The sequence below is a fragment of the Populus alba genome, chromosome 1 (genome assembly GCF_005239225.2).
Source record: "Populus alba chromosome 1, ASM523922v2, whole genome shotgun sequence".
NCBI lineage: Eukaryota > Viridiplantae > Streptophyta > Magnoliopsida > Malpighiales > Salicaceae > Populus > Populus alba.
The window spans coordinates 5586205-5730383 of record NC_133284.1 but is presented as its reverse complement, the minus strand read 5'-3'; the positions used below and the strand labels follow the sequence as shown (position 1 = coordinate 5730383).

The 144179-nt window shown below is 34.2% G+C and overlaps 7 protein-coding genes, 2 long non-coding RNA genes and 1 pseudogene across 16 annotated transcripts; 6 read left to right on the top strand and 4 right to left on the bottom strand.

The window, feature by feature from the left end:
* Window positions 1-5143: 5143 nt before the first annotated feature.
* Window positions 5144-9031, top strand: LOC118043402 (squamosa promoter-binding-like protein 16). 2 transcript variants are annotated; one of them, XM_035051381.2, is made up of 4 exons: window positions 5144-5655; window positions 6497-6948; window positions 7817-7950; window positions 8097-9031. In XM_035051381.2, exons 2-4 carry the CDS (start codon window positions 6551-6553, stop codon window positions 8693-8695), a joined length of 1131 nt encoding a protein of 376 aa, XP_034907272.1. In that variant the 5' UTR covers window positions 5144-5655; window positions 6497-6550; the 3' UTR covers window positions 8696-9031. The 2 variants fall into 2 exon arrangements, with proteins under 2 accessions (XP_034907272.1, XP_034907265.1); XM_035051374.2 differs by having other exon boundaries at window positions 6459-6948.
* A 32978-nt stretch (window positions 9032-42009) lies between these two features.
* LOC118043394 (agamous-like MADS-box protein MADS4) lies at window positions 42010-48338 on the top strand. Its single transcript, XM_035051363.2, has 8 exons — window positions 42010-42443; window positions 45257-45335; window positions 46362-46429; window positions 46573-46672; window positions 46904-46945; window positions 47030-47071; window positions 47576-47712; window positions 47957-48338. The coding sequence occupies exons 1-8, from the start codon at window positions 42259-42261 to the stop codon at window positions 48030-48032; spliced, it is 729 nt and encodes a 242-aa protein (XP_034907254.1). The 5' UTR covers window positions 42010-42258; the 3' UTR covers window positions 48033-48338.
* Window positions 48339-61265: 12927 nt separating this feature from the next.
* LOC118043372 (MADS-box protein J2) lies at window positions 61266-72231 on the top strand. 3 transcript variants are annotated; one of them, XM_073403781.1, is made up of 8 exons: window positions 61266-61586; window positions 61841-62082; window positions 67851-67929; window positions 68113-68174; window positions 68251-68350; window positions 70228-70269; window positions 71562-71603; window positions 71711-72231. In XM_073403781.1, the coding sequence occupies exons 2-8, from the start codon at window positions 61898-61900 to the stop codon at window positions 71807-71809; spliced, it is 609 nt and encodes a 202-aa protein (XP_073259882.1). In that variant the 5' UTR covers window positions 61266-61586; window positions 61841-61897; the 3' UTR covers window positions 71810-72231. The 3 variants fall into 3 exon arrangements, with proteins under 3 accessions (XP_073259882.1, XP_034907230.1, XP_034907234.1); XM_035051339.2 differs by having other exon boundaries at window positions 61268-61586; window positions 61823-62082; XM_035051343.2 differs by lacking the exon at window positions 61266-61586 and having other exon boundaries at window positions 61596-62082.
* Window positions 69257-73325, bottom strand: LOC118043387 (uncharacterized). The gene is made up of 2 exons (XR_004686634.2): window positions 72813-73325; window positions 69257-72148 (listed from the first exon to the last, which is right to left on the bottom strand). It is a non-coding gene; the product is annotated as an uncharacterized lncRNA (long non-coding RNA).
* A 1772-nt stretch (window positions 73326-75097) lies between these two features.
* Window positions 75098-76811, top strand: LOC118043320 (uncharacterized). The gene is made up of 3 exons (XR_004686625.1): window positions 75098-75130; window positions 75731-75828; window positions 76660-76811. It is a non-coding gene; the product is annotated as an uncharacterized lncRNA (long non-coding RNA).
* Window positions 76812-86530: 9719 nt separating this feature from the next.
* Window positions 86531-91317, bottom strand: LOC118043362 (uncharacterized). The gene is made up of 3 exons (XM_035051332.2): window positions 91024-91317; window positions 87903-87908; window positions 86531-86978 (listed from the first exon to the last, which is right to left on the bottom strand). Exons 1-3 carry the CDS (start codon window positions 91226-91228, stop codon window positions 86761-86763), a joined length of 429 nt encoding a protein of 142 aa, XP_034907223.1. The 5' UTR covers window positions 91229-91317; the 3' UTR covers window positions 86531-86760.
* A 4045-nt stretch (window positions 91318-95362) lies between these two features.
* Window positions 95363-103902, top strand: LOC118043486 (calmodulin-binding transcription activator 4). Of its 4 annotated transcripts, none has more exons than XR_012171098.1 (14): window positions 95364-96092; window positions 96192-96317; window positions 96400-96515; window positions 96812-96900; window positions 97151-97196; window positions 97426-97906; window positions 99081-99199; window positions 99306-99396; window positions 99492-99715; window positions 100694-101376; window positions 101773-102346; window positions 102559-102852; window positions 103335-103613; window positions 103763-103902. XR_012171098.1 is itself a non-coding variant. In XM_073412207.1 (13 exons), exons 1-13 carry the CDS (start codon window positions 96080-96082, stop codon window positions 103473-103475), a joined length of 2952 nt encoding a protein of 983 aa, XP_073268308.1. In that variant the 5' UTR covers window positions 95363-96079; the 3' UTR covers window positions 103476-103724. The 4 variants fall into 4 exon arrangements, 2 of the variants coding, with proteins under 2 accessions (XP_073268308.1, XP_034907372.1); XR_012171097.1 differs by having other exon boundaries at window positions 103758-103902; XM_073412207.1 differs by lacking the exon at window positions 103763-103902 and having other exon boundaries at window positions 95363-96092; window positions 99126-99199; window positions 103335-103724.
* A 2552-nt stretch (window positions 103903-106454) lies between these two features.
* LOC118041958 (uncharacterized) lies at window positions 106455-107842 on the top strand. Of its 2 annotated transcripts, none has more exons than XM_073404694.1 (2): window positions 106455-106946; window positions 107197-107842. In XM_073404694.1, exons 1-2 carry the CDS (start codon window positions 106815-106817, stop codon window positions 107608-107610), a joined length of 546 nt encoding a protein of 181 aa, XP_073260795.1. In that variant the 5' UTR covers window positions 106455-106814; the 3' UTR covers window positions 107611-107842. The 2 variants fall into 2 exon arrangements, with proteins under 2 accessions (XP_073260795.1, XP_034905356.1); XM_035049465.2 differs by having other exon boundaries at window positions 106481-106958.
* A 931-nt stretch (window positions 107843-108773) lies between these two features.
* On the bottom strand, window positions 108774-110926 carry LOC118041978 (nuclear transport factor 2B). Its single transcript, XM_035049483.2, has 2 exons — window positions 110478-110926; window positions 108774-109128 (listed from the first exon to the last, which is right to left on the bottom strand). Exons 1-2 carry the CDS (start codon window positions 110772-110774, stop codon window positions 109054-109056), a joined length of 372 nt encoding a protein of 123 aa, XP_034905374.1. The 5' UTR covers window positions 110775-110926; the 3' UTR covers window positions 108774-109053.
* A 9051-nt stretch (window positions 110927-119977) lies between these two features.
* LOC118042927 (uncharacterized) lies at window positions 119978-127049 on the bottom strand (annotated as a pseudogene).
* Window positions 127050-144179: the final 17130 nt, after the last annotated feature.

Below are 144179 nucleotides of genomic sequence, written 5' to 3'. Positions count from 1 at the left end.
AAAATTATTTTTGAGATTAGCACATCAAAACAATCCAAAACATATAAAAAATTAATTTTTTATAAAAAAAATATATTTAAATTTAAACGTTCTCTTTCCTATGGAAAGAGTCACTAATCATGGAACTTCAGGCACAGCCGCGTCCCTTACAATGAAACCAAACCTATGGCAGGATGACAGATGCTTCTTCTAAGAGGTTAGTTTTGATTAAGATAGGAATTTCCATTCATTAGTAAAATAATGACTTTGCTTATATGAGTTTTTTAGTATAGAGAAAATACTATTACAAATTTTTTTTATTGAGGGAATGAAAAAGGTATTATATATTAATATTAACATATACTAGTTAGATTAACAAAATAATAAGAATATAAGCATCTATGCTTTAACTATCTATATTTTTAGTGAAAAAAATTTCATTTCCAACTTTAGCATTTAGATGTATCAAAGTAGACACAATTACATTCATATGTTGCTTTCTCGGATTATGTATAAACTAATTAAAAATAATTAATACATGATCCAAATCTAGTCTCGTGTGTGATAAGAACATCAATTTCCTTATAAGCATATGGTATCTTTCTTTATCAATTGGTATCTTATTGAACTCAACATGTAACTTTATACTTTCTTTTATTGGTATATCAATTGTTTGATATGCTGATATATTTAATCTCTTGTAAGAGATCTAAGATTTTTTTTTTTAAATAAAATGATTATTTTTTTTAAATAAAATGATTATTTTTTTAGATCCATATACTTTAACTTAAAAAAATTGTTTAAAGAACCTTGGTTTTTCATTTTAAATTCTCTAGCCATGGAATTTTGTGAGGCATTCCTTTCTTTAAAATCATTTATTGTAACCATCATATCATTTATATATACAATAAGTGTTGTAATCTTACCTAATTATTTTCTCAAGAACAATGTGTGATCAAAATTACTATGATGATAACCAAAGGCTATTATAGATTTTATGAACCTTCCAAACCATGTTTTTGAAGATTTTTTTAATTTATATAATGATTTCTTCAACCTATACCTTCTAATTATGGTTTTAAAGTATCATGCCTTTTGATGGAAGATCTATTTAGACTACTCAGATAATTTTCTATGAAGAACGATGTTCTTCATATCTAATTATTGTAATGTTCAACTCATGTTAATAGCTAAAGATAATAAGACTCTGACTATGTTAATTTTAGCTAAAAGTTGTTTAAAATATTCGATTATACTATTAGTCTTATACTTAACCATGTTGATCCATCAATATCTAATTGTTTTCTTTCTTAGTAAAGAGTCCAAGAGTTAATACGTTTTACTTTTTTACAAGGATTTCATCTATTTGTTAATAATTACTTTCCATGACATATACCTTGTATTAAGATTCAATCATTTTATATTTTTCTTGAAATAATAAATTTATCTCAACTTTAGACTTCATCAAGCACACTTGGATCATACTAATATAGTTATTAATAAAAGTAACAAACCAACATGATCCATCCAAAATATTTACTTTAGATAAACCCCATACATCTAAAAGTATATTCATAAATGAATATTATCTTTTAGTTATATTTACTATAAATGAAGTATGATGGCCTTTTGTTACATCACAAATATCATATTGAAAACTGAAAAAAAAAAAGAATTTCAAACAAACTCAATAAAGCATGCCCTATATGTCAATGTCATAACCAAATCTCAACCATTGTATTCTTCCTATCAAAACAATCCATCATTAAATCTTGACATAAAGTATTAGAACTTTTTGACCTTAAGTCCAAGCAATACAACTTTTCTCGCATGATATCATAATCAATCATTTTTCTGATTCAAATATCTTTAAACATAAAATAATTAAACAAGAAAATTACCACATAAAATAAATTTAAGATTATTTTAGAAACTGACAATACGTTATAATCTAATAATAAAACAATTAGAATCTGATATAAACTCAGAGTTTCCATAAAGGTAAAAGAACTTTATTCAATAACTAGAATCAAAGTACCATTTTCAATGAAAATAAATCTTTGTGGGGATGAATTAAGAGATGAGACATGTTTAGAGTCAAACAGCATCCAATTTATAACACTATAATCAATGATTCATACACTATTAGAAACAAACGCGAAAGTATTTGAGACCTCACCACCACTATCTGCCATTGCTAACGATGTTAGAGGTTTTTAGCAACATCATCTTCCATTTCAAACTTTTATGACGCACCACCTCTCATCGAACAAAAAAGAAGAAGCATCTTTGCAAGTCTAGAACTTGCTCTTTCCTTAAAATCTCTTCAAGAACTTCTCAAAGTCCCCATCTAATCCAATAAGAAATATGTGTACCCTTAGACGTTTGATTGAATTTTGATATGCTACATTGTCATTATGATCTTTCGATGACCCCTTTGTCCCAATGATCTAACTTTCAAAAAACCTCGGCTGGCTCTCCATAGTACTTAGAGAGGGGTACTTTCCATGTTGTGTGGTAACGAAAGCCTCTTGGTTTCGGACAAAAACTTGGAACTCATCATTTCCATCATAGAATGTTGTTGATAAAGCATTTCGGATTTTACGGGCAATTGGTAAGAACATGCAACGGTTCATAATTTTTGGGGTCATAGATATCAATAGCCACCTCTTTACTTTTGGATTCTTGCATGCTACTTTTGATTCTCATCATATGATTACGCAAGTGATTTGATTTTTTGCCTCAAATATAGAAGAATTTCTCCTTTTGGCAATATGCATTTTCATCAATTAGGACCGAACATCATAATTTGATTTATTAAGAATGATTCTGGCACTAAAAACACCGTTAGTTTAAACAATAATAGGAACCAAGATTTGTTAAATCAATTTAACATCTTTTTCACTCTTTTTTTTTTCCTGTCAATTTTGTTCAATTCAACTCTACTGGTTTGATTCTTCTTTTTCTCCCTTTTTTTTACAATACTGTTTCTCCCGCTACTGCACACCCGCTACTCCTTCTGAATTTATCAAAGGATCCATTCAATTCAATTTCTTATTTGCACAAGAGTGCTTGGAAGTCTGATTTGGGAAGGCAAACAAGAAGTCAATTTGTTATCAATTATTTTTTGACAACACTTGTCACTTGCTTCTGAGCATGGAAGATCTTATTACTGCTACATTACTGATCTTATTAATGCTTGAGGAGATACAAATTGTTGCTGCTACGTTACACCAATAAGGATTAAAAAAGAAAGAAAAAACTTGAGGGTTCAAAGATTTCAGAAATCAATGTTTTGATACCATGCTTTGAATAAAATCAAAATAATCTTCTGATTTTATTTTTGAGAAATAAAAAATTTTCAATACACACAATATTAATTAAACAAATTTAAAACTAATCATATAAAAATTAAAAAATCTAGTAATCAATAAATTAACAAAAACCTAAAAGGATAAATTAAAGGTTAAACTCTATTATTTTTTTTATATAACCCGAGTGGATTCTGGTCAGGTTTTTTCTACCTTTTTTTTTTATTATTATTTCTATAGAGTTTTTATGTTTTTTTTTTTATTAATTTTTGTTTTGTTATCATCTAAGATTCTTTAACATTTATTTTTTTAATTAATTTTTTATTTCAATTTCTTTAATTGAACTACATATTTTTTTTAATTATATTTCTAAATTAATCAAATTTATTAAACTTACTTGCATCAATTATCGTTTTAAATTTTAAAAACTTTTTTAAAATAACTTGCATCTGGCCACCAATCCAGCTAACGCTAAATCAAATCAGAAAATCTGGGCAACACGACTTCCCTTGTCTCTGTGGTTTCACCCCCCCTGTCTGTGGGCTGATAGGCTCAAGCATGGTGGAAAAGGACCTGATGTTCTTTTTATGGTAATTTTCAATATTCCCATGGACTAGTTTGTCCAACACTTGCGCGCAGAGTCCAAGTAGACAGAACGACTCTCAGAACGGACAAGTCTCTAACAACGATATGGCAGGGAAGAAGTTAACACCAAACGTGCTATCAAAAAATTAAGACGAGAAAATAGAAAATTGCAAAGTCTTGCATCTTCTCCACGGGACAACACGCGTGTCCAGATTTGTGTTGACTTCCAAACTTGTACATTTACTAAATCGAAATCCAACGGATGAGAAACGATCGCAACAAACTATTGAAGTTTTTTTTATTAATTTACCACAATTACAAAAAAAAAAAAACATATTCAAAAAATATTTAGAAAATTAGTATACTTGAGAGAGATTCTTTCTAAATTATAAAATGATTTGCAAAATTAATTAAATTAAAAAGAGAATAAAAAAATCTTAGAAATACTCCAAAAAATCTAATCACAATACCGCTAATATAATTAAGAATATCTAATCTTTAACACCAAGGCTTGTAGCCCAGCGGTAACGAGGGTTTCCTTACCTCTGTATCCTGGGTTCAAGCCTCAGTGTGTAAGCCTGTCACCCTCGCGGTGCCTTACATGCTCACTGAGTTTGCAGGATGTTCAGTGAGCCATGTGATTAGTCGTGGTGCGCGCAAGCTGACCCGGATATCCACGTAAATAATAATAATAAAAAATATCTAATCTTTAGGGGTGTAACTCAATTAATTATGTTTTAAATTTGTTATTTAAAAGTTATTAATTCGAGTTTTATAAATTTCATAATTATTAAAGATTTATATGATTGTTAATTTTATAACTTGTAAAATTAATTAGTCAAAATACATGTAAACTGATCAAACATCAACTTTAATTATAAAAAATCTTTTTTAGATAAATTTAAAGACTTCAAAAAATATTATAATTTACTCAGCTTTTCGTTAAAGTGGTGTTATTGTCATCAAGTCAAGCTTCGTTGTGTACTCAAAATTTTTTTTCTCTCAATTTAATTGTTTATACAGTATTTAATAATTTAAATGGAGTTACACGTCATATATACGACTTGTTTCATCATGGAATGTGAAACACAAGAAACTACTCCCACCTTTCCTTCCCACTGCCTTGCACTTTTTCTCTCTCAAAATTGAAAGCAACAACACCCTGTCCCTTTCCTTACCACTCTTTTTTTTTTTTTTTTTGGATTTTGTTTTTTCTAAAATCTCTTTTACAGTATTTTATTTATCTTTCTTTACTCTTATCACAAAGCCACAAGCCTAAAAAGGAAGGGAGAGAGGCTTGGAAAAAGCAAGTCTTTACTCTTCATACGCAGTCTCCTTTCCAGTTCTTGGCCTCTCCTTTTCTTTAAACATAACCCTTCCAAAAGTTGAATACATTATCCGCTTTCCATGTTACTTTCAATTATTCTTACAATAACGCCCCTCTCCCCCCAAGTCTCCCTCTCTCCCTCTCGCTCTTGTCTTTCTTCTATGCATTAGCAGATAGCAAAAGCTAAGCTCTTTAATTTTTCCTCTTTCAACACTATTTGATGCGACTGTTGCCAGAGATTTATTAGCTGTGAAGTCAACAGGAGTCGTTTTTCTTCTCTTTCTTTACCCTTTGCCAATTTCTTCTTTTCACGTCTTCCACACTGCTTTAGATTCTGAATTCTGGCTTCTTTATACTTCAACCAGCAGTTTCTTTCCTTTGCGGACTCATTTTAAGGATTTCTAATAGCCTGGAGGTCACCGAGACTGGATTCTACCTCTTTGTTTGTTTCAGGTACCCATCTTTAAATTTTAACTCTTCCTTTAAGCCGGTCATTTTAGCTCTTTGTGATTTTATTTTAATTATATAATTCAGAATGGGTTTTTTGCTGGTTTGGTTTGGCCTCTATCTGTTGCTTGCAATGAAGAAAAATTTTACCGGAAGAAGACACAAACACTGCAATAGTAACTTCTGAACAGTAAAGTCTTAGGGACACATGTGGAATAAAGTGGTTTTGACAGCTTTTGCCAGAAAAAAAAAAAAAAAAACTTGTGAGAAAGTTTTAGGCATGCCCCTCTCCTACAATAATTGTCGCAATTAGATGCAGTCACACTGGCCTGTAACCAGCTTGTTTAAATTTATGTTCATTAATGAGCTTGAAGTTTACTTTTTCGTTGTTTAAAACAAAGAAAATAATATGCGAAATTGTTTTTCAATGAAAAGAAATTTCTTGAATGCTTTCTGTGGCTGGGATGAGAGTGCTGACTCCCATGATGTGACAGGCATCCAGTCTTTTAATAGCATTGAAGGGTGCTCTTTATCATTAAAGTGCAATGACTATCGTGGCCCTTTTTCCTTTCCTGCAAATTCCAAATTTTGAACTACAACTACCATTGCTTTATCCAGTTAACTGCATTTGGTCCCTTTAGATGTGGATACTATGTCTTGTAACTTTGATAAACAGATGTAAGCTATTGCTTTATCTACAAGTAAACCACCAACTAATTCTTTGTCCGGGAATGTAATGTTCAAACACAAAATGTTTGACAGTCCCTGTTTTCTATGATCTTTATTCTTGTTATCTGTTAATATTACAGACCGTGTAATGATTGGCTTGGTGGATCGCTTGGAGAAGAATTTGATTGTAGGTAGAAAAGAGTGAAATACGTTTGCAAAGCGAGGATGCTCTATGGGCTATAATTTTAAGACTCCTTGGGAATTAGCTGAATTGGAAAAACAAAGCAGTCCTTACTTTACTCAAATCACTGTGTCTAGCAGCTTAAGGGTACCTCAGGCTACCGGGTATTGTTCAGTAGACTTGAAGCTCGGCAATTCTGGTAATTTCAAGGACAAGTATAAGGATCCCGGGGGCTCTTTAATGGAATCATCATCATCTGGATCATCAAAGAGAGCTAGGACACCTAACAATGCAACCCTAGTCCCCTCATGCTTGGTTGATGGATGCACTTCTGACCTTAGCAAATGCAGGGATTACCATCGGCGACATAAAGTATGTGAGTTCCACTCCAAGTCGTCTCAGGTTTTTATTAAAGGTCAGGAACAACGGTTTTGCCAGCAGTGCAGCAGGTAAGAGCTATAGCATTCTTGTGAATGTAGAGAGCTCTTTCAGTTCTAGCAATTCCAACTTTTAACTTTTTGTTAATTAGAATTGATTTTAATAGAACGAAATCAGAAGTGCAGCATCCTTTTTGTTGAAGTTGCCATATGCTGCGATTGTTGAGATTCTGTCTGCATGTTCTCATGACACTATGTTTTTGGTTTCTTTCCAGATGTTAGCTGTTGAGTCTGAATCTCTTTTGTTAGATTCATAAATTTGCATGAATACATTTTAGCTTTGGAATAACACTATTATGGAGGTTAACTCACATCCTTTGCTTCAACAAGTGAGACTCTATTGGTTGACCATCATTCTATGCAATGCATAAGATTCATTCACAATTAATTCAGAGGATATGCTTCCTATTTGCCATCCAATAAATACAATAAGGTCAAACAACTAATTAGCTTTGGTATGATTGCCTAAAGCAATCCCACTAATGCCACTCTGCTGTTAGGAAGAGGTTTAAAAGGAAAATAAGTAGAGGAAGAAAACTGATTGGTCTATAAAAGCGCAGTTTATGCAAGCTAATTGACTATGAAAATATTTTGCGCTGCCATGGAGTAAAAGTAGATGAGGGGAAGGATCTTTATTTTCTCTATGTAGGTTGACTTTTCCAGATGCTGCCGATAGTGTTTGGCAGCTTAATAACCTATGTAGCTGTAGGCTTCTAGCTGTATCTTTCTTATCCACTTCCATACCCTCGAGGTCGGGGATGGTGTCTATGGTCTTTTAGGCATGATAGATTGGTCACCCATTCTAGAAAGAAATTGTTTTGGTCACAATTTTCTTTTGTTGTTGTGAAATATTAATGCTATTGAATGCTCCTTTTAACAGGTTCCATTCGTTGGGGGAGTTTGATGAGGGGAAGCGAAGCTGCAGAAAACGTCTTGATGGACATAATCGGCGTCGAAGGAAGCCCCAGCCAGATTCACTTTCAGTAAATTCTGCAAGGATATTTTCCAACCAAGGTTTGAATTTTAACTTTGAGAAATTGTTTGTGTTCGGAGAGTTGTCTCGTTCCCAACCGTTCAGTTTGTCTTCCAGTATAAAAATATTCAAAAGGACTCCAAAACTGTTGAACATTGTTGAAACATACTAATTTATTATACTGTAGGTACTAGATATCTACAATTCGGGAGCTCCCAAATATTTTCAACTAGTGCTATGAGCTCTGCTTGGACTGGAGCTGCAAAAGCCGAGAGTGATCCAATGCTTTATACTAGTCAATCCTCAATAAACTTCGATGGCAGAAAAAATCTTTTTCCTGGTTCCTTGTCTCCCCACTATAAAGGAGGAAAGCAGTTCCCCTTTTTACAAGGCACTAGTTCCACACTTCCTGGAGATTCTATCCGTCTCAATGCCAATTCCACATTAGGAAATATTGGCAACAGCCAGAAAATGTTCTCTGATGGGTTAAACCGAGTCATAGACTCCAACCGTGCTCTCTCTCTTCTGTCATCCCCACCATCTGAGACTCGGGATATTGGTTTGAGCCACGTAGTGCAGCCTGACCTGAACCCTCCTGCTCAGTCCTTGATCCCAAGCTTGAACTATAATGATGCTCTCGGAATGGAAAGTGAGCCAGTAGGACCTGTCTTAGCATCTGATGGGAGCAGCAATTCCAACCCCCATGGTCAGCATATGTTTCAGACCGGACCTGATTGGTTATCTGCAAATGGATCTCACCAGACACTTTCCTTCTCGTGGGAGTAGTACATGCCATTTCTGGTTCTAATCTCCCCTACGGCTCTAAATCTGATCGATAAAAGAATTTATTGCTCTAAGTTCTGAGATTGTTAAGATGTTCCATTTTGCTTGTATCACCACTCCAAACAACTGGTAATTTTTAAGACGCGACAATGTTATAATGTGTACGCATGTATTGTTTTGTTCTTGGACTTTTAAATGTATGTACCTACGAAAAAGGAGAGGAGAAAAAAAAAAAGGCCACACCAATGGTGCTATCCTTGTGTCATTCTTGCAGAAGTCATCGCAGGATGCAATTCTGTAAGATGTTTCCTGATGTTATTGGATTTGAGGTTTTGCTTTTTAAGAGGTACTAGCTGTGTATCACATATTAACTATCTGATACCCAAGGACAGATTTCTAACGAAAATGGATCTCAACTTGGTTAGAAAAAAGAAAGACGAAAAGATTTGAGAAACAGATGCTGTGATTCTTTATTTTGAACAAAAGAATGCTGTGTGATTCAACTTTGCCTCAAGTATCATGAATCCTTCCAATTTCATGTTGCAGCCCGAGGAAACTTTCATTCACATCAATAGTTAAGAGTGCCGGGACAAAAGAGGGCCACCACCATGGTTGCCTGGTACCTCACCAGTTCTTCAAGCGCTGCATGCTTTTAGTCTCTAATTAGTAGCATTAATGCAATAATTAAATGCAACTCTGTTTCTGACCTCCTGGTGGGGGTGCATCCTCCTCTCCCAGTAATTTCTCAAAATCTTTTTTGATTTACTTTGGAAACAAGCAAAAGAAAGACGGTGACACTTTTTTTTTAACACAGATCAGGATGTGACATTTGTTATATTGCCAATTTATAAATAAAGAATTTATAATCCAAGCTTACCAGGGAAAAAGAATGGAGGGAATTTGCTAATAGGGCAGCTAACTCTGTGTTTTTGCATCGTAAGAAAATTTTCCTGCATTCTCTTCCATAGGTAATGCCTGCACTGACATTGTCATTAAACAGAACTTGTTCTTGGGCCCCCAGCCATGTGTGTCCTCAGTTTCAGCCTACCAGGTCACCTCATGTTAAAACTCTAGTGCAATTTTGACTCTAGAGGTCATAAAATCTCTCCCAGATCTACCTCCACCCCGCGAGAGCCAGAGTCCTGTCACTTTTCAAGAACTTCCAAATCTCTCCCAAATATACAGGTTGTGTTGTTCAGCACAGAGTAAGAACATTTTTTGCCATTTGATGTAGCTTCCCCGTAGGAGCGACTCGGGTGCGTTTGTTAGTTTTTATGTTTATGGTATAAAAAATATAGTTAGGTATTTGATAATATACCAAACTATGTTTAATATTATGGAGATCATCAAAAAATTGAGTTTGAAGTATAGTATTTGTAAAGTAGTTTTTATATGTTTTTTTTTAATTAAGTTTTGTAAAACTCTGTTTGTTTTTGCGTTTCAAAAGTACTTTCTTTTCAAATTCGAATTTTTTTTTATTTTTTTTACTTTAAATAATTTTTTTTTTTGTATTTTCAAATCATTTTGATGTGGTGATATCAAAAATCATTTTAAAAAAATAAAAAAATTATTTTGATGTATTTTCAAGTAAAAAATATTTTTGAAAAGCAATCACAAACAAACATTTTATACATGATTTTTGCTGCACATAAACCTCAACCATAATTTTTACTAAACACATATCTAAATCCAACTAACCACACCTAACCATATTTTTTAAAAACTTACTTTTTTGAATCAATAACTACAAAAACTATCTTAAAACCAAACACGCTCAATTCGGCATTAGCGTCGGAGATGCTCTAACCACTTATAATTTTTAAGGTTTTACTATTTCCAATAACAAAACTATAAAAATCATGTTTTCTATTCTACAAAATATTTTTTATTAACTATGCTAATTGTTGTAACCCATTTTTGGGTCCCCATGAAAAATAAAATAAATAGCCAAAAAAGGTTAGAAAAAGATAACAGGAGGCAGAAGCGCTCGGAAAATAGTCAGAAAATTGGTCAAGGAATTTAAAAATACAAGGATTGATTTTTTGACAGTATATTCTTGAAGGATGAAAGCCCTATTGAGAAGAAAAATTTGAGTTTTGAGGAGAAAAGCCCGAATTTGGATTTTTATGGACTTAATTGGATTTTTATGGACTTAATTAGATTTTTATGGATTTAATTGGATTTTTTATTTGAATTTATAGAAGATTTGATTCCAAGAAAAAATTGATTTTTAAGTCAATTTGGGCTTTAATTTGAAGAAATTTAAGTTCTGGGGCCAAAATATATTTTTTTAGGAATTTATTGGGTCAAATCAGGGGTTTAATTGCATAAATATTGAAGTTTAAGGGCCAATTAGGGATTTAATTAAGAAAATCCGAAACCAGGGACCAAATTGGAAGAGGCGCGTAAATGGAGGGGCTGTTTTGCTTTGGATCAGGGGCCTAATTGAAGAAATTGGAAGTTTATTAATCATTTGAGGGCTTAATTGCATAAATCAGAGGCCAAGGACCAAAGTGAAAAAGGCGGCCAACAAGAGGGGCGGGGACCGAATTTGGGGGACTGATTTGAAGTTTGGCTATTTAAATGAAACGGCGCGTTTTATCCAAAACGACGCCGTTTCATATATTAAAAAAAAAAAAAAAAAAGAAGGACCGGAACGGTGTCGTTTTGAACGACACTGTTCCTCTTCTTCTTTTCCCCCCCGAACCTGCAACAGAAGAAGAAAACCGTTTTCAAAAACCATCCCGCGCCTCTCTCTCTCCTCGCCCCCACCACCTTTAGATATTGGCCGACCAGCCGTTACACCTGATGGTCCCCACGGTTCTGCCCCTATAAATAGAGAAGAAAACCGAAAGAAAAGGAGGAGACCCCGAGAGGAATAGAGAGAGAGAGACCCGAGGATAGAGGGAGAAGAGAAATAACGCACGAAGGAGAGGGGAGAAGAGAAACAGACTGAAAGCAAGAAAGAACGAAACCAAAAACAGAAAAAAAACCGAAGGGAGGAGAGAGAGAGGAGACCGAAGAGAGAGAGAACCAACGAGAGAGAGGCAACACCACAGCGCCGCCGTCCTCGAGGCCACGACACCGCAGCGACACCGCAGCTCCACCAACGATCGCCTCCACGCCAGGTGCACACTTCTTCCCCCCCCCCTGCATTTTTTTTATCATAGCCATTTTTGCCTCCTGCATGTAGCATGCAGGAGGCGGGGGGGAGAAAAAATAATTCTCCCCCCCCCCCGGGCCATAAGATGCTGGGCCAGCCCGATGCTGGCCCAGCCTTGCAAGTCTGGGCCGGTCTTGGCCCAGACTGTAATTTTTTTTGGGGCCAAGACCTGCCCACCTTAGTCTTGGGCCGAGACCGGCCCACCTTAGTCTTGGGCCGAGACCGGCCCAATATCATTACGGGCCGAGACCGGCCCGCCCCCTTTTTTTTTGGGCTGAGCCTGGCCCATTTATTTGGGCCGGCCCAGCCTTATAATATATTATATATTATTATAATATATATATATATATGTGTATATATGTTATATATATATAAAATATATTTATATAAAAAAAAAATATTTTGAAAAAAATCTTTAAAAATATTGTGATTTTTCGGCATATTTTTGTCAAAGTGGTTTAATGTTGGTTTGTATTTTTATACTGTAAAGATACAAAACCAGTGTTAAAAATACCCGATTTTCGTCAAAACATCAAAGATTTTTTCAAAATAAAAAATGTTTTTTGCTTTCAAAAAATTCTAAAAAAGTCCTAAAAAATGTTGTTGATTTTTCTGCATATTTTTATCAAAGTGGATTAATATTGGGTTGTATTTTTATACCGTAAGGATACAAGCTCAGTATTAAAATACCTGATTTTCGTCAAAAGCATAAAAAATAATATTTTCCAAAAAAAATTGTTTTTGTTTTAAAATACGGCCTAGTCTCTCCAATATATATATATAAATATTATAACATCATATTTTCACACAACAAAGAAAATTTTCAAAACAATATATGTATTAACATGCATTTTGGCTTTAATAACCAGTTTATTCAAGCCATGAGAACTAGGCCAATATTTCAAAAATTCTAAAAAAATCTATTTTTTTTTCTTTTTAGTTTGTGGGATTACGAATTTATACGTAAAACGTATTCCTACATATTATTAATAAAGTTTTTGGTAAAGACGTTAGAAACGGTTAGGATTTTTACCCGATAAGATAAAAAGACCTTCTTACTGAGGAGGATGTTTCTTGAACCATAGACAGATCAACGACTAGGAAAACACAATAACACTTTAGTTTTTTATCAGACAATAAAACAATGCAGCTTACCTTAGGTAGGGCGTATTTGGGGTGCTAATACCTTCCCTTTACGCAACCAGTCTCCGTACCCGATCTCTGAGACCAGTTAGGTTTCCTAGTGACCAAAATACTAGGTGGCGACTCCAAAGAATCAAACCAAAACAAAAAAAAAAAACTTCGCCAGTCGAACCCGCAAGATGTATATTTTTTTTTGGGGTGCGACAGAATGGCGACTCCACTGGGGACCTTGTAGACTAAGCTTTGTTTTTGTCTGATTTGTTTGTGTTTTTTTTTTGTGTGTTTATTGTTAATATGCCTTTCTGTTTATTTGCATATTTGTTTTTTTATTTTACGCGTATTATTTATACATTGTATACAATTGTCTCATGCATCACTTGCCTTAATTTTGAAAAGCACACACAAGCCTTAAGTTAAGTGGGGAAATTAGCGATTTACCCTAAGACTATTGGTCAGGGTTTAAATGCGTGAAACACCCAACTCATATCTGAGTGCCTGTTTGGTAACGGTGGGCATACGTGTCTTAACTGTTCCTTGCAACGCCCCCATACTTCTTTACGAAGAACGTCACTGGGCAGATATGAGACCCTTCAAGACCAGATAGAAAAACTACCCACTCTAACTTAATAAATAGAGCTTGTCCTTAGGTTATGTATCTTTTTGCAATATTATACTCATCGCGCATCACATTTTCATCACGCATTTTATCATATGCATTCCAGATCGTGAAACATAGGTCCCACATCCAGAGTCCACCAAACCCGGTCCAGATCAAGAATGGAAAACGAAGAAAGAGCTCAATTAGAGTCACACTACCAGACCGAGTTGGAATCTGTGAAAAATGAAGTTTCTCGACTGACCAATCTGCTTGAGCAACTTTTAAACGGGGAGGGAACGTCTACCCAACCACCTATAGGAGCACCATCAGTTCATGTTCCGGGGGCATCTCAGAACTTGGGGGCAGATTCAGTGACGGGGCAGCACTTTGCGCCTACCATTCCCATTCAGCCCCCTCAAGCTCACATCATTGTGGAAGGGCCTCCCGATAATAGGTCCACCGGATTTATGAACGATGACAAGATATCAGCCTTGGAAGAAAGGTTAAGAGCAGTCGAGGGAAATGACTGGTTTGACCCCATGCGAGCGTCTGAAATATGCTTGGTACCAAACATCACGGTACCAAAAAAATTTAGGATACCGGAGTTTATAAAGTACACTGGGTTGGAATGCCCAAACACTCACCTTCGATCTTATTGCAATAAGATGGCTGAGGTGATTCATGACGATAAGCTACTGATATACTTTTTCCAAGACAGTCTATCGGGGTCAGCGCTAAGTTGGTACATGAGGTTGGATAATGCCAAGATCAAGAAATGGAAGGATTTAGTTGAGGCTTTCCTTAAGCAATACAAGTTCAATTTGGAAATTGCTCCAGATCGAACGAGCCTTATGTCAATGGAAAAGAGAAGCCAAGAATCAGTAAGGGCTTATGCGCAAAGATGGAGGGACGAGGCCATGCTTGTGCAACCCCCTTTGATAGAAACGGAGATGGTGACTTTGTTCGCCAATACATTCAAAGCACCCTACTATGAGCATTTAATGGGTAGCTCATCTCAACATTTCTATGATGCTGTACGCATAGCGGAAAGAATAGAGCAGGGGATTAAAGCTGGACGCATAATTGAGCCATTGGAGACAAAGGGTTTTTTCGGAAGAAAATTGAAAGGTCCCGTTAACAACTTCGAAGGTGGGTCCAATGACAAGATAACGGATTCATATAACCCACAAATACCTACCTCCCATGTGGCCCACATAAACTTTAACAAACCTTTTTCCCCTAATCGAGCAAATGGCCAGTCAAACACCCAAAACAACCACCAAAGACCAAACCCAAGATACATTTCAGAACAACTACCGCCATTACCCATGCCTCTAAAGGACATATATGCCAAACTACTGAGCATTGGACAAATAGCTCCTATCCCTACATTACCACTACAGCCACCATTCCCCATCTGGTATAAGCCTGATTTGACTTGCGAGTACCATGCTGGTATTCCCGGGCATTGTCTTGAAACGTGCTATGGTTTCAAGAACAAGTTGTTGAAGCTCATCAAGATAGGATGGGTGTCATTTGAAGACGCACCCAATATCAGTTCAAATCCATCGCCACATGACAAAAGTGATAAGGGATAAAGGGTTGGAAAACCTTGGTCAAGAATCGTCAATAATGAAGAAGGCGAGATCAAAGGAGAAGACAAGGAAACGCAAGTGGGGAAGGAAGATGAAGCATTATCTCGGTTGACTTTCCACACACCAGAAGAAGTTTCAGAACGGGTTGACCCAAGAACTTCTCGTAGTTTTCAAAATGTAAAACAACTTTATTTGCCTTAGCATGTTTTTGTCATTTGCTTTTGTCTTTGCTTTTATTTTCTCTAGTGAGCATTCAGAGCTCATATTGTCAGCCAGATTTTGTGTTTGTCTTTAAGCCTACCTTTTCTTTAAATAAATGATGAGATTATGCACTTTTTAAACAAGGTTTAGTGGTTACAAATAAAGTATCATAAAATGGTTTAATATGAAACTTAAGAAAAGCTACCCTTGAAATACAGCCTCACCTCTGGATAACATAATGAATTGATACATCACCTGTAATTTTTCTTTCCAGATAAAAATAGAGTTTATCAATCCTAAACAATGTGCATTTTTGAAAAAAACACAATTTATTGTCCTTTCACTCTCTAATGAGTTTTTTGTTGGTGGTTTTGTTTTGAGTCGAAATGAATTTCTTCTCTATATAAAAACCTAGACTAGGATCGCACCCCTACACTGGGGGCAAGACGAGATGTTTTATGAAAAGTTTTACAAAAACCAAGCTAAAGCATTTGACAAAAGCATGACAGAGAGGCAAATACAAGTCATACATTTTGAGAAAAGGACTACTTGAAGAAAGTCAAAGACTTCTTCTCCAAGAATATGATAGGCAACACGAGAGATAAATCCAGCATACGACTTCAAAAGCAAGTTCATGTTAAGAGGGAGTCTCATGAACTAGAAGAAGAGGCTGGGACCTATGTTTCAAAACCAGGTATAAATGCATGCATTGCATCTAATCATAAATCATTGCATATATATTTTTTGGATCGTTACAGGAGGAGATCTTAGCGCATTCCAACAAGATTATGGACGAAGAAAGAATCATTGAGATGATTCTAGAACAACAAGAAGAGAAGATAGTGGTTTTCAAACCCTGCCAGCAGGAAGAACGACATCGATAGCATTCGGTAAAAAGGAATCACCAAATGGGATTCCAAGTTGTTGAGATCGACAGAAGGGATCTCGTATTTCGATGGAGGTCGCCAGAAGGGACCTCATATTTCAGCTTTGAATAAAAGGAATCGTCAGATGGGATTCCAAGTTGTTTGAAATCGCCAGAAGGGGTCTCGTTTTCGATATTCATCAATGGAGGTCGCCAGAAGGGACCTCAAATTTCAGCTTTGGTATAAAAGGAATTGCTAGATAGGATTCCAAGTTGTTTGGCTAAAGGAGATCGCCAGAAAGGATCTCATATTTCGATGGAGGTCGTCAGAAGAGACCTAATATTTCAGCTTTGAATAAAAGGAATCGCCAGATGGGATTCCAAGTTATTTGAGATCGCCAGAAGGGATCTCATACTTCGACATTCATCAAGGAAGGTCGCTAGAAGGGACCTCATATTGAAACCATTTCTTAGAAAAGCATGGAGTTTACAGAATTCTTCCCCTTGGGTTCGTCACCCATACAATGAGACCATCATTTTTCTCGGGTTCGTCACCCATACAATGAGACCATCACTTTTCTTGGGTTCGTCACCCATACAATGAGACCATCATTTTTCTGGGGTTCGTCACCCATACAATGAGACCATCATTTTTCTCGGGTTCGTCACCCATACAATGAGACCATCACTTTTCTTGGGTTCGTCACCCATACAATGAGACCATCATTTTTCCTGGGTTCGTCACCCATACAATGAGACCATCATTTTTCATGGGTTCGTCACCCATACAATGAGACCATACTTTTCTGGGTAGGTCACCCATAAGAATGAGACCATTCTCCATTTTTTTTGTTTATCTGGGTAGGTCACCCATACAATGAGACCATACTTTTCTGGGTAGGTCACCCATAAGAATGAGACCATTCTCCATTTTTTTGTTTATCTGGGTAGGTCACCCATAAGAATGAGGCCATTCCTTCCCCTGGGTAGGTCACCCAAAGAATGAGACCACTCTTCCTTTTTCTGGGTAGGTCACCCATCACAATGAGACCATATTTTCTGGGTAGGTCACCCATCACAATGAGACCATACTTTTCTGGGTAGGTCACCCATAAGAATGAGACCATTCTCCATTTTTTTGTTTATCTGGGTAGGTCACCCATAAGAATGAGGCCATTCCTTCCCCTGGGTAGGTCACCCAAAGAATGAGACCACTCTTCCTTTTTCTGGGTAGGTCACCCATCACAATGAGACCATATTTTCTGGGTAGGTCACCCATCACAATGAGACCATATTTTCTGGGTAGGTCACCCATCACAATGAGACCATATTTTCTGGGTAGGTCACCCATAAGAATGAGACCATTCTCCATTTTTTTACCTGGGTAGGTCACCCATAATAACGAGGCCATCCTTTCCCTTGGGTAGGTCACCCAAAGAATGAGACCACTCTTTCTCTTTTCCACTCGGGCAGGTCACCCATCATAAAGAGACCACACACACATTTTTGTATTGGTTATGAGTAAAGGAATCGCCAAATGGGATTCCAGGTTAAAGGAGATCACCAAATGGGATCTCAGATGGATTGCCATGTTGATCAAACTAAAGTAAGAATTCAGAGGATTGCTGGATAAGGACCTCGAAATGACTAAGTTTTGATCATAGTTTTTGGGCTAAGGAGGATTGTTATAAAGGACAAAGTTTCAGATCAATCAAGCTTCGACCAGATCAGTTTCGGGAGTTCCGTTTTAGGTTTATCTTTATAACACTTACTGCGCAAAATCCATGCTCCGTAAGTATTATAAAGAGGGGGCATCTGTTGTAACCCATTTTTGGGTCCCCATGAAAAATAAAATAAATAGCCAAAAAAGGTTAGAAAAAGATAACAGGAGGCAGAAGCGCTCGGAAAATAGTCAGAAAATTGGTCAAGGAATTTAAAAATACAAGGATTGATTTTTTGACAGTATATTCTTGAAGGATGAAAGCCCTATTGAGAAGAAAAATTTGAGTTTTGAGGAGAAAAGCCCGAATTTGGATTTTTATGGACTTAATTGGATTTTTATGGACTTAATTAGATTTTTATGGATTTAATTGGATTTTTATTTGAATTTATAGAAGATTTGATTCCAAGAAAAATTGATTTTTAAGTCAATTTGGGCTTTAATTTGAAGAAATTTAAGTTCTGGGGCCAAAATATATTTTTTAGGAATTTATTGGGTCAAATCAGGGGTTTAATTGCATAAATATTGAAGTTTAAGGGCCAATTAGGGATTTAATTAAGAAAATCCGAAACCAGGGACCAAATTGGAAGAGGCGCGTAAATGGAGGGGCTGTTTTGCTTTGGATCAGGGGCCTAATTGAAGAAATTGGAAGTTTATTAATCATTTGAGGGCTTAATTGCATAAATCAGAGGCCAAGGACCAAAGTGAAAAAGGCGGCCAACAAGAGGGGCGGGGACCGAATTTGGGGGACTGATTTGAAGTTTGGCTATTTAAATGAAACGGCGCGTTTTATCCAAAACGACGCCGTTTCATATATTAAAAAAAAAAAAAAAAAAAGAAGGACCGGAACGGTGTCGTTTTGAACGACACTGTTCCTCTTCTTCTTTTCCCCCCCGAACCTGCAACAGAAGAAGAAAACCGTTTTCAAAAACCATCCCGCGCCTCTCTCTCTCCTCGCCCCCACCACCTTTAGATATTGGCCGACCAGCCGTTACACCTGATGGTCCCCCACGGTTCTGCCCCTATAAATAGAGAAGAAAACCGAAAGAAAAGGAGGAGACCCCGAGAGGAATAGAGAGAGAGAGACCCGAGGATAGAGGGAGAAGAGAAATAACGCACGAAGGAGAGGGGAGAAGAGAAACAGACTGAAAGCAAGAAAGAACGAAACCAAAAACAGAAAAAAAACCGAAGGGAGGAGAGAGAGAGGAGACCGAAGAGAGAGAGAACCAACGAGAGAGAGGCAACACCACAGCGCCGCCGTCCTCGAGGCCACGACACCGCAGCGACACCGCAGCTCCACCAACGATCGCCTCCACGCCAGGTGCACACTTCTTCCCCCCCCCTGCATTTTTTTTATCATAGCCATTTTTGCCTCCTGCATGTAGCATGCAGGAGGCGGGGGGGAGAAAAATAATTCCCCCCCCCCCGGGCCATAAGATGCTGGGCCAGCCCGATGCTGGCCCAGCCTTGCAAGTCTGGGCCGGTCTTGGCCCAGACTGTAATTTTTTTTGGGGCCAAGACCTGCCCACCTTAGTCTTGGGCCGAGACCGGCCCACCTTAGTCTTGGGCCGAGACCGGCCCAATATCATTACGGGCCGAGACCGGCCCGCCCCCTTTTTTTTGGGCTGAGCCTGGCCCATTTATTTGGGCCGGCCCAGCCTTATAATATATTATATATTATTATAATATATATATATATATGTGTATATATGTTATATATATATAAAATATATTTATATAAAAAAAAAATATTTTGAAAAAATCTTTAAAAATATTGTGATTTTTCGGCATATTTTTGTCAAAGTGGTTTAATGTTGGTTTGTATTTTTATACTGTAAAGATACAAAACCAGTGTTAAAAATACCCGATTTTCGTCAAAACATCAAAGATTTTTTCAAAATAAAAAATGTTTTTTGCTTTCAAAAAATTCTAAAAAAGTCCTAAAAAATGTTGTTGATTTTTCTGCATATTTTTATCAAAGTGGATTAATATTGGGTTGTATTTTTATACCGTAAGGATACAAGCTCAGTATTAAAATACCTGATTTTCGTCAAAAGCATAAAAAATAATATTTTCCAAAAAAAATTGTTTTTGTTTTAAAATACGGCCTAGTCTCTCCAATATATATATATAAATATTATAACATCATATTTTCACACAACAAAGAAAATTTTCAAAACAATATATGTATTAACATGCATTTTGGCTTTAATAACCAGTTTATTCAAGCCATGAGAACTAGGCCAATATTTCAAAAATTCTAAAAAAATCTATTTTTTTTCTTTTTAGTTTGTGGGATTACGAATTTATACGTAAAACGTATTCCTACATATTATTAATAAAGTTTTTGGTAAAGACGTTAGAACGGTTAGGATTTTTACCCGATAAGATAAAAGACCTTCTTACTGAGGAGGATGTTTCTTGAACCATAGACAGATCAACGACTAGGAAAACACAATAACACTTTAGTTTTTTATCAGACAATAAAACAATGCAGCTTACCTTAGGTAGGGCGTATTTGGGGTGCTAATACCTTCCCTTTACGCAACCAGTCTCCGTACCCGATCTCTGAGACCAGTTAGGTTTCCTAGTGACCAAAATACTAGGTGGCGACTCCAAAGAATCAAACCAAAACAAAAAAAAAAAACTTCGCCAGTCGAACCCGCAAGATGTATATTTTTTTTTGGGGTGCGACACTAATTAAAAAAAAAAAGACTTCTGTTGTGAATGTGTTACCCTAGATCCGATGATTGTTGTATTTCTATGTGTTTATTTTTCAAAAAGTAGTTTTCAAGAAACTAATTTCTGAACTTTCTTGTATTTATTTGCCATTGAAAAAGTTGGTTAACGGAAAATACTTTCCTGCCAAAGGAAAATTTGGCTTGATTTCTAGAAAAGTGTTTTCCTTTTATTTTGAGCAGAAAACACTTTTCAGAATTTGTTAAAAAAATTTAAAAATATCATATTATTTGTTGATTATGTCAAATTTGATCCTTAAATTTTTGATTGTTATATATTTTGTTTGAATCTCTTTTTTTTCAAATTCATCCCTTAAAATTTGCTTTAATTTGATTTTTTTTATTAACTTTGTTCCTTATTTTTATGAATGTTATTTACTTTTCTTTTATTATTTTTTAAAATTAAAATTTTTTATCTATCAAATTTGATTCTCATTCTTTTGATTGTTACTTATTTTATATAAAATAAGTTATGAAATTGTAATTATTATTATTTTAATTTCATCATCTTTCAATTTTTTTACCTGTTAGATTTGATCTCTATTATTTTAATTATTATTTATTTTATTTGAAATAATTTATGAAATTAGATTTTTTTTCGATTTCATTGTCATTCAACTTTTTAATTTGTAAGATTTATTTCTTATTATTTTAATAAACTTGAAACAAAAAAAAATTAATAAATTATTTTCCAACTTATTTTTCATAACATAACTAAACACTAAAAAATATTTTCTACTATCATATATCACAAAAATAATTTACTTTTCCAAAAAAAAGCTTTCTAAAAAAAAATTTACCTCCTTCAAACAAACGGAATAAATTCTACTCCCTTTTCTTTAACCTTTTCCCAGAATCAAGGACAATTCTGACAACTTCTTACAAATGTATTAATGTATTCAAGATCAGCCAGCCTGGACTGTGCTATGCATCGATGCATGATCTCCCACGTTGCAGCGCAGTTCTTTTTTTATTTTATTATTATTATTATTATTATTATTATTATTATTTTTTAGGTTGGAACTGTACATGGGGCCTGGGTTATATTACTACTCCATTAATTCCTAACAAGACTACTAATATTGTTTTAAGACTCGATTACTAAGAAACTTAGTCTCAACTGGATTTTCAGCCGTGCTGCTGAGATACGGAGTTGGATTAAATTTTTTTAAAATATAAAAAAATATTCAAATGTTACTAATATTTTTTACAATAAAATAAAATTTTAAAATTATGTAGAAATTAATTTGATATAATCTAGTTAATTTTAAGGATCCAAAAACAACTTAAACGAAAAGTTAACATGTTAAATCTATAATTTAGGTTATGAAATTATGAAAACTATTTTTTAATTATGAGATCGAGATAAATTAAAAAGGACAAATTAAACAAATTATAAAGTCTAATTTTCAACCAAATACAATATTTATTGATGAAATTAAAAAAAAATCAATTAAAAAGAACTGAATCAATTGGGTTAACTTGTTGAACTCGCAATCCAGATCTTGAGATGAGGAAGTACCAATAAAAAAAAATCTAATTTTGATGGACTCTTGACCTGGATTATGAGACCAAGATAACTTTTTAGAAAGAAAATATAAAATAACCTAATTTAATTGGGGTTAAAATGCCAAAACTTGAAACCATGATCATGAGACTAAAATATTATCATAGAAAGCAAATAAAAAATTCTCATCCGTTCTAATGTTGAAAAATAATTTAAAAAAAAAAAATCAATTAAAAAAAAACATAAAAAATAACCCGAGTCAACAAAGTTTAATATATTAAGCAATATTATCGGATCATGAGGCTAAAATAACTTAATATAAAATAAATAAATCATGAAGTATAATTCTTAATCAATCAAATATTAAAGGATGCAATTGAATAATAAAATTAATTAAAAAAACTTGAGTTATCCCATCAAACCTGCAATCCATGTAATGAGAGTAAGGTAAAACAATAAAAAATATTAAATAATAAAATCAAATGTTAGATTCATTAATCTAATATTATATAAATATTAAAAATAAATTAAGCTTTTATTAAAAATAAATATATATTTACATGAATATAATAATATTATATGGAAACTATATAATATATTAAAATAACAAAAACATCATCTGTATATAGACTGTTCAAACTCATATGGTCTGCCAGGCCGCGGTGACTGTTTTTTCTCTTGTCCAAACAATGGCAATTACTTTCTGTGCTTGTGAAATCCCTTATAGAAAAAACCTTAAAACAAAGCATGAACACGTAAATATCATCATGTCACGATGCGCGCATCATCAAGAAGAAAAGGCATGCAAGAGACAAGGGCGGTTTCCTTTCGGTTAAGCGAGTAACCGTGGATCGATCCTCAAAAAGCTTACCATATATCTGAATCCTTGGGATGGCGCTCCGCAGGACAAAAGAGAAATTCGTTTTTCATGCTCAAACTCGTCTGATCAATTTATCATTGGTTCACGTTCACATGCCTTTTGGACCGTCTCAGGATGGTATACCTTCCATCTCACCGGGTAACATACCATAAATTTTGAAGCTTTTTATTTGGAGGATAACAATGGGGTCCAAAGCTAAAGGGGGGCCTACTAGGTTATGATGAATTGAATTTTAATCACACGACGATGCCTTGTTTAGATAGAGTTCCACTTCTTTTATATATATATATATATATATATATATATATATATATATATATATATAGAGAGAGAGAGAGAGAGAGAGAGAGAGAGAGGAACCCTATTTTTCTTAATTGTTATGTGCTTGGCAGGGAAGTATCAACACGTAAGTTCTCCATAATCCATATCTAAGCAAACAATTCAAATGAAAGCAACTAAACAAGTGTTAGGGAATATAATCCAAACCCTTCGTTCAAAATCTTGGACCCTAATGGGCGGTGGGCCAACAATATGTTTCATGCTTATCCAAAACCACTTTTTCCCAGTTCACACAAAGGCCCTTGTATTATGATTTGGTCCTTGTATTATTGCCCAATCAAAAGACACGAAATCACCACAAGAAGGAAAATGATCCCATCTACACATGGAAAGTGGAGGGTATATTTGCAATTTACAAGACTAGAATCGGACGCCCAAAGCAGTGCCATTTATATTTATATATAAGCACAAATGCATCCTTGGAATGGACAGGCAAAAAAACTTGTAATCTTAACCACCATATCCAGTCACACTTAACTCCTCCTAGCTTTCTCTAGCTCAACAACAAATGGAGGCAAAACACAGAGGATCAAGTCAAGCGTTTGTGAGAGGTAATAAGATGGTCAAGTCCTTGTTTCGAGTCACCAAGCCAGCTTCTAAGCAAGTGCAATCCAGTAGCAGGGTCAGTCCGAGCCCATGTACCCCAAATGGTTCTGAATCAGATTCCCCCACTCGCCAGAGCTACTACGCAAATCCTCCATCAATCCACAAGGTTTCCACTACTAAGTTGAGAGGTGTTCCAGACATTGGTGGCGACGAAAATGTAGACATGAAAGCTGCAACCTACATTTCATATGTTCGGGAGCGATTCATGCTTGAGAGAGCTGAGTTCGAGGCATTGTAGGCTGGAGCACGAATCACTCCCTAGTGATCACCGAGTCTGAGTTAGGGATCAACTAGTTTCTTTTAGATACTTATGGCAATAATTAATATTTAGTACATGTATCTTGCGTCCGATCTTGTAGTATCTATATACGTGTCTCTCTCTTGTTAATCATCTATAGTTTTATATATCAGGAAATCTGCAGTCCACGTTAGATACACTGACACTAAAAAATAATACAGCAACATATATAGATTAAATTGTGAAAAAACTGGTAGGAAACAAATTTCTCAGTACCCAGCATGAAATCAAGGTTCGCAGTTATGCTTTCGTGGAGTACGTGCTACATATAAATGAACATTTAATAAAGGTTTTTGGATGTTAAAAAGATGGAAAAGGTACCAATAAGTTCATCTTAATTAAGCAGTTTTATACATGATGTTTTTTTAAGACCAATCATTTCATTTTTATAATTTATTTTTCAAGAAAATTCCTATTTAATTATGGTATTCTCCATAAATATTTAAGAAATTAACATAATTAAAATCAAAGTGGATATTGAACAATCAGAAAGTATAAAAAACCGACCATATTGCTGATCAGAATCAGCACCTAATAGTACCTTAACATATAATTAGCTATAACAATCGGGATAAAGAACATATTCCCATCCATATAATTAGGCTAATTAACCAATTAATTATTTAAACGTAGACCCAGAACCTTTTATCAAAAGATACCACAGAAAATATATTATTAGCTCTGCAGTTTGGGAAACTTTATCAGCAGCGGGTTTTTGCAAGTGTTGCAATTTTCTTTCAGGGAAGGGAAAAGCTGACAAGTTTCCTTGAGATAAACTTGATACACATACGTAGCGGGAATCCAAGTTCTTAGGGGTGGTACAATTATACTGTCTGCGTGTAGTGTTTTTTTATTTAAAAATATATTTTTTAAAAAATTAGATTTATTTTTTATACCAGCACATAAAAAACACTAATAAAAAAAAAATATTAATTTAGTTTTTTTTCAAGTGAAACACATCAAAAAACAAAAAGTATCATATTCTCAACCATACTTAAAAGACTTTTTGATAGTGTTAGCATTTTCTTTTTGTTCAATCATAAGGAAAAAAACTATTTGGTTAGCCAAATAATTCTGCTTTCTGCATTGAACTTTATACATAATTATATTTTAAATTTTAGTTTTGTAAAATCTAAAATAACATATCTTTTTATTTATTAAGACCTATTGTTTTATTTATTTTACATGCAAAAAACAATCTCACAACGATTTTAATTAAACATATATTTTTTAAATGTATTTTTTAAAAATCAAAATTAAAAATATTTTTTTTATAATCATAATCATAAAACCTACAATAACACTATCATGCAATTGTGGCATGTGAGGTAAGCCCACCAACGTAAGCATACGCGAAAGTGTAGATGGATTTACTCAACTGTGCTCCATTTAAGCTGTCAAGGGCCCAGCTCAAATCAGATGCCACTTCTTTTCTCTTGCATCCCCCGAATGGGCTCTCTGTTAATTTTAGCTTTCTTCCTCTACGATGCTGTTTAGCATATTTGTACTTCTTCTCTTCCTCCATTTTTTTAGCTCGCAGGGCTTATTGGAGGCGCTAATGAATTTTCATGGCTTCTTTTTCTTAGGAAATAAATACAAGAAAGTAAGATCTAATAGGGAATGTTGACTATATATAAGCTTGTTAAGTTAACAGTGATTTGCAATCAGACCGTGCGTTATGGTTGTGGCTGAGCTTGACTCGGCAATTCTGGAGATGATCTTGAATTATTGTCCTTGGCATCTCTCTCTGAAAAAGAAATCACTTTTCTAATTTCCTTCTTTTTTTCTTTATTTTTTCCCCTTTCCTGTATCTCACCACTTTCAACGAGTACATTACATTACATTCTCATATATCTACCAAATCCTGAAGGATTTTTGTTTAAAAACACTTAAAGAAGTTGATGATTTCAGATATGAAGGGAAGGGAAATTTAAAAAATTAATCCTACTTTTATATATTATATATATATATTAGAGTTATAAGAAATAAAGAACGTATACGATCTTCTTAGATTTTCATAGAAGCTAGATTTAAATTTGAGATTTTCTACCACCGGGGGCCAACGAGTTCGTATTACGTTTGTTGAGTCGTCGTTAATTCCAACCCAGAAGGGGAATTGTTTAACCTCAAGAATCAAGACACTGATCCACTGTAAAACAAAACTGATACATCCAGGTATTAATTAATGTATAGAACCAGGTGACCTACTCTAAATATGTTCTTATCAGCGACTAAAAATTAGGGTTTCTTTTACTTAGGTGGATAAACAATCACAGGTAACAAGGAGTAATGATTTACAAGTCCCTATAAATAAACAGAATTATGCACCACTGATTACTTCAAGTTCTTAATTTGGTATCACGCTAGGCCTACATATCATTGAAAAAAAGGACCAAAAACATTTGTGGTTCCTTTTGCTTTTGAGTTTAGGAATATTTGATAAATATTTAAAGAATATTTTTGCTTTGTTTTGGATATATAGGGAGGGGAATATTTGTGGACCATCTTTTAATTAATTTGCTAGTAAAATCGATGAAGATGGCGAATGCTGTTGATTTCATGAGTGGAAGAACACAGGGCAATAAATGGAACTTTTAATGCGATTCTCTTACCTCTAACAATAAACAGAAGAAGATATGCACGTCGCTGTTCATGCACTGCTTCTCCCATGTGCGTGGTACGGTGTGGGTAAGTGGGTTGAGCTTTGAGGATAAATGAAAAGGGGGCACTAAAATTATTGGTGTAAAAGGTGAACCATTGATTGTAATATCACATCACTCTAGCTTGGATTATTATTATATTATAAGAAATACTAACAGGTGTGTCTGAATTATTATATATGGAGAATTGCGCCATAGAGCCTTTTGCATTTAACTATGGATTTATTGTTCATAATTTTTAAAATTTTAAATTTAGGTTTTCAAAATTTTTTTGAGTGATTGTATTTTTTTTTTGGATTAAATTAAAGGATAATTTGTTTAAATTTATTGACCAAGAACAAGATTGAAAAAAGAATCATATTAAAAAAAAAATGGGTGAAAATTGGTGGCCATTTCAAAATTTGGTTAAAACATTCACTTTGATCCTCCTACTTTTCAAATTAAAAACTTTTGGTCTATATATTCTTTTTAATTCTATTTTAATTCAAAATTTTATTTTTTATTTTTAATTTGAGAGAGAAGAGAGAAAATAACTAGATTTTGGTAGTAGAGGGAGAAGATATTGGCTTACACAATTTTGACTATGAAAAATGTTGACTTTGGTGTAAATAAGTTTTATTCGAGAAGAGGAGTTTATACTAGGTGTTTTTTTTGCCATTATATTTGCACAAGATAGAAAATATGAGTTCGACAAGTTTTTGGGTTTCAAGTTGCTTTTGGGTTTTTGGGTTGTTTAAGGTCATATACATATTTATCAAAGTGATTTGGGTGTTTTTACAAGTGTTTGTGTCAAAATAGGTTGAAAAATCAATTTCTAGGTAAAAAAAACCATCAACCCTATTTTTTAAAACTTCCATAGTGACCCGAATCTAGAAAAAAGCAAACAATGTGTTGCCTATTTATTTTTTATCTTTCAAACCAATTAGGAGTTGATGACATGTTCACATGCCTTAATAAATCTTGCCTAGACATTTGAGCTTAGGCTATAAGGCTCATGTGCCAAAAGGTTTTTAAGCCTAAACAAACTAGGCCAATCAGGTTAGACTCACGCTCTTTAAGTGTTTTTTTCTTGTTTATCAAAACATGTTGAAAAAAATTACATATTTATTTTTTTATTGAAAAGTAAATTTATTTTATCCTCAGTGGAGCACATATCAAATATGCATATGAAAAAAACCATGTAAGTTGCAGATAAAATTAAATAGCTTACCACGGCAATCAATTAGTTATCTGCAAAACATTATATGGTTTGGGTAAATTATAATCTAAGTCATTTTATTCTTAATGATTTTATAAGTTATTACATCTATTTTTTAAATATAGGTTAGAGTCCTTTCACTATCAGAAAATTAAAAAACAACAATGAAAACATCCAAAAAATTTATGATTAAAAATTTTCGATAATAATTTTTGATGGAAACCACTTTGCAATTTTTCTTTTTAACCAATGGTTATTTATCTTACCAATGTTCATCAATATCTCAACGAATAACAATATTAAACACTATAATTATAAACGCTAATATTTTCATCAATCAATCAATTATAATATAATACAAAGTGGGCCGACGAGAAGAATTGGGCACCAAGACAAAAGAAATGTAAGACAGCTAGACAAAGAAAACTGGTTGAGTGTTCTTAGGGATAAAGACTTTAGCTAAGGGATCGGAAAACCAACCCCGCTAGATCGATGTGACTTCCTTAAAGATGTTTCCAAAATCAGTATCTAATCCACGTGCCATTACTTTTGACGTTGATACTGTTTACCTTGAAACGGAGTGAAATCTGACGTTGCTACTCTATTGGGGGTGGCCCACTTCACCGTCTCTTGGATCTCCACTGGTCCCCCGGCGACCATTAAATTAGCTTCACCAACCGTTGATCTCCAATTAGGGAATCATGCAATCAAGTTGAGATTAAACTTGGGTGCAAAGAGTGATTAAGCTTTCTTAATCCCATCTGACCCTGAACTAAGTTGGGTATTCTGCAGAGCCTGGAGTGCATTAATGGCGGATGAGTTCAGGGATATCTCTTGTTCAAGGAGAATTAATTCGGGAGTCACCATAGGGTAATAGAAAAGAAAAGTTACGCTGTTAACATTCCTTGTAAAAAAAGAAAAGAAAAAAAGCACATTTGTTGTCTGGCCTCGTTGACAGTTGTAGCTCAATAACATATCATAAATGAGGATAATTTAAGAATGTAATCAACAATTTAATCTTTCTATTTCATGTAATTGGCTTGGGATTGGGTTCTTTGTTTCACCAAATCAGCAAATACTTGATTTGGCCTCCATCTTTTAGCCTCTCAACCCCTTGAATATCAATCAATATGTGCCATATTTCACAGAGAAAAGCAACAAATTTGGTTATGGAAGATGGTTAGTATTGGGAAAAATTCATAAAATGACCTGAGATTGTTGATATATCATACTTAGAGAGTAATGTAAGATTATTTTTAAAGTTTTGCTTAACATCTTAACCTTTTGAGTTAATTCTTTTCCTTCCTCTTTATGCTGATCAATTACTCAGCGGGTGCTAGTCATTTCGTCTTGCTTGTCCGAAAACGTTTTCTGAAAAACTTGCAATTATTGCTCTTGACCATGGAATATTTGAATGAGTTTCCATTGTCGATGGGGAAAAAAAAACCCTCAATGGTGAATAATACTTAAGTCTTGGTTGACAATAGCCTAACCAATAATATCTTTATTATCAAATAAAAATAAAAAACTTAAAAACTCTAAATTATATATTATTAAAAAATTATTTCAATTTAAAAAATTAAATTTATTATAAAAAAAACTTATAAGCTTAAATTATTAGGTGGAATTCTAAAACATGATTTATATCATTTTCTAACACACATACTCATTGTAAAAACTCTTTGAATTTAAAATTTGAACGAACTAACACTACTTTGTACTATTAATTAATTTTAATTAAAAAGAGAATGAGAATGATGAAATTCAAACTTGAAACTCTGATATATATTATATTAAATAATTATTTCAATTAAAAAATTTAGCCTGTTATATGAATTCTTAAGATATGATTTATATTATACATTTAATAACTTATATTTTATATTTATACAAGACTAAGGAAAGTAAATTAATCAACCATTTCTTAATTTATACGTTATAGAATTTGCAGGATTAGCCCCTCTATATTATGTTTCCAGATTACGAGCTCCTCTCGTATTATTAATCGCCCCTAAAAGTCCCATATCTATTGTCAATAAAATAAAAATGTTTTGCATGCCATATATGTACGATTTTGCTGACGGTAAGCACTAATTACCCCATCTTCGGTTGTCTACATGAATCAACACAGAGCTTATTCAAAGGACGGGATTTGCTCCATTACTTCCTGGCTGAGTTCACCAGGCATGCCTAATATCTGCTAATGGACCACCTCACTGTGCCAGAAAAACTGAGCTTTCTAGGTGAACCCATGTGGGATTTGCTTCTGTCATGGGTCCCCCGCCTTGTGGCTTACGATTTATGGACACTTTTTATCAGATCTTTCTCCCTCCGCTACCAAAATGATTTGCTTTGTTCTCGTTGATTATGTTCCAATATTCAACCGAAGCCAAAATATAATATCCGTGTGTGTGTGTGTGTGTGTGTGTGTGTGAGAGAGAGAGAGAGAGAGAGAGAGAGAGAGAGAGAGAGTCCTCCATCTACATCGACGGAATATTGATGTTCCGTATTCTGAAAGAAAGCAATTATTAGAGAGAAGGTAATTAAATTGCATTTATTTTGCCATCTGTTGGCTCAATCTCATTTGCTTATCAAAATAAAATAAAAAAGGTAACTAAATTGCATAAATTATGCATGCTTAATCAAAAGAAAGGTGAAAGACTAACTAGAACAGGTAGTCAAATCTAAATATATCAAGAATCAAAAGAATAGGAAGGCAGAAAATTTACGGAAATGAACCAGTACTGTTTATTCTAATTCAAAATTATTATGTCAATGCATGCCTTAAAAACATTATAATTGTTTAAACAATTATATCACTTGTGAGAGAGTAATATAAATTATATTTTGGAATTTTACCTAACACTATCAATTTAACCTTTTAGGTTGAATTAGTTTTTTGACATGGTATCAGAATCTTAATAATCAAGTAGTCATGATTTTGAATCTTACCATCCTCATTTATTTGATAAAAATTAAGTACAAGGTAGTGTATGTTTATGCAAGTTTCAAGCCTAAAAAACTTTCACTTGAGAAGATGTACTGTTAAAGAATAATATAAATCATATCTTATTGAAACCTTACCTAACAACATAAAATTTTAGGTTGAATTGGTTATTTGACATCATCAACCTTAACTAATAAGGAAAAATAATCTTAATTGATAGATTGAGTTATAATGGAATATGTTCTCTTACATCAAACATATAAGATTCATCATCCCTAAAGATTCATACATTTTTATGGTTAGCTATACAAAACAAATTATGTACAAGATCATTTCTTTTTAGCATACGGTTACTTTCAATTGATCAATCTTGTTGTTGTTTTATTTTTTGTGCGGATGATCTAGAGACTTTAGACCATTTGTTAATTTAGTGCAAATTTGCTTGGAATTTTTTTTGTCAAAATTCATCTCTTGGTGGGGTATCTCTTGGTGCATCTCAAAGACTTTCGATGAGTTACTTTTCCAATGGCTAAGGGAAAATTTCAAAGGAAAGCGTGGAATCTTCTCTCTTTTAGTGTTGCTTGGAGTATTTGGCTAACCAAGAATAATATGATTTTTAAGGAAATTCAACTAGACTAGGAAGCATGTTTTACTCTAACACTGCACCGATTATAGATCTAGTTGAAAAATTATGACTTAAACTTTAGCTACACAGGTAATGACCTCACCAAAAGTTCAGGCGGTATCCGGAGGTGGGCGAACACAACAGTTGGTGGATTAGAGTCATATAGATTAACAATGTTTATATTTTTAATGGTTAATTGGCCATTAAACAACTACTTAAGTTTTTTTTATGTTTTATTCCGATATTTACTCTATTTTTAGCAATCTCCAGGTTTTGTAATAAATAACTTTTTGTTCTTTTGCCTTGGCAATTCTCTATATGGCTATTTTAATATATTCCTTGATTATCATAAAAAAATAACATAGCATATAGAATCTATATAATTTTTTTTAGTAAGATCCAATAGTCAAATAAAAAATTATGTTTATTTCTATTAGGAAATCGCTTGGCTCGACCATACTATTTATCGGGTTAGTTATGCTTGTTTCTATTAGATAGGTCTTTTAGAGTAACCAAATCATTTATTGGGTTTGAACTTGTCCCTCTATCCATAAATATATTTGTTAGGCTTTTTACGTGATCTAATTGCAAAAATATATGTCTAACTATTCAAATTTTCTTGCATCACTAATAAAAAAAGTACTTGTTATTCTCCATTGGTTGTGGTGCTTTGTTGTGTTATTGATGAAGATATCAATGCTTTTACTTTGTATAAAAAGTTTGGGGTATGCCTCCAACACCAACAAGTGGTTTGAAGGTGTGCACCAATAGGTGGTGCATGACACCTCTGTTTACTTCTCAAAACTCAAAAATACATTAAGATGTGTGTTCAAACAAGGTAGAAAAAAAAAAAAAGGACCAATCTGATTAGGTTAATCCTATAAAAAAAAAAGATAAAACTTTTATTAAAAAAAAATGAATATAAATTATGTCCCAAGAAAGAACATATTTTTTTTAGTTTTTAGGGCACCATTATATTAATGTGTTTTGTTATATGGTTGGCTTTTAGAAGAAGAATTCTGAATGAAAAGCACACTTGGTCTGCATGTATAGAAGTTACCTACAAGGATGAATACCGATATTAGAATATAAAATTATCTCTGTATGTAATCACTTCATTTTTTTTCACTTTAAATCAAATATGAAATAAAATTTCTAGGATGCATTTTAAGATTATTTTTTTTTCAAATATAAATGAAAAGGATTGTATTCTAGAAGGCCAATAAAACCAATAAGGAGAGAAGGAAGATACACATGAGCTAATATTACAAGTCGATCAACATGTAAAAGAAATAAAATGGCCTTATATGGACCCCCAGAAATCTGCAAGTCTTAAGTTGGAGGGGATGCTTAATTAAGAACCCAGCAAAAAATATAGAGTGACCGACTTTCTAATCAAGTCTTGCAATGTTGAGATTGACGAAGGATTTCTAATTAAGTTAGGAAAAAGGCTTCCTAATTTAAAAAGATTTGTATTTAGAACATTTATTGAAATAATATTTAAAATTCTTAGTGGAATTTAATAGTTTGAGCTTGCTTTTATCCTATAATTTCTCTATAAATATAAGAGTCATGTATTCATAATTTTAAGTGTTAAATATCAATATATGTGAGGTTAAATACCTTAGTGTTTTCAGCAGCTTTATGTTTAAATAACCAAATTGTAAAGTTGAAAATTCATATTATAATAAATAGATAATTATTTTTAAGAGAGGACTTCTACCTAGGTAAAGCACGTACGTGGTTTCAAATGAAAGTTGAGAGAATAAATATCAGTGGATGTGACATTTTAAAATTTTCCACTTACGGTTTTTTTGTTAAATACAGAGCCGGGTATCATATATGATCTTCTAGCGCACGTTAAAAATCATCTCCCATGTTTGATGGTTAATATATCTACCTAATGCTACAAAAATAAAGCATTAAATGCATTATAATCTAACAAATTAATATATAAAAACAGTCATTTTCAGTCCTAAAACTTCAAATCGACTAGTATTATTGGCCGAAATGTTAATATATGAAGCTCACTTCCATGCCATTGATAAAGCAACTGTCTTGGTTAAATGTCAACATGATATAATAAAAAATCATAACATTAGAGAAATTTTATGATATTCAGAAAATAACTAATTATATTTATTTATTTTTAAAACAAGACAAACACAAGGTGGAAAAAAAAAAAGATTTTGGTTAAATTTTATTGGTTCATGGTAGATATCGGATTGGTTTTTTATCCTTTTCAAAGTGAATATAGAAAATACTCAAATAGCATAAAATCATTTTTTTCGTGTGTGTGTATCGCCCATTACCAGCAATGAATTAGACGTTGTACTGAGTTAAATCATCGAAACATGGCTGAACCTTGTATTATTTCTTCTTAAACTCCTTGTGCAGCTTGGGCTCAAACATTTTAACGAAGGACAAACAAAGCTTTAACTTGCATGTATATTATACTTCAAATAATTTGTCATCAAATAGGCACAACGTCACTCCGAATTACAAATCTACAACGTTAGCTGCCCCTTAGCTACCGACATCTCGACACGAATTCATATCCAACTATGAAATATTTAAAATAAGCACAAGCATCTTGCACATAATTGTGTACAATACACTCACTCTATAAATTAAGTACAATCGAGATTAATAGCCATATGGTATTTAAAATAAGCATAAGCATCTTGCATATATACTAAAAAATTAAGAGTATTTGAGGTTGATACCCATGTAGCGCCATGATTTTTCTTTTAATTAATAAACGTTATTCATAAAACTAAGATAACAATATTTAAATTTTGTGGTTGACATTAAGTATTACTCTAAGATTCATATATAATGATACATATTGTAAAGAGTGAAATATAATTTAGGGGTTATCGGTTCATGTTTTTTTTTTTTGAAGTTGATTTGATTTTTGTTCTTGATATAAGAGAGATGTGAGTGTATATGGGGACTTTTGGATGGTAAGTTTGGTTGTCGAGATTAAAGGGCTGTTTAAAAGTGTGTTTTAAATAGTATTTTTTTATTTTAAAATTATTTTAATGTGTTAATATAAAAAATAATTTTTAAAAATTAAATAAAATATTATTTTAATAAATTTATAAATAAAAATACTATAAAAAATAATGTCCAAGAAATTTACTCGAAAATAAGTGGACTATTCTTTCCTTGGTAAGAAACAAAGGACCCACACGTTTTTCTTAAATCATAATACTCAGATAATTAATACTGCTGCATACACATAAACAAGTGATCATTTGTCAGTTTGATTTTCGTTTATGTTGTCTTTATCAGTACTCACACTCGTGTTAATGGGCTAATAAAGGAATTACCTTTTCTTCTTTTCTGTCTTAAATAAAAAGAAAAAATAGCAAGATAAATCTTGTACATCACAGCTCGTTGAAAGAGCATTTTTCTTTATCTTCTCACAGAAAAGGCAATTTCCCACAATTTTCACAATCACACGGCCTCCGTTACGGGTCAAAAGTGGCGAGTCAACCAGGCTCAGGTTCGGCCGGTCAGCATTGCCATCAAATATCAATGTTCTTCACGTTACGGGTTTTTACTTTTTAGGGGAAAATCTTTCGTTGGAAACTCCTCCTCCTTGCTCCAACAGATCACGCATGTGGATTTCCAGTGCATGAACAAGTTCCTCTTTTTTTTTTTTTTTTTATTATTATTATTACTTGTCAAGTTAAATAACGAACCAGACATGCACTGTTTTCAATGTTAATTTTAAGATAATATGAAACTTTATTCAGTCGACCCTTCATTTGCACTATTTTCTTTTCTTCTGTCCTCGCCTCGCATGCATTGACTCTTGTTAAAATATTCAAGCTGTGTTAAGAACTAAAGATTTTTTTAACAATTTTTTTAACCACGATATCGTCAAATTAACACAGCATGTTAAATAAGTAGTACTTATACTGCTCTCAATTAATTAAATTTCCAAATCCCATTGAATGATTAGTGTCGGGGGGTGCAAAGAGTACGTAAAAGTGTTGCCTACATTAGCAAAATCGTTGAAAACCTATCAATATCTAAGACTTTCAAGGCTAAACCTGAGGAATATTAACCACACATGCAATTGTTTACCTGATGCGCCGGACAAATTGTTGGCATGGCGAGGACACAATAACCACTTCTAACACACAAACAAGGTAATGATAATTTGGCTCGTCTTTATGATATCACCATGATCATTTAATTAGCCTATATATGTCTCAACAATATAAGTTAAAAATGCATGTCATATAGTTTCTAGCTAGGAGTTTCTTTCCATTTTAATTAATTCAGAAAAATACTTCAGATCAGTCTTCTAATCATAAATCTCTGCCTGGACAAGCATGACCTGAAATGGATATGCATCAAGACAGGGAGTACTGGAAAAGTTTAGACAATATTTATCACCTAATTGGCTGTAATTATTATTATAAAGCTAAAACCGGAGAGGTTTTAAATTTGATGTTCAATATGAATTAGTCCCTTCCCCCAAAACTAGGTTGTTTAATTTAGTCTTTTTTTGTTGTTGTTTCGATTCTCCTTCTTTGCATAGTTGCTTTTGATCCTCTCGTAGAAGTTTATCAATTTGTGAAAAGAAAATATTCTTGTTAGAGAGAGAGGCTCCTTATTGGAGAAATGGAAGTGAGATGAAATGATTGGAAACTTGGTTTTTAGTATCGAATAAAATGTTTTTGTATTTGTGTTTTAAAAATATTTTTAAAAATATTTGAAAATATATATTATTTTTTTGCTTCAAATTAATTTTTTTTTTGTGTTTTTCAAATCATTTTGATGTGTTGAAATTAAAATATAATTTTAAAAAATAAAAAATATATTATTTTAATATATTTTTGAATAAAAAATACTTTAAAAATCAATCGCAACTACACATTAAAACATATTGTTGCCACTTTATTTTGATAGTTCTCGAGCAACCTAGTCAAGTGGAGGTGCTTATGAGATTCAAAAGGGTCGGAAAAGTAGGTATGAATACAGTTGTAGAAAGAGGCATGGAAAATTAATTTAACTATTTGATGTTTAAAAGAACATATTCATATGTATTTATTGAGTTCTTTATGATGATCTCAAGGTGTTTTATGTAAGAATAGAGTTTTAAAAAATTACTTTTTAGAGAGAAAATCAAAGATTTATAACTTTTTTATAACTAAAAATTAAGTTTCGAAAAAAGAGAGGATGATATTACTTTGTTTTTTTAGAGCTTGCTTGAGACGAGGCCTAGCTCACTTAGCTGGGATGCGTGCGGGTCTGCAATCTGGGTCTGCCTTCTTACCTTTTTTTTGTTTTCTTTTTCAAAATTCAACCTTTTTTTAATACTAAACACTATTTATTAATTCTCATTCCAAAATAAATAAATTGATTATAATATATTTTAAGGTCTTTTAATATATGTGTGTTTATGGAGAGAAGTTAAATTTTTAATTTTGAAATCTTAATACGACGTTCAACAATAAGAAAACTAAAATAGAATACACTGAAGTTTTATTCATCTTCGTTAATTTAAAATGTATAAGGATGCGAGTTTCTACTCATAGATCTATAGTTTTTAATAATAAATATTTAGTTAATTTGTGAGTTTTTATGTGATGTGTTTTTTGTAAAATATATTGCTTAAAATACATTTTATTTTACTAAGTTCAATAATTATATATATTAGTCAACATTTATCTATTTTGATGCAATAAAAAGATATTATTTATAACAAGTAGAACTAAAATAAGTAAATTCAATGAATAATATTTAGATATCCAACAATATACAAGTCATTGCTTCATTTAAAAATCTGATAGAATTGAAATGCATAACTTTAAAATAATTTAATTTATTTTTGATTATGAAAAGGGTATTAAGTATGATATTTCTTTTGTTTTTTTTCATTTTCCCACTTGATTTATCAATCATGTTATCCATATTCATATGATAGCATTTAATTATTGTTTTAAAACTGAAAAAATTGAGACATTTGTGTTAAAAACTAGTTTAGTTGTGAAGACAGAGAAAAAAAAAATAAGTTTTTATCTTTATTTTAGGGACTATTTTTAGTTAATTTCTTGTCCCTGTAAACCAATGGGAAAAAGACAGAATCAAATTAATCTTTTTATATAAATACCCCTTTAACATGTTATAGTTTCAATCTCTATCTTTACATTTATATCTGGGCCATTGATTTTAATTAACTTAATTTTCACTATCAAATTTAAAAATTATAAAATATAAAAGCAAAAATTATAAAACAAAATATGGGAAATATAAACAAGAAAGAGAAAATATCTTATCTCCCATCAATGAGATACATTTTTAAAACTTTCTTTATCTTATATATTATTATCAAACACAATTCTATTTTTTTATTATTATTATATTTCATCACCACTACCTATCTCAATTGTATCCGTCTCTTTTATTTCAAAATAGAAAATAAACCCTAAATGTCTTAGTTTTTGTCCACGGCAAATGATTTTTATAATGAGAATGTATTGCAAGAGTTTCAATTGGCTAGCAAGAATTAGGCCATTTGATCATCTAATGATAGATGTAATGGTATTAAAAATGTACCCCGTAATTATAGGTTACTTAATAGATAGTGATTGAATAGTTTCATTTTCATGTTTGAATAAATTATATGAAAATACGGTAGCCTAGTGACTAAGAAGATTAAAAAAAAATATATTTCCCTTAAGTTTTCAGGTTAAAATACTTGGGGCAACACTTAGAGAATTTATTAAATTTCTCTAAAACTAATAGGTGGATACAAAACTTTCTCTAAATTTTCAACTAAACCATACAATTGATAAAAAAATAATTGATGCCCAACTAATTACCTCTTATTTATCCAATTCAAGAATAAATAGCATTAAATTATTTTTTTTCTAAATTTTAAAAAAAGCCCTAAATTGACTAAAATTAATTGGGACCCAACTAATTATCCATCATTTATTTAATTTAAATTTATTCAACCTAATTAATATATTTAATTATTATCAACTCCACACAAAATTAATTTTCTCTGAATCTTCAACCGAACCATAAAATTAACAAAAACTAATTTGTACTCATTAAATTTCTCATTATTTTTTCAATTATAACAAACATAAGTCTTAAAATCACACTCAATTTTATCAAGTAACAAATTAAATCCATTTAACCCAATTCTTGAACAAAGTATAAAATAAAAAAGGGTTAAGAATATAAATGGATCAGTTTGTTTACTTAGTGTAGTGAAAAAAAACCCAAGATAGGGAAGTTTAAGCCTTTAGAGAGTTGTTACGCCGACACTAACAGGTTGTGGTTGCTGGATTTGTGGAGGTTATAGAGGTAGTTGTCAAGAGGTCAGGGAGAGAAAGAAAGAGTGTTTTGATCTAAAATTTATGAGGAAAATGAGTGGTAGGGAGTCACTATCAGGTTTTAATTTCTCTTAAAATCACTAATGAATAAAATCACCGATGGGATTTTCATTGGTGATTTTACATGTTAGCAATGCCGATAAAAATATGAAAGATTTTTTTTATTTTGTCACCATTTCCACCTGAAATTACCGATGAAGATTTTTCATCGTGTTTTCTATTAGTAAACCTCTATGAAATATTTTTCTTTGATTTTTTTTTTTCAATTTTATGGAGTGTTTTAGAGTTCATTTTGTTGTGTGGTTGCTTTTGCCTTTGAAGCAACCACAACAACTCAATTGTTTGGTTATGCTCCCACAATAGATTTATAGTAGTGGGGCCTACCATTAATTGTGGCACAGCCACAAGTTTCCGAGAAGCAGCAAAGAGCTGCTTCTTGGACTGGAAAACTCATGAACAGTGATGTTCATGGTTTCCTTTCCCGAATAGTGGAGCACTGTTCATGGGTTTTTTTTCAATGAACGGTGGAGCATGCTCCACTGTTCCAACCAGACCAGTCCAGTTCAAAGCTAAAAATGCATTGAACTAGGTCTGACTAATAAAATAAAAAAAATATTTTTTATTTTTAATTATTTTTTATTCAAAAAACTAGCATTAAAAAAATATTTTATATAAAGTATTATTTATTTCATGATATAATAGTAATAGTTAAATCTACAATATTTAAATTAAAAACCATCAATATTAATATATATTTTTTAAAATTATTTTTATAACCTCAATTTCAAAAGTAGTTTTAACCAAACAAGTTAAACTACTTTTTGTTCAACCTCAATTTCAACCACAATTTTAATCAAACATATATTTTTCTAAACCAACCACAACTAAAAGTACTTTTTATAAAATAATTTTTTTCAAACCACAATCACAACAGTTACCGCAATACCAAACACACTCTTAGCCTTGAATCTTAGATATTCCATCATTATAACTTGACAACATATTAAATAAATATTTTTAACTTAAAAGTTTAAGTTCTCGAGTAAAACTTTTTTATTTTATACTTTAACATATACAAAAAAAAAAATAAAAGAGTGCATCACCATATTATTTATAATTTTAATCTGTCCACTTATTATATTTCCTTGTTTTATTTTTACAATGATAATTATTATTATTTTGATATGCTCGAACTAACCTAACAATTCATGTAAGTATAAATGTGAAAGAGTTCAATCAATACTTGAATACATTAATTAATTAGGTAATTTATTTTAGACGTTCGGTCAAAATATAAATTATTATCCATTTAATCGGGAATTAAATTATTAGCATGAAATTAATTCATTATCCCTTCTCATAATTACAAGGAAATGGACGAGTAAGAATTAAGAAGACTTGAATCCAGCGTTGAGTTAGTATTCAGTATGAAAGAAGAGCCATGCGAGGACTATTAAAGCACAGCTAAATAGTAGTCATGTCCATAAGGAGAGGCTGCTGTATAAAAGTATTTTTAGAAAAGTTAAAAAAAATTATTTTAAATTATATCTTTAATATTTTTAAATCATTTTATATTATAAACCAATATTAAAAACAAATTTTAAAAAATAAAAACTCATTACTACACTATCTAAATTCAAAAACAGACTGTTGCTCGGCAGGACGATCCCATAGTCTGGGCACGTGACTGATCCCACCATGTTTGGCTCGAGAAGCGAGGACTGGCCGAAGAGAGGGTCAGCGCCCGTACTCGCCCCCCTGGTCCCTTCGGTTCTGTGGACAACACAACCAAACAGACCGTACACGCAAACCCTAACCACAAAAGTGAATGCAAGGACATAATGGTAAAATCAAAGGAACTAGGAATAAAACATTTTTAAGGTTAAGTCCCATGATTGCCCAAACTGGAAAATAGTCAGTTGTCCTTCCACTTAACCTTTAGACACGTATATCACTTGCCCTTCCTGCTTTAACATTTATTCCTCAAATACCCCAACTCTCCTTTTCTTTTCATAAGTACATTTACTTTCTCCAATCTGGTTCTCCACCGTCCATCCGATTGAGGTATGATAATGTCTATTCACGGATAGAATTTTTTTTTATATTTATATTATATTTATTATTTATTAGTCAAAAAATCTAGATATTTATAAATTATTTATTAAATTTCAGGTATTTATTGTCTATTATTATTTATTAATTAATAAAAAAATAGTTAATATATATTTAAAATATGGTGTGTGTTTTATCTCAATATTAAATATGTAAATATCATATTGAATTAGAAAAAATCTCATATTCTTGAAATATATTTATATATTTAATATATATTTTGAGTAAGTTCGGTCGAATTTTCAAATTAAATTTAATAATATTTATATTCTATTCATTATTTTTTTTATTTTAAAAATACACATCCATTGAGATGATTCAGATTAAATTTCCATCCCTACATTCAACTCCCTGACTTCACATCATACGCCACCAAAATTTAAAGCCTCTGTAGCTAGGCAGGTACAATACACAACTTTGAAGCTCGTTGAGCAGCAATGTAGTATTAGCGTACATTGTAAGCAACCCAGCAATCGATTTTGATTTTGATTTTTCGAAACTTTATATGGTATCATTATCAATATTCTCATTTAGCCATCCATGCATACATTACATACACACACACACACACACACACACACACACTATTATTCTTGCTAGTGTTAATTTCTAGTAAAAACAGTATTAACAGAAGAGTAATTTTGGTGTAAACAGAGGTGAATATGTTGAGAGAGGGCTTCCTTTTTTATATATATAATTAATGGTGTTAGTGAGATTCCAAACAAATTATGGTGAACATAGCTAAAAATAAATCTGTATTTACGGGGTCTACGTATGTGTATTTTAGCGTGATGCACCGAGTTAATATTAATAAAGCCTAAATACCGATAAAGAGATTGGTGCTGGTGCTTGAAGAGAGGAAGAGAGAGCGAGTGCGTGTGGGTGTATAAAAAAAGAAGAAAACTTTTATGTGTGGAGACTTGTTGGGATTTGTTGAGTGCTAAAATTAAAGAAAGGTTTTTGGTGGAGAGAGAGAGAGAGAGAGAGAGAGAGAGGGAGAAGATATGGGGAGAGGTAGGGTTGAGTTGAAGAGAATTGAGAACAAGATCAACAGGCAAGTAACATTTGCAAAGAGAAGGAATGGACTTTTGAAGAAAGCCTATGAGCTTTCCGTTCTTTGTGAAGCAGAGGTTGCTCTCATCATCTTCTCCAATAGAGGAAAGCTGTACGAGTTTTGCAGTGGTTCAAGGTATCACCAAAACAAACCAATTTTTGTACCCTTCAAACACACACAGGAAAAAAAAAAAACACAAAAGCTTCTCTCTTTTAACTCTCGCATGCAGCTTCCTTCACTCTTTCTCTCTCTTAGCTAGCTAGATTCGCCCAATGTTTCTTTGACCTTTTTTTTTTTTTTTCCTTGTTTTGAGACCTGTCTTTAGATTTTCGGAGCTCGGTAAGTTGATTTTTTCTGTTTTCAGTGTTGGGTTTTTTAAGCATTTGTTCTGAGAATTGAAGAGAGAGAGGGAAATAAAAGTTGGTTTCTTTTTGTTTCCGTTTCTATGAATGTCTCGGCGTTTATAGCAGGTAGAGTGTGTTCGTGTTGGTATTGATGCTAGATCTGCAACTGGAAAACCACAAAAAAGAGAGATAAACGTTATATCTACTGTTATATTGACCCAAACTCTATACAATTTTTCTTAGCTCCCATAGTCTTTTGCCCTTTCTCCGTCTCTTTTCCTTTTACGTTTACTATCTGAATTTTCCATTTCTGTGTTCATTTTTCTTCTTGAAAAGTAAAAACAATATGATGATCTGTTGCTCTTCCAACAGTTCGAGAGACCCATCAAGCTATGCGATGTATATGGAGTTTTCTTCATAATCATAGAAGCTAAAAACGTTATTTTCTGATCACCCATAGTCATAATTCATCCTTTGTCTTCTTTATCATTCTTTTCCTTTCATTTTCTCTTCAGGATCCAACATAGCATGGTTGTTGCATAAGATCAAGAACAATCTTCTCTTCTTTCTCCCTCTTTAATCTTTGAAAGTGCTGCCCTTTTTCATTCAACCATTTTGAGGTTAATAAGGTCTTAGATTGTTCATTTCAAAACTCCAATCAACTTGATTTCGTTAAAAAAGTTAGAGTTTCTGGGAGCTGTTGAAGTTTTGATTGGAGAAAGTTTGCAATTTAGTTGATCTTGCTATCTCTCTCTCTCTCTCTCTCTCTCTGATCATTTGCGATCTATGAAGCTTAGGGTTTTCCTTTAATTTACCTTTATATTGTCAGTCCATGTCTTCATTGATTTTCTGTTTTACACATTTTCAATTTTGTAGGTTTTTTCCCAACTACCTCACAGAGTTTTCAAAGTTAATTTTGAGAAGAAAAAAATAAAAACACAAACTTTTGTTATGATTAAATTTAATTACATGATGGAAAAGACAAGTTCGTCATAATTCATGCTCTCTACCCTCATACTTTTTGCTGCAAATGTTTTCTATCAATCAATAAGAACGGGACATTATGACTGCTGTTTTTTCTTCTCTTCTCCCTTCACATCAGTCCTTTCACATGGGAGCTTCCATTCTTTCCATTGGATCTTCAACTCTCTCTTTTCTGTTTCGGTGGAGAGAGGATATTTCCAGTCACATGAACTGATAGAGACATCTAGGGTTTTGATCTTTGCCAAGGATACTTTAGGTTTCAGTATCTACAGATCAGTAGTCCTCTCACTCTTTTCAGTATACTGAATTGTTCTCTTTCATTCAAATCAGAGGTCATCTTAATAGCGGTGTGCTCTCGAAGTCTGTAATTGAGTTTGTGTCTTTGGAGTGATCAATCTAATGTCCACAGGATGTTTTAACTCCTCCTAATTAGAGGTTCCTTTTCTCTTGTCCAATTGTTAGTGCCCTTAAATTCCAGTCCAACATTACATTCTGTGTTCTTAATTATCTTAGGGTTTTGCTTGTACAATTGACTATTTATGTCTAGACATTTTTAATTAACTAATTTGTTAAAGTAGGGTTAATTACATTTCTTCTATTGAATTAATGGATTTTTTCCTTGAATTATTGCTGATCTTCTGAAGAAAATTTTCAAAAAATACATCAAATAAAACCTCCTAATTAATTTGTTCCCATCTCTTTCAGCTTTGAATTAAAGAGCTCTTTTTTTTTTTCTTTCGTGACAAAAAAAATATAGAACTGCAATGGCAACTGCTAAACTTTGGGGGCGGGGTGCTTCTACAGTCAATTTTCTATCTTTTTAAAACTTCATTGCTCAAATTAATCATCATCATTTGTCACCAAATATTTGTTATTAGCTGACTAATTGCTTGAAAATTGGCTTCCCAATTTCGCATGCCATCAACTCTATGACCATACCTGATCTCCACAGCCCAATTTATTTATAAATTCATCCTGAAACATCACCAAATTGTTTCTTAATTACGAAGAGGGTGTGCTATCCGTATGCTTCTGGTTGGCCTTAATAACCAGAGAAAATGAGCAGCAAAAGATTGTTCATATTTACGGACTCGAACTGATGTAGTGTACAACAAAGATTTGGAAAAGAAAACTCTTTAGATAGAGAAATTTAATCAATTTATAATTGGTAACTTTCAATGGTTAGTTTAACTTTACAAACTACTTATTCACATGTACCAAGTTTAAACTTTTTTAAAAAATGCATTAGAGAAATATTGGTCAATTCTAAGTTCATTCACTCGACTTTGGCATATTTCTATTGAAATACCATGTCATAACTACACTACAGATCGGCTCTCTCCCCTTGTGAATTGTTAGCTATTGCAATAAAATCTCAAAATAAATTTGTTGGGTTAATGATAAAATAAAATGTAAATGAGTTTCTTACCAACTTAGACAGGAAAAGTAAGAAAATTTCACAGGAAACTAACACTATCTGAAAAGGATTATTATGCTCAAAATAGATCCTTGCTATGTTGTCCTCATACATGTCTCTATTTGTTGTTACAATCTTTGCATCAATCTTGATGGTTAGATTTTAAGATTTAAAATCTACTTATTTTTGCTGTTGTTGTTCAGCATGCTCAAAACTCTTGAGAGGTACCAGAAGTGCAACTATGGAGCACCAGAGCCAAATGTGTCTGCAAGGGAGGCCCTGGTACGCAAATTTACCCTTTTCCTATATCCTTTGAATTTCCCTCTTTCTTCTGGTCCTTTATTTGATCTTCTAAAGTATGAATTTCTAGTAAGTTATATAGAAACAATCAGGTTTGCGTGGCAATAAATATCACAACAAAGGATATATAAAAGTCCAGAAATTATCACAGAAGATAGATATATGATGCCCCCCTGAGATGTAATTCAAAACCAGAATGCTTGAGGATTTTTTTTTTTTTTTTTTGTGATGATTCTAGCCAATATTTAATTTATCTAGTAATCATTATTATTTCAGTCAGCTAGATTCTGTGGAACTAAGTTTGCTTTCTTACAATGTTGAACCAAGCTAATAGCATTCTTAAAAGACACGTAGCAGTTGTATTTTAGTTGTTGCAATCTGTTGCTGCGAGATCCGGTGCAGTGACAAGAAGCAAGTTCTATAGGCAAGCGTAAACTAACAATAATTTGTTGGTGAAATTTTTTTCAAGTAAAGGAATTAGCAATGGTCTTTATAACTTACTTACAATACCATGTCCTTAGAGCACATCCTCGTAGTTCCGATCAAGGTCATCTTAATTTGTAATTGAGGGAATGTAAACAATAACTTACTTTTTGGTAGCTGGAAAATGCCCCTTTTCTTTTTATAATTTGAATAAAATGAGTCTATTTTTTTCTTAAAAAATGATCGGCTTTATTCATCAAAAAATAACAGTTTGTCGTCATTAAGAAAATCAAGAACAAAATTGCAGAAAAAAACAGCAGCTAAAAATCTTTAACTACATTTATCAACTATATATATATATATATTATTTTCAGGAAGCAAGTAATCTCAATTATTATATTAGTTTGGAGCTTTGATAATATTAATCAATATTATCAATTATGATAAGATATTATGGCTACTGCCTCGTCAAGGCTCACTGATAGTCCAGTGCACTTGCATATATGCACTGCAAATCTTATCAACGTAATTTGTAGGTGTTTTGAATCATTCATGTTCAAATGGATTGTACTGCTTTGGCTGTAGGAACTGAGTAGTCAGCAGGAATATCTGAAGCTTAAAGCACGTTATGAAGGCCTGCAAAGAACCCAAAGGTGAGGATGCCTTAAGCAGCAATTTTTAAAATGTAGTCTTTCAAGGGTGATCCTCATTAGAAAGTGTCATTATCTACATTCAAAAATAATATTGAAATCTGACCTTTGATATCACCAAATATTTCATTGCCATCGAACTACAGGAATCTTTTGGGAGAAGAACTTGGCCCTCTAAGCAGCAAAGACCTAGAATCACTTGAAAGGCAGCTTGATATGTCATTGAAGCAGATCAGATCAACAAGGGTATTTTGAAGATAGAACGATTGGATATATATTATCAAATTGACTATACTTAGTATTCTGATTAATAAGTAAAATTCTGAAAATATAGAACAGAGTCAATTACAGTTAAACTTCTCTTGGATGTTAAATTTGACTTGACTGCACACAAATAAGTACTTTATATATGTAACAAAGCACTTGACACCCAGCAGTACATATCTCAACTTCATAATTCCTCTTATTGTTCTACAGACCCAATACATGCTGGATCAGCTCAATGACCTACAGCATAAGGTATGGAAACTTCTGAAGCTTCCTTGTTGGCTGTTGATTTCCTTTTCCTAGCACTCTTTATTTAACTCCAAACATTACATGCAGGAGCACATGCTGACTGCAGCTAATAAGTCCCTGAAAGAAAGGGTATGTTACTTTTCCATTTAGGTGGAAGCAAGTTAGTTCAGAAACAAGAACCCCTAAAATTAATTCAAGTCAGAAGTTTCTGTTAAGTAGAAATCGAAATCACTGCTAAGCATTAAGTTCCTTTCCACATATTGAAGGTTGGTGGGAGAGACCACCGGTGATGGTTTTGAAACACTTAAGGGAAAAATAAATAATCTGTTTTATTTTATAAATAACAAGCTTACATAAATTGCAAACTCTCAAACTCTTACTCTCTCTTTCTCTCTAGTGTTAATTAAAGCATGAAAAATGAAAGTTCCATGTGTGAAAGATAATGATTGGTGGCAATGTGAAAATGACTGGTGGCTGCCGGTTAATGGTTGGTGGCTGCCATCCTTAACCTTCTGGGATACATTGACTTTATGACAACATTGAACATAAATTACTCCTATTGATTTGGCCTCCCCTGCTAAGAATAGCCTGAATATGATGACATATCGGTTGTTGTATTTGCTCACTTTGCAGTTGATGGAAGGCTACCACTTAAATTCATTCCAGTTGAATCCAAGTGCAGAAGATGTGGAGTACGCTAGACAACAAGCTCAACCCCAGGGTGATGGGTTTTTTCATGCTTTGGAGTGTGAACCTACACTACAAATTGGGTATGTCTGGTCTCTTAAGTCTAATCCTTACTGTTTTGCAACCTTTCCGCTGGTTACATAAAATGATGGTCACAGAAAAAAAAAAAAAAGAAAAAAAAAAGAAGAAACTAAAGTGATTGTTTTACGTCAGTTATGTTTCTGGAAGCCATCGTTCCAACATTGTAGAATCACTTGTCAACGTTTAAGAGCAAAAGCTAAGTGACGAGGGGGATTTGTCTTACAACGATTTTATTCTGAACTGCAGGTATCAGCCAGAAAATATAACAATGGTCACTGCTGGGCCAAGTATGACTACTTACATGCCAGGTTGGTTAGCATGATAAGAAGACTAGCTATGGTTCTCACTCTCAGCCATGCATGGTATTCCTTTCCTCAACATGATGGTTCCCATATTTGATCAGCAAATTTGTGTTTTGTCTTGTATGTTATTGATGAAACAGTCTTCGTTTAGCACGTAGGTGGTCTATATCATAATTCTACTGCACCGTAGGAACAGTGCAAGTAATGCTTTGTGTGGCGTGTGCAAGGCACTGCGCTGCTTCGTTTAGCACTTAGCAGTTGCAGGCTTTTTTTTTTTTTTTTCAAATGAAGAATAATTCTCCTTTGTATGTAAGACCATAAGATACTCCAGCTTTTAATGTGTTTCTATCTATCTGTTTATCTTTACGTGACTCTCATGATGTTCTGTGCGGTTTAGAATTATGCAGAAAATAGAGATAGAACACTGGAAATTAGTGAACCTGACTCGTTATAATTATGGGCTCTGTGAGCTTCTTTTTTATTTATTTCTTGATGAGTGGAGCTAGCTGATGCATTAGCTTCTTTTCCCCTTATATGGTCCATGCCATCAGCTGTCGCAACATAGAGGTTTGACATGCAGAATCACAGACAGAGAACAAGGTGGCCTATTTCATAGGTTGCATGCAGCAACCCGGATTTTCATGGCCTGTTACATGAGTGATATTGCCTTGCAATATTGATCGAAAATACTTCAGCTTTTTTATTAAGAAATTAGCTGATATGATGATGATGTCCATAAGAACTAATGAATTTTCAACATTTACAATAATTGTTATGATACCAAAGGTTATGGCTCATGTGATACATTGATACTCGCACAAAGAGGTAAAGACTTTATTCGAGCCACTTAGGATTCGGTCACTCAAGCAATGTATTGTGAATAAAGGAAAAAAGAGAGGGAGACTCAATTTATTTTTAGATTTGTTTCTTAAAAGTTGTGTTTATTTAGGATTGGGTTTGATAATTTATTTTAATTATCTAAGTTATAGGATCTTGAGGTGTCGAGAAAAAAAAATTCCTCACTTGATTAATGCTTGGTTTATCAAAATTAAATGAAATTTTATTGATTTAAAATAATTAAAACTATGGGGATCAAATTTGAACATTAAATAAATATTTAGCCCTTTTTTTCTTGAAAAAATTGGGGATTGGATTGCATAGGCAAAGAAAAGATTAACCCTATTTTTTTGGTTACTCAATTTTATTTAACCAAAATGGTCCATGCCATCAGCTGTCGCAACATAGAGGTTTGACAAGCAGAATCACAGGCAGGGAACAAGGTGTCCACCCAGATTTTCATGGCTTGTTACATGAGTGATATTGCCTTGCAATATTGATCGAAAATACTTCAGCTTTTTTATTAAGAAATTAACTGATATGATGATGATGTCCAAACATCCTTGCAATTTCCCTGGAGATTTTACTATTAGTTATTTTTAGAATCTATTTTGAAAAAAAAAAAAAAACAGGTATAAATATATTAAAAAAATCTGGAATTGAATTGAAGCAATTTAAAAAATCAAAGGACTAAACAGAAAAAAGGAAGGGAAAATGCCAAATCTGGAAAACAATTTAAAAAGTATGGATCTGTATTGAACAGATTTTAAAAATATAGGGACTAAATTGAAAGAAAAAAAGTGCATTTGGGAGGTAAGATCATGTGCATTGCTATAAGAAAACGAAGAGAAATTGCCTTTTGAAGCTAAAAAGTTAAATATCAAAGCAAGTGTTTAAATATTTATTTTAGTTACAAACTGAATGTCCATCCAACAATTTTTGTTGCTACATTCTCGTGTATTGCAGTCTTGAGCCAGGGGAACTAGCTAGACGAAGCGATTGCAATAGTTGCAGACATGGAGACAACTGGAATTTCAATCCCAGACCAGACCCTTTTCCCAGTAATTTCTGCTATACAAGCGCCTGACAGTGCCGCAGATGAGGCATTACATTATATAATGTGCCTTTGCTGCCATCATTTTTTGGTGCTGTGAAATGTTCTGCCTTGATTGACTATATCACAAAGAACTGCGACAGTAAGTAATAAATTTAAAGTAGATACGAATATCATGATCAGGACTTGTTATCTAAAATGCTTTCTGTGTCTTGCTAGAAACATATATATATATATATATATATATATATATATATATATATATATATATATATATTGTTCTTGCACGATATTTCTCTCCCAGAATGTCTGCGTATCCCGTGTTTGTGCACGGGTGAAATGCACGCGTCATTCAACATGAATAACTGTGTTAGAATCAGGGGTGGTCTCGACTGTTAGCACTCTACCCATGGTTTCTTGCCACTCCACTTTTACAGAGAAAAAAATAATCAGTTAGAGTGAGAATGTGGAACGCCGTTAATGTTTAGTGGAATGCTAATTCCGCCATCCAGAATCAGATGTTAATTTTGCTGAAATATGCCTTCTTGCGCTCTCCACGGGAAAAGTCACTGAGAGAGGAAACATGGACACAGGTGATAAGAATGAACAATCTTAGAATATGGTCACTCTGTTAGCACATTCATCAAGTTTTCTATGGGGAAAACTGGATGTTGTTTAGATTACTATTTTACTTGTAGCTAAGGACGAAGAATGACAATGAGACTAGTGGCATGCTAACTGGATTTTCTAACCTCTGTATACTCCGGAATAAGGGACGCGAAGATAGTCTTTATGGTTGTTTTTTTTTAAAAAAAAATTATTTAAAAATATATTAAAATAATATTTTTTATTTTTAATACCCGTATATTAAAACCATTTAAAAACATAAAACAAAACAAATTATTATCTTAAGAAAATCCAGGCTCTAAACTTTCTTATACAATAGGCTTGGAGACTGCAGGCATTCAAAGTTAAGAAGCGTCCACCGTGACAAGTGGCGTCGTGCGAAGGTGCTCCTCCCATAGCCTCTTCAACTGACCCAGTATTCCTCTGTCTTCGGCCTCTCCAACACATGTATTAGCCCAGTTTTGGCCCGTCACAAGTGGCTTCACGGCCTAATTCACTGAAGTGCAATCCGGTCCAGCAGATAGACATGAGGACTCGTCGACCCTGGCTCTCTAGACCATGCCGAGTTCTAAGTGGATCTAGAAAAACTGGTTAACTTACAATGTATGGGAGATTTGATGACTTTTTTTTATGCTTTTTCAAAATAATTTCGTTTTAATTTGAAAAAAATTCATAATAATACTAATTTGGATAAAAATTAAAATAATTATTAACCTAGTTCAACTCTTTCAAATTATAATTTGAGCTTTAGATCCGATATAAGTTAGGCTGAATCCAAAAATTCAAAAATATATGTTCTTTTAATTTACAAGGATATTTTATAAATATTTTTTCAAAAAAAAAATTTGCATTATATTAAAGAATAATTATTGTCGGGGTGAGTTTTTAATATATTTTTTATAATTGAATTGATCTAGTCTATTATGTAGCAAACATGATAAATGTTTTTTTAAAAAAAATATTCCTTGATGCCATACCTTCTCTATCCTTCTTTTACTCTTATGAGTTCCAGTCTATTTTTTTCTTAACTTTTTTTTTCATCCAAATGAATTCAATTAGTCGTGTAAATGACTTGATTCTGTACTAAAAATGGCTATGAGCTTTATAAACATGTTCATCATGAGTAAAATATGTGACCAATATAAGAATTAAAAAAAAATTACACAAGACCAGACATCTCTCCCTATTGAAAATCTCCCTCTTTCTCGTGGCTCCTCTTCTTCTTCATTGAGATTATCATTTTTATATAATATTAAGTAATGTCCATGATTAATTATGTTAATTCGAACAGAAAAGGTTAAAAATGATGTATTGGAAAAACTTCATAATTCCTCTTATTGTTCTACAGACCCAATACATGCTGGATCAGCTCAATGACCTACAGCATAAGGTATGGAAACTTCTGAAGCTTCCTTGTTGGCTGTTGATTTCCTTTTCCTAGCACTCTTTATTTAACTCCAAACATTACATGCAGGAGCACATGCTGACTGCAGCTAATAAGTCCCTGAAAGAAAGGGTATGTTACTTTTCCATTTAGGTGGAAGCAAGTTAGTTCAGAAACAAGAACCCCTAAAATTAATTCAAGTCAGAAGTTTCTGTTAAGTAGAAATCGAAATCACTGATAAGCATTAAGTTCCTTTCCACATATTGAAGGTTGGTGGGAGAGACCACCGGTGATGGTTTTGAAACACTTAAGGGAAAAATAAATAATCTGTTTTATTTTATAAATAACAAGCTTACATAAAATTGCAAACTCTCAAAACTCTTACTCTCTCTTTCTCTCTAGTGTTAATTAAAGCATGAAAAATGAAAGTTCCATGTGTGAAAGATAATGATTGGTGGCAATGTGAAAATGACTGGTGGCTGCCGGTTAATGGTTGGTGGCTGCCATCCTTAACCTTCTGGGATACATTGACTTTATGACAACATTGAACATAAATTACTCCTATTGATTTGGCCTCCCCTGCTAAGAATAGCCTGAATATGATGACATATCGGTTGTTGTATTTGCTCACTTTGCAGTTGATGGAAGGCTACCACTTAAATTCATTCCAGTTGAATCCAAGTGCAGAAGATGTGGAGTACGCTAGACAACAAGCTCAACCCCAGGGTGATGGGTTTTTTCATGCTTTGGAGTGTGAACCTACACTACAAATTGGGTATGTCTGGTCTCTTAAGTCTAATCCTTACTGTTTTGCAACCTTTCCGCTGGTTACATAAAATGATGGTCACAGAAAAAAAAGAAAAAGAAAAAAAAAAAAAAAGAAGAAGAAACTAAAGTGATTGTTTTACGTCAGTTATGTTTCTGGAAGCCATCGTTCCAACATTGTAGAATCACTTGTCAACGTTTAAGAGCAAAAGCTAAGTGACGAGGGGGATTTGTCTTACAACGATTTTATTCTGAACTGCAGGTATCAGCCAGAAAATATAACAATGGTCACTGCTGGGCCAAGTATGACTACTTACATGCCAGGTTGGTTAGCATGATAAGAAGACTAGCTATGGTTCTCACTCTCAGCCATGCATGGTATTCCTTTCCTCAACATGATGGTTCCCATATTTGATCAGCAAATTTGTGTTTTGTCTTGTATGTTATTGATGAAACAGTCTTCGTTTAGCACGTAGGTGGTCTATATCATAATTCTACTGCACCGTAGGAACAGTGCAAGTAATGCTTTGTGTGGCGTGTGCAAGGCACTGCGCTGCTTCGTTTAGCACTTAGCAGTTGCAGGCTTTTTTTTTTTTTTTTTTTTTCAAATGAAGAATAATTCTCCTTTGTATGTAAGACCATAAGATACTCCAGCTTTTAATGTGTTTCTATCTATCTGTTTATCTTTACGTGACTCTCATGATGTTCTGTGCGGTTTAGAATTATGCAGAAAATAGAGATAGAACACTGGAAATTAGTGAGCCTGACTCGTTATAATTATGGGCTCTGTGAGCTTCTTTTTTATTTATTTCTTGATGAGTGGAGCTAGCTGATGCATTAGCTTCTTTTCCCCTTATATGGTCCATGCCATCAGCTGTCGCAACATAGAGGTTTGACAAGCAGAATCACAGGCAGAGAACAAGGTGGCCACCCAGATTTTCATGGCTTGTTACATGAGTGATATTGCCTTGCAATATTGATCGAAAATACTTCAGCTTTTTTTTATTAAGAAATTAACTGATATGATGATGATGTCCAAACATCCTTGCAATTTCCCTGGAGATTTTACTATTAGTTATTTTTAGAATCTATTTTTGAAAAAAAAAAAAACAGGTATAAATATATATATTAATTTTTATTATTTCTTAGGTTATTAATTTTATTTTATCTTTTTTTATTCATGTAAGGTTTTTTTCAATATAAAATACATAAATAATATAATATCATTAATTACCTCCTAGAAACCATAAAGTCTTCCTTTCATTTCCTAGTTTCTCTCTACTTTTATAAAGAAAAAGGTCAGATTGAATTTTGGATCGAGAAACAAAGTGGAGCTGCAACGAATCAAAAATAGTACTGTTGGTAGTTTTCTAATGTGAATAGATTAATTTTATAAATTTAAAAATAATTTGAATGATCGATAAAAAAAAAATTTCTTAAAATAATAATAAAAAATTAAAATATTAAGATGACAACATATTAGATCAATTACAATCACTCAACAACCCATGTTATGGATTTTATTGGGTTTCATAACTTTGTTTTAAAAAATATTTTTATTTAATTATATAATAAAAAATAAATGCTCGTAATAAACTTTTTTTAAGACTATGATAACCCTATATAAAATAAAAATAAATAAATCATGAAGTCTATTTCTCAACAAATTCAATACTGAAGAATGAAATCGAAAACAAAATCAGATAAAAAAAATAAAAGCACAAAAAAAAGCATATCGGGTTTGATAGATAAACCTGTCAAACATATGAATTAGGTAATCCAGATTAACACGTCAAACCTATAAATCGAGTCATGGAATCAACTGGGATTAATTACTTTTTTAAAAACTATTATTTATATTAATATATGATAAAAAAAAATGATTGTGAAATTGAGCACCAACACAATAATAAGATATTTTTTTTGAAACCATGATAACCTTATAAAAAAAAAAAATCAAAACAAATCATGAAATTGAATTCTTGATCAACCTAGTATTGAAAGATCAAATCAAGAAAAAATATATTAATTAAAAAATAAATAAATAAATAAAAGTTAAACTTATCAAACCCGCAAATAAAGTTTTGAAGTCCACAAAGTTTAAAAAACTTGATATTTTACCAAAATAATTTTTATTTAACTAAATGTTAAGAAAAATATATGTACACAAAATCAATTATCAACCTAATATCAAGATGTTTGTTTAACACCCACGATATCCTTATATAAAAGCAAAACAAAATAAATAAATTATAAAATTTAATTCTCAATGAACTCAATATTGAAAGATGAAATCCAAAACAAATTAAAAAAAAAATCTATTAAAAAAATCTGGAATTGAATTGAAGCAATTTAAAAAATCAAAGGACTAAACAGAAAAAAGGAAGGGAAAATGCCAAATCTGGAAAACAATTTAAAAAGTATGGATCTGTATTGAACAGATTTTAAAAATATAGGGACTAAATTGAAAGAAAAAAAGTACATTTGGGAGGTAAGATCATGTGCATTGCTATAAGAAAACGAAGAGAAATTGCCTTTTGAAGCTAAAAAGTTAAATATCAAAGCAAGTGTTCAAATATTTATTTTAGTTACAAACTGAATGTCCATCCAACAATTTTTGTTGCTACATTCTCGTGTATTGCAGTCTTGAGCCAGGGGAACTAGCTAGACGAAGCGATTGCAATAGTTGCAGACATGGAGACAACTGGAATTTCAATCCCAGACCAGACCCTTTTCCCAGTAATTTCTGCTATACATCATTTTTTGGTGCTGTGAAATGTTCTGCCTTGATTGACTATATCACAAAGAGCTGCGACAGTAAGTTATAAATTTAAAGTAGATGTGAATATCATGATCAGGACTTGTTATCTAAAATGCTTTCTGTGTCTTGCTAGAAACATATATATATATATATTGTTTTTGCACGATATTTCTCTCCCAGAATGTCTGTGTATCCCGTGTTTGTGCACGGGTGAAATGCACGCGTCATTCAACATGAATAACTTGTTGGGACTATGGACACCACTTATCTCCATATTGATATGATATTGTTCATTTTAAGCCTAAGTCCTCATAGATTTGCTCTCGAGCTATACCCCAAAAGATCTCATATCAATGAAGATATTTGTCCATCTTTATATATCCTTGATCCTCCTCATTTCTAGCCAATGTGGGACTTTGATCGTTTACCCAACATAACTGTGTTAGAATAAGGGGTGGTCTCGACTGTTAGCACTCTACCCATGGTTTCTTGCCACTCCACTTTTACAGAGAGAAAAATAATCAGTTAGAGTGAGAATGTGGAACGCCGTTAATGTTTAGTGGAATGCTAATTCCGCCATCCAGAATCAGATGTTAATTTTGCTGAAATATGCCTTCTTGCGCTCTCCACGGGAAAAGTCACTGAGAGAGGAAACATAGAATATGGTCACTCTGTTAGCACATTCATCAAGTTTTCTATGGGGAAAACTGGATGTTGTTTAGATGACTATTTTACTTGTAGCTAAGGACGAAGAATGACAATGAGACTAGTGGCATGCTAACTGGATTTTCTAACCTCTGTATACTCCGGAATAAGGGACGCGAAGATAGTCTTATGGTTGTTTTTTTAAAAACAAATTATTTAAAAATATATTAAAATAATATTTTTTATTTTTAATATCCGTATATTAAAACCATTTAAAAACATAAAACAAAACAAATTATTATCTTAAGAAAATCCAGGCTCTAAACTTTCTTATACAATAGGCTTGGAGACTGCAGGCATTCAAAGTTAAGAAGCGTCCACCGTGACAAGTGGCGTCGTGCGAAGGTGCTCCTCCCATAGCCTCTTCAACTGACCCAGTATTCCTCTGTCTTCGGCCTCTCCAACACATGTATTAGCCCAGTTTTGGCCCGTCACAAGTGGCGTCACGGCCTAATTCACTGAAGTGCAATCCGGTCCAGCAGATAGACATGAGGACTCGTCGACCCTGGCTCTCTAGACCATGCCGAGTTCTAAGTGGATCTAGAAAAACTGGTTAACTTACAATGTATGGGAGATTTGATGACTTTTTTTATGCTTTTTCAAAATAATTTCGTTTTAATTTGAAAAAAATTCATAATAATACTAATTTGGATAAAAATTAAAATAATTATTAACCTAGTTCAACTCTTTCAAATTATAATTTGAGCTTTAGATCCGATATAAGTTAGGCTGAATCCAAAAATTCAAAAATATATGTTCTTTTAATTTATAAGGATATTTTATAAATATTTTTTTAAAAAAAAAATTTGCATTATATTAAAGAATAATTATTGTCAGGGGTGAGTTTTTAATATATTTTTTATAATTGAATTGATCTAGTCTATTATGTAGCAAACATGATAAATGTTTTTTTTTAAAAAACTATTCCTTGATGCCTTCTCTATCCTTCTTTTACTCTTATGAGTTCCAGTCTATTTTTTTCTTAACTTTTCTTTTCATCCAAATGAATTAAATTAGTCGTGTAAATGACTTGATTCTGTACTAAAAATGGCTATGAGCTTTATAAACATGTTCATCATGAGTAAAATATGTGACCAATATAAGAATTAAAAAAAAAAATTACACAAGACCAGACATCTCTCCCTATTGAAAATCTCCCTCTTTCTCGTGGCTCCTCTTCTTCTTCATTGAGATTATCATTTTTATATAATATTAAGTAATGTTCATGATTAATTATGTTAATTCGAACAGAAAAGGTTAAAAATGATGTATTGAAAAATCAATTATTTTATAAAGATAAAATTGACTTGAGGATATAATGACATGTTGAAAACTCGTTTCATTATATAATAATAGACTCGGTCATTTTTACCTTTTTAAAAATAAATATTAACGAATTATTTCACCAATTTGTTAACCTGAAATACGATTGTGTCTACTAATTAATTTTTTTATTGCCTTCCGAAATTCTATGTGCCAATCAATATTTACATTTTAATATCTATATTATACAATATAAACTTTCCTTTGAATTTTAATCCGATTTTAAGATTGCTGAAGTTTAGTAAATGGGGAAAAGACTGTAAGGCTAATCTCGTTATAGATTTTAGACTTGGACCGGTAAATCTTCTATAGATATAGTTTTTAAACTAGACTCGGTCCAAAGCTCAAGTTCCTGGTTTTCATTGGGTTGTCCTGAGTCAATTTTTTTTAAAAAAAAAAAATCAAAATGATGTTATTTTAGTAAAAAAAAAAAAAAAAAGTCAATGAGTTGCAACTGGATTTTTGACTGGGTTACACTGAGTTTTTCCTTTTCTTATTTTTTTTTTTTCAACCTAGCCCGATGCCAACCCCGGATTTGTCAAATCCCGGATAGGGCTATAAGTCTTTAATCAGTACACCATCTTTTAATTAGATCCCTAAATTATTTTTTTCTCGGATGGGTTCTTAATTTATAAAAAAGGTTCAAATGGATCCCCTCATTTGTGGACGTTAACGTTTTCCACATGTAATGAAGTGCCTTTTGTATTCAATAGAAAGCATTTTCTTAAGAGAGATTACCCTTTTGTGTTAAAAGCTCGAGATGATTTTAAAGAAGAAGGATTCAATTGATGATTTTAGATATTGAAGATCCAAATTAAGGGGGGAAAAATTATTGGTGGACCTAATTGAGCATTCATGTATAGGTTTCGAACTTATAGTTTTACTTTCACGTATAGGGAGGAGAATCACTGGAGTTTGGTGGGCCTCTCGGAGATGCCTCATGGGATATTCAGCTAGAGTTGGCCACTGTTTTAAGGGATAACTTTGGGCAGTTTTCCCTGGGCTCCGAACTAATGGCCTGGTCTCATTGTTTCAGTAAAATTATGAGTGAGGCTGCCCTTTTATCTGTTATACAAACACTTGAGGCCCGCTCTTGTTCTTCTTCCATGGTTTCGACATTTTTTATAGAGTTTTGCTTCTATGGAAATTAAAAAAAAAAAAAAAAAGAGTTCAAAGGAAAACAAATCTGGAATTGGAAATTACGGGTCTAAACCTGTGTTGACAAAAATTCAGGGCTTTTAGCATAAATAATTTATTAAGGAAAGAAGCATGGTTTTGAATTTTGATGTAAAATGAAGTGAAATATGTACTCGAGGACAATTATCCATATTTGTCCGTTGTTAAATTTTTTTTTTTCACATCCCTGCTAATTTATCGTTCGTTCACCTTATGTATACCAACATAGAAATAGGATTATAAAATTGATTTATTGGATTTTTTTTAGGATTTCAGTGAGTTAAATATACCAAGTTAGACTAGTTTTTTGGAGATATTATAAATATCTAAGGCTTTATTTAGTTTATATTGCGAATTTTCATAGACAGGCATACATCATGAATTATAAATACCATGACACTCTTAATATTAAATCTAATTTTTATGATTTGGATCACAATTAAATTCTAGTTACCTTCTTTCTTCCCTCCAGCAAAAAAAAAAAGCTTTTTTTAATTGCATTAAAGAAATATGATAGAAACCGACTGATAATAACTTTAAAATTGAAACATTCAATTCACAAGCTATTAAATATAAAAATAAAATAAATATATGATATACTAATTGAGTTAGATTAATCAGGTTTAAAAATCCATAATATCCAACTTCTTAAAATTTTTATTCAGTATCATCTATAATATCTAAATTAATTAATCTTGACAGGTTTGCTAAAGTCATAATTCAAATATTATAACCTTTACTCCAAAATATAAGAATGATCGTAAAACACCCTATCATTATTTAATTGTCTTTATTGATTAGGAGGAGTGAAGTATTACAACCACCTTATATTTTAATTTTAATTATATATATATATATATAAAAGAATAAAAAAACTGCAGTTTACCCCTAAAAATATCTAATTGGCAGCACGTGGTATCCGACGTTGGAATAAATATCAACCATAGCAGATGTAAACAGCTAAGACGGAGCTAGAGACTACAGTGCTGGTAGACATATAAATATCAACCGTAGACGCTTGACTTATCCGCGTTTTGCAGTCTGCTCAGACAACGGTAGCTTATCTTCTATTTTGAGTAAAGATAATCACCGTTTTAACTTAAAATGGCAATGAATTGTACACCTAGCCTCTCAATCTAAAAGTAGATATTAGATATTTATCTTACGTTTGGTAACATGTTAGATATTTTTTTAACAAAAAAATTGTACATGTACTTTTTTAATATATTTTTATAGTTAAAAAAATTATAAATAAAAATAAAAAATTTTATTCATACATATAATAAAATAAATAAAAAAACTATATATGTTAATAAATGAAAAAAAACAATAAATCAAAAATAAAAAAATAAAACTAAAAAAAAAAAAGACAGGTGTAGATTAAGATATTTAATCTCACAGAATGAGATATTTACCTGGTTATGTTTACTAAATTTATTTATTAAAATAAGTTTTTATTCAATAAAATGATAATAGAAATAGACACACATTAAATTAATTGATTAAAATAAAAAGGAAAAAATTATTATGAAAGGCTATATATATTAGAAATTATATAAAAATAAAAAAATAAATTTCTTTTATACAAAAAAAAAACAAAATTATAGATAAATCATAAAAAACTTTTAAAAATTAAATGCATAACAAAAAAAAAACAATCTTAAAATAAACATATAAAAAGAAGCATTAATTTAAAAAAAAAGGAACAAAAAATCAGGTATTACTGGGCAGTAAGCTAAGCTAGCATGCTTGTTCCATTTGTTAGGGCTTGTGTGACTGGGCTCTTTTCTTTGTCACCATAAAAAAAAACTTTGATGACATTTTGTTTGGTTTTACCTAGATTCTGACCACCAAGATGGTTAAAAAATCAGGGCTTAATGTTTTACCTAAAAACTTGTTCTTCAATTGTTATTTTTTTGACACAAAACATCTAAAAAACACTTTTGTAAATCATGATAAATCTATATATAGCCTAAAAAAACCAAACAACCATTTCAAAAACCAAAATCAACCCAAAATAAAAAAATTAACCCGAACTCATATTTGTTTTTCACAAATTTTAAAGGTAAAAAACACTTAATATGAACCCCCCATAAAATAAAATTATTCGACACAAATGTCAATTGTTTTAGTGGTATAAATCGATGTCAATAATATCCTTTTCTATTTACTATCAGAATATGACGACCTCTCAAATCTAGAGACTAAAAAAAAAATAAAAATGAATTTTTATACCAAAATTAAATTAGAGAAATATTGATGTACCGAAATTATATTATTTGTTTAATTTTTAAAGTGTGAGGACAAAAATATATCTTTCCTACAATTTTTGGCACACCATTCATGTTTGGAGCATTTTTCATCCCAATCCTTGTCTTCTAGTTTCACATTTAACTAAGAAGTCAAAAGTAATTAGTTTTTAATTATGATTAAATTGCCAAAAAGTAAACTTTAAAGATCAAAATGAATTATTAAAAAAATACACACTACTAAATCCATAATATTTTGTATGTGAATAGTGCTGGCTCTACAGTTCAAACCCCATGTCTTTTAGATTTTTACTTAATAAATTTTATTATTATTTTTATTTGATACTTAAATAATGAGGGCCTTAAACCAAAAAGAGGAAAAAAGAAAAAGAAGAACAAATCTCTTCTTGAAAAAAAAAAAAAAAAATTTAAATTATTGTTTTTACCTACTTGCTTATTATATAGTGCACTTGTCAATCAAGGGTCTTTCCTGTGCTCCATTTTTCTAAAAAAAAAAAAAAAAAGGAAAAAAGAAAACAACGTATTGCATCAGAAAGCGAGAGCATAAGCCGCCACGAGGAGAGGAGAGACATCCATACATGCAGTTATAAACCGTGGCGGAGACAATTCGGATATTTCGCCTGACATTGACCGACTTGAGGAAGAGCCTCTACTTTCTAGTCTTTCTTGCTGGTAAAAATCTAAACATCCATTCGATTTTCTTCTTCTTCTTTTTTTGTTTTTTGTTAGTATGTTTGGAAACGTGGATGTAGTTATGATTGGATCCGTGTTACCAAACTACAAGCATCAAATATTAATTTCTGGTTTAAGAACCGAGTGAAACTGCATCCACGCCATAATCGTCATGTTTTTAAACGAGCTCTTACTAATCGACTAGTAACTTTTTATTTGTCTTCACTCGAGTAAAGGTTACATTGCAAAATCAGGAAAGAAATTAGGTCAGAACATCTGGATCGATCGAGATAGATAGATAGGCAGAGAGAATGGGTCGAAAGAAAGTAGAGCTAAAACGAATCGAAAACAAGAGCAGTCGCCAAGTTACTTTCTCAAAGAGGAGAAATGGATTGATTAAGAAAGCTCACGAACTCTCTGTTCTTTGTGACGTCCAAGTAGCTGTCCTCACCTTCTCAAATGGAGGCAAGCTCTATGAATTCTCTAGCGTTGGCAGGTACCAAACTCTTTTCGAACTCTTAATTTTTCTCCGAGTCATGTCTGAAATTTGTTCATGAGCTGCAAGTTAAAAGTCTGTTGTTTATTAAACTTCATTCTTAGGTCCCTTGATTTCCTATTAATACACATAATTACATTGTTTTAGTTTTGTCCTTGCATATAAATAGCTTGTTGATTTGTTTGCTTTAATTTGTTAATTTTCTAGGAATTTGGTGCTATCATTACTCCTCTTCCCCTCTAAACACCGAGTACATTAATCAAATAGTGATTTATATAGCTGATAGACTCTTAACGTCAGATCACTATAGATTTTTTTGTCCTCTTTTACCAATTTTTTTTCCATGTTTACAATGCAATATCAATTCCCAATGTTTTGTAGTAATTTAATTTGCCGATCGATTACATTCTTTTAAGCGAGATGTTTACTGTTGTTGATGCCCTATTTAATTGATGAATCAACGGGTAGATAGATTTGGATTCTTGGTTTCTTCTTTGCCTTTCACGCTACCCGTCACGGCTTGCACATGATGAACTTTCCTTTCTTTGAAAGGAAAATCCTTGCGAGTCTTTTATTTGCTGCATGCGCGTATCCATACCATGTATAAATTAGTCTTTTTATTAAGCTTATAATCTCTTATTCACATAAATAGTTTCAATATAAGCTGAGAATTTAGGAGAAATAGCTCCACATATACATATATATCCTTCTATTCTAGGAGTTTGTGCCTGCCAGTTTTTCATTTTTAAAACTAATAGAATGTACGTGATCAGCAAGTTTAGATTTTATATCTTCGAAAATACTCCTCATTGAGGAATAACGAGTAAGAAAAGAAGATTTGAGATTCTAACTAGGTTCGACAAATTGAGGATTAATACACAGTTTTGGTAAGTTGCGCGTGTAAACTATTTCACACATGGTAAGCGATGCAAACGGGAAAAAAGGATAGTGGAGTATGTTATTAGGCAAAACCAGAATAAAAACACCATAATTATTTGAAAGACTCTTATACAGGAAAAATTAGAAAATTCTAATAATATTGAATAGAAATAATTAAACTAGAAAAACTATTTTCTTCAAATAGAAAAAAATAATCTATAAAAGCTTAATAATACATGATAGAAAAATAAAATCAGGAAAAAATAAAATTAATTAAGAAAAATATCTATTTTCTAATAAAAAGATCCTACATCAATTTCTTTGAGTTGTAAGAAATTCATCTCTGAGTTTACACCTCATTAAAAAAATATTCTCCACCACAAACATCATTTTGTATGGGTTACACTATCGTGGATTTGTAACATCTTTGTGCGGATTGTCTCTTCATGGATCCCTAACACAACGACTTTGTACAAGTTGTTCAAGGGTGTCACTATTAGGATTCTTAATAACATCAATTGATACAAAAGAATCAAATTCAAAGGAAAAATAAATTAAGTCGTTATATCGAAAATTTAGTGGGGACACGTGGAAATCGAGGATCGAAGAGAAATAAAAAGAAAACAAAATCATCAATGCCAAAGGTATGTTCGCCACACATGAGAATCAACAATTATTTAACAGAAACACGTGTACAAACAAATTATGAAAGAAGCATTAATCCCATTGCTTGTATAATTGTTTTTGGTAATAATTTCATCCCCCTGCTTCTTGTATAATTATATATTTAAAAACCGTTATAGAATAATATAAATTATATCTTAAATCTCATCTAACAGCTTAAGCTATTGGGTTGAGATAGTTTCTTGACATGGTATCAGAGCCTTATGACCAAGCGGTCATAAGTTCGAATCTCACCATCCCTATTTATTTGATAAAAAATTAAGCACAAAATAATATAGGTCTGTGCAAATTTTAAGCCCAAAAAAGTTTTCACTTGAGGGGGAGTGTTATATAATAATATAAATCATGTCTTAAACCTTACCTAATAGTTTAAGCTATTTGGTTGAGATGGTTCTTTGATAAAAACAACCGTTTATTTTGAAGCACAACAAAACCCAACAAACCCAAAATAAAGAATCATGCATCCATAACAAATTCTCTAGTCCTAAATCCCCTACAATATTACTTCTATTGATCCGATCGGTAAATTGGTAGCAAGGGAAGACTAGTAATATCTATATTATACATATCATCTATAATACAATCATTTATAAAAATCTTTTTGCATAAACAACATAACACATCAATTTTTTTTAATTCGGTTTGGTTTGATTTGGTTTAATTTTTATTCCACGGTATGAATGATCTTTTGAGAAGAAACAAAAAAAATAAAATACCAAGGAGACCCATAAACTAACGACGCATGTCAGGCCACTTGAAACTTACATAATCGTTAATTTCAAGGCTCGTGGAAATTAGTCGAGGTATACACAAGTTAACCCAAATATATAATATATATATATATATATATATATATATATATATATATATATATATATCCTAGGACATTGATTCATTAATCGGAATCTGCACAAAAAAACATATACATGGCATGCTTCACATAATCATGTGCATTCCGTTTTCTATTCCTTTAGTATATCAGGTGACGAAAATACTGTAAATGAAGTTCAAATTCACACTTGTCATTAATTTCCATGAAAAGCCCACCATCAACCCGTGTCCATCTAATTTTCAGAGGAAATGAACTATATATACAGTGTTCCAATATGAATATGGTCGTTTTATCATAAACCGTGACTGAGACGGATGACAAAGATCATGTCAGAAAACCCTACACAAAAGTCTAGACTTGTATAGAGTCAAGCAGACAAGATTCAACTTCAATGATTTGGGAATCTTCTTAACAAATTAATTAAATTTTAGTTAGCTTACCATCACCGTTGTCGTAGACCCGCAGAACAATGAAGTCGTACTTAAGCATAGGAACCAGCACAATGGTGTAGATTGTTAGGGACAACACCCAAGAATGTCTTGGTCGTGGTTAATTCCCTCGGTGAAAGTGCTTACATATAACGTAAAGTGGAGATGTTTCGATATTTCCATATGCCACTCCAATGCTCTGAAATGCCAAACTCAATGTCCTCTGCTTGAGGGAAGGAGGGCTGCTCAGTGATTCGATCGCTACCGTTGAAAGGTGTTTATGGCTGCTGAAATCGGTCGCACGCGTAGTCCTAATGCGGCTGAATGGCTAACACTTTGGTGCCCTTTTTTATTTATATTAATATTTTATATTTGTAAAAATATCATATTGCTATTTATTGTACCTAATAATAACAAGAAACCCATAGCTTAATGACAAACATGCTCTTGGCCCAAGTATTTTCCTTATAAGGGTAACTAGGTATTTTAAATGTGCTTTTAAAAAGGAAAAAAGACTAAAAAACTCCTCCATGTTAATTAATTTTTTTTTCAAGGATAAGTATGTCATTCTACTATGTTTTAAATGTGAAAATATAAAAAGTCTCACTATGCTTATAGATTTTGTTTTTAATAATATTTTAGTCATTCTACCGATTAAAAAATAGATGAAAGTATTATATTGTCCTTGATCAATCTTAAAATTGCAAAAGAATCCTTGTACAAATACCATTTTACCTTAAGGAGTTAGTACAATGGTTTTTCTGTACATCGTTCCTATCCACATTGTTTTCTCCATGGTTTTCATTTTTTTTTTAATAAATAAATCCAAGCAGTTGGAGTCTCTCAAAGATAGTTTGGACAGATTGGCCTTTATAGTTTAAGTTGGTTTCTTAGAAGAGTTATCGAACAATGTTTCTGCCAAAGCTTTTAAGTTTTTATCCCTATGACAAAGCCATTTAGAAGTTATAACTGGGGAAGAAGAAGGTCGAGACCGTGATGCTGACTGATCTTCATACTGGCCTGATGCCGGAGTGGCCATGACCATATCTTTAGTCCTGGGCTGCATAGTGTTCGGGTCTCCTCGGAATTTAACTCTGAAAGAGTTGCTTCAAGATTTTGGGACCCTGTAGACCATGTGTTCCACTTAGGGGAAGATGAGTTGACTCCACAAAGAAGAGAATTCTTGCCCCTTCCACTGCTACTGCTACTTTCACCGGTTAAATCTTGGCTCAGACTCGCTCGCTTCCCCCGTGAGAATGATGTCATCTGCTCACTGTCCGTGGTTGATTGCTTGAACATTTGGGGCTTTTTCACACTTGTTGATCGCCGGCCTAGGCTTTAGACCACAGATACTTGCTGATAGAATCTGTGATAAGAATTAATGTGAACCAGTACGGGGACAGTGAGAATCCTCACCTGAGCCCGCGACTCACCTCGAAGAAATATGACGGTCTGCCGTTGATGGGGCAATCCAAGGCCGGCCCTTTGATACATGCTTTGACCCGGAGAAAAAATGAAATAAAATGTGGCAGAGGAACTTGTTGATTGTTTATTTATCTATACTGGCTCTAGTGCATCACTCAATTAATGCTTTCTGATTGTACAGATATGATGTGATCTTGTGGATCTTATAAGTTTTTTTAACAACGAATGTTTGCACGCCAACATGCCCATGAGAATTAAATTAGATTGGATAATGCCAAAAACCTCTCATTCATGGATTATAAATTTATAACCACACATAATAATACTCTTAGTAATTGTTCTGCAATGTAGTGTCAACACTCCCGTCTGTCTGCCCTGCGTTGTCTGTCAAGATCTTCGTAATCAAACATTAGCATAACCTAGTGTTCATGAAAGATTGGTTACCAAGAAACAAAAAGTACAAGCTTTAATCAACTAGTTACCTCTTTTTTTAATTTATAAAGGGATAAATTTATTTTTTATAATACTAACATGTTTTATTTTCAAGTGATTTTATGTATATCTTTATAATAATAATAATCAAATTAATTTATTTGTTTTTGAACAATATAAATGATTTTTAACTGTTTAAGTAAATATTAGGCTTAAAGGAGACTGTCTTTTAAAATTTATATACACTCAACTCTTAAATATAATAACTATTAAAAAAACTTTACTTACTATTAATGATTTTTTAAATTATACATGACATGAATTTAAATTAATAATTCTTGATTATTAAGTTAGACATGGTTCGTCCATGAAAGACGAATCTGGTTCAAATATTAAAAGAGTTACTAAGAAAATAACCGTTTTTTCTACTTTTATATATATATATAGACATAACCTATATGAAAATGTAAGTTTTTACTGTTGAAAGAAAATAGTTTTATTTTTTTTGTTCATCTATGATGCTCTAATACCATTATAGATTTAAAAGAAATTTATTGGTGATTTGAGAATTTGTTTTCTTGTCCTTAAATCAATTGCTTTAGTTCTATTTTGATTCCTAGAACTTACAATATCAACATCTTTATAAATCTATAAATAAAAATATAATACACAATTTTTTAATATTGCTAATGTTTGTTCAAAAGAGTTGAAAATTAATGTAAGATAATAACCTATATTTTAAATTACATCCTTTTTTTTATGTATTTTCAAGTAACATAAAACATTTTTAAAGGCAACTTCTAATCTTAATTTAAAACAAACTCAAAGAATGGCAAACAATTAGGTAGCATACTAGGGTTTTATCTACACTGCAAAATTTAGAAAAAATCAAACTAAAACAAAAAAGCTACAGGTTACTTTATTTGGTCACTATCTTTTCCCATCGCATTGATCCTGTTGAGGTGTTAATTTACTTCACCCCGACATATTTTGCCATCTTGCTAGATGTAAATTTCCATTATAACTACATTATTTATTTAAAGATTTATTTTAGTTACCAAGGTTGTCTATCCCCTTATGCAATTCAGTATAGCCAAAATCCTCGAGCGTTACAAGAGTCATTCTGAAGTGATGGCTACTTCATCTAAAGATGCTAATGATTCAGAGGTATGCGACCCTTTTATCATTTAGATTTATTGGTACTTGCACTAGCAAAAACCTTGGAGAGTAAAAATAAATTTATGGCCTGGTATTCCTAGTTTTTGACCTAGCAATATTCTTCTACTTTTCTAATTGATATTTCCTTGTAGTATGGAACCATCTGCTAAACATCCCCTGTTTCCTAAGCAGGTATACTTCGGTAAATACACAAATTTGAAATCAGTTGCGGAGATACTGCAAATACCTCAAAGGTATCTCACACAACTTTCCAGATACTTGGTTTACATAAAAGTTCAAACTATCTATTGACCTATATTCTGTCAACAGGAAACTTGAAGGTTCATGTCCTGGGGAGCAGACCTTGAGTGAGTTTGTACAGCAAGCGACACAGCTTGATGCTGCACTAAAATATGTCAGAGCTAGAAAGGTCAATTGTATCTCTTTTGTCCTTTGCCATTTTAAATACGTTTCCTATGGATAAGCATTTGGATATCAGATTGTCTTCCTTGGTATTTGCACCATTTTCTACTTGATGAACTCTGCATTTCTGGATTTGATCTTCGCTTAGGGTGTCGCGTTTATGGAAAATAAAATACAAGAAGAAAGCAAGTAAAGAAAGATTAAATTGTTAATGAAAAGGGTTATTACTGTAAGAACACTAATTTGAATTTTATTTTTTGACATTTTTCTCTAATTTGATCTATTTTTTCAAGAAGTTTACCAACTCCTTAAATATACATTGGAAACCAATCTTTATAAGGTAGATAAATAGGAATACTAAGTTAAAAATGAAAGACAACATAAAATTAAAAACAAGGCTAAAAATTAAAAAATAAATAGGCTTTCAAATCTAATTTGAAAGTTTTTAAAGCTAAGCCAGAGTTAGTTAAAGCAAGTTGTTTTTTTTAATAAAACTAGACATGTAGGATAAAATTTAAATCTGACTCAATAATTAAATTCGAAAGTAATAAGTTTTTCTTATGCCATATTTTTTTTTTGAGACTTGTTTGTTTTTTTATTTTAAAAGCGTTTTTGAAAAAAAAATTTTTTTTATTTTTTTCTTTACTTAAGATTAAATTTTTTTTTGTGTTTTTAGATCATTTTGATGCGTTGATATCAAAAATAATTTTTAAAAAATAAAAAAACTATTATTTTAATATATTTGTAAATAAAAAAACACTTTGAAAAACAATCATACTTCCAATTCAGGTTAGTATTGTTTGGTTGTAAACGAATCTGTTAATCTTTCTGCATGATCTACTAGTAGCATATCCATAGTTGATTATTTAAAACTATCAAATTCTATGAACTTGCCAACATCAGCATCCATGAGTTGGAAAAAACACATTTTTAAATTCTAGTCATCCATCAAGTACAGAGACAAATGATGCACATTAAACACACCAAAAGTTTTCGACCGAGTCTATATGCATTGTGACATTGTCATTGATCTTCTGCAATACGACCAATCTTCATTTCCTTGAGTTTATTGTACTCTCCCACGGTAAATCTGTCACTATTGCTCAAACAAAGTCGCCTTCCTTGAAGAAAACCTTTCTACAATGAATATCTACTTAGGCTTTATACTGGGCATTACTATCTGAAATAGCTTGCTTGGCCTCTTTGTGCACTCCAAGAAGATAATTTATCATATCTTCAGTCTGAGCATCAAGCACACCAGAAAGTTTCTGTCCACACAACCTCAAATGGGCTCGGCTAAGTAGTTTGATTTCTAGACTTGTTATAGGCGAACTTCCTTGTAGCAAAGCCAAGTTCCATTTTTTTTGGTTCGTCTCCTTCTAAAATCCTCAATAGATTTCCTAGGCTACGGTTAACCACTTCAGTCTAAGCATCCCCGAAATTAGATGAGTTCTTTAGAAATTGCTCATAAACAACGTATCCCTGTAAAAAACAATGGACCTGGGGATCCAATACAAGCAATCCATCTCTTTGAATTTAAGGTGAGAAATCCAGGAAGCATCCATGGTATTCCTACTGATATACCATTTCTATTAGCAATCACATCTCACAAGCCTCAGTTCAAGCAACAGTACTCATGAGCGTTTTTACATGTCCAACTATCTACCTTGAGTGGAAGAACTAGATGAAAGTTTGTCTGATTCCAACTTTGACATACACTATCTTCAGTCCACTATCTGTTGCACGATTACTAGTTTGTTTTCTGTTCCAGGATTTTAGACCTAGTGTATATTTGTATTTCTGGGCACATTCATTCACTTGCACAATGCTACCTCGTAAAGTCTCACTACTGCTCTTTTCATCATTTTTTTTACTTGGTTTCAGATGCAACTGATGCTGGAGTCGGTGAAGTCTCTCCAGGACAAGGTATGCAAGTGTGTCGGGTTATTACTGCTTCAGTGTTACTTGGCGAATGTCATTCTGAGTAACATATTACCCTGTTCTATGTTTCATGTCACTCCATTCGACTTTTTAAAAACTCTATATTGGAAACCCTGGGAAAGGAAAATCATGCCCCAATAATTCCACCAAACCATGCCTTTTTGGAATCAAGCTTTATCCTTCAATACCTGATCTAGAACATGAATTGGGATCTTATCGTTCGAAACATAAAAATTATAATCCACTGGACCATATTTGGTTCACTTGGTGATAGATGCTTGAACCAGTAGAAATGAACATAATTCCTCATCATTTTGCCCGAAATTTACTCTAAAAGTCGACCACCAACACCAAAAGTGAGCTTTGAAAGTCATCCATGCAATATCTATGTTTCTATTTGCAATCATTGCATGAATTCTTCATGGACACAGCAAGACATCATGAGCTTAGGGTCCTCGTTTTTCTCTAGCAGCTCTAATTTTGACCTAAATAGCATTCTGATACAAAGGACCACAGAAGCTTCCAGAATTTGGAGCCTCCGAAACACCTTGCTCATAACTAAGAAAGCCTGCCTGTTCTATGCATCCTGCATTGTATAGCTGCTAAAATGGTCAGATCATGTCAACACAACTTTGCTTCGTTAATGACATGCCAGGGCCCTTTTAATTGTTGGGCATGATCAATTTGCAAGTCTTTGCTACTGCCTGTTAAAGACTTCCCTAGGGATGTCAATACCAAAATTGACATCAAAATTAAGGCTCGCTAATCATGCAAGCTCCATGAGAAGATTTTGACTAAAAATTCTTTTGTTAAATACTTTGAATCTTTGCACTTTATCATGGAAGATTAGTTTGTGGTTTATCTTATGGTGAGATGATCTAGTTTGGGCCGCCTGAGTCCTCCCTGGTATTGTCTGATTAGCATAGTCTCTACCAACTGTGCTATGCTGTGCTGACAACATTCTTATCGAGGAACATCATCAGGTATAAAGTGATGGATTGATTTGAATAAAAGCAAGAAATATACTAAAGTAAACGTCACAAAGAAGTACAGCCAGTAATTTATTAATACAACGCACGCCACAATAGGGGGAAAAAAAAACCCATGCCTGCTTTCTGCTGTTTTCTTTGGTGCCGTGTGCTCAGGTGCTGCTGTATGCTTGTTTGCAATTCAACATGAATGAAGTAATATCAGAAGCAGATTTATTTATTTATTTATTTGGTAAAACAGAAATAGGTATTTTAATTTTTCTGAAGAATGCCTTTTGCTCTCAACAGGAAAAGATGCTGGAAGAGGAAAACCAACAGCTACAGAAACAGGTAGTGTATAATCCAGAAACTCACTCCTGTATACAAGTAGCCTATTTCCATTAGCTCTTTCAGCAAGTGCATATTGTAGTTTTTTGGGTTGATTGTATTACTTGCAGATTGTAGCAATGAAGAAAGGTGGTGAGATTTATAACGGCAAGGTGGATCACCCTTTGGGTCATCCTCCACAACAAAGAACACTGTGTTTGCTTAAATAGTAAGGCAGCACTGCATCTGTGACAACTTACCGCTGGAGGTGCGCCACAATGGCAGACACTCTAGTAGTTACCTCTTTGATCTCACGTGCATGTCCTAGTAGCCTGCATTTACCTTCATTGTCTTGCTGCCAAAGTTGCATTTCCACTGTTTATGCCTCTGCTCTCTATCTTATTTGAGCCTATGTGCACAAGTTTCCTCCAGAAAACCAAGCATCTCAGCTCTTGTTTCCAAGCATTTCCAACAAATAAAAAGCCTATTTTTCCGTCATTGACTCATTGTTCTGTTATGGCCTGCTGTTGACATTCATTGTAAGAGTAAATGAGCTCGAGGAGCTTGCACTAAATATTCAGATGGAAACATGCGGAGAATTGGATTATATTAGAAAAGATGCTTGACAAATTCATCGAAATATTTAAAAATACACTTTTAAGTATATAACTAAAACTCATTAGGAGTAATCTAGAAGAGAAAGCTCACGGACAAAGACTACCCTTCCTGTTTCCTCCTCCCATCTCTAATCTATGCCCCCCCAATTGCCTGAATCCAAGCCTCTTCTGTGATTATTTCATATTATCAATGAAAGGGTTTTCCAAATTTCGGATTCAGTGGGAATTAGCCCGGGAATTTTTTATTTTTTTTTCAAATTTCATACTTCCCATGCATGTTTAATTCATGGAGTTTAGTATTCTTCCTCTTGTACCACTCTCAAAGGGTGGGGATAAAAAGATGCAGAGGATTTATATTTGAACTGTTGTAGTTAGACATCACACAAGTACAAAGAGTTCAGTCATCAAAAAAGGAAAAAAGAAGCAGCACCAAAAGGTCTCTATACATCTAGCTTTTAAGGTCCTAATTGCAGTTTGATGACAAGTGATTTCCAGGCTACCTAAGCATATGCTAGACTGATCAAACATTTTGGTCAAGATGCCTGCTTTGAATAGAAAAATAAACGTGTTCGAATCAAGGGAAAATAGTTGAGAGTTTTAGCATTTGAGCACTTACTGATTTTGTACAAAGAAGCAAAGCAAGAAGCCGTGTGATATGTGCAAATTGAGTATGAGAAACAAGTATTTTGAGGCATCTTTCTTGATTCTTTGTGAAGAAAGGTAACAGCTGACAACACTTCAAGCGTTTTGATTTGAGCTAATTAGGGTAAAACCAGGAGGAGACGTATCGCTTGATCACCGAACGGATGCCTTGTAGCAAGGCAAATGCGTGACACCCCAACCCCAACAGATCCAAGGGTCGTCCTTTTTTTATATTTATAAATGTGATCGTTATTACTTTTTAAAATATTTTTTATTTAAAAATTTATTAGAATAATATTTTTTATTTTTTAAAATTTTATTTTTGATAATAAAATATTAAAATGATTTAAAAATATCTAAAAAAATTAATTTAAAACAACGAAAAAATGAAAAGTTTTATTTTTTTCAAAAATATTTTTAAAATATAAAAACAAATATGTTTTTATCTAACCTTTCTACGTATTACTTTAGTGGTTAATTTAATTCAGATGGGATATATACAGTGTATCTCTTATGAATTTGATTTTTTTTATTTCTAAATCATATTTATTTTTATATTTATATAAAGGCTAAGTTGCTAACTATGTTGGAAGAAATTAGAATTTTGTTTTAATTTTTTCCGAAGATTGATGTTGAATTTAGAGTTTTTTTTCTTTTTTAAAATTTATTGGCCTGTGAAAGGAGAAATGTTATCCGTATCAATTCCCCTTATTTCAACATTTCAGATTGTTGAGATGCTTATCTTTCCTTTCTAATTTCTCTTATTTTCTTTTATATGGATGGGATTTTTCTCATCTTTTTGTTTATTTTCTGCAAAAAGGGTCTGATTCTTTCAAATATGATTTACAGGTACAGTTCTCTTACTGTATGTGGATTCTGTATCTCCAGTTATTGGATACTATTATATCCTTTAAATAAAGATTTTGAAATCTTATCTTATTATTCAAGGGGATTGACACTTATCGACAATGCTGGCCGGTTGAAATCTTCTATCATTAATTTATGATAGAAAAGACTCATAATTGTGCACACGATTTGAAAGAAAAGTTTTGTTTTAAAAAATCTTGATTAAGAGAAAGTTCAAAAAGCTTTATTTGTCATTCATGAAATTTCTAGATGTTGTCTAAAAGACCATAATTCACCAGTTTTATGAAGAGCTTTACCAAGTCTTTTTTTTTCATATATATATATATATATATATATATATAAAGACTAATTTGTTTGGTATAAATCTCATATGAATAACATTAGTTTTTTTAAACAGCCCAAACAGGGGAAAAAAAAAAACGTTGCCATTTGAGAAGCTCGTACAGCAACAAAGCTGGCTAAAATGTTAACAAATTATTTTTTAAAAATAATACGTATATTCAAATCGATAGACCACAATTCAAGTATATGCAATAATTTCATTTTGTTGAGACATCTTTGTCTCATAATTCATGCCTAATTCATTTATATTTCGTATGATAAAGACCTACTTTTTTTTTTTTTCTCTTGGAATATACACACACATCCACGTGATTTGGCGTGGAACTTTTTTCATTTCTTTCTCGATGATGATGATGGCGTAGGCAAGGCCGCGTGTTTCTTGGTTCGTCTACCGGAATTTTTAAATATTCCATCTTAAGCAGGCCGCAACCATTTATATATATATATTATATATATATATATATATATATATATATATAATTACACGAGATAACTTTAAAAATTGATGTAGTTGGTGAGACAGTGGAAACTTTGTTTATAAAAGGGTGTTCCAATAATGGTAATCCTAGAGTGTAATAAAAAAAAAAAATTAATTTTTTTTTTAATATTAAAAAAATATTTTTTTATTTTTTTTTTTTAAATTTATATTTAATATTAAAATATTCTAAAAATATTAAAAAATAATTTAAAATTAAAAAATTAAATTTTAGTAAAAAAAAAAGTTAAAACTCATAAAAAAAAAAAAAAACAAACAAGCTAATTGTGTGCAGTGTTATTAAACCCGGCTCGGCCCGACGGGTCAACCTGGGGCCTGGACCGGGCCGGGCAACACAAAAAATCGATGCAAGGAAAAAACCGGCCAAACCCGAGTCTGACCCGGGCCCAGCCTGACCGGGTGAGACTCGAGATATATATACTAACTCACCTGCTAAATTTTTACCCTAATATCTTTCTTTGCAGTTCAAACAATCAAATTTAATTCGAAAGAGAAGCTTGATTCCATTGCTATATCCTGTCGTAATCTTGTAGGAAGCAATCTCAATAATGTTAAAAGAGAAGGTTGATTCCATTGCTATAAACCAGGTGCGTCCTTTTTCTGCTTCACAGTGTTTAAGTTTACAATCTGCACCCGGTTTGTTACTATTTCTCCCCTTGCGTTTTCCTTTTAAATTCGAACCTCTAAAGCATGAAAAGCAATATTTTGATGATGGATTGTTGATATTCGCTTGTGAATGACGCCAATGCTTGCTAAAAATGGGCCCACATGTTGACTCAAACGTTGCCACGATATTCTGATGATGGATTGTTGATATACTATTACCTCCTCTTGTTCATGATATTTTGCAGAAAATTACAGACTTGTTTTCTCTTTGCTTTCTCTCTTAAAACCAGCATTTCGTTGTTATTTGCTTTAGTCTTCAAGTTTGTTGGAAGATCTTCGATTCCTGAATTTGGAATTTTGTTATGCTAGTGTTTCAATTTCAAGAATTGATCTTTATGCTGACAAGTGCATGCGTGTTGTTTGGATTATTGATTTACATTATCAATCTTTCGTTTCTTGTTTCTGGGTTTATGGAATTTCTCCCAATTCTTTGCTTATTAGAATGTGTGGTAGCTAACTATGTACGTGAAGGAAATGGGTTCTTGCGTATGTTTATTGATTTATTGTGTGTGACTTTTCAGGTGATAAGGGCATATGCTGCTAATGTAGCTTGGATCATTGGTTTCTTATGGATATTATTGGTGCATTGCTGATGTTGAAGGCATTGTCTCTGGCTCCTGTGAGTGAATTCATTTATGTTCCTGATTTTTTTAGATTGGTCTGCTTGATTGGAATTTCTTTTTCTATTGAAAAAATGGAAAATAGTAGATTGACATTTTTAAACTATTTAATTATGCACACATTTTCAACATATTCTTGCGAAGGGGAAAAATGAAAAAAACACGATGAGATTCTGCTTCTTGAAAATGATTTGAAAAATATATTTGCCGTATTCTTCCACTAATTACCAGTAAAAAGGGAGCTCATTTATTTGTTTGTGGACTTCATTTTATTGATAGATCTCATTTGGAATAGGTTTAACCTGAAATCTTGTTTTTCATTATTCTAACGAGTATATAAAGTGTTGTTGTATTTAAATTATTGATTTATTAATGTGATATTTTATGTTAAAAAAATTATATTAATGTGTGTTTTTATTCTTGACCCCGGTTGAGGGTCAACCACAAAACTCGTGACCCTAGTTATTTTACCAGTCAACTACTGGGTCGGGTCTGATAACTATGATGGCATGTTAAAAGCAAACAAAACTAAAATAAAAGCAAACATTAATGTACTAATGTATTCATTCAAGCTTCGGTTTTCTCACGACTAGTCATAAAAAAAATTATCTTGTAGTCAATGCATTAGTCTGAACGTGGATTTACTATTTAAACCTCGATAAGAAGTATATTTTACACCTGCAAAACATTTTTTCTATATATTTTATATCATATCAGAGCCTGCACATTCACTAATGCTTTCTCTCTTCTGCTATAATTACTGTCCTATCACTTATTATTTCTATATTCCATTTCTGCTGGTGCCCATTCCAAACACACGGGGGAAACAGGCCGTAAATGAAGTAGTTGGCTAGTCCTTTCGTTGTGTTGACTTCGGATATCTCCTTAATGACCACCATTCACGGCCCCAAGCTTCATTTCTAATGTCTTTCAAGCCGAGTTAAATGAACGATGAAGATAAAAGATGGTGATGAGAAGAAAAAGGAAGGAGAAGAATATATATATATATATATATATATATATATATATATATATATAAAAAAAAGTTCATTTAGTAGTGAATACTACTTACCAAATAGATTTAGATGTAATTTGAAATTACATTTTTCAAACAATGTTTTATTTTTTTATTTAAAATTATTTTTTATATTATTAGATCGTTTTAATTTAATAATATCAAAAATAATTTGTTAAAAATAAAAAAAATATTATTTTGATATATTTTTAAGTTAAAAACACTTTAAAAATCATTTGTTACCATACTTACAGACTTGTTTTTATTAAATAAATCATAAAAAAATCTTATCTTTTTATAATTTAATATTTTCTAATTAAAAAATATTTTAAAAACTATTATAACCATATTATCAACAATTAGCATTGAGATATTTCTGATTTTTCTATAATTATTAAAAAATAGTTTGGAAAACCGTGAGATTCCGGTCAAAGCATTTTTAAGACGGCAACTTACTGTAATAATAACAGGAAAAAAAATCTACATAATTAGTTATTTCTGTGTCGTGCACTTATCCGCAACTGATCCGCGACAAGTAACTGAAACCAAATCCGGGAACTTTCTCACGCGCTGTAATAATGGCACAATAGTAGCACGAGGTCGTGAATATCCTTTTAGATAACGTCCCGCGTCATCTGACTCAATGGAAGTTCCCCCCAATCCAATCCACATAGCGTGGTATACACCCGCTTCACCAGCGTGTAGCCATGTCACTCTCGTGTCATCTTTGAATGAATAATAGGAGTTTTACCCACGCGCTGTAACAATGGCACAATAGTAACACGAGGTCGTGAATATCTTTCTTGATAACGTCCCACGTCATCTGACTCCACGTAAGTTGCCTCCAATCCAATCCACATAGCGTGGTGTACACCTCCTTCACCAGCGTGTATCCCTGTCACTCTCTTGTCATCTTTGAATGAATAATTGGATTACTTTCGAAGCAGTCCTTGACCCTCCAGCATGATTGCAATTTGAGTTGATTGGATTGAGTTTTAATTTGGTTTTCATTAAATTTTTATTTTTTTATTTGAAATCAATTTTTTAATATTTTTATGTTTTTAATGTATTAATATTAAAAATAAATTTTAAAAAAATATATATTAAGTAAAATTAAAAGACTGATATGTGAGGAATTAAAAAGATCACTATTCGGGCAGTGTCATTAACGATGAATCTCTAAGAGAAATAAAAAAGTACGTGATAAAGCAGGATTCCTTCATTCATGGACAAAAGCAACCCAATCCACAAAGAAAAGGGATAAAGTACACGCATACATACATCTTCCAAGCCTCTATCTCTGAATCCAAACTCTTGCACTGAGAATTTCTTCAAACAAAATTGCTAACATCCACACTGTATTTAACAGCTCCATCCATCGCCGCGTCCAACACTTCCCTCTATTCACTTCCATGCAAGAATTTCCCGAGAAACAAACAAATCTTTGCTTATTATAACTCGCCCTCAGCTGTTACCAAAAAAAAAAAAAAAAGTTCTGAAAATTCTCCGATAAGCGTTTCTCCAATAGATAAAAGTTTCTGTGTTTATCCACTTGTCTCGATTTTAGCAAAATCACGCCCAGCATTAGAATCTATTCAACTTCCAACGTCTTCAAGACAGATAATTAGCAAGGTCGTCAACTTTTCAAGATTTCTGGTGGTATTATTTTCTTTAAAAATCAAATAAAATCAAGAAACGGAAAATATGATGCGAAGACAGAATCAAGACCAACAATCTCGCGTTTTTGAAGAGCTATCAGCGTTAGTATTAAATCTCCTCCGTTCACCGACGCCGGTCTCGTTTTCCGATCAAATTCCGATGCCCACCACGCCGGTGAGGAGGAGGTTGCCGGAGATAACGCCAGCAGGATTTGCGTCGTTGCTGTTAGGGATGTCGTTGACTTTGATGTTATGTGGATCGGTGACGTTTTTTATTGGGTTTCTGTTGATGCCCTGGGTTCTTGGATTGGTCATGGTGTTTTATGTTGCCGGGATTGTCACAACTATCTCCATGCTGGGCCGCTCTCTTCTTTGTTACGCCACGGCTCCTCCCTCTTCTCCTCGAAAGGAGATTCCTGGTAATTACTCGAGAATTCCCTGTTTTGTTCTGTTTTGTCTGTTATGATTCGTGTGCTGTTTTTTTTTTTTTTTTTTTGTATGTTTATGCATTAATTTCATGAAATCTTTTAAAGGGTATCCTTGCTGGTATTTTTTTGGATCTCTTTTTCTTTGTCTCTGTTTGTTTTCTATGTAAGGCTGTGATTGGTGAGAAGAGAGGGTGTCTAGAATATTCACCTGTAAAACTCATTTAGCTCTGCTTTGCTATTTTGGACTTGAATAAGTGCTGGTTGGTGGAGGTTGGGAGGTTTTTGGCGATCATGAAGATTGATAAATTGAACTTGGAGGTGCCATCTTCTGCAGATTTTTATTTATAATATTTATGCTGATTGAATCATTAAAACCCAAAGAGAGACATTTTTATAAAAAAATAAAATAAAATCCTTTACGCCCTTGCCTTTATTTTGATCAATAAGGTCGAACTATCCATAATTCTTTGGAGCTCTGTTTTGGGATTTTTGAAACGATAGAAGATGTTTTCGTGGATACAGCCAATTCCCCTCTTTCTTTCCGTTTTTTCAACTTTAGTCTCACACGCGGCTGAAGCTTAGATTGACAGGATTTCTTGAACTGATTCTCTAAAGCACATTATCATTTTGTATCATGTAACATTGCATCCCATTTATCTATCAGTTCTGGTAAACCTGCTTTCTTGATGCCTGCCTTGCAATCTTCCATTTAATATGTTGCTGCTATTTGGAACTCAACGTTGGAATGCTGGCTAGATACTAAAGAATATATACTATACAAGGAGTGAGGTTTAAGTTAATTTAGGGCGATTGTCGTTTTGGGACTCTGGTTATGGAGGCAAAGAGTGAATTTTCTTTAATATCATAAATATGTCTTCTGCTAGTTGTTTGAATCTCATCTTGGAATATAATTTGGATCTTTCAAATGCAAAGAGACTCTGTGATATTCCATCTCTGAACTTTTCACTGCTATATATATATATATATATATATATATTGTTTGAATACCAAATTTCAAGTTGCTGAAGAATTTGCAGTCCTGTTTGTCTAGTCCTGCAACCACAAGACAATGTTTTATTCGTAGTTTGGTGTAGTTAAGGCGTGAAAATCTGTACTGATTAGCCTTCAAGGCACCTCCAAATCTGTAATTGGTAGAGCTTGTTAGGCGATGACTATTTTGTCTTGTAAATGGAAAAAACTGAAGCTTGTGTTACTCTTCTTACAAGGCAAGTAAAATTGAGATGTGTTTGTTTGTATGGTGTTACACTTTGTTCACACTTTCATACTGTATGAGGATATATTTGGTGCAAAATAAATCCAGGAAAATTCAGAATTGCTAGGAACAATTAAACATATTTGACAAGTATTTTAGTGGCATCAGTCACCCTGCCTTTTCTGAAATAACACAGAACTATAGGAAAGCTGTATGTAACTTGTGGGAAGATGATACGTATGGCATGTGCTCTATCGATCTATTTCTCTCTACTTTTGTTTCCGTTCGTGTTATTATACTTTCCTTTGGTGAACGCATATATGTGTTGATTTGTTAATTCTTTTTTCCTCGTTTCTTGTGACCGCAGCATGGAAACTTTTGTGAATGCAATGTGGTTCAGAGAGTCGAACTGTGTACGGGATTATTGAGAAGCGCTAATGTTGCAGTGAGTGGTGTTGCAACTACAGGCACGGGAATATATATGAGGTTTCCCAGCTTTTTCAAGAATTGATGCAGGAACTGTGGATAACTGTCTTTCCTGATGGCTTAAACTTGTGGATATGGCTTCTTTAATCAAGTAGAAATGGTGAACATTGAAGATTATAACAACTAGTGTGTAATGAGTTCTTACTCATGGGAAGAAATGGGAGAATTGTTCCCAGGGTATTTCTGAAATTTAATTCCTATTTGTTCAACAATACATCAGCATTACGATATTACCTTATTTCATCTTCATCCTTTGTCCTGTTGCCATATTTAATTCTGACGACGAAGTAGATGTGGAGTTACTGAATGAGGTTTTTTCTTGTTCGTACCTAACAAGGGGAAAAAAATGAGAATTCACATGAGCGGTTTCGTTTTTCTTTTGTTTATTGTTTGATGATTTTTGCTGAACTGAAAAAAAATTCGTGAAACGAAAAGCAATTTCATCCAACGTCCAGTAAGGCAATTTGCATATTCTGCAGAGCAACCAAGCTTGGCATAAACAAGAGTTGGTGCTCTGTTCTGCTAGGGTTCTTCTTTTTATTTTATCAGGAAAAGTGAAGGTAACAAAGTATATCTTGAAATTGAGAGAATTTATAGGAAAGTACATTTCAGATTATTAATTGCTGTATTTGTTGCTTCATGGCAGAAACAGATGTACGCATCAGCCCACTTGATAGAAGAGACAAATCCAAAGGGATAAGGTCAGCTGTGCCAATGGCGTAGGCCCCTTGGAGTAGGGGATGAAGCCGGCGGCTTTCTCTGGTCAATTCGATCAGAGCATATGGATGCTCTTTATGAAGTCAGATCAAAGCATGGCAATATGGAATGGAACCTTCTGCAAAATAATAAATATCACTCCCCAGGCTAAGAGTTGGATCACGGTTGTCTTTTCTCTCTCTGATTTGATCACAGCTCTCCCTTATCTTATTATTGTTGAGTTTTTTGGATTCTAATAAAAACTAAATAAATTAAATAATATTCATAAAAAAAAACACATTTTAGAATTACAAGTTATAATTTTGGACGGATTGTGTGATCAGTATATTTATTATTTGTGATTTTTTGATGCTATGAAGTTTATCCAATTGATATTTTTTTCAACCATACTAATAATATAGTATTGTTATTAAAGTTTTGATCTCTCTCTAGTGTTTTTTTTTTTTATTTATCTTTTTTATTTCTACTCTTTTATTCTTGTAATTTGTGCAAAGAGATAAAAAAAAAAGAAAAAGCAATAAAATAAAATAACACTAAAAGCACACAAAAACTCTGATAATAACACCACTAATACCGTTGAAAAGATCTCAACGAGACAAATAACAACACCAAAAAAGATCTCAAACATTGAATGAATGGGTTATATGAGCTGTCCAAAGGTATCGTCGCTCGTGTAAATTTATCTGATTACTGTTGGTGATCTTTCTTGATCTCATTTGATTCATCTCATCTAAATTTTTCCAGTTATACTAGTGTGATTATAATTAAAATTTCGATGTGTCTCTATAATTTATTTTTATCCTTTCTTTTTTCTCTTTATTAAATCTTGTGTATAATAATTTTTCAATACAAAGAAAGTTATAAATAACAAATGCGACTTACAAATGCCTAGATATTACATTCTACTCTTTCAATTTTGGTATTTTTCTAAATAATTTTTGCATCGTATACTGAATCCCAGAAAAACTCCTTATTGTTAGTTACTTGGATTAAAAATAGGTTGGGATTTCTCCCCACTGTTTTTCATCGTTTTATGAATAAAAGGCTTCAAAACTTCAGGATATGGTGATTTCAAAGCCATTTACTGCGAAGAGCATGGAAGCATAAGATGGCAAGCTTCTCATAAGTTCTGGAAGCGTTTTTGTCTCTTTGTGCAGAGGAAGGGACACAAGTGTGGATCATCTATCACATGAACGGAGGGATTCAGTGTTTATCCTCCGTCAACGGTCAATTTCGGCGGCGCTTTCACCACAGACAGTAACAATTGGTTTTAGAGTCCTGGTCCCCGGCGCTACTACCGACCCTTACTTCTCGACGAATGATAATTCTGCGCTGCTCTCTCTCTCTCTCTCTCTCTCTCTCTCTCTTGTTTATTTTTGTAAAATATTAAAATAAGAAGTAAATGAATTGGAGTTCAACTGTTGTGCTATGAGGTGGGCATATTTTCATTATAGGTTACATTTATATCATTATTGAATTCGAATTTAGTAAGTTCTTTTTTCTTTAGATAAAATAGTAAATTGCGTTCTACAATATCATTACGGTTCAAAAGATTTTAGGAATCTTTCAAATTCCCGAAAATTAAAATTAAATTAAAATAAATCTAAAACTTGTGTTGTATTATAGCATGTGAGAAGAAATACTATAAATTATAAACAATATTTTTTTTTTGTAGTCCATTTTTTTCTTTTAATATTATATTGACCGAGAAAAGCTCAATCTTACTTATTAAAACATATAAAAAAAAATTAAACTACCAAAATTTTGACAATCTCCCTTAAAATTATAAATCTTGAATTATCGAAATAACCTATTACACTTTTAATTCACATTTTCCATTCAAGATCCAATTATTTTAGATCTTAATCTTGTCAATAGTACTTATTATCTGACCTAAATTCTCAAGGAAATATTTGTGACAATCATGTATCCTAAAAAGATTATAAATCAAATACATGCATAAAATTATAAAAACATCTTAATTTAAAGAGCTTGTTTGCATTCATGCATCAAAAGTAAAGGTGTATCATAGTTATTGCATAATTAATTACATTACCGGCGATCCCAAAATAATACATGTGATTTCAAAATTACAATAACAAAAATGAAATGAAATATGACTACTCCTAATGTGAATGACATGACCTTGAAAAGAACAATGTAAACATTATAATAAATAAAGTAATCATAAACAATAATAAATACATTTAAAATGATATCGATATAAACAATCATTTGATTATAACTTAATATAAAAATATTAGTCTTAAATAATGTTCCTTTTAATTTATACATTTCTTCTAAATTCTTATATCAACTCTAACATTTAGGGTTGAAAATACTTCTCATGACTTCCTTAGTAATCATCACCATCCTTTTCTTTATTTTGAAGGAGTCCATCAAGATATGCTAATAATAGGTAACTAGTATTGACCTATCATCAATTCTTAGCTTCCTTAAATACCCGAAATTAATAAATTAGGTTATTTTTTATTATCCCAATTCTTAGGATTATACCGATGTTAATAAACATGCTAGCATCATTAGTCTTCCTTATCCAAGATCGACTAATCAAAGTCAACAAATAATGCTAATATTAATATAATCCATTGATATTATTAGTTATCCTAGTATGGAATAACTAATCAATCCCTTTACGGGTATCTAAGTTTGTCATATCAAAATGTTGATGACAAGAAACCTCTTGGCATCATTAGCCACTAATTAAGAGTGGTTAATTAAGCTCCACACCAATGTTGATATCAATATAACCTATTAACATCATTAGCTATCCAACCTGAACTATCTAGTCAAATTTTATGTAAATACCAATATTAATGCAACTCATTGATATTATTAGCTGTCCAAACCTAAAATAACTAACCAAGTTCTTTTAAATACTTTAATTTTTCATTCCTTAATATCGATGTCAAAGCTGCTTTGTCATAATCAGCCTCCAATTAGGATCAGCTAATCAAGTTTTTTATCATATATTTCCTTCCATCCATTATTCATTTATTTACTTGTTCTCCACAATAATATCATGAATGAGAGAATGAAATTCAATTATAATAACAAAAACATAACTTAACAATTTTAAAGGCATTAGGTACCTACTTGTTGTGTTTAAAGTCCTTTTTTGGCTTGAGTGAGTGGCCCAGTTGTCAAGGTAACCCTTGTGAATCAATTTATCCATTGATCAACAGTATTCTATGAAATTAAAAAACAACCATCTCTCTCTCTCTCTCTCTCTCTCTCCTTTCTTTTATTCTTACTTTCAACATATTTCATGATAATTTTTCATATCAATTTAAATTTATCCTTTACACATTAAACCATCAAAATGTTTCGTTAATAACTTTTTTAAAAATATATCTTCACACAAGCATGCCATATACATAATAAAAATCAATTCCTATCCTTTTAGTCAATAATTTCTCAAATTAAACTAAATTCTTAATTCATTAAAAACTCATCATCATTACAAACAATAACATCAATCATCCATATATCATTATATACATTATTCATAACATAATTATAACACAATTTTGTTAAAGTTATTATAAACATATCACTATTTATCTTTCCTAGCCATGGCTAGCCACTTAAGGTCTCTTTAGCCCCTCAATTTCTTCATCAATTCATCATAGTTTCCTTCATTTCATAACCTATAATGTTTCTAAATACTCAATTTCAAAGAAATTTACTTTTCCCTTAAATTCACATTAAAAACCCTAAATCAATTTTCTAGAATCTTTATGAAAATCAAGCAAATTTCATTCAAATTAACATAAACAAGCTTTAAACATCCTACCAGATTGTAAATTGAGTTTTAATGCTCACCAGCATTAGTTTTTTCAAATCTCCTTTTTCTACCCCTATTTTCTTTTCTTTCCTTTCTAATCTCTCTCTCTCTTTCTCTCTCTCTCTTCAAACCATTCTTAATGTTAGGGTTATTGTGTTTAATCCTTCTTCAAAACCTATTATATCACTCAATTTCACACTTTCTTAAGCATTTAGCATGAGAAAATTGATAAAAATTCAAACTTTCCTCTCCTCTCTTTCATGGTTGTCTTGCCAGTCCCTTTAGGATTTAAAGGAGAGTGAAGTTTTTGTCTAATTTTAATTTTACCCCAAAATTCTTCTAAATTGTCATTTTTGCTTTTCTCTTAAACTTCCTTTATTATTTAATACCATTAATTGAACTAAATTGGTCCAAATCTCCACATTTTTTTTCTTCTGTTGAACTTTTAAAACAATCCTTCTCATCATCATCATCAAATTCACATGGCTTATAAAATAGATTATAGTGGAAAGTATGAGTTTTCAATTTTTTTTATATACCCATATAATAAAGAGGCAACTTATACACGTAAAAAAAAAGATATTTGCAAAAGAAAAAATCATACTATTATAGATATGGTGCGAACTGCGAAGTCTTTTGATAATGAGTGACCTAAAAAAAAATTGTTTCCTTGAAGCAGTGAATTGGAGCATTTATATTTTGAATAAAAGACCTGCACTTCTTGTTAAAAATAAGACACTAGAGAAAGTTTAGGTTGAACAAAAGATGAATAGTAAAACATTTTAGAATTTTTTTGATACATTAACTATGTCCATATTTTAGACCAAAAGAGGAAAACAATTGATGATCAATGTGAAAAACACATTTTTCTTGGTATTAATAATTATTCAAAAACTTATAAACTATATAATCCTAACACCAAAAAAATTGTTATTAATCACAATATTATTTTTTATAAAGCTAAATTGTGGACATAGAGTAATAATGGTGTTGAACAAAATATTCTAATGGATTAAGATGGAGATAATGATGAGAAAAGGGGAAAGTTTATGGATGACATCACAATCAGTGATGATTAGAGCACACATTTAATGATTAGGAATCACAGCGTGTTAGAAAAAGACCTATATGAATAAGTGATTATGATGTAAATATCATGTTTATGAATAACAAGAATTCAAATCTTATATTATATTTTCTTACAAACTATTATATTTATTTTGGCAATTTAAAAAAATGCTAATAAGCAAAAACAGCCAAAATTAAGAACCACTTGAGAGCACCAAGCATGTCATCGGTGCCTAGCTCTTTCAGCAAAGAGAAATAAAGAAACGAGAAAGACTCAACGCGGCTAGGAAATAGATGAGATACATGGAGAGCAAGAACCAGAACTTTTAGTCGGCAATTGGCTGAAGCATAATTACAAGAAATAGAGAGCAATACACAATAACAGGGACTATCAAAACAACATTAACAAACAAGACAACCACGAAAAGCGCCTAGCACAATACAAGAGATCAGGGCGAATTAGGGGGTTAACTTAAATATTAAAAAAAAAACGAGAGAGAAAAGAAAGTAGGAACGATCTTTTTTAAGCTTTAATTGGCTATCCTGTGTAAATGTGAACACCAATAACAACGAGAAAGATGGTTATGAGACCAAAGAAGATGATGGTATGGACCATTATCGCTATTCCACTAGTCTGCATGTTCCCAAACTCAAAAACTCTTCTCCTCCCCGGAAACTGGAATAGCAATCCTGGACTCAACAGCACAAACAGCACCACTGCTATCACCACCGGCCCCCAGTCTGCCATCTTTTTTTCTTGATTTTTTTTTAGAAAGAGCACAGACTGCAGCTCTGATCTCAAACTCTTCTCTGTTACGGGGAAGGACGAAGGTACGTACAAGGGTGATCTCGTACTGATCTCTGACTTGTGGTGTTATTGCATTGAGGAAGAAGGAAACGAGTATATAAAAAGAAGCAAAGAAAGGGAGTATCAATAAAGAAAAAGAAATCTAATTCTAGCAACAAATTCTATGCTCCAATGTCACATTCTGTGCACACTGGGCAGATGCTGAAGCCATGCACGTGGCAGGTTTACTAGTTGTTTCGCTGCTTCTAGTGAAATTTGATATATTTTGCTAATCAGAGTTCATCAGAATAAAACATCTTGCATCTTTTGCTTTTTAGACGGGGTCCAAATTAATGCCAATCCAAGATGAGATTTCATACTTTTGCCATTACATGTGACTTCCCAATTCCCTTTTATTTTGATTCTCGTCACTCTCTTTTTGCTAAAGGATTTCCACCGATAATTTGATTCACAAATTACAGTTTCTCGGCTAAAAAAGAGAGGAGGTTTTTATGAGGTAGAGTTTTGGGTTGGAAGGAAGAAATAAATTTGATATACTCCTACCAGTCTTGTCCGTATCAATTGCTTAACGATGGAGAACTCTCCGACCTCGGTCCCATCGGATTATCGCAATCTCACCGACACCTGTAAACTTTCATACCAGCAGATCCAGCTTTTCCCTGTTATCCAACAGGGTCACCAGCTCCAATCATTTTTCAGACTTGATTTATCATGTTAATTTAGTTTCCCCCCCTGTTTTTCCGTTTTTTCATAAAGAAAATTTCTTTCTTCAGAGACTTGAATGGTTCTACGAACGTCAATGCACTACACATAACACAAGCTTTCGGTGAATTTTCCAGGTGTTCCCAAAACGTTTCTGCTTTTACCACTACCAAAAACTAGCCCAGTCGTGGCTTCCATCATCAAGTTTTTTTTTTTGGCAATACTTGGCTCCATGCACTCTGGAGCATGACAAAGCCCATGTTCATGGGGCACCTGGTCGAGTAATTTCACTGGCCTCAACTAATGTCTAATTAAATGGAATTATGCTTGAAATTATAGAGATAACATAAAACTAAAATAAAGAGAATTGAAAAGTAAGATACGAGAAAATACATGGTTACTTTGAAATTTACGATAACTTTAATTTGATTATAAAATTTATTTTATTTATTTTTTAATTCTTGGATTAAAGAGATGAGAAAGAAACTCTCTCAAAAACAATGAAAAAAGAAAAAGATATCGGTTTCTTTACTTTTTAATAATGAAACTCATTATTTTTAGTGTCATCTAGTTTCATTTGATTAAAAAAGTTTGATGATGATTGTTTTGGGTCTTCATTTGCCAAAAAAACAAATTGGATGGAGAGAGAAAAAAAACTTCCCAATTTGATTTTGTATTTTTTGAATGATTTTGGTGTTTATTTTTGGGTTATTTGATTGGTTATTTATTTATTTATAAAGGTGTTAATTAGGTATTTTAGGGTCAAAATTGGTGAAAATTCATTTATTTTTTTACAAATCAAATCATAGTCCTCGTTTCTCAATCATCACAATAGTGGCCGAATTCCTGATAAAGCTAAACATGTTGTCTTGTCATATTTAAAACGATTGTAGAATCGTTCTCTTGTTTCCCTCACCTTAATAGATAGATAACATGCTATCACCCTTAAAAAAAAAAAAAAAAAAACCCAAAAGCACGGGCATGGAAACCCAACACATGGTTTTTTTTTTGTCCATAAAATTTTTGCTCTTTCCAATTTCATCATTTAACCTTTTTATTAATTTTGTTACCATAGAATTAAGTAAAACATGGTTTAAGAAAATAAATTATTAAACTTAATAGAGTCCATATGACCCTGAGTCACAAGTTTTGTGGGTTAAGCTTTGAAGCTGAGATCGATTCAATAATGTTAACATTTTAATATTTTTTTAAACCAAGATGCCATCTTGAAAAAAAATTAAAGCATTCAAATTTATTTTGAATTGGTTTTTGTAATACATTTTGATTTGGTTTTTTAAAGATGAATCTGTTATAATTTGCTTTTTATAATGTTATTAGGTCATATAAGTCGAGTGGTGAGTTTAACAAGTAAAATTAAGTGGACCCGAGTTAATACAATATGTCATTCATAATATCTTTTTTTTTTTTAATATTGTTTGATTTAATTTTTAAATTCAAACCATAATTATTGATTGTTTGGGTTGATTTTAAACGTTTGAGTTGTTTATTTATTTATTTATTTTGTTTTTATCCTTTGATTTGTTTTATAAAAAATAAAAAATAAGTTTGATTCGCATATATAGCATGGCATGGCATGGGGTAATAACTTAGTTAGTTCTTAGATACTTTTCATGGTGAGAACGTTTTTTTTTTTCCCCTTCTGGTTTTTGGATTGTACGAGCTGATAGAGTTTTCAGTTATGACCATTATCTGCATAAAAATTGTTGCTGTTAAATGCATCCCCGTCTTCCCCTTTCCTCTTGAATCTTCTTACGAGGCCAAATGTAAATCATTGTGCTTAGTTTTTTATGTTTATCATCACAGTCGATTCCAAGAAGGTTTTGCGAGAAAAATATGGAAGTAATCTATCAAACCGAGTACTCTTTAAGGTCCCAAGTGGTGCCTAATGGCAAGTGGAGCTATATATTGAAGAGTGATGATGATCTTTGGTCTCGCAAATGGTTGGATAGCGTTTGCAGATTAATTATTACTCTATAGACTATGGGGATTTTATAGTTTTTAAATATGAGGGGAATTATTAGTTGCCTGTGGTAATATCTAATACAAAGGCAACACATATAGATTATCCAGTTAGCAGCCCTGGGTGCAAAAAGGATGAAAAACTCAAGGAACCCAAAAGAGAAGAAACTCAAGATGAAGATGGCATTTCTGTACGGTTCATGGATGAGGTGGCAGTAGTGCCAGGTTCTTATTCGAAGTCAAGTAAGATGAAGAAAACGATTCCACTGGAAAGGCTAAGAGAGCAGTACAATCACCGGAACGCTTCCACTTAACGGTACTAGATTTAGCAATATGCACATGGAGGAAAAGAAGAAAAAGAGAAAGGATCAAAAGACAACAGAGAAAAGTATTTTTTCAATGAATAATTTAGCATGTTAGGTTTCACACGTCTCTACGAAAGAGGTTCTGGCAATCTGTCAAAACAACTTACTGGACTCACAAAGTTTTGCTTGAAATTTAATTACATATCCCTTTTTTGTTTGAACTGCAAGTGAGGAATACACCCCAAAGGTTTTCCCGGAAATATCTGAAAGAGGGGAAAGGAAATGTTTTCTTTACTCTTCAGGACGGAGGATCTTGTAGCTCCGAGTTCTCTTATCGTGTCTCTCGAGGATAATCAAGAGCAAGCTGGAGCAGGTTGCTTGTTTACAAGAGTCTTCGTTTGATTTCTTTTTGTCACTTGGGTTGTTTGATATTGAGATATGCTGGGGTGCCAAAGATTATTTTTGTACAGCACGATACCTTGTTGAAATGCTGGCAATAGAGGAGGTGTTGTCTACGTGCCGCCTTTCCTGCTAAAATGTTTCCATGTCAGCCTTCAATTTTACTCTGAGCAGTCTCTCACTGGTAAAATGTTTCCATGTCAGCCTAGCCACAAAAGAAATCAGGATTCCGTGCCTACTCTACCTGTGTTTATAGCACTGGCAGCTGGAAGCACAAATTCTTGCAAGTACTAGTGACAATCGAGTTATAGCTATTCCATTGCCATTTACTATGTTTTTTTTTTTTGAAGAATAATTAAGATACTAATTGAAGTCACGCATCACAAATTCTTGAAGTAACAAAGCAAGCAAGAGCTATGATCATTACTTTACACATATAACAATCAATCAAACCCCCTCTAAAATGTAAAATGATCTTATTTGATACAACTTGCATTTGACAGAAAAGCAAACCCCACAAAACATCTTCAATTTATTACACTTGATCTTGTTTTTCTACTTGCTGGGGGCAAGTCAATTGCATTACTGAGTAGCACTACGTGCTAACCAAGGTACAAGTGAACCTTAACAGCCAGCAAGAAAACGCAAATGAGAGCAAAATAGAGAAGAGTATGAGCCATAATTGACGCGCCACTTGTCTGGAAATTGCCAAACTCAACGCACCGATGTCGCCCTGGTACCTGAAACAAAAGCCCTGGAGTTAACAGAATAAACAGCACCACAGCCATAAACACTGGACCCCAGTCTGACATTTTGCTCGGTTGTTTTTCTCGGCCTGGTCTTGATCCTCGTGTCTTTCTTTGTGAAGAACTGAGTTTATGGCAGAGAGAACAAGAAAGCTATAATGAAAATTATAGAATTGTGTAGGGGTTTTTATATGGATGGAGAGGGAGACACTGAGGGATTGCTGCGTGGGGCGGAACTTAGCAATCAAGTCACATTTTGGATTCTCTGCCAACCACCACCGTCTCCTTTCTCAAACTGGTGGTCTTTGCCTTATTGGCATGTGACCTCGCCACCTTCTTCTTCTTTTCTTTTTTAATTTATCGTTATTCAAATATATTATTTTCACGCCCTTATAATTCTTGTCTAAGTTGTAATAATATCCTCGTTTTACAGTGTTCTCATTGCAAAAACAATGTATTATTATTAAAATTACAAGGAATGTCATTGTCCCGAGGGGCGAAGCTAGGGGCTAAGATTTGAAAGTTTTTTTTCTTCTAGTTTTAACTCTAAAACTTAATGCAAGTGATTTATGGATAGCTAGGGTGTGTCGACAAATGTTTATTTACTTATTATTATTTGTGTATTTATCTGCATTGCTTGATAGATAACTCTGGAATGAATCTAAAGTAAGTTTGTGGATTAAAGGGCAGGTGACAATTCGTATAAGAATAGCTTGCTCATTAATCATGCTTCTTTTAAGTATGTTTTATACACTTTTTTCTTTATCATGTGCATTTTATGCACTTTTTAATACACAAACGCATGCATACTATCGAATGTGTCATGTCCAAGCAAATTAAAGGACTGCCAGCCATTGGAGTGTTGAAACGACAAGTATAGATTGATAATATAATACGTATTTTTATACGGTGTTTTTTGTGTTTAAGCAACTTAAGGGAACAAGACCCCCATGTCCAAGTGCCTTTTTTTCAGTACGTACATAGTTGGATTCAGAGATGGGAGGTCAGCATCTGGGCTCGATTTCATCATCAAATTTTCTCAAGAATTGGATTGTGCTGGTGGTTTTGGTCCACCTACAGGACCACTTTGTCTTCTCACCGTCGTCGGAAAATGAGACTGGCCAGATGCCAGCCTTCCTAACCGATGAATGTATATTGTGTGATAATGAACATTAAATCCTGAGAATTAAGCGCTCTGCCTCTGATTTGCAATGTCAGACAGACCTTCCATGAACAAAAAGATAGTCAAGAAATGAAAGAACTTTCATTAGATGGAAGGATTTTTAAGTTCGTTTGATTTACGAACATGATGATTATTTATTAAAACATGTAATTATTTGTAAGAATGATACAGTATGGATGGAAGGAAAATAATGCCTCTTGGGGTAAATTAAATTTCACCTCAAGTTTTTTTTTTTTTCCTCGTTGACATCATTTGAATATTTTTACCCCATTTTGACTGTCGAACTAGTTAGCGGGTTCACATGTTCCGAATTTGCTTGCGAAAATATGGTTTTAGTTTTTAATTTAATCAGATAAAAATCAATAAATTATTTGATGTGTGTAGACCAAAATAAAAAGAATAAAAAATCCAACTACTGAGATACGTCAAAAAATTATGGTCACCCTTGAAGTAAGAATATAATTAATTAAATTAAATATTAACGTAAACTAAATGGGAGCAAGGAAGCCTTACCCAAGAGTTTTTTTTTTAAAAATAAAATTAAATTAAAGAACCAAACAAACCACGTGCCCTTCATCCTATAAAATTTTATGGTTCACAAGAAATAATTAATTAGTGGTATTTTATTAGTCAATTACTTTCTAAGTACATATTAAAAAAATATAAAAAATAAAAAGAAAATAAAATTTATAATCTACAAAAAATGATAAGAATATCTTCATTTAAATTTTTTTTTTCTTCTACTTATATCTATTTATTTTTTAAATGAATTAATAGAATAACTAATAAAATATTAACAATTATTTTCTAAACATCATAATTTTTTTTTGATTAAAATGAGTGTTTCGGACCAGCTTTACGTAGCTCGACTAATTCAACGGATCCTAGAGTTAAAAACCATATAAATTTTCAATAATTCTGAGACTTGTAAAACTCGAATTAGTTATTTTTATAAAACAAACCTAATACCTAACTAATTAAGCTACACTCTTCATAATTAAACATCATAAAATTTCTCCTATTCCCAACAACAACATATCATTGCTCGATCACCAAAAAAAATCATTCTCTACGGCCCAGGGCTCTTTCAAATGTTAATTTTGCGTTATCTTTTGTCAAGATTATTCTCACGAACTCCATGAAACACTTATAACTTCCAAATCAATTTAATGTAATTTATCACTTTTAAAAATCAAATAATAGACTCAAAATCAATTTAATGTAATTTACCAAAATGTATAAAAATAAAGTGAAATGTATGTGCCTTTCTTCATGTATGAAAGATAGCTCTTCTATCATTCACAATCAAAGATTGATTTGCGACAAAATATTAAGGAGTGAGTTTTCGATTAGTTTCAATTTTAATCTATCAATATATGTAATATCTATATATATATATATATAAAAAAATAGTTCAGCTGAAGTATTTTTTTCTAACGGAAGATTTGGACGTGCAAAAAGACATGTCACCGTACAGTGAAAGAAAGACATTGGCCCGTTCTCACAGTTTGCTAGATCCCCTTGTACGTTTGGAGTCGCAAATATGGAGTTCAAGAACATCCAAGCTGCAGAACATGTTGGTTGAACGTAGAAGGCCATGAAACACGATCACAATTCCAACTCAATGAAAAAGCAACTTACAAATTGGGTGGCGTTGACAACAAGGGAAGACATGGAAACTTCTCAATCTGTCCCGCCCCCTCAGTTAATTGCTTTGTATTTTGTGACATAGTATAAAAAATAATGATTTGCAAGGAAAATCATTTGCCGTCAAATTGAGCGGTAGCAAATCAGTTAACATTCCCAACAAGCCAACCGGTTCCCAATTAAGATGGAAACTAATGTTTTAATTTTTAAATGATGGTATATTGTTAAAAAATAATATAAATTTTATTTAAAATTTAAGTTTTTAAATTGAGATGGTTCTTTGATATAATATTAAATTTTTGATTACCAAGCATTCATGAGTTCGAATTTTACAATTTCTATTTATTTGATAAAAATTAAGCATCAGGTTATATAAATCTATGCAAATTTCAAACTTAAATGATTTTTATTTAAAAGGGAGTGTATTAAAAAATAATATAAATTATATCTTGATATTTCACCTAATAATTTAAACTTTTAAATTAAATTGTAACCTACATGACGATGACAAATGCGTATGTTATCTCCATTGATATGTTAGGGCAATGAAATACATGCAACTAAGTAAATTATCCCCCTTTTTTTTATACACATCATATATTTTATATATATATAAAAAAAAAACTTGTATAACATCTTTTCAATACATGTCGAATAAATTTCAAATAAACATTTGATTAATTTAATATGATTATTAATGAAACTGAAATTATGGATCTGGTTGTGATCCATTAAAATGAAAAATAAGGATTCTTAGTTATTGCATTTTGTAAAAAAAAAAAAAATTTAAACCAAAGTTTTATAAATTATTTTTTAAAAAATAAAAAACCCTCTCAAGATAAAAAAAAAAAAAAAAAAAAAGAGCCATCTATCTATGTTTGATAGGACTTTTAACATATTTATATCAAATCAAATGTTGAAAATTTATACGAGATCGTTTGAACTTGGACACAAGGATGACTCTAATGCAAAGCATGTTTATGATTGGACCAACCAACATTTAGATGTTGGGCTGTTATCAAATTTTGAAAGAAACATAAATATGTTCAAATTTATATAAAACAATAGACGATCCAATTTGTTTTTATAAAATCACCTTATTGCCAAGCAGAATTTGTTTTTTAGACTTGTTTAAAAATATAGTAGATATTATATTTAAAATTGTTTTTATTTTTTAAAATTTATGGTCAACACGTTAAAAATATAAAAATATTTTAAATTTTGATCAAGTGGAATGCATCTTTACCACGTGTTGTTAACGCTTCTGTCTATGTGGTCCCCCCACCCACCACTTCTGAGAACAGTCATTGGCAGTTGGCACTATATATTGTTCCTTGTCCACCAGAAGAGACAGCAACATCGCCACTATATTGAGAACAGTCAAATAACCAAAACACCCTTGAATTACCCCGACCCTTTGATAGCACCGCTAATGGAACCCCACCGGAGCAGGGCTCAGGATTGAGAGTGGACTCGGATGATGTAGTCAACAACACAGCGCAGCCTTGCTTGACTTCTCTGTATCGGGCGGAGCCGGGGGTAACTCAGAAATTATATAGGGCAGGCTACCTCATAATAGTTTCTTGTTCTTGTGAAGTTAAATTGCTGGCTATGGGCTCATCTAGATATTTCGTGAAAGGGTTAGTTTAGTACAAGTGAAAAAAATCCTTGAACGGCATCAACGTCAAAATATAATCGAAACACCAGATAATTTCCTTCAGTGTCTCAACGTTTTCGTTTCTCTGTCGTGTTTTATTTTTTCGTTTATTATCTTAAAAGTTAAAACCTCGAAAAACGGTGTGGTAAAAAATTCCAACCCCCTCTCGGTCGTTTCTTCCAGGTTTAAGCTTTAAAACACCGGTCCAGGATTGATACATCCAGGCCGTAAGCACGGTTTACTAGTTAGAGACTTCCGTTTCTTGTTTTAGTAGAATTCGTGCTCAATAAGTTGGAGTCCCCGGTTCACATGATCGAGTACAGAGTGAAGTGAAGTCTGTCTTTCTTTGTTTTCTTTTTTTGGTTCTCTCTCTGCAATTCTTCAAGTTAGATTAATTTCTTCTCTTTTTTTCTGAGAAATTAATTCGAACATGCAGCAATCAGGTAAGATTTTTATTTATTTTGTTTTAAAATGAATTACTGTGATAATATTCCGAAGATGATCAGCAATTTTTTTTTTATTGAAATTTGGAATGGAACCAGGGTATGATATCAATAGTCTGTTTGAAGAAGCACAAACGCGGTGGCTGAAACCAGCAGAAGTGGTTTTTATATTACACAATCATGATAAGTATCAGTTCACAGAGAAACCACCTGAAAAGCCAACCAGTAAGTAATTTTTGGTTTTTTTTTAATTAATAATTGAAAATTACTACTAATTAGTCACTTACAGTGTGAAAGTGTTGAACAGGTGGGTCTTTGTTTCTATTTAATAAGAGGGTTCTTAAGTTCTTTAGAAGAGATGGTCATAATTGGCGTAAAAAGAAGGATGGAAGAAGTGTTGGAGAAGCACATGAAAGGCTTAAGGTGCTATTTCAACGCCTTCAAATCTCAATATTCATTTCTGTATTGCTTCAACTCTTTGGCACATACAATCACCATTCACTTGTTTGTGTGGTTGTCATCATTTCCTTTTAAGTATATGATTATCGATCCCATTCACGGTATTAGGTATTAGATGCATCAATTATAAGGTTGAATGCATTAGAATGGTGTCCTACAAGGTGAAAATGGCTGTTGGACAGGTTTAGCGAAACGAGTTTAGTGTTTAATCTTAAAGTCCATGGAGTTCTGTGTATTGACATTTTTACTTGGATGATTAGGTTGGAAACGTTGAGGCTTTAAATTGTTATTATGCTCATGGCGAGCAAAACCAAAATTTTCAAAGACGCAGCTATTGGATGCTGGACCAGTGAGTATACTCTGTACTGTTATGCAACTATTTGTTTCCTTTTATGATATGCTGTGATCTTAGAGAATATCTCATATTCATGAAAGCTTTTGAGGCAAGTGGAAATGTAAGTTTTATGCAAAACACAGGAAAGCTAATCTAACATTATCCTCAGAATCAAGGCCATTCTAACAGCTCTCACTTTTAATGAGCAACAAATGGATGGTAAAAGTGTTGGGTCATGTCTGCTGACATATTACTTTCTTGGCAGGGCATTTGAGCACATCGTGCTTGTCCATTATAGAGACATCACTGAGGTGAGCTGTTAGCACCTATGCAAAAACAACAAATTCTGTAGCATTTCTTGTTTCAACGTAATATATGACCTTGCTATTTCCATCATGCTTGCTCAACCGATCACTCGCAACCTCTCTATTTTAGCTGCCTATCAGTCCTTTGGTTTGGCATCAAATAATTTCTGGTCAAATGTTGCACAGCCTGCTATGAGTAGCAAATTAATGTCAACATTCACTTATTTGTCTACAGGGAAAACCGTCTCCTGGATCTGCTGCACAGCTATCACCCATATTCTCATATAGTCCTGGCACTAATACTAGTCAGACTCAAGGATCTACCTCTGCAATTAGTAGTGTATACGAACCATATCAGAGTTTTTCCAGTCCAGCATCTGTAGATGTTAGCTCTGGATTAGGTATCAAGGACAATGGGGTGGATAGGACAGCAGAGTTTTCTAGTTCTGCTAATAATGAGGTTACTCAATTTTTCCGAAGGCTGGAGGAGCAGTTGAGTTTGAATGAGGACAGCGCTGAAGAAATTGGCCCATTTGGTGCTGAAGAGGGAGCCATAAATGATACAAGAATTCTGGAATACGTAGGTAACATCTCCAAAGAGGATCAATCTAAGAATTTACTTCATGGATCACAGTATATTGTTGATTATCAATCTTATGGTGGACTTGCTGGAAATCAACTGGAGAGAAACAATCTTGCACCTCTTCAGGATGCAGGTTTGTTTTGTCTTTATTCAGTGCTTGTACTCATTTAAACATGACATTCTTCTTCTGCTAGTTTATCGATGCTGCATTATGTCTGGCTGCATGTAATTTTATTTTAATCATTTCATTTGTATCCTTATGTCATGTTTAGTATTGGTAAGCGTCTTTTTTTCTATATCTGACATTAGTTTCTTATTCGTTTCATTAGTTTCATTTAATTTTATTCAGTGTCACTAGCTTAAAATTTTGCAAGTCCAATTCTTGAGTGCAATGTTTTATTTGCTATTGTTCTGGGTTTCAGTTTTATTAATTTCTATGACTTAGCTCAGGTGGTCATAAATGGTCTGATATCTGTGGTTCAAATCTTACCTGTTGAGAGAGAGGCATACCAGAGATTCCTGAAGAGGTTTTATTTGACAGACAGTTTGTGAGTAAAACTCTCACCATATTACTCAAATAAAATAAGGGAAAATAAAATTCCCTCACAGATGAAGTCCAATGGATTTGTTTTGGTATTATGGTCAATAAATGGTTGAGAGGAATACTAGAGTCGTGATTTGAAGGTGAATACAATATACATCTTTCTGATTCTGTAATTTTTCCCAATTTAAATTCGAGATTGTGGACCTGATACTTGTCTTTCTTACGGCATATGTTGTAGTTCTATTAGAATCACACTTGTGTTGAAAAGCGAAAAGAATTTCCAATGTCATCAGATGTTGAGGCTTGATGAGGTTGAGGCACTGAGTTTCATTACTCATCAAGTTGCTATTCGGGATATTTCAGACTAACTTGTACAAGGCTCTGAGAATTAATGGATTAAAAGTGATCTCTTGATCATGGATGCAGAGGTTATTCATCTTCCAAGGTCCACATTTTGTCCAATATGATCCTTTTATTTTAGTTGTGGTCTGACCACCAATTATTCTCTTGTTCTTTGAAAACCTGGAATTTTGGACTTTTGGCAACCAGCTTGCTACCTCCTGAAAACACTTCTTGGAGATTCTTTAGTCATTCCTTGCTAGTGTTACTCCATGCTTGTTCTTGCATTGGTGCTGTAAATGGAAACTACAAGATCTACTAAGTTTTTGTTTAGGTATCTGCCTTCATTTCTTCATTGATGCATAAATAATATATAATAGGAAAGGAAGCAATAAAGAGCTGCTAATGGCTTTATGGTTTTTAGGTGATAGTGGCGCTTACCAGCAATCATATTCACATTATTATACAGATGGAAGTGAAGAACCCCTTCCCTGGAATGAAGGGATTGAGTCCTATAAGACTTCATCAGGCATTGAGTACCAGGTGAAATATATGGACACTGTAAATGGGCATATAGCTTTCTGTTACATCTTTGATATCCTCTTATATTATGGTTGTATTGTTTATGGACGGCTGTATTTTTCAACAGGAAAAGACCAAGTCCTCTTTAAGTACAGAACCAGCTCAAGAGCAAGAAAACTCTTATTGGATAAATTTCGATGAACCCAATGTCATAAACTGTATGATATCTTATTCCCTTAATAGTGATTGGCATTTTAATTTTCAGCATCTAATGAAATTGCATCAAGCTTTTAACATTTTTTCATATTACCAGCTTCTTTGTTGCTGCCTCAAGACGTTGAAAAATTTGAACTCCCTGCATATTCTTCTGTGATAGAAACACATGAAAACAATTCCAACTTCTACGCAATGCTATATGACCAAGACCATCTTGGAATACCTATTGAAGCAGATTCAAATTTGACAGTTGCACAGCAGCAGAAGTTTACTATCCATGAAATATCCCCAGAATGGGGTTATGCCACTGAGGCTACAAAGGTATGAGTCATCAGATTCCATGAACTGCTATGCTCTTTACAACATTTCTCATTATTCATTCATTGAGATGGCAGTATTATTCCAAGAATTCCTGCTGTGTAGTTTGAAGAATGCACGAACTTATTAATATGCATGTAAAAATAGGCTGCTCCTTCAGTGCAACGTGACATATTTCTAATTTGATAGTACAGTTTTCCTTATTTGTTTCTGGATGTGTTCATCCATTTCTTTTGCATTTATGCTTTCACAGATGCATCCATCTGACACCATGTCATGTGAGATGTGACTAGTTTTATGCTACCTGACAACCTATTTGCAACCATCCTCATTCTTCACCAGGATAGAAGGAAATGGAGGAAACAAGTTCCCTTGTAACTTATTCCTAGTTTATGATCTGGCTAAATTGGTTCCTGAATTCAATGAAGACAGGTTTTAAGAGATTAAAAGAACATGACTATATATTCCAGGACACTGGGGTGCTTGAATGCAGCATGTACTCCATGATCATGTTGCAAATAAATTATAAAATCAGTGCAGGACCAGAATCATCTTATGCTTGTCTGATGCCAATTCTAAGTGATAGATGGCTGCACTCTCTTTCTAGGCTAAGATTAATTCAAAATTTCATGGACAGCAATCCCAATCCTGGTTCTTATTGGTACCATTTGGAAAACCAGATAAGAATATTTACTGGAAGTTCAATTGTCCTTCCTAATAACTTGATGTTTTGGTGAACCTTCTTTGAACTACCAATTCGCTTGCAAACTAAACAGCAAGGATCTCATAAACCTTCCTGATGCACCACTGGACTTCCATCACTTTGATATTATAACAAGTTCAATATAACTCTTTCCACAGGAATATTTTTTAAATATTTTCAAATAGTTCTATCATGCATTGTTTTGAGGAGTTTTTTTCTTTTTAGATCTCAATTAAGAAATTCAAGTCCAAATTTTCAAGCCTTGATTCTCAATGCAGGTCATCATTGTTGGATCGTTTCTTTGTGACCCATCGGAGTCTTCATGGATGTGCATGTTCGGTGACACTGAGGTTCCTCTTCAAATCATTCAAGAAGGTGTCATTTGTTGTGAGTCTCCTCCCCACCATCCCGGAAAGGTCACTCTCTGCATTACTTCTGGCAATCGGGAGTCCTGCAGTGAGATCAGAAGCTTTGAGTACCGAGCCAAGGATAGTAGTTGTGCTCACTGTAACTTATCCCAGACAGAAGCTACTAAGAGTCCAGATGAGCTATTGTTACTTTTCAGATTTGTGCAGATGCTTCTGTCTGATTATTCTTTGCAGAGAGGAGACTCTGTAGAAATGGGAATTCATCTTCTGAGAGAATTGAAGGCTGATGATGATACATGGGGTGATATCATAGAGGCTCTCTTAGTTGGCAGTGGAACTTCATCCATGACAGTTGATTGGCTTCTGCAACAACTTCTGAATGACAAGCTGCAGCAGTGGCTTTCCTCCAAGTCTCAGGAAGGACATGATCAACCTGGGTGTTCATTTTCCAAGAAAGAGCAAGGGATCATTCACATGGTTGCTGGGTTAGGCTTTGAGTGGGCCTTAAGCCCAATTCTCAGTCATGGAGTCGGTATAAATTTCCGTGACATTAATGGGTGGACCGCTCTCCACTGGGCTGCTCATTTTGGAAGGTAACTTGAAACCTGATGTGATTTCATAGTTTTTTATATATTGATTTTGGCTGTAGAGATTGTTGGTCTTGAAAAAGAAGAGGAGGCTTACAACTTATAGCTCTAGGGAATATCCATGGATACTTTCAACAAAAGGAAAGAGCATCTAGTTATAGACCTGTAACTTCCAGTATATGTTTGGAGCTCTCGAAAAGATTGAGTTGAGTAGTTTTGAGACAGCAAGAGATGGAATGGCAGAATTAGCTTCGAACTCACCAATTTACCAAATGAACTAAAACAGAAAATGATTACAGATGATGTTGCTAGGTTATGACGTAGAATGTATTAAATCTCATACCAAAATTGTTATTAATTGCCTAGTAGTTTTTGAATGGTGATCATTATTTTCTGTGACAGGGAAAAAATGGTTGCTTCCCTTTTAGCTTCTGGTGCATCAGCTGGGGCTGTGACTGATCCTAGTCCACAAGATCCAATTGGCAAAACCCCAGCATCCATTGCTGCCACCAGGGGGCACATGGGACTTGCAGGTTATCTTTCAGAGGTGGCACTAACTAGCCATCTTTCATCTCTCAGACTGGAGGAAAGTCAGCTTTCTATAGGCTCTGCTGAGGTTCAAGCTGAAAGAACTTTAGATAGCATCTCAAAGGAGAGCTTTGCTGCCATTGAAGATCAGATTTCACTTAAAGATACCTTGGCTGCGGCACGGAATGCAGCTCTGGCAGCTGCACGAATACAATCTGCTTTTCGTGCACATTCTTTCAGAAAGCGATTACAGAGAGAAGCTACTAGTTTAGATGAGTATGGTATCTGTGCTGGTGAAATTCAAGGGCTTTCGTCTATGTCAAAGCTGGCCTTTCATAATAATTCCCATGTCATTAATTCAGCTGCATTATCCATTCAGAAGAAATATCGAGGATGGAAAAATCGCAGGGATTTTCTAGCACTTAGACAGAAAGTTGTGAAGATACAGGTGCTATATCTATTCACCACAGATCTAATTTTATCTCTGTTTTTCAAAATAGCATGTAATAAAATCATGACCAGTGTGCTTTAGTTAGCATGTAGACAGCTTGTGTATTGATGTATCAAATGGCACAATCAATGAGCCATTGAGTTTATAACATGCATTCATTTTGATGAGTACAGCAACCTGGATTGAGCACGTTTTTGGTATTTTGGCAGGCTCATGTGAGAGGCTATCAGATTAGGAAGAACTACAAGATAATATGCTGGGCTGTTGGAATTCTAGATAAGGCAGTATTGCGGTGGCGACGCAAAGGAATCGGTTTGCGAGGTTTCCGGAATGTGATGGAATCCATTGATGAAAGTGAAGATGAGGATATTCTCAAGATTTTCCGCAAACAGAAAGTGGATGGAGCTATTAATGAGGCTGTCTCACGTGTGCTAGCAATGGTTAAGTCTCCAGATGCACGTCAGCAATATCATCGGACACTGAAACAATTCCACCAAGCTAAGGTAAATAGATCAGAAAACTGTGTTTACACTTTACATGGAATCTGAATGTCCATGATTTCTAATGCAAGTGGTTAATGTGTTTTTTAAGCCTTTTAGATCTAAGCATCAATTGATTGTGCAATTGATGGGATTTTTTTGAACAAGCAATTTGATGGAATTAACAAGAAACAATTGTGTAATTTTGTTCCTTTTCATGCGTGTTCTTGAAATATGATGAATCACATACCTTGTTGTTTGAAAATGTTATTTTTAGCCTAATTACACAGTTGAAAATATAAAGTCAGGTATGAAGGGGTGGATAAATTGTGAGTTCCTGCCATTTTATCTTGATTCAACCGTAAAATTTTAACAGGATAATCGCTTCTACTATTATTTCACCATGATTATACCAACAGAGTCACCGTTTGATTCTAGTGTTTCTGTGGTGGACAGATGTTGATTTCTTTTGGCCTAACTTGTGAATTCTTCAACCATTCTTGCAGGCAGAACTTGGTGGCACCAGTGAACCAGCAGCGTCTACTTCTCTGGCTGATGAGACTGAGATGGAAAATGATCTTGTACCATTTCAAGTAGAAGCAACTTCTGATGTACTGTACTTACCGATGTTCACTCTAGTTGACTGATCTTAAGTTTGGATTGGAGGGTTCTGGATTCAACCGTCTATAATGGCTTTTGCATTCACAATAGTCTTTAGAATGATTAGCGCATTATCCCATGTTGCTTGGTTAGATGCTGCTTGTAAGTGCTGTAAATGGTCTCTGGTGAGTTTGATGTAGTTTCTATTTTCTCTTGGAAACCAATATAAATTCTTCAATATGTAAAGTCATAAATCTAACCCTATTGTATATGCATAACCGTGTTGATTGTCCTGATCTCTCTCTCTCTCTCTCTCTCCCTCTCAATAGTACAGCCTGGTGAATGGTGGCAAACAATGGTTACCTCAAGAGGTATGGACTTGACTCAAGATATGGAAAGATTTTTAGGTTCAAGCCTTGTCATTGAATAGAGATGACACTGGATAATTGTCCAGCGGGGGTTAGAATTTTTTTTTCAACACAAAAAAAATTATATTGGTGTTGTTAATGTTCTTTTTTCAGTAAAAATACTATATGGAAATTGATTTGATATAGTTTGGTTGTTTTAGTAGGTTTAAAGACAACTTGAATAATTGATAAAAACACAATTTGACTTAAAATATATATTTAAAATGAGATATTTTTAATAAACATTAAGATGACAATATATTTTATCAACCTAGATCAATCTGGGCTAAACCGTCAAGTTGTATACTAAATCATGAGGTTATGATAAAATTATAAAAAAACAAATCAAAATATATTATGAAACTCAATTTTCAATAAAGTCAATGTTGAAGATAAAACTATAAAAAATCAATTAAAAAATGATCCAAGTCTGTCCGGGTTAACTTGTCAAACTCGAGACCCGGGTTATGACAAAGAAATAACTCAATAAAAAACAAATTGAAACCAATTATGAAACTCAATTCTCAATCAACATAGTGTTGAAATATAAAATTGAAAAAACAATATATTAAAAAAAGGACAAAAAATAACCCGGGTCAATCAAGGTTAACCCGTCAAACCCATTACCCGAGTCATGAAATTTAAATAACATCATAGAAAGCAGACCAAAATAAATTATGAGGTCTGATTCTCTATTAACCCAATGTTAAAGGACGAGATTGAAGGAAAAAAATCAATTACGAAAAGGAAAAAAAAAAACTCGAGTTATCCAAATTAAATTATCAAACTCATAGTCTACGTCATGAGTCTAGAATAATCTTATAAGAAATAAATTGAAAAACAAATATGTAACCCAATCTCCTCCGACAAGTTTAATATATATATATATATATATATATATATATATATATATGTTCATTACAATAACATGGGGAAACAAATTATTCAAGAACAACAAGGTGATGTTGTTTAGTTTTTAGCCAACTAAACAAGGAGTGACAAAATAAGGTAAAAAAAAAAAAAAATAACTACTAGTGTGAGTCATTTCGAGCCAACATAATAGATATGTATTATTGACAATAAGAAATGAGTTAATTCGGATTAACCTAACAAATTCATGTCTTAAGTCATGAGGTCGAGATAATTTGATAGAAAAAAAAAAAACTAAAGATAACCACAAAGCTATTTTTAAAAAAAAAATTCAATGTTGAACAATGGTATCAAATAAGTAAGAAAAAAAAAAAAGACTTCAACTCCTATTAACTTTTCAAACTCGCGATCCAAGTCATCAGACCAAAAGTACCATACATGAAAATATCATGTAGTCCAATCCATAGGAAATAAAATGTTAAAGGATGTATTGAAAAAAAAAATAAAAAAAATAGCAATTAAAAGAATAAGGGTTAAAATCGAAAGAAAAAAATAAATTAGAGGGCAACAAAAATTTTCATTTTGAGAGTTTTATTGAAAAGAAAAAAAACATTAACAAAAGGAAAAAAACTAAAAGAACAAAGACTAAAATGAATAAAAAAAAAAAAAACAATACAAAATTAACTTGGATTGAAGGGTGAAATTAAGTAAAATAAATTTTTTTATAAAAGAATCAATTAAAAAATAAGCAATCAAAAGAATAAGGGTAAAATTAAAAATACAAATACACGATAAAAAAAATTGAACATATAAAATTTTTTAACGTGTTTTTTTACAAAAATATGTTAAATGTAAATCAAAAAACTTATAGACACGTCTAATTAAATCAATCACAAGCTATTTTGTAAAAAAAATAAAAAAAAAAAACCCATCAATGATAAATAAAAATATAATTGAAAAAATTAAAAAGACGAATGTAGATGAAAATATTTAATATTGCAGTATGGATCATTTAATTGGTTGATTTTAACGAGTTTATTTATTAAAATTAATTTATAACAAAAATCAACAAACACATAAAATATATTGAATAAAATAAAATAAAAAACATTTTATACAAGGCTACACATATTAAAAATATTGTAAATTTTTTTTAAAAAAATAAATTTAATCTATATAAAATATATAAAAGATAATAGATAAATTACATTAACCTTATTAAAAAAGCAAACACATTCAATATAATTAAAAAAATAATTGTTATTTAAAAAACTAAATAAACAATAAAAAAAATTCATAGAGAAGAGAAAAGGTATTAATCAAAAACATAAATGAAAAAAATTATTTAAAAAAACACATAATAAAAAAAAAAAAAAACATGGAGTCTTTTTTCCTTAAAAAAAAAAAGATTTATGCTGGCTCAAGAGCTGGTATAACTTTGATTCTGCATTTCAAAACCGTTTTTGAAATAAATTGAAAATTTTTTATTTTTTATTAATTTTAAATTAATATATTTTTAGTGTTTTTAAAATATCAAAAATAATTTTTTAAAAAATAAAAAAAATTATTAACATATATTTTAACACGAAAAAATTATTTAAAAACTAGTCACAACTACACTGTTACACACGCCTAAAATGCCAGTTGTGGGGCTTAAAGGTCTGGTGAAAGATTTGTACCAGAACCTAGTTCCCTCGTGAGCCAGAGTCTCAAAGGTAACTCTGGACATCTCGCTAACTAGGCAACTGAGATGGAAGAATTCACCATATTGAGGATCTTAGTCATTGTTAAAAGGAAAAAAAAAAAAAAATCTTCCCTTTATGTTCGTAAAATGAAGAATTGATGTTATTGGAGCTTCACTAGTAGAAATGCAAGCAAAAGGAACTACGACGTGTCTGCGTCGCCTGAAAATGGTAGCCTCAGTGCAAAATGCAATAGACAGCGCACTATGGATGGTTGTCATTTTGAGATATTACATGGCCACGTGGCTTCTTCCCAAACATGATATGCTTCCAGTTAGAGGGTTCGACTAGATTCATTTCATTATCTGGCATGTTTTGTCATTTCTCCTCCCGTCCATATCGTATTCATAGCCTAACCTAATTAGCCATGGAAGAATCAGCCAAGAATGTGGAGCTCGTTGATCCAGCAAACAAGAAGCTCTTAGCAGAGAAAAGAAACAAAGAAACCTCTTGTGATGATGGTCTCCTCCCGGATGATAGTGATCAGCTTCTCTCCAAGGTACTTTCTGAGGTAAAAACATCTCTCTAGAGGAGTTTTGAAATCATTTCTTGTGTCTGATTTGGACTTTCTTGAAATAATATCTTTTCATTTGTCGTATTGGTATATTTGAACACAGGAGGGGAAAAAAAAGATACAAATATGGTAGATTGATTTGCTTTTGTTGTATAATCCGTACATATCATGTCTCGTTGTCTTGGTTTGAATGTAACATTAGAATTGACGTAGCTAGCCCCGCATGTATTAACAGTTGGAATCACTAAAAGGGGATGGTGCCAAACTTGTGCAATCTGAGTTATCATCTGCAACGGAGGATGTAAATTCTCCTGCAATCGGTGAAGCGGTGTCAAAACATGGGGAAGAAGGTCCTGCGTATGGTGGCAGCAGGGAGAATGCTGCAGCTGAAGAGATAGTGAGAGAGCTAAGAAAAGTGAGGCGGCAGAATTTTGTTACTCATTGCCTTCTTTCAGTGATGATTGTCCTCACTGTTGCCTGGCAGGTATCTGAGGTGTCCCTCATTTTGAAAGTTAAAGATGGGTTGAGACACCCGTTTAAATCCTTTGGAAGCATGTTAACTGGGATGCTGAAAGATCCCAGAGCCAATGACCAAGATTCAGAAAAACAGCAGTCAGAAGAGGTTCCTGTCAACGTTCTTCCTCTTTAAATTATGGAGCTTCCACATATCGATTTAGGTTGTAATGGCGAAAGGCACTCATAACATCTCGAGTGCATTTGAAAGCGAACCCAGGAAGGGTAATCTATCATGCTCTTCCCTGCTATATGATCTGTAATGATTCATCACTAAAGTGAAGGGCCAGAACTCTGCCTATCCCATGTATTATTGTAATTGCATGTTCAGATTTTCTAGAAACCAAATGTTAAGTCTTCATGGCATCCAGGTATAAGCAAAGGCTTTTACAGGGGAGAGGAAACTATGTAGACTCGTCTAAAATGCGAGCAAGGCCCGCTTCTTTTCGAGTGAGCTGCTGCTGTACTGCAATCGAGATGCATTTGAGAGTGACTGCAAAACGAAATCATTAAATAATCAACATCGAGTGTTTCAAGCTAACCGAGCTCATGTGTTCCCTTCTTGTAAAGAAACAGTTAAACGAGCTGCGTATACCACAAGCTTGTTGAACAGCCTATTCTTCCAAACGAACGTTGAATAATGATGTTTCATAAATTAAGGATATTGGCCGATGAGGAATAGAAAATGGCTATGGCCATCGTTTGGCAACAATAAAATCTTCTAGGTAACATTTACTTGAGAAAATTAAAGTTTCCCAGTTCACCTGGACTGCTATGTACGCTCAATATCCAGAAATGCCGAGGCAACCTCATATTTCTTTGACCATAAGGCCAGATTTCTATGTTTTGGTGTGCAGGGGGAGCGGAGCGCCAGAGATTTTTTTGGATACTGAACAAGCCACAGGCAGCATTAGCTATCTAAAGCACCACACGGCGAAAAACTACACAAAGTTCAATATCTTATTGCCTGTGTTCAAGCTGAGACGTCGTAAAAACAATAAGAAATGGAGCACAGCAGTGAAATTCAGCTTCAGCTATCAGGAAGAATTTGCTTTGACAACCAGGTCAGGCTAAACAGATTCGAAAATTGAAAATTGCATCTGGAGCTTTCAAAACATATTCATCACAACAATTTTTTCATATCTGACTAGCCAATAATTGCCCCTCCATGGAGGCGCGCCTAGCTAACCACCATGATAATTAAACATAGAAACAATGGCTTTACTCGGGTGATTTAATGTGGATACAACCCACATGCTTAAGTAGTAGAAAGAGACGGCAGCTGTTGAAAGCAAAATCTGAAACACCGAAACCATGAAGTTTAGAATTCAATTTTTCGGAGAATGTTTTGAAATCTCCAACACCAATTTCTTTAAACAGTAATCCAACAAAGTATCTTTTACCAATTCAACCAGCCACAATATAGCAATCTATAAACTTTGGGAACAAAGTAACATTAAATAAAACCAACCAAAAATCCCAGTCTCATTTAAAATGCCTGGAACTGAACAGATATAATGAAAGATGTTTAATCCTGGACATTATGAGCAAATTAGAATTGGAGTGACCATTCTTGTCTTCAAGCATAGTTCAACCTGAATATGTCATTGAACACGTAAAAGCTTCCCTGTGGAGTTGGCATTAAATGGAACATCTGAGAGCAGAATGTACGACAGGAAATTTTAGTTAGGAGAATAAAAGGAAATATTTACCTTTTGGTCCCAGAATGGCAGATAAAGAAATAAATGCTTGATGGAACATACACCACAAAATTAAACTTCTAAAGATTTAAAGATCACATAGATCAATATAACCATCCACCAAGTACTTTAACAATGCTAGAAAAAGGACAGGAAAAAAAAGAGGTCAGCGCCATATCATCATATGCTAACTTAACACTAGCCTTCGAAATTACATGCACGAAGAATTCAGATGGACCAAATTGATAGATGCCAATATACAAATGATTAGAGAACCCGTCCCACTTACAGGAGAGCTCATCCTCTACCTGCTAAGCATATGCATGTCTATCAGCTAGTTAAAAGTATGCACTTAGGACCCAAAAATGTATAAACCATAAACAATGAACCTTAAGACAAGTGAAAACCTTACTACTTCCCACTAGTTCACTGACAGGAAGATGTCAAACAAAATTAGCAAAACACATCCAAAACCTTTTTCAAAACCACCTAAATAACGAGCTTCTTAAAGTCCTCATAATCTATCTTACAACAAAGCGAGCTTCTGACAACACATGCATTCATCAAACTGGTTTCATCACAAGAAACATACTGAAGACCAACTCCAAAGACCACAAAGAGTTAGGGTTTTCAGTTTGAGCTTTAGAGCATTTACTCCAACGTTTAACTGCCCTAGTCTAAGAGATTTAATCATTTGAAGTTTTATCCAATGAAATGAATAGCCACCTATGAAATTGTCGGAGGTTGAGCACCAAACAAACTTTCAAAGAACAGAAAATGTAAGTGTCTAAGCATCTCATATATATCGAATAAATTAAAAAACCTTGAGCAACAATTGGAAACCAGGGAAAAAGCACTTGGTTGAAAATCATACAGCAGCCCAAAGAATTTGCATAAACATTAAGAAATGGTCCAGCCCAAAAGTATTTGCAGAAAAAAAAACCAAAATAGTTCAACCATTGTAAATAATAGATTAAAAAAATGGGTACCCAAAAAAAAATTCATTTCAGGTCCCTGCTATTTCAAGAACTTAAAAGGCCTTTTAGACTCTAGACACGCATAAAATAGATACAAATACAATAATATAACTGGAAATTTCTAGAAGGCGCCCACAAGTAAACCCTAGATCTAGCAAAACAAATAAATAATGAAAAATAATCAAGAAAACAAAACACAAATTATTATTTCAAAAAAAACTTAAGATCCTCACAGCAACAATTAATTTCAATCAGATCGTGAATAAAATCTGTAAAAATCACAGATCAATCCAAGCACACCTCAGAAAGAGATTAAAAAGAAATACCTGGCTGAACTTGAGAGCGTGCTGTTCGCCGGCGAGCTGGAGATTACCGGAGACAAAAACAAGCATACCACCAGCAGGACCAGAAGGCTGGCAATCAACGGTGGTGATGAGATGCTTGCACTGCTGGAAAGGGAGAGCAATAAGTTTAGCAACGATATTTTGGGATCCCTGCGTCTTTTGACCTTCAAAAGTAAGCATGGAACCGTCTTGATACAGATTCGCTAATCCAGCTCTGTTCGCATCGAACGTAGAATAGTAGTGCTCAACAAAAGCCTTTGCTACTTGGTCTGGATCCATTCCAACCGATTCTTCCCTTCTCTTCTCTTTGTTTCCCTTTCGCTCTCCCCCTCTCTTTCTTCTTCTCTTCGTTTCACGGTCAAGTCAGTGAGAGGGAGAGGGTGAAGGGGATGGGGATGGGTTTTTTAATTTTGATTTTATCTGATCATCCAACGGTTAGGATTGAGAGTTGGTTGGAAACGCAAGGGATTTATTTTGAAGATTGTACTGTACACATCCTCTTATTTATTAGTATTTATTTACTGTCTGCGTCCATTCAACGCAAGCTTTTTCTTTTTTCTTTTGTTTTTTTAATTACTTTGGGAGAATGTTGTTCGACAATGTGAATTTTGAAGTATTGGCATTTTGTTTCAGTGCTTTTAAAAAATTTTAATTTTTTTATATTTTTATTAATTTTAAAATAATATATTTTTAGTGTTTTAAAATTATTTTGATGTGTTGATATTAAAAATAATTTTTAAAAAATAAAAAAAATCATTAACATGTATTTTAGCATGAAAAGTTATTTGAAAAGCAGTCACAACTACATTGCCTAAATAAATAAATATTACATGGTAGGAGGGTAGGTCAGGTGCTTTTTTTGCAATCCATCAAACAGTATTTTTTTAATTTTTAATTTTAATTATTTTTATATATTAATATTAAAATAAAAAATATTATTTTAATATATTTTAAATAAAAAAACATATGCAAAACTATTCTTTTTATCTTTGTATCGGGAGAATAACTCAAAGGTCTTCTAATTTAATAGCATTGAACCTTTTAAAAAATATATATTTGATTTTATGAGAGTAAAATATATTTGACAAAGAAAAAATATCCCTAATTTTATTTTAAAAAAATATATTGATTTTATCAAAGAGAAAATAAATTTGTACACATGTGGGATAAACGCTCGATTAAGTCTAGGCATATTGAGTCTAGTGGTTCACTAAGCTTACTGCTTATATATGCTAGTGCTTAGTGTTTGACTGAGCTCAAAAATGATAGATTATCACCTGGCCTCTGGTTCCTCTAAAGGAGAATCCAAAAAAAATATTGTTCCATTAGTAACCTTATAAGTTTGTGTATTTTTTATGCAAAGATTTTTTAAAATTTACTAGTAGTAAATGAGAACCTTTTTACCTTCCTTGTAGGATTTGGTTGTCCCACACAGAACTGTTGAAATTTTCTTAGCCAAATGGCTTATCTTTATTAAAAGGGTTGACCCTTGGGGAACAAAGTGATGACTTGTATTTAGTGCGGTAATTGAGTGAATTATTGGAGACCTAAAATGAAATGAAAAGTTATTCATTCAACGATGTGGGTAGAAAGATATTTTCTTTATAACCCTAATCGTTATTACCTCTATCTTTTTACTTTATGTAATTTCTAAAAAATTACTTTATTTGAAAACTACAAACTTATTTTAGCTCTAATCCAAGTAGACAAACTCATTTCTAGGTATTTTCCACCACCAACTTCTTTCTTTTTTCGTCTTAAACCAAAATATAGACCAAAAAAGAGTTAGATCTATCTTTAAAATGAGGGATGTCTTTGCCTTAAAAAAAGTTCAAGTTCCAACCTAAGAATAAGAGAAGTGGTAGGGGTAGGGCCCATCAAACTGAGCCATATAACTAGAGGGGGTGATACTCCAGCATCCATCTTTGGTAGAAAATAGAGTAACTCTCCTCATAAAAGTCCTTATCTCGTCATCACTAGGGATTTCTAGAAGAAAATAAGGTTGCCTCAGACCCCTGAAAATGACATTCCAAGCACTTTAGGTGCAGAGGACATGGAGTTTGTTTCTCGTCTTTAACCAGGAGACTAAACAACTCAAATGCATGACTAGGCTAAGTGTATCAGCTAGGAAATCTTTGGCTCTGCCCATCATTATTTTGAGATTAAGGCCTCTTTTTACATATATATGATAAGGTATTCCTTCCTTCTTAAAAGTTTCATTAAAGAAGTGTTCAGATACTATTAGCTAGGTTCAAGCTAGTTACATCTAAATAGATGGATCATTTTGTTCGTTTTTGATAAGTTTTATAGGCTCGTCAGAATCGAGCCTACAGTCAATGTCTTAAGAAGTCGTTACCATCTATGGTGGCAATGACATGCATTGGTTTTTTACCTTCACCAATAAACCGATAGGAGTCATAAAAGGAACTTTATATAGGAAGTCTGCACATGTCAACAAATAAATAGGGAGATAACTCATTGTAAGGTATAACAGGCTAGTCAGTCCTAGAGGTGAAACGCAACAAATTTAGGGTTGCTTCCATTACTGGAAGGTCCCACCTCATGATGTAACAACAAGCTTTATCTGAGCTCAGAAGAGAAGAAAACACATGTTGTGATCGCCTTGACTTCAACTGAGTATAAAGTCAATATGATAGCCAAAGAATATTATCAAGCTTCTTTGTAAAGTATGCAGCTTCATTATTCTCTTGTCAATAGAGATATGTGCAACCGCACTAGTGAGGATCCAGATCCATCCTTTCCATGGTAAATTATGTAATCATATTAGAAAGATTGAGTTCATCTCATCTTAAAAGGTTGTGAAACTGTTGCCTTGGATATCACCTAGAAAAAGAAGACATTGTCATTATGAATAATTTAATTCATATATATAAAACTTACATTCTTAATCATTGATCATGGTATAATTTTTTATTGCCCTTTAAAGTGTAATCATCTTGATCACATTTCTGTTGAGATCATGATCTCATTCAAAACAAGGAGAGAATAGAGTTTCTCTGAAAAATATATTTTGGATGGTTGACAATCAAACCTCACATGTTTTGCGATTTAAACCAACATTCCTCTATTACTTGTTGAAATATTTTCAAAATATTAAGGCTCCAACTATATTCATGAAGTTGGCAAATGCCTAGTCTAAATTTGCTTGTCCCATTAAACTCACGAGCAAATAAAAGAAATCATACCAGGACGATCAAATTGTTGCATAGCTTTAGCTTTTCCTACTTATTGAAGAGTTGTTAAAACCCTAATGGAGTAAATGTGTCAACAACTATAAGAAGGTTCATTACACGTCCCGCTCTAGAAGTGTTTGTTATCATCTACCTTTAATAGTGATTTGGGATGGCAATAAACCAGTTCTAGAAGAACTATCTATGAATTTTTTATCAGGTTCCCACAAATGTTGTCGATACGCGACGTCGGGCGACGACTCCACTCATTTTTGTTTATTTAACAAAAAGATTTTGTTATGATTATTGGGGAAATGAAAATTTTATTGGAGTCGCCATCTAGTAATTTGAGGGAACTAGAAATCCCAAATTAAACACTGGTTCCAGAGATTCGGGTACTGGGTTAGTTATGATTAAGGGAAGGTAGACACCACCCTTAAAACATCCTTTCAAAAGAAAGGTTACCCTTACTTGTGTGTTTTTTATTTGATTTAAATGCTATTATATTTCGAGCTTATTTGCAATTTTGTTTTTTTAAAATAGTTAACGTTGGTCCCTAAAAATAGGAGACGCGTTAAAAAAATGACATCAGTCCCTAAAAATAGAAGACTTGTCTAAAATTATATTTCGAGCTTATTTGCAATTTCCTTTTTTAAAATAGTTAACGTCGGTCCCTAAAAATAGGAGACGCGTTAAAAAATGACATCAGTCCCTAAAAATAGAAGACTTGTCTAAAATTATATCGACGTTCAACCCTAAAAAGGAGAATTGCGTCTGTGTTACAAAAAAAAAAAGCAAAATTTATGGACATAATCCATATTGTTTGGTATTTAAACTTTTTATTTGACATCGGTCCTTTTCTATAAAAAGAGATGTGTCGACAAACATCGTTCATAGGAGATGCGTTAAAAAAATGATATCAATTCCTAAAAATAGGAAATTCATCTAAAATATTGACGTGTCAGCAAATAACGTTCGTAAGAGAAAATCACATTTTTTTTAAAATGATTTTAGGGTTTTTTATTTTTTATTTTTATTTTTTATTTTAAAAAAAAATTATAATAAACACACACACACACACACACACACACACACATATATATATATAATTCACGTCCTGCATGAACAGTAGGACGTGAATTATAATTCACGCCTACTGTTCACACAGGAACAGTAGGGAAGGAAGAAGAAGGGGAAGGGGGGAAGAAGAAGAAGAAGAAGGGTGGCTTACCTGGCTGAAGGGTCGTGGCTACCGTCACTATTCTGGCTGAGGAAGGTGTGCTGCCGGTGGTTGCAACAGTGGAGCTGGAGGAAGAGACGTTGATGGCGTCGGTGCTGGAGTTGCTAACGGTTGGAGTTGTTCAAGTCGCCGCTATGACGAGAGAGTCACCACCTCTGCTGCTGTTTCAAAGGATTAAAGCCCCTAGAAGAGGTGGTTGCTGCCTCTGCTGCTACTGTTGAGGTTGCGGTAGCAGAGAAGAAAGAAGATGAAACAGGTCTGCAGAAGTGAGAGAGAGAGTCACGGTGGCTGCTTGGTGGTTGTGCCTGCTTCCTATGGTGGAGCTTATATTTTTTGTGGTATGTAGGTCGGGTGTGTTGGTATTCTCGCCGGAGAAGGCAGCTGTGGAAGAGGCGGAGAGATAGAAAGAAAAATAAATGTGCAGAAACCGGAAGAAAAACTGGTTTTTTGGCTGACTTTGGACCCAATTCTCCCTTTCCTCAGGCCATGAAATCCACCTCTATTTATAGGCGGTGGAAGAGGGCAATCTTGTCTACATTGAGGAAAAATTTCAGCCTTTGATTCAGTTGGGAAGGATCCCAACCATTGGCTCAAAGTAGGTATCATGAGTTGAAAATCTGCAGACAAAAACTGATTGAGTAGGCCTCTTTAGGCTGTCACCAGTGCTAATATATTGTCATTTAGCCCAACCTGATCACATGGGGTTGTAGAAAAACTACAGAGGATCAGTTTCATATAAGATTTGGTAAATTCGGTGGTCGTTAGGTACATTAAATGCAGTAGCAAAGTAGTCAACCAGACCAGCTTTTCAGGAAAAAAATAAAGAAGATAATGAACAGTGATTTTTCGTCAAAGTCTATTTCAGTCCTCTCTCTTTCAATTGAGCCCTAATTAACCCTAAACCTTTTTATTTAATGCCATTAGCCCCCTAATTAACTTGGTAAAAATTAAATTTGGTCTTTTAAAATTCAGATTTTCTCAATTAAGTCCAAATTAAACTTCCAAACTTAATTTTTCACCAATTAAGCCCCAAATAAAATTAATTTGACCCATTTAAAGTATAATTAAGTCCTTGCACTTAATTAAATCCTTCAATTGGACCTAAATTAATTCTTAAACATAATTAAAATTTAATTCAGCCCATGACTAAATAAAATTGGCCCATTAAAAATTTAATTATGTCATTGAACTTAATTTTTGTGCAAATTCATCCAATAATCATTTAATTTGACCTTGAATTTGCATTTTTTCTTCATTTTTGGGCACAATAAGGTACAATTAGGCCTTGAACTTCCTCCAAAATTGCAGCTTGATTCCCCGATTTCCTTTCTCCACATTGTCAGCCTTTATTTTTTGAAAAAGAAATTGATTTTTTTTTTGGATTTTTATAAATAATAATAGAAATAAAATAACATTCAAGAAAATCTTGGTGAGTCCAAAATTGGGTTACAACAGTTGCCCCCTCTTTACAATGCTTACGGTGCAAAGGCATTGGAAAATTCATTTTCTTTTGACTTTGCATAGTAAGTTTTGTAAAGAAAAAAACGATGGTGGTATTGAAAAAATATATAGATTTTCAGTTGGTCCATTCTTCTAGGCGACCTGCCCAAGTGAAAAACATGAAAGTGTTTTCAACAATGGTTTAGTGAAATACATGAAAGTGATTTCAACAATGGTTTTGTGAACAGACCCGTTGTGAAATACATGAGAGTGATTTCAATAATTTTTTTTTTACTACCACGATGATAAAATGCGAGGAAACTCGCAAGTGGTCTAATTGTTCCAGGCGACCTGCCCGATGATAAAATGCGATGAAACTCGCAAGTGGTCTAATTGTTCCAGGCGACCTACCCGATGATATAATGCGAGAAAAACTCACAAGTGGTCTAATTGTTCCAGGCGACCTGCCCGATGATATAATGCGAGCAAAACTCGCAAGTGATCTAATTGTTCCAGGCGACCTGCCCGATTGATAAAATGCGATGAAACTCGCAAGTGGTCTAATTGTTCCAGGCGACCTGCCCGATGATAAAATGCGATGAAACTCGCAAGTGGTCTAATTGTTCCAGGCGACCTGCCCGATGATATAATGCGAGAAAAACTCGCAAGTGGTCTAATTGTTTCAGGCGACCTGCCCGATGGTAAAATGCGATGAAAATCGCAAGTGGTCTAATTGTTCCAGGCGACCTGCCCGATGGTGAAATACTTGAAAGTGATTTCAGTAGTGAGCTTTAGGGTTGATGAAAACTTCTAAAGGAAGTCATACCTGTACGATTGAGATTTGATTTGTAAATCGATCTCAAAGATGATGAAAGCTTCTTAAGAAAGTCTTATATGTACGGTTGGGATTTGATTAGTAAATGGATCCCAAAAGATGAGGAAAGCTTCCCAAGGAAGTCTTGTATCTACGGCTAAGATCTGATCTTCTATTGAAAATGATGGCAGGAGCAAATTCCCTATAAATCATGCAGTATTGGGCAAAAGACATCATCCACTTCTCACATTTTCAATACTCTCAAAGTTCTCAACTTTTGAAGTTTTAACCATGTCTTCCTCTTCTTCCAATGCTAATCCAAACCTTGCTCCTGCGGCAGAGCCTGTAGTTTGGCGTACTACTTTTGAAGTGAATGGTCGTCCAGTTACAATAGAGGATACTGTAATGGACAATGAAGATATTGCTTTAGCCGTGGTTAGAGACATGATCCTTCCTCGTGATGAATTAATACTGGCAGCCAGGACCGATATTGAAGCAGTGAATCAGTCACTTGCTCTCAGTATCAGGGCTACTTCGTCTTTGGTGAGCATGGCGGAGCGTCTTCATGCCAGAAGACTTGAGTTGAATACTCAAATTCCTGAGCTCCATAATCAGATTGAGAATTTAAGGAAAAGGCTCCATGATGAGAGACGTCACAGAAACGACTTGGAGAGGAGAAACGAAGAGCTCAATGCACGTGTTGACTTTTGGAGGGACTATGTTAACACACGACACCTCGAGTTCGAGGAACAGATGGAACGCATAATTAACCAGTTTGAGGAATTTTGAGTAATGATGGATCATCATCGAGCTGAAAATATCCCTAATCATCCTCGCAGTGTTTAACGTTTGTACTTGTAAACCATTATGCCCATGAATAAAAATCCATCTTTCTCGTCTTTATTCATGAATTTTGCTTTTATGGAATTGCCACATTTGATATGATTTAAAGAACTTCAATTCATCTTTGTCTTGTTGGATCCCATGAGGAGTTTTGTTTCGAGAGATATCTGCAAAACAAATATGCGATGCTTGTGAAGTGAGATGATATGCAATGCATCTTACCTGTTTTTGAAATATAGATCCCCGTTCATCTTGTTTGAGGGTTTTGACTTTGAGTGAGCTCTTTTGATTTACGCGTACTTCAAGTCTACTCAAGCTGACCCATGTTGTCCATTTTTTGAGTTTCCTAACAGTCACTGCACGTTTCTCTATTGGTAACTTCACTGAGAGAATCAGCTTCTCCGTGGCCCAACATTGTCCTGGGATTTCATCTGCATTTCTCTTACTGAAGATGTATCAGTTATCTTGTTGTCTAACTGATCATATTGTAAGAGTCAACAATCTCCTTTCATAGATACTGAAAATCATACTATTTCAGTCCTCATGCTAGAAGAAACCCACAGTTTATCACGTGTATTTTCCACTAAGGGAGCAAATTTCTTTGTGCCATTACGGATCTGGTAACTGCTTCTCTGCCCCCTAGGAGAATTAACTGTCTCATTTCATTTCCTCCTTTGCTCTTGTTGTCATTAGAATCTCTAATTTTCTAATGGTGCCTCGTAGTGTGCTGTATATTCATTTTTCTTACAAAGAAACCTTTTTTCAAAAATGATTTTTCAAAAGATCTGTTTTGTTCTCGAAAACTGAAACTCTCAATGTTTGTTTATAACAAAGTTCAGGCAACTCTAGGGCTTTATATCAAATCTCTTAGTAAAAGTAATCTCAATGAAGGTAAGTAATGAGATGACCTTCTGCTTTGGTTTTCAAAGTGTTCAAGCGATTGCTTGAAGGTATTTTGAGACAAAAGAAGCAATTTGCCTTTTATCTTTAGATATACTCTTTTTAACAGCATGAATAATAATGAGTAATTATTTGTTACACCATGACTCTTTATGGAAAAGTCTCTTATATTTTGAGAACGTCGTTTATTGATCCAGGTTGCTTACTTGATTAGAAAGGACTTCAAAGGCACGTAATGTATTTTATGGCTCAAAGCTATAAAAGAAAGAGTATTTCATAAGCTCAAAAAAGTGTTTAAGGGCTTATAAACTATAGATCACTATTATCTTGTCTTGGCATTTTCTTTTGCTACCTTGACAACAAAAATGATGATGAATATTTCAAATGAGGAACTTCTGTTTTTTTGTTATTCCCATATTTGTTAGGAATTTCTCTCAATTTTTGGAGTTTTATTGAATTCTTTGTTGTCAGACTTTCTTTGTAAGCTCACATGCCTTCAAGACAATTTTCTTAATTATATTTCTCTTTTTGCCCCCTAGTGTAGGGTGTGATCTTAGTGAAGGTTCTTGTGTAGGAAAAAAAACTTTAAATAGACTCGGCTCAAATTGGGACTGCAAAGGATAATTTTAAAGAAAGTGAAAGGAATATCAAAGATGGTCTTTCCTCATTTCAAGTAAGATCAGTTAAAACCAATAAACTTTGCCCACATCCAACGTAATGCTTTGGATTTGTAAGATACCATGTTTTGGAGCCCATGACAAACTAACGTACTACCAATCATTATTCATGCTGATAAAATGTGGATCCAAGACATAATTTGAGTGATAGTTGTTCCAATTGCATGTTTTTTTTTTTTTACTTGTTTGGTCATCTCTTTCAAAGGAATTGCTCTGAATATTATTCCAAACAAAACATTGATTTATTTCATTGAAATCACAAACAAAATCAGTTCTTTTAAAACCTCATTTAAGAAGAATGGATTCTCCTGTAAAAATAAAAAAAAATCAAATTGTTGAGTCGTTGAGATCATGCATGGGTTTTTTGGTGAGGTATATGCAAAGAGAATTTCCTGGCCAAAGCTTCATTGATTTGATTGGATGAAACACATCATACATAATACTTTTTCACAGAATCAGAGTTCACAGGCCTAGGTAAATCATCTCCATCCATCCTAGTTAACAACAGAGCTCCTCCAGAGAATGCCTTCTTTACTACATATGGGCCTTCATAGTTTGGTGCCCACTTGCTTCGGTCTTCACTTGGTAATGGCAAGATTTTTCGTAGTACAAGATCCCCTTCTTTGAATTCTCTAGGTCGAACTTTTCGGTCATATGCTTTGGCCATCCTTCTTTGGTACAGCTGGTGATGACAAATTGCAGCCAACCTCTTCTCACTTATCATGTTTAGCTGCTCATATCTCACTTTAGCCCATTCAGCTTCTTCTAGTTCAGATTCTATTAGTACTCTCAAAGATGGAATTTCTACTTCCAAAGGCATCACTGCCTCCATCCCAAATACTAATGAATAAGGTGTAGCTCCAGTGGATGTCCTTACTGCTGTACGATATGCATGCAGAGCAAAGGGAAGCATCTCATGCCAATCCTTGTAAGTGACTACCATCTTCTTGATATTCTTGTTTGCAGCTTCGACAACACCATTCATCTTTGGTCTATAAGGAGACGAGTTTGAATGTTTAATTTTCCACTTCGCACACAATTCTGTGATTATTTTTCCATTAAAATTTTGGGCGTTGTCGGTCACTATCTTCTCAGGTGTACCGTACCGACATATCAAATCTTTCTCAATGAAGCACTTGACCACTTTTTGAGTTACATGAGTATAAGAGCTGGCCTCCACCCACTTTGTGAAGTAATCAATGGCTACTAAGATAAATTGATGCCTATTGCTGGCCTTTGGGTTGATTGGACCAATCACATCTATTCCCCACATTGCAAATGGCCATGGTGATGTCATATTAGACAGAGGAGCTGGAGGTGCATTTATCTTATCACTGTACACTTGACATTTATGGCATTTTCTGACATAATCGATGCAATCTTTCTCCATGGTCATCCAGAAGTACCCAGATCGTTGCATTTGTCTAGCCATCATGTGCCCACTTGCATGAGTTGCACAAATTCCTTCATGAATTTCTTGCAATGCTACTTTAGCTTCGATTTCGTCTAGACATCTTAGTAAAGTTCCATTGAATGATCTTTTATATAGAATTTCTCCATCTAGGTAAAATTCCATGGCTAACCTTCTCAAGGTCTTCATATCTGCTTTAGATGCCCCCAAGGGATATTCTTGATATTGGATAAACCGCTTGATGTCATAAAACCATGGGTTCCCATCTATTTCTCCTTCGACTGAACAACAATGAGCTGGAAAATTTTTAATCTCAATATGGATTGGTTGTACCCTGATTCCGTAATCAATTTTGGCCATAGAAGCTAAGGTTGCCAAAGCATCAGCAAACTGGTTTTTGTCTCTTCCCATATGGGTAAAATCTATCTCATCAAAGCCCTCAGTCAGTTTTGAGAGATATTGTTGATATAGGATCAATTTTTCTTCTTTGGTCTGCCATTCGCCTTTCACTTGACAGATTATTAACATTGAATCCCCATAGACATCAAGCTTCTTTATTTTCATCTCCAAAGCAGCTTCCAACCCAAGGATACAAGCCTCATATTCAGCAGTATTGTTGGTACATTCAAATTGTAGTTTGATTGAGATGGGATATTGCTTATGGTCAGGTGAGATTATCACAGCCCCCGCTCCATTGCCAGATACATTCACTGCCCCATCAAAATACATAATCCACCAATCATTCTTCTCTTTGTCTTCTTCTACTATCAACACATCCTCATCCGGGAAGTCAAATTTCAAAGGCTCATAATCTTTGATAGCATTATCTGCCAAATGATCAGCAATTACACTTCCTTTTACAGATTTTCTTGTCTTGTATACAATGTCATACTCGGCCAACATTACTTGCCACCTTGCTATTCAGCTTGATAAGTAAGGTTTCTCAAAGATGTATTTAAGAGGATCCATTTTTGAGATCAACCAGGTGGTATAATACAACATATATTGTCGAAGACGCTTCGTGCTCCATACAAGAGCACAACACAGCCTTTCAATCATAGTATATCTGGATTCACAATCTGTAAACTTCTTGCTCAGATAATAGATAGCTTGCTCTTTTCTTCCAGACTCATCATGTTGTCCTAACACACAACCCATTGCTTCTTCCGTTACTGTCAAATACAAGATCAAAGGTCTTCCAGGTACAGGCGGCACTAACAAAGGTGGATTCTGTAGGTATTGCTTTATTTTATCAAAAGCTTCTTGACAATCTTTGTCCCAAGTACCAGGATTCTTTTTTCGAAGCAATCGAAAAATTGGGCTCACATGTTGCTGTTAACTGAGATATGAATCGTGCAATGTAATTCAAACGTCCCAAGAAACCTCTTACTTCTTTTTCGGTTTTAGGAGCTGTCATAGCCTGAATTGCTTTCACTTTATCAGGATCGACCTCTATTCCTTTATTACTTATCACAAACCCTAGCAACTTTCCAGACTTCACCCCAAATGAGCATTTTGCAGGATTCAATTTCAACTGATACTTCCTTAGTCTATCAAATAATTTTCTTAGAATCTGAACGTGATCTTCTTCATTCGTAGACTTGGCAACCATGTCATCCACATACACTTCAATCTCTTTATGTATCATATCATGAAAAAGTGTCACCATTGCCCTTTGATATGTGGCTCCAACATTCTTTAACCCGAATGGCATCACTTTGTAGCAAAATGTTCCCCATGGTGTGACAAAAGTGGTCTTCTCTTTATCTTCTTCAGCCATTTTAATCTGGTTATACCCGGAGAATCCATCCATGAAGGAATAAGTTGAGCTTCTAGCAGCATTGTCTACCAAGACATCTATGTGAGGCAAAGGAAAATTATCCTTTGGACTAGCTTTGTTTAGATCCCTGAAGTCCACACATACTCTGATTTTGTCGTCCTTCTTCGGTACAACCACTATGTTCGATACCCATTGAGGGTATTTAATGACTTCTAGAAAACCAGCATCCCACTGCTTCTTTATCTCGGCCTTGACCTTGAGTAGAATATCCGGGCGAAGTTCTTCTCAATTTCTGCTTGACAGGTTTACATCCTTCTATCAAAGGCACTCTGTGCACTACAATATCAATGTCTAAACCAGGCATATCTGCATAAGACCAGGCAAACACATCCATATACTCTTGTAGTAATGAGGTTAAACTGCATCTTTCTTCTGTAGTAATCAGAGTTCCAATCTTTAGCTCTCTTTTATCTTGCTCGGTGCCTACATTTATCACCTCTAATTCTTCTTTTGCAGGTTTCCAAGCATGCTCAGACTGTTCTACTTGTCTAGTAAACTCTTTCATATAATCTTCATTACATTCCTCTTCGTCCATTGCAATCACATCCTTATCAAAGTTTGGCCATTCATTTTCAATGCAATATGTTTGTGGATTTATGGAGGATTCGCTTTTCAGAATTCCTGAAGCGGAAGGTGTTTTGTGTAAATGCGTATCTTGTAGCCAAACAAAACAAAAAAGATAACAATTGCTGAAGAAAATGCAAGATCTCAATAATATTTTAAAAGTTGACTCAATAATTATGAAAAGACCTTATGTTGACATCTTAAACCAAGATTTTCAACTAGGTACAAAAACACAAAGCAAACTACAAAGCAAAGCACACAAAGTACATAAGAGCAAATATAAGCAGACGCTTATTCATTACTTCTTGAAAACAACTGGGGCTTCTTCAATCTCCCAATTATGGAATACTTCGTCAACAGCCAAGCTTTCGCACAAAGGTGTTGGTTGGAGCCTCCTCTAAGAGTGGACAGTTAACTGAGGTAACAGTTCATCTTCTTTTGCTTTTTGGCTCGTCATCAGAATTCCAGCCTTTTCCTTCACCTTCCTCTACATTGTTGATATCCATGAAAGCAAGTTTCTGCCCCAAGACTTCATCATGTTTTCAGGTTTCATCACATATGCTGACTTTGGGAAAGAAACATGGATAGGTGGGATTACAATGTCTTCTTCTTCTGGCTTCCTTCCTTCCATTCTGGCCAACCTTCTTTCTCGCTTAATCCTAGCAGCTCTCTGGTAATCATCTTTCTTAGGCTTAAAGCCAAGCTCAAACCTCTGATCAACAGCCTTAATTTTCATTATGTTGACTCTCTTGAGATTTCCAGCAATTGGATCATTCTGGAATGGTAGCCCATGTTTCAAAAAGCACTTAGCTATCATTCGGGCAGTATCAGAAATCATTGGTCTTCTTAACACCGTATTCTCTGGTACTCATTCAGTGTTCACAACCTCGAAGGCATGGAGATTTCCATCTTTGCAATCTTCTGCTTCAATATAAGGGACCGACACATTCCTTATCATGGACAAGGTTTCTTCTGCCTTAACTTTTACTAGAGTACCATTGATAATATACTTCAAACATTGGTGTAGAGATGATGTCACAGCCCCAGCGGCGTGTATCCATGGCCTTCCCAATAACATGCTATAAGAAGGATGGATATCCATCACTTGTAAGGTTATCAAAAACATCTGAGGCCCTATAAACAATTCAATGTCAATGGTCCCTATCACCTGTCTAGGGGAACCATCATATGCTCTAGCTGTCATCGTGCTTGGTCTCATGTAGTAAGCATCAATTGGCATCTCATCTAATATATGCTTGGTAGCACATTCAACGCTGAACCATTATCCACAAGTACTTTTGCCGATCAAATAGTCTTACATTTCAGTGATGTACAAAGGCTTGTTATGCCCAGTCCCTTCCGGGCCTAGCTCATCTTCTGTGAAGTATAAGTAATTGGAGGCTTGAATTCTTCCCACCAAATGTTCCATTGTATCTTGAGTAATATCCTGTGGCACATATGCTTCATTCAACACCTTTTGCAATGCCTTACGGTGTAACTCAGAACTCAAGATAAGTGACATTAAAGAGATTCTAGCAGGAGTTTTCTTCAACTGATCCACCACACTATACTCACTATGCTTCATCAACTTCAGAAATTCGTTGGACTCGTCTTCACTTATAGGCTTGTTCACTTCCATGCCTTTAAAAGCATCAACTATTTCTTTTCCTTTAGCTTTCCTCTGCCTCTCTAATTCTTCTGGTGTAAAACAACGACCACTTCGAGTTAAACCAGCCGATTTCAGGGTGAAAGATGGGAGTAGGGTTCTTAATGTTGAAAGAATACCCATAATTGTAAGGCATTGAGCCATAACTTTCACTGTTTGTGCATACAGGCTTGGTCAGGATTAGTTTTGGTGGACCACCCACAGTTGGTTGGAGTCTACAAACTTCCATTTTTGTCTCCTGACGGCCTATCATCCCAACTTCACTGCTCTCTTCTTCACTCTCTATCCTTAACATGCCGAAAGTCAGCATCCTTTTCACTTCTTGGTGAAATTCTTCACAATCATCAATGTGATGTCCCACCTTGCCATGAAACTTACAGTAATTATTTTCATTCATCACTGGTTCAAACTCAGATAAATATCCAGACTGTACCAGCATATCATACAGTCTTTCCATGGAAACCTTCAAAACTCTTTCCTTCTTACCCTCAATTCCTACAGCATTCACTCCTCCACTGCTTGCAGCATGATTGGGCAAAGGATTGGACTTCACATTCGGTGCATCATCAAAAGTTATCCATCCAGCCTTTATCAATTGCAGAAGCTTGTTTTTAAATGCATTGCAGCTTTCAATGTTATGCCCAGCAACGCCAGCATGATATTCACATTTCAGATCTGGCTTATACCAATTTGGGTATGGAGGTTGCAGTGGGGTTAAGGGAACGGGAGCTACTTGCCCAATACTCAACAACTTTGAGTACATTTCTCCCAAAGGAAGTGGCAATGGTGGCAATCGTTCTTGGGTTCTTTGAAAATTCCTTCTTGGAGGATTAACGATATGGTTACTTTGTTGGTCATGTGGTTGGTTTTGTTGGTTGGTAGGGAAAGGTTTAGTGAAGTTTACACTTGCAACTTGTTGGGTAGGCATTTGGAAGTTATAATGGTGGTAATTTGTTTTCTTACCCTTATACACTCCTTCCACGTTGTTCACCTCGGAATCCTTCTTTTTCCCAGTAAAGCCTTCTTCTCAGTAGGCTCTGACATTCTCCCCGCTCTTATCGCTTGTTCTATTCTCTCAGCGATAGTTACAGCATCATAGAAATGCTGAGCTGAACTACCCACGAGGTGTTCAAAGTAGGGAGATTTAAAAGTGTTAGAAAAAAGAGTGACCATTTCTTTTTCTAACAAAGAGGGTTGCACATGAGATGCTTTTTCACGCCATCTCAAAGCGTATTCTCTTACAGTCTCTTTGCTGCCCTTTTCCATGATTAACAAGCTTGACCTGTCCGGGGCTACCTCCATGTTGAATTTATACTGCTCCACAAAGGCTTTTACCAAATCTTTCCACTTTCTGATCTTGGTGTTATCCAGCCTTGTATACCAGCTTAATGCCGATCCAGAAAGACTGTCTTGAAAGAAATGGATGAGAAGTTTCTCATCATTCACTACTTCTGCCATCTTATTGCAATAAGATTTAAGATGAGTGACTGGGCATTCAGTTCCAGTATACTTGATGAATTCTGGTACCCTAAATTCCTTGGGTACAACTACATTTGGAACTAAACACATTTCTGCAGCATAAACAGGATCATATAAGTCTGCCCCTTCGACTGCCTTCAATCTCTCTTCTAGAGCAGTCAATTTATCATAATCGACATTTTCAGAGAATTTCATCCTTTGTGGGTCATCAGTTGCCAGGTTTACAGTAACTGGCACTTGTGCTGGTGGAACATTGGCAGTGAACTGTTGTTCAAATGAAGAGGGATTTGCCCCTAAATTTTGAGGCGGGAATACAAAGGAGCTGATGGCATAGATATAGATGGAGTTGCAACTGTCGGCTGGGTAGAGGTACCTTCCCCAGACTTGGATACTAGGGTCTGCTCGAGTAGACTTGTAAGTCGTGCTATATCGTTTTTCATGCTCTCTAACTCTCTTTGATAATGAGCCTCTAGTTGGCTCTTTCTTCATTCTCCATTATCTTCCTTCGTAGTCGAGTGTAATGAATTTTATGGCCTCTTGGGGGACCTATATTTCAACCTGGATGAATGCAAGTAAACTAAATGAAATGCACAAATGGATGCAAAATGCCATATGGTTTATGCATGTTTGTTATTGGTTTCAAATTTTCTTTTAACTTATGATAAGGAACAAACCAGATCAGATTCTCTTAAAAAAAAGTTCTCACTGAGGACTCCAAACCTACAGGGACTTGAACCGATTTAGGGGAGAAATTTGATGCCATAAATCAGAATCAAAATAAGCATTTCTCATTATTTTACAATATTACAATTACAACAGACTCAATCTTTCCAAAGCCTTGGACCGTCATATGCTGAGATCTCATTAATTCCATCTCTGATCAACCCAAAAAAACGATGGAATTCATTTCTAGTCATTGGCTCACCGTCTGCTATTTGTTGGGCTATACCTCTTAATCCTAAAGCATAATTCTTGGCATCATCTGCTTGTACATGATAACGCATAGCTTCAGAAGCCCAACATTCTGCTTCTCTTTCTGCATTTTCTTTTTCTGATGATAAGGTCTGCTCAATAGAAAGCAAATGATCCACTCGCTCATCTAAATTGGCAATTATTATATCTTGACTTCGGCACTGCTCCTGGAGTGATTCATTTGTCTCTTCCAACTTCAATACCATTTCCTCAGCTTTTGATGCTCTTCCAATCCATCTCTTCATGCTAACATCTTGCCTCTTCTTATCCTCTGACAAAAGTACATATTTTTCTTGTAGTTGCTGGAACTTAAGTTGTTGCTGTTGTAGTTGAGCTAACAAATCATCCTTTTCTTTTCTTGTGTTAGCCAAAGCTTTTTCTTGAGTGATTAGATTAGATTCTAACCTTCTTCTTTTAGCCCCTAACTCTTCCACTTCAGCATTCAAACTTAGGTTGTAAGATTCTTGTTGGGCGCGAACTTCTTCGTATATGTCTTCAGCAGACTGAATCAAAGACCTCGGTGGCCCTTCAAAAGGAGGAACTCTGTACCCTTTCCCTCTCGTCTTTTGCCATATCGGATACCCTTTAGTTGTTTTTCCTTCTACTCTTTTAGCAGAAGTAACCCTACCAGGATGTTTCCATGCCTTCCTCACTGACTCTAATAATTTCTTCGAGGTCTTGAAATCTTCATAAAATGTTGCCAGTTCGGTAGTCCTTGGAATAAACTGCTCAAATCCAAACTGTCGCAAAACCATGTTGGGACAATAACTAATACAGCAACGGGCTCCTATCAACGGAACCCATGGGTACTCACCACAGTATGCCAGATAAGATTTGAAGTAAGAGTATCGACTCCTCCAATGAAACTGAGATTTACTTAAACTTCGAAACATTGATTCCCATGTGGATCTTCCTACTTCATGCAAATGTTTTTCAGTGAAATTCTCCAGCTTAGAATAAAGATGCCATGGGGTACCGATCAAACCTGAAATCTTCCCCTCAATCATATGACTCACAGTCCAGACAAACAACAACTGCAAACAACATCTTAAACGACCCCTTCCAGCTCTTCTACAATAATTTAAGGATGAGAAGGTTTCTGCCAATATCGCTGCAGCAGGGTTGATTTTAAGGGTCACCACACTTTTAAATACATTAACAGCCTCAAAATCGATCATTCCCTCGGCAGATGGGAAAAGAACCAACCATATATGCCTAAGGCCAAAACTCTCAATCGAATTTCGTTGCTCTCATCGCGTAATCTCCTGTTGAATATGGCTTCTAGTACATTCCAAAACCAACCCTGGCTATTTCCTCGTTTAGTCGCCTATGCTTTTGCTAGTTGACAGTCTATTTGAGTAATCCAAGCAAAATTAGAAGGTGCATGCTCTGTATGTGTGTAAAAGTACACCTTTTCTGACTTGGGACAATCTAACAGGGCATCATACTCCTCGATAGTAGGAGTCATATCCACAGTATCAAAAGTGAAGCACCGATATTCTGGATCCCAAAACCCTATCATGGCTTGAAAACAAGCATGTTGGACCCTAATTTTCAGTAAATGTGATAGATCCCCGTATTGTTTCTGAAAATCGATTTGATCATGAGAGGATAACTTTTCCCAACAATCTAGCAACTGTCCTGTACCAAGTGGCTTGTCATCTAATTTAACATGCTCTGGCAATTGAGACTCAAACTTGGATGGCAAACAATCCCCTTCATCATATTGGTTCAATTCTGATCTGGTCAAAAATTCCTCAATAGTAATGGGCTTTTCCATCTCACACTTCCTATAAGGATCGGTGGAGATTTAATGAGAATATGAAATGTATATGAATATGTATGTTAATGCATTGATATTTGTTTGTGTCCTAAAGGTATATCCTAATTGATAAGATCTAGCTCATAGGGTTTGGCTCAGTTGATTCTAATCTTAAAGATTTTCTTTGGTTCTTAGATTGCCCGAATTACCCATGGGGTAATCAGCCTCTTAACCTTATACAACATGAGTATGGGAAGAAAATTCCACAATACCCGTTGCATAGGGTGAGTTACAATCCAAGCGAAAGTCCAAATGAGCATCAGTGGACATAAGTCACACTTGCCACCTGAATCTTTCTTTTCTAATCTTAAAAAGGACGAGCTCGGGTCCAGAGCTTTTATGGGTTCACCGTGAAGTGTGTGAATACACAAATAAATAACATGCATGCATGTGTAATTAAAAAATGAAATGATTTACAATTGATATTGCATAAAATAAATAGTGCAAATAAAATAAATACAAAAAAATAAACAGCAATAAAAAAAACAAATGAAAAAAACACACACAAGCAGTTGGTTCAACCCTATTCCCCAGTGGAGTCGCCATTCTGTCGATACACGACGTCGGGCGACGGCTCCGTTCATTTTTGTTTATTTAACAAAAAGATTTTTTTTTTTATTTTTATTGGGGAAATGAAAATTTTATTGGAGTCGCCATCTAGTAATTTGAGGGAACTAGAAATCCCAAATTAGACACTGGTCCAGAGATTCAGGTACTGGGTTAGTTATGACTAAGGGAAGGTAGACACCACCCTTAAAACATCCTTTCAAAAGAAAGGTTACCCTTACTCGTGTGTTTTTATATTTGATTAAATGCTATTATATTTTGAGCTTATTTGCAATTTTTTTTTTTTATAAAATAGTTAACGTCGGTCCCTAAAAATAGGAGACGCGTTAAAAAATGACATCAGTCCCTAAAAATAGGAGACTCGTCTAAAATATTGACACTTAACCCTAAAAAGGAGATTTACGTCTTAGTTACAAGAGAAAATAATGGACATAACCCTTATTTGGTATAAATCCTTGACATCGGTCCTTTTCTGTAAAAAGAGACGTGTCGACCAAAACAAAAAATATTCGTAGGAGACGCGTTAAAAATGACATCAGTTCCTAGAAATAGGAAACTTGTCTAAAATATTGACGTTTAACCCTAAAAAGGAGAATTACGTCGGAGTTACCAAAAAAAAATATGGACATAATCCATATTTGATATTTAAACTTTTGACATCGGTCCTTTTATGAAAAAGAGACATGTCGACGAACAGTATTTGTTTATAAAATAAAAGTTATTTTTATATCGTTGAGAAATGGGTATAACCATATTTGAGATTTTGGCTTTGGACCCACGAAACGATAACATGATAGGATGGGTGTTAGATCCGCGTTATTTTCCTTTTATATTTATTTTTGTTTTATTTTTTATTTTTATTTTGTTAAAGTGTGATATTGTACAATAAACATGCTACATTCAGCAGCACAACGATTGAGACATGCTAGAAATTTTAGGACTCGGAAAAGCAGCAGTTATTTGTTCTCCCATATTACAAAATTACGGTACAGTTTTGTGTGCAAAGTAACATGACATCAATGCCTACTGCAAGAACTCCCTTGGTTTTGTTTTATTATTTTTTTAATTTTTTTATTATTATAACACACACACACACAAAAATATATATATAATTCTTTAGGCTGTCACCAGTGCTAATATATTGTCATTTAGCCCAACCTGATCACATGGGGTTGTAGAAAAAATGCATAGGATCCGTTTCATATAAGATTTGTTAAATTCGGTGGACATTAGGTACATTGAATGCAGCTGCAAAGTAGTCAACCAGACCAGCTTTTTTCAGAGAAAAAAAATAAAATCTGCAGACAAAAACTGATTGAGTAGGCCTCTTTAGGCTGTCACCAGTGCTAATATATTGTCATTTAGCCCAACCTGATCACATGGGGTTGTAGAAAAACTGCAGAGGATCATTTTCGTATAAGATTTGTTAAATTTAGTGGATGTTAGGTACATTAAATGCAGTTGCAAAGTAGTCAACCAGACCAGCTTTTTTCAGAAAAATAAAGAAGATAATGAACAGTGATTTTTTATCAAAGTCCATTTCAGTCCTTTCTCTTTCAATTTAGCCCTAATTGACCCTAAACCTTTTTATTTAATGCAATTCGCCCCCTAATTAACTTGGTAAAAATTAAATTTGGTCTTTTAAAATTCAGATTTTCTCAATTAAGCCCAAATTAAACTCCCAAACTTAATTTTTCACCAATTAAGCCCCAAATAAAATTAATTTGACCCATTTAAAATATAATTAAGTCCTTGCACTTAATCAAATCCTTCAATTGGACCCAAATTAATTCTTAAACATAATTAAAATTTAATTCGGCCCATGATCAAATCAAATTGGCCCATTAAAAATTTAATTATGTCATTGAACTTAATTTTTATGCAAATTCATCCGATAATCATTTAATTTGACCTTGAATTTGTATTTTTTCTTCATTTCTTAGGCACAATAAGGTACAATTAGGCCTTGAACTTCCTCCAAAATTGCAGCTTGATTCCCCGATTTCCTTTCTCCACATTGTCAGCCTTTATTTTTATTTTTTAATTTTTATTTTGAAAAAGAAATTGATTTTTTTTTATTTTTATAAATAATAATAGAAATAAAATAACATTCAAGAAAATCTTGGTGAGTCCAAAATTGGGTTACAACAAACGTCACTGGGCAGATATGAGACCCTTTTGAGACCAGATAGAAAACCTACCCCTGTTCACATAATGAATAGAACCTGTCCTTAGGTTGTATGTGCTATTGTTATTTGCATAAGGGCAAACCCTTCTTGAAGCATCTTGAACTCAAGACTTATGGGTGACACATTGGCCGTTGCTCCGAAAATTTTCATTGTAGAGTTTGGGCAAAAATCACGATTCTTGTCCATCATACAAGAGTTACGACCATATTGTCACCTCTCGAAGGGTGAGTTCATCATATAGATTACATTTTCATACATTTGTCATGCATGCACCAGAATGAAAAGTAGGTCCCCTACGAGTCCACAACACCTAACTTTGAACGATGAAAAGTACGAAAGATGAAGAGTGTGCTCGCCGAAAAGTCCATTTTTAAGAAGAGTTGGAGTTTCTAAAGACATGTGTGACTCGCCTCTAGCTTACTCGAGCAGATACTGAAAAATAACTCTAGGAAAGTTCTTTCCAACCGACCTATCATTTTTGTTCAAAACCCAATAATGACTCTGCCAGAGGAAATTGGGGGCAAAATTTGTCAAGAGCCTCGCTGTAATCATGTATTTTTTGCAAAAGTTTTGGTGGGAAGGCTGACCAAAGGGAATTGCATCACCGCTGCATATTGGAGCCTATTCTTGTTCTACAAAAAAAAAAAAAAAAACCTTAGTTTGATCATGCCTGCAAAATTTCTTGATTTTTATTTCAACCTATTCCAGTTTTTGTTGGTAACTTGGCTCAAAATTCCGCAATATCTTCCTTGTCAAATGAGCCTTTCTTGTTAATAAGATCATGTGTTTTTAACATACCTCCATTTTTGTTGTTGTTTCATGCAAATAACATTTTGAGCATAACTTTTAAGCATGAAACCATCACACCAAGAATATTTGGGGTGTGTTTCCTTCCTTTCAAAACTATGCATGATCGCACATGTTCACAAGGATTTTTGGGAATTCAAAGTTTAGTACAGAAACTAAAATCATGTTGATGTTTGTCCAAAACAAACGAGTTCTGAAAATTCAGGTGATTCCTTAGAAAGGTAACCATACACCTAGAAAAACCCAAAAAAAAAATAACCCATGAAGTGACTCCAAAAGCTGAGTTTTATTTGAATGAATAATGAGAAATCATGTTGCATACTCGCATGAAAGCAAGACTTACCGATCCTAAATGCATGCATTTGAGATGAAGAAAGGCCATCCTTGATAATTCTTTCACAAGGCTTAAATATATATCATTTGCAGTCCCCTTTTGAGCCTAATAAATATTTCTTGAAAAATAACCTTGGCTAGGATCACACCCCACACTGGGGGCAAGTGCGATGACATAGAGAAAACCTCAATGATCGAAAGTGCCCAAGCAATACTAGGGAGCATAAAAGAAAATTCTCAATCATCAAAGGTGCCCGAACAAATGTAGAGGGGCATGAAGAAAATCCAAAGGATCCAAAAGTTTTGAGCAAAAAAAAAAAAAAAAAAAACAATATGATGCTCCTCAAAACCATATGAAGAAAACAGAAGCAAAGAGAAAAAGCCCAAGCCCAACACAAGGGGGCACGATAGACAGTTTTCGAAGGACATTTAAATGACAAAAGGTCAAGAAACAAGCACAAGTGATCCTTAGTTTTGAAAATCCCTTAAACACTTTTTGAGCCTACAAATATCATTTTCTTCATAGCCAAGAGCCCAAGCCTACATTACGTGCCTAATCAAGCCCTTTCTGATCAAAGGCAAGCAATCTGGATCGGTAGGCAATGCTTTCTCATGTGAACCAATTCATTATTCGTGCAAATAAAATAAATGCTTTGAACCTCGGTTCTCAATAACCCTCAAATTGAGATTTAAACCTTTTCTGACAAACCAGAGGTCACTTCATATTTTTTACCAAAAGCCAAAACAAGAAGTTTTCATCACTTCTGATAACCTCTCCATAGGAATCACTTGAATGTTTTAGAATGAGTTTGCTTTGAATCGATGTCAAAATAATTTTTGTGTTTGGAATAACTTTGGAATTTCAAAAATTCTGCATGAAAACAACTCCTTGTCAAACCTTCCTTCATATAGCCTCGTCCACAAACCCGAATTGAACACTTGGGGGCATGATCAAGCTAGGGAGTAATAAAGAAACATATGATAGGGCAGGCTCCATGATTCCCATTCTAAGAAAATGTCGAGCAAAGTTGGCAACCCTTGAGATAAAGGGGCGGAGGACAAAGAAGTACGATGATATCAAGTCTTTCCTAGAGGTAAAAATCACAAGAGATGACTCGAGTAAGCAAGAGCGAAGAAGCCATCGAAGTTCACTGCCAACACTCCAACTTTTGAGAAAAGAAACACACCATGAAGAAAGGGGGACCTATTTTCCTCAGGTAAGTATACATGCATATTGATCATAATGCATTGCTTTTAACATTGTCAGGTCGGTGTTTCATCATCATCTTTTGGGTAGTGTGTTTTTTAACCCTACCTCATTTTGAGTGCGCCTTTGAGCTCCCACCTCTTTTTGTGAGCGCCTTTGAGCTATCATCTCGGGTAGTGCGTTTTTCTAACCCTACCTCATTTCGAGTGCGCCGTTGAGCCCTCACTTCTCAGGTAGCGCGTTTTCTAACCCTACCTCATTTCGAGTGCGCCTTTGAGCCCTCGCCAACATTTTTCTTGGGTAGGTCACCCATTACAATGAGACCACACTTCATATTCTTTCCATCTGGGTAGGTCACCCATCATAATGAGACCATTTTTTTTCACATTCTTTCCACCTGGGTTGGTCACCCATGACAATGAGACCGCGTTCTTCATATTTTTTCCATCTGGGTTGGTCACCCATTACAATGAGACCACACTTCATATTTTTTCCATTTTTGGGTAGGTCACCCATTACAATGAGACCGCACTTCATATTCTTTCTATTTGGGTAGGTCGCCCATCACAACGAGACCGTTCATCATATTTTTCCATCTGGGTAGGTCACCCATTACAATGAGACCCCACTTTCATATTTTTTTCCATTTTCGGGTAGGTCACCCATGACAATGAGACTGCACTTCATCATATTTTTTCCATCTGGGTAGGTCACCCATTACAATGAGACCACACTTCATCATATTTTTTCCATTTGGGTAGGTCACCCATTATAATGAGACCGCACATCACATTCTTTCTATTTGGGTAGGTCGCCCATCACAACGAGACCACCTTTTCATATTCTTTCCACATAGGGTTCGTCACCCGTACAATGAGACCAACATAGGGTTCGTCACCCGTACAATGAGACTAGCTTTTTTCTAGGGTTCGTCACCCGTACAATGAGACCAGCACTAGGGTTCATCACCCGTACAATGAGACCAGCAACACTAGGGTTCGTCACCCGTTCAATGAGACCAGCACTAGGGTTAGTCACCCGTACAATGAGACCAGAATGAGGTCGCCATCGCCAGATGGGATCTCATGTAGCTTTGGTTAAAGGGAATCGCCAGATGGGATTTCAGGTTGACCGAGTTACACATATTTTTGTTCCAGTTGAATGAGGTCGCCAGATGGGATCTCATGTAGCTTTGGTTAAAGGGAATCGCCAGATGGGATTTCAGGTTAACCGAGTTACACACATTTTAGTTCCAGTCGAATGAGGTCGCCAGATGGGATCTCATGTAACTTTGGTTAAAGGGAATCGTCAGATGGGATTTCAGGTTAACCGAGTTACACATATTTTCGTTCCAGTTGAATGAGGTCGCCAGATGGGATCTCAGGTAAACCCAATGTGTGGGCAGGTCGCCCGTGAAAATAGACTATTGGGAGATAGTGGGTCGGTCGCCCGTGAAAATAGACTAGGGTGAGTATATGTGGGCAGGTCGCCCGTGAAAATAGATCAGTGTGAGTGTGTGGGCAGGTCGCCCAAGATAATGAAATCATTTTCCTTTTGTTTTCTTTACAAAGCTTACTATGCAAAATTTTGAGGACTTTTGCTTCGTAAGCATTGTAAAGAGGGGGCATCTGTTGCTACCCAATTTTTGACCCATGTTTCGATATATTTTCAAAAAATCCAAAAAATTGAGAAAAACAAAGAAAATCCAAAAAATATGTTTTTTAATATATTTTCGTCATTTTAGCATTTTCAACGTCGTCTAAAAAAGAATTTAAATTGTTAAAAGATTTTCAAACGCGTTCGACTTTTCACGCGTCATTTTTAAATCATTGATTTTTCGCATTTGAGTCGACGTTGATATTTTTCGTTTTCAAAAAATACAAAAAAAATAAGAAAAATCAAAATTTACAAAAAAGAAAGAAGTTGAGGGACCAAGTTGAAAAACCTAGCAAATGTTTTCCTATAAATACCATGCTAAACTGATTTTTTGAGAGGGGGGGCAATTTTGACACATTATAGAAAAAACACAAGAACCCTAAAAATCGACTCTTTCTCCCCACTCAAAAAAAACTAGCCGGCGGCGCCTCCCCTACTGGTTTTGATTTTTTGTTCCCCGGGGTCCTTGGATTTTTCTCTCCCGGAACCAGAGAGCCAAGGACCCCCACCATTTCAGATCCCCACATTTCTCCACGCCATTCCCCCCATTTTCTTCTCCTCTTCCCCGGCGATCTTGCCTTTCACCCGACTCTCCCAAAGCCAGAGAAAACCAAAGGATCGGCACCTTCACCCCAAAATCATCCCCACAAGCAAACCAAACAGCGCCCCCGGTTTTGATTTTCTCTCCATTGCCGGTCGAAACTTCTTTTTCCTCGGCGAACAGGTCGTTCATTCGTCCCCCACTGATTCCATTTTCATCTTCTTCCTCAGCCCTTGCACAGGCCACCGTCCCTCTCCCCTCACAAACCCGACCACAACTCCCTCTTTTCCTCCGATCTGCCTCACAACAGCCAAGATCCAGCAGACCCAGCTCCTTCTTCCAGCAGCAACGGCCCCTCCCAGTACAGCAGCGCCGTCTTCTTCCAGCAGCAGCCGAGCACGGTGGCGCCCAAGGAGTCAGATCAGTCGGCCCACTCCAGCTTCCTTGACACCACTGAAACCAACGGCTAGACCGCCCCTTTTCACACCACAGATCTTCCCACCTTCGGCCTCCCACCGTAGAAGCTCCAGCCTCCAGCCCTTCGCCGTCGCCGCCAGACCTGCCACCGATTGAAGAAGGAAAGAACGGACCACGAAGAAGGAAGAAGACAGAACCGGAGCAGATCTGCAAAAGAGATAAAAGCCGAAGCAGATTTCAAAAACAAAGGAAGTAAAAATCTAAAATCAACTGTTTGTGGCCCTTTTTGCGTTTCTTGTTGCAGGTAGAAGCAGTATTCACCGCCGGCGAGGAAGAAGGGAGGACCCCCCTGCTGCGTTGTTGTTTTTTCCGGCGGCGCGTGGGCCCACGCGCCGCTAGTGGTGGTGGCGCGTGGAGCAGACGCGCCACCACCGTTCAGCTGCCCAGAAGATGCTCCCAGCACTGTGTCAGTGGTGCAGAAGGTGTTCCTGTGAATTCCAGATTGTTTTAGGGCTGTTACTGTAATTTCCAAATTGTTTAATGTAATATTTATTTAGTTTTGAGTTTTTTGTGATTTTGTATTTTGTAAATATGGATGTTAAAGAAAAAAAAAAGAAAAGGAGAAAGAAAAGGAAAAAGAAACAAAAAATAGTGAAAGTGTATGTGTGTGTTTGTTTATTTTTTTTTATTGAATTATTTTTTATTTTCTTATTTATGATAAAATTGCAAAGATTAAAGAAGAATTTAATATTTTGATTGGATCACGGTTAAGAATTATTAACTTATACGTAAGTGATATTTCTAATTTTCGATGAAAAGACAATTATTAAAACTTCTTTAACGCATCAAATTCACGAAGCAGCTTACCTCAGGTAGGGTGCGTTAGGGGTGTTAATACCTTCCCTAACCACAACCAGTCCCGTACCCGTGAATCTCTGACAAGACCAGTACATCCGGTTTTCTAGTAGCCTTCAATAAATTACTAGGTGGCGACTCCAACGAACCAAAATCAAGAAAACGCTACAATGAGACTTAAATCGCCAGCCGATGCCGCGCGCTGATTTTTTTTTGGGGTGTGACAGAATGGCGACTCCACTGGGGAAGGTATTGTTTCTGACATTATTGGACTAAGCTTTGTGTATTTTATGTGTTTAAGTTTTTGCATTTTTATCTTTTTTGTTAATATTTATTTCCATGCATTTTATAGAATTGTCTCATGCATCACCTGTATTTATTTTTGAAAGCACACACAAGCTTCTAGGTTAGGTGGGGAACTAGCGATCTGCCCTAAGACTATTGGTCAGGGTTCAGATGCGTGAAACACCCAACTCATATCTGAGTGTCTGCTTGGTAATGGTGGGTATACGTACCTTAACCATTCCTTGCAACGCCCCCATACTGTCTTTACGAAGAACGTCACTGGGCAGATATGAGACCCTTTTGAGACCAGATAGAAAACCTACCCCTGTTCACATAATGAATAGAACTTGTCCTTAGGTTGTATGTGCTATTGTTATTTGCATAAGGGCAAACCCTTCTTGAAGCATCTTGAACTCAAGACTTATGGGTGACACATTGGTCGTTGCTCCGAAAATTTTCATTGTAGAGTTTGGGCAAAAATCACGATTCTTGTCCATCATACAAGAGTTACGACCATATTGTCACCTCTCGAAGGGTGAGTTCATCATATAGATTACATTTTCATACATTTGTCATGCATGCACCAGAATGAAAAGTAGGTCCCCTACGAGTCCACAACACCTGACTTTGAACGATGAAAAGTACGAAAGATGAAGAGTGTGCTCGCCGAAAAGTCCATTTTTAAGAAGAGTTGGAGTTTCTAAAGACATGTGTGACTCGCCTCTAGCTTACTCGAGCAGATACTGAAAAATAACTCTAGGAAAGTTCTTTCCAACCGACCTATCATTTTTGTTCAAAACCCAATAATGACTCTGCCAGAGGAAATTGGGGGCAAAATTTGTCAAGAGCCTCGTTGTAATCATGTATTTTTTGCAAAAGTTTTGGTGGGAAGGCTGACCAAAGGGTATTGCATCACCGCTGCATATTGGAGCCTATTCTTGTTCTACAAAAAAAAAAAAAAAAAACCTTAGTTTGATCATGCCTGTAAAATTTCTTGATTTTTATTTCAACCTATTCCAGTTTTTGTTGGTAACTTGGCTCAAAATTCCGCAATATCTTCCTTGTCAAATGAGCCTTTCTTGTTAATAAGATCATGTGTTTTTAACATACCTCCATTTTTGTTGTTGTTTCATGCAAATAACATTTTGAGCATAACTTTTAAGCATGAAACCATCACACCAAGAATATTTGGGGTGTGTTTCCTTCCTTTCAAAACTATGCATGATCGCACATGTTCACAAGGATTTTTGGGAATTCAAAGTTTAGTACAGAAACTGAAATCATGTTGATGTTTGTCCAAAACAAACGAGTTCTGAAAATTCAGGTGATTCCTTAGAAAGGTAACCATACACCTAGAAAAACCCAAAAAAAAAAAAAAAACCCATGAAGTGACTCCAAAAGCTGAGTTTTATTTGAATGAATAATGAGAAATCATGTTGCATACTCGCATGAAAGCAAGACTTACCGATCCTAAATGCATGCATTTGAGATGAAGAAAGGCCATCCTTGATAATTCTTTCACAAGGCTTAAATATATATCATTTGCAGTCCCCTTTTGAGCCTAATAAATATTTCTTGAAAAATAACCTTGGCTAGGATCACACCCCACACTGGGGGCAAGTGCGATGACATAGAGAAAACCTCAATGATCGAAAGTGCCCAAGCAATACTAGGGAGCATAAAAGAAAATTCTCAATCATCAAAGGTGCCCGAACAAATGTAGAGGGGCATGAAGAAAATCCAAAGGATTCAAAAGTTTTGTCACACCCCCTCAAAAAAATTATAAAGGCACGACATCGGCTGGCGATTTTCGTTGTGTTCTAAGGATTTGGTTCTTTGGAGTCGCCACCTAGTATTTGGTCACTAGGAACCCTAACTGGTCTTTCAGAGATTCTAAGGCAAGGGACTGGTTGCGTAAAGGGAAGGTACTAGCACCCCTAATACGCCCTACCTAAGGTAAGCTGCTTGGTGTTTGGTTTGCTCCATAGTCTATGGTGTTGGTGTCTTCTAAACCCGTCAATTTATTTTGGATAGAAATCTAAGGAGATTCCATGTGCTATAAAAGCTCATTTTTCCTTTAGTATTTCAAAAGTCGGTGACTCGTAAATCGCAAGGAAAAGAAGAAGAAAAAAACGAAGAAAATTTCACAGTTACATAAAAAACAATTTTATACTTTTCACGACTCGTAAACCGTGGAGAAAAAAAATTAAAATTTTGAAATGTTCTCGATCGCAACCAAAGCTTCTTTCAAACATGTGCGTTGATTTATTACTCCCGATAATATTTTGGATGTTCGTCCTTTTAAGGATTTCTTCATCCAAACATTAGCGGTGAACAATAACCACAACTTCTCCTCCCAAAATAAGATTTTTTATAGTTTTTGGAATATTGGCCAATACCCTTTGGAGTTTTACAAACAGGTTGTAAAATCCACAAATGCAAGAAAATGATTTGTGTTTAAGAAATCCATGTGAAAACACATTTTCAAAACTTCCAATATTTTTTTTTAATATAAAAAGAACATTCAAAACATGTTAGTGTATTGGCCGTATGCATGAAAACAAAACATTTTTTTTTAGTAAACATTTTTTTTTGACGAAAACCGGGTATTTTAATACCGAATTTGTATCTTGACAATATAAAAATACAAACCGGTATTGACCCAAAATACAATAATAAAATTACAGAAAAATCACAAATTCTTTGAAATAATTTTTTTTGAAGATTTTTTTATTTTTTTTTTTTTTTTTTTAGGGCTGACCCATCGGGGCCCACATGGCTGGGCTGAACCCAGCAGGCCTCATGTGAACAGTGAAATAAATATGATGTGAACAGTGAAATAGCATTTCACTGTTCACGTGAATTATATGTGATGTGAACAGTGAATTAACATTTCACTGTTCAAGTGAATTATATTTCACTTCAACAGTGAAATGCAAGGAAATGGTGCATGCACAGCGACGAAGGGGTGCAAACCTGGTGGCAGAAATGATGTTGAAGACGATGGCGAACACTCCCAGTGATGCTGGTGGCGGTGGACAGGAAGCCAATGGGGGCTCACGATGGTTCTGACGGTGGCAGTGGTTGGGAAGCTCGATGACAGCAGCTGTTTTCTCTTCTTCTTCCCCTTTACAGAGGCGTTGCTTCTTCTCTTGGTTTCCCTCAGTCAGCAATGTTCTTCCCTCTATATGGCAGCTTTGTGGAGGCGCTGGTAGTGGTGGCCGGGGAGTGACTTGGACGGTGGTCGGTGACTGTGGAGTGCGGTGTTCAGCCCTTCTTCCTTTTCTTCTCTGCGTTCCTCTTCAGCTATGTTCTCCTCTGCTTCCCTTTTCTCCTTCTGCTCCCAACTGTGCTGTTGTCGACTAGGAAGATAGTGGTAGCTGGCGGTGATGGCTTTGTTCTTCTTCTTCTCGCAGCAGAGGCGCGGGTTGCTGCCTTTTCTTCAATGGTGCTGCTACGTCTGGGGAGAAGATGATGCAACCACCGTGTGTGACGTCTTAGTGGCTTCTTGAGGTGGAGATGTCGGTGAGAAAACGAGTGATGATGGTGGTGGTTGATGAGGGCCAACGGCGGAGAGGGAAAGAGAAAAAGAGGCTGGTTGCAGGAAAACTGGGCAGTAATGGCTGATTTTCGTCCGACTTGTGTGTTTCTTTTCTCCCCCCATAGGTCTGGTGGCAGAAATGATGTTGAAGACGATGGCGAACACTCCCAGTGATGCTGGTGGCGGTGGACAGGAAGCCAATGGGGGCTCACGATGGTTCTGACGGTGGCAGTGGTTGGGAAGCGCAACTGTTTTCTGCAGTATTTCTTCTTCTTTATGTAGACGCACGTACCTCTGTCTTCCTCCTTTTTGCTTATGTCTGGTTCTTCTCCTCTTGATCCCGGGTGTTTCCTTCTGTCAGCTGTTCATCCTTCTCTGTGTACAATGGTCTCCCCTCTCGGTCGTCCCCTCACTGTCTCATTGCTTTTTTTTGTTTTGTTTCCTCCTCCCTCTCTTCTCTGTTCGTTCCTTCTCCGGTTTCTTCTCTCTCTCTCTTCGGGTTCTCTCCTCCTCTCTCTCTTCGGTTTTCTTTGTTTTTTCTTTGGGTTCTTTTTTTTTCTTTTCTGTCTTCCCCCCTTTCTTCTCTCTTTCGGTTCTCCATTTATAGAACCAGCGGGCGTGGCTTCACTGTGGAGCCAAGGAGCGGGTCGAGGAGCGGCTGTCGGGGAGCGGCTGTCCAGGCGGGCCTCCCTCGGCTTCGGCAGCGCGGCGGGTGGTCGGCCAGTGTCTTCTGTCGGTGGCCACCGGCGTGGGGCCTCGGTCGGTGACAAGAGGGACCTGCAGAAAATAAATAATGCAAACTTTTCCTTCTTCCCCGCTGTAATGTTCGGGGAAGAAGAAAGTGAACAGTGCCGTTCAAAACGGCACCGTTCGGTCTCCTTTTTTTTTTTTGCATGAAACGGCGTCGTTTTGGATAAAACGCGCCGTTCCATTTTAAAATAAAAGGCGCCAGAACATTTCTTGAATCAGTCCTTAATCATCTGTGTTCAATTCAATTTCGTCCCTTCCAATTTCGGTCCGTCCCATAGTTGGCCGCGTTTTCCACTTTGATCCTTGGCCTCTGATTTATGCAATTTAGCCCTCAATTGATCAATAAACTTCTAATTTCTTCAATTAAGCCCCTGGATCAAATTCAAACAGCACCCTCTATCTTTGCGCCTTCTCCAAATTGGTCCCTGGTTTCGGATTTTTACAATTAAGTCCCTAATTGGCCATTAAACTTCAATATTTATGCAATTAAGCCCCTGATTTGACCCAATAAATTCCTAAAAAATATATAATTTGGCCCCAGAACTTTAATTTCTTCTAATTAAAGCCCAAATTGACTTAAAAATCAATTGTTTCTTGCAATCAAATCCTTTATAAATTCAAATAAAAATCCAATTAAGTCCATAAACATCCAAATTGGGCTTCTCCTCAAAATTTAAATTTTCCTTCTCAATAGGGCTCTCATCCTTCAAGAAAATACTGTAAAAATCCAATCTTTGTATCTTTATACTCCTTGACCAGTTTTTCTAACCATTTTCTGAGTGCTTTTGCCTTCCGTTATTTTTCTAGCCTCTTTTGGCTATTTATTTTATTTATTTTTGTGGGGACCCAAAAATGGGTTACAACAGATGCCCCCTCTTTATAAAGCTTACGGAGCATAGTTTTTGCGCAGTAAGATTTATAAAGATAAACCAAAACTGAACTCCCGAAACTGATCTGGTTGGAGCTTGATCGCTCTGAAACTTTGTCTTTACAACAATCCTCCTCAACCCAAAAACTATGATCAAAATTTAGTCATCTCGAGACCCCTTCTAGCGATCTCCTTTAACCCCAAAAAACTTGGAATCCCATCTGGCGATTCTTCTTAACCAAGGCTAAAATATGAAGTCCCTTCTGGCGACCTCCTTTGACCAATATCGAAATGCGAGATCCCTTCTGGCGATCTCAATCAATTTGGAATCTCATCTGGCGATTCCTTTACTCACAACCAAATACAAAAATGCGTAATGGTCTCATTGTATGGGTGACCTACCCAAGAAAAATGATGGTCTCATTGTATGGGTGACCTACCCAGAAAAAAAATGAAGAATGGTCTCATTGTATGGGTGACCTACCCAGAAAAAATGCTGGTCTCATTGTATGGGTGACAAACCCAAGAAAAATGCTGGTCTCATTGTATGGGTGACCGACCCAAGAAAAATGCTGGTCTTATTGTACGGGTGACGAACCCTAGTGCTGGTCTCATTGTACGGGTGACGAACCCTAGAAAAATGATGGTCTCATTGTATGGGTGACCGATCCAAGAAAAATAATGGTCTCATTGTATGGGTGACCTACCCAGAAAAATAATGGTCTCATTGTATGGGTGACCTACCCAGGGGGAAGAATTCTTAGTAAACTCCAATGCTTTTCTAAGAAATGGTTTCAATATGAGGTCCC

Excerpts from the sequence above, each read along its gene's own strand:
- LOC118043486 (XM_035051481.2), top strand. Across the intron at positions 97,197-97,425 it reads ATTATAGAGACATCACTGAG|GGAAAACCGTCTCCTGGATC; the intron begins GTGAGCTGTTAG and ends ATTTGTCTACAG. Across the intron at positions 102,853-103,334 it reads AACAATTCCACCAAGCTAAG|GCAGAACTTGGTGGCACCAG; the intron begins GTAAATAGATCA and ends CCATTCTTGCAG.
- LOC118043362 (XM_035051332.2), bottom strand. The coding sequence starts at position 91,228 with ATGTCAGACTGGGGTCCAGTGTTTATGGCTGTGGTGCTGTTTATTCTG.
- LOC118041978 (XM_035049483.2), bottom strand. The coding sequence starts at position 110,774 with ATGGATCCAGACCAAGTAGCAAAGGCTTTTGTTGAGCACTACTATTCT. Across the intron at positions 109,129-110,477 it reads ACGCTCTCAAGTTCAGCCAG|ATGTTCCATTTAATGCCAAC; the intron begins GTATTTCTTTTT and ends TTCTGCTCTCAG.
- LOC118041958 (XM_035049465.2), top strand. The coding sequence starts at position 106,815 with ATGGAAGAATCAGCCAAGAATGTGGAGCTCGTTGATCCAGCAAACAAG. Across the intron at positions 106,959-107,196 it reads TCTCCAAGGTACTTTCTGAG|TTGGAATCACTAAAAGGGGA; the intron begins GTAAAAACATCT and ends ATGTATTAACAG.
- LOC118043372 (XM_073403781.1), top strand. The coding sequence starts at position 61,898 with ATGGGTCGAAAGAAAGTAGAGCTAAAACGAATCGAAAACAAGAGCAGT. Across the intron at positions 62,083-67,850 it reads GAATTCTCTAGCGTTGGCAG|TATAGCCAAAATCCTCGAGC; the intron begins GTACCAAACTCT and ends TATGCAATTCAG. Across the intron at positions 70,270-71,561 it reads TGAAGTCTCTCCAGGACAAG|GAAAAGATGCTGGAAGAGGA; the intron begins GTATGCAAGTGT and ends TGCTCTCAACAG.
- LOC118043402 (XM_035051381.2), top strand. The coding sequence starts at position 6,551 with ATGGGCTATAATTTTAAGACTCCTTGGGAATTAGCTGAATTGGAAAAA. Across the intron at positions 6,949-7,816 it reads TTTTGCCAGCAGTGCAGCAG|GTTCCATTCGTTGGGGGAGT; the intron begins GTAAGAGCTATA and ends TCCTTTTAACAG. Across the intron at positions 7,951-8,096 it reads AAGGATATTTTCCAACCAAG|GTACTAGATATCTACAATTC; the intron begins GTTTGAATTTTA and ends ATTATACTGTAG.
- LOC118043394 (XM_035051363.2), top strand. The coding sequence starts at position 42,259 with ATGGGGAGAGGTAGGGTTGAGTTGAAGAGAATTGAGAACAAGATCAAC. Across the intron at positions 42,444-45,256 it reads GAGTTTTGCAGTGGTTCAAG|CATGCTCAAAACTCTTGAGA; the intron begins GTATCACCAAAA and ends GTTGTTGTTCAG. Across the intron at positions 46,673-46,903 it reads AGCAGATCAGATCAACAAGG|ACCCAATACATGCTGGATCA; the intron begins GTATTTTGAAGA and ends ATTGTTCTACAG.